The sequence below is a fragment of the Erythrolamprus reginae genome, chromosome 5 (assembly GCF_031021105.1).
Source record: "Erythrolamprus reginae isolate rEryReg1 chromosome 5, rEryReg1.hap1, whole genome shotgun sequence".
Taxonomy (NCBI): domain Eukaryota; kingdom Metazoa; phylum Chordata; class Lepidosauria; order Squamata; family Dipsadidae; genus Erythrolamprus; species Erythrolamprus reginae.
Genome location: NC_091954.1, coordinates 19,034,394 through 19,160,854, shown reverse-complemented (window position 1 = coordinate 19,160,854; position 126,461 = coordinate 19,034,394). Strand labels below are relative to the sequence as shown.

Genomic DNA, 126,461 nt, shown 5'->3' with positions numbered 1-126,461 from the left:
GTATTCCTTGTAGCTTGGTCTCGAGTTCTACTGACCATATATCCACTTACCTTGTCCCATCAGTTCCTGCAGTTCAGTTTCATTGGCCAAATTCATCTTCTTATCCATAATCTCAAATATCATGATTGTAACTTACAGAGAAGGAAGATAGATCATGAGATAAAAAAATACCACAGATTCTCTTCAATGGACAAAAAAGTTGTTTTTAATCTTCATTGGATTGTGACATTCCAGGATCAGGAATTACACACACATACACACACATACACACAGTCAACGTCTCAAATTTTATCTAACCAGACTTTAGAGCAGAGGTGTTCAACTTTGTCATCTTTAAGACTTTGTGGACATTATTTGTCTGGCTAGGGAATTCTGGGAGTTGAAGTCCACAGGTCTTAAATTTGCCAAGGTTGGACACCCCAGCTTTAGATATTTTTAGAAGGAGGGGAATGGGTTTATAAAGCCACCCAACTCAAATAATGTGGTTAGGTAGTGCACAGCAAACAAAAACTACCCTTCCTCCAAGCATCCAACATTACATATTTTTTTTAAAAGTTACTCAATTTTTTTTTTAAATGATGCTCAAACACAATAATTATCAAGAGCTGAATCCAAGCATGTAGAGCTAACTATTAAAGCTGACCAAGGAGAGATACAACATGGAGATAAGGAGGAACTTCCTGATGGTCAGAGCGATCAACCGATGGAACAACCTACCAGCGGACGTTGTGAACTCCAACACTCTGGACATTTTTAAGAGAAGATTGAACTGCCACTTGACTAGTGTGCTATAGGGTTCCTGCTTGGGCAGGGGGTTGAACTTGATGGCCTTCATGGTCCCTTTCAACTCTAACAATAAATGAATGAATGAATGAATGAATGAATCAATCAATCAATCAATCAATCAATCATTCAATCAATCAATCCCTATCCAAGTTCTCATCAGATTTAACCAGCTTTAAAGCTCTGAGAAAATCAAATAGATTTTGCCATTTGCTACTGACAATTTCTCATATTGTTTTCAATATTGCTGGTGCTCACAGCAGCTATAGATATAATGCTGTTTCCATACATGAGATGGGTACTAATAAGAGGGAAACATTAGGACAGGGATGGTAGGCATGCTGGTGCAGTTATGCACGCCCCTTACTGACCTCTTAGGAATCGGGTGAGGTAATGAGTGGATAGTCTAAGGGTAACGTTTTGGGGGTTTGGTGAGGAAACCACAAGTAGTGAATTCCAGGCATTAACTATTCAATTGCTGAAGTTGTATTTTCTACAGTCAAGTTTGGAGCAGTTTACTTTGAGTTTGTATCTGTTGTGTGCTCCTGTATTGTTGTTGTTGAAGCTCAAGTAATCATTGACAGGAAGGACATTGTAGCAAATGATTTTTTGAGCTATGTTTAGGTCTTGTCAAAAGCAACATAGTTCTAAGCTTTCTAAGCCTAGGATTTCAAGTCTGGTTGCATAAGATATTCTGTTGCGAGTAGAGGAGTGGAGGGCTCTTCTCATAAAGTATTTCTGGACACTTTCTAATGTATTTATGTCAAAAATGTGGTGTGGGTTCCAGACAGATGAGATGTATTCAAGGATTGTTCTGGTGAAAGTTTTGTATGCTCTGGTTAGTAGTCCAATATTACCAGACAGGAAGCTGCATAAGAGTAGGTTAACAACTCTTGAAGTATTTTTGGCAATGTTGTTGCAGTGGGCTTTGCCACTTAGGTAATTTGATATGAGTATTCCAGGGTTTTTTACAGAGTGAGGGTCATCTGCAAGGTCTTGTTTATTCAGCTTGTATTTGGTATTCTGATTATTTTTACCAATGTTTAGGACAGAGCCTTTGTTGGTTGAGATTTGGAGTTGCCAGATGTATGACTATTCTGCACAGACATGGGATATGTAACATATATCTGGGAGGAAGACTTGCTGCAAGTATCATAGCCATGTCATTTGAACTTATGAGCAGTAAACATTTAGTTTTTGCATGGGTCTTAATGGACAGGATAAAAAAAACACAAGGCAATGGTTGTGGCCCTGAAGTTTTGTCATTTTGAAAACACATATGCACACTGAGTTCCAATGGAGCCCCAAATAATTCTTTCTTTCTTTCTTTCTTTCTTTCTTTCTTTTTTTCTTTCTTTCTTTCTTTCTTTCTTATTTCTTTCTTATTTATTTCTTATTTATTTTATTTATTTTATTTATTTTATTTATTTTATTTATTTTATTTATTTTATTTATTTTATTTATTTTATTTATTTTATTTATTTTATTTATTTTATTTATTTTATTTATTTTATTTATTTTATTTATTTTATTTATTTTATTTATTTTATTTATTTTATTTATTTTATTTATTTATTATTTCGATTTCTAGGTCGCCTTTCTCTGCACACTCAGAGCAGCTTACAACATAAAAACATGACATAATAGAAATCGAAGTTAAAACTAATGGTGGTCTACTGGCTACAACATTGTAATGGTTGAAATAGGAATGTAAAGTGCATAAACCACATTAAGAAAGATGCCACCTAATATTGCAGAAATGCATGCAATTTCTGGCATGTGGGTAATGAAAACAAGCCTTGTCTGAGTACTTATTTTAGCAACTTAAAAATGTGGAAGCATCTCAAGGCTGGTTGGTGCATTACAACTTTCCACATGTGATTCTGGAGCAAAGAGAGAAAAACTAAGGCAGATACAGGAAGAGATAAGAATGCATGAAATAAAAATAGGAGACTAAAAGTGTTTCCCAGTGCTACAAGAAACAAAAGGTCTTTTACTGTGCAGTCTTAAAATACTTTCCATTCCCTCTTCTTTCGGAAGGAAGAAAAACAACAATTACTAGGACCAAGTCTTGTTCACGAGTTCTCACCATTTCCTTTGCTCTCTATTTCCTTATGTCCCAGATAAAGACATCATGACTTTAGATAGTTTTTTCACTGGCATTAATGAGCTATTCCAACTCCCTAAAGCAGGGGTCCCCAAACTTTTTACACAGGGGGCCAGTTCACTGTACCTCAGACTGTTGGAGGGCCGGACTATAAAAAAAACCTATGAACAAATCCCTATGCACACTGCACATACCTTATTTAAAGTAAAAAACAAAATGGGAACAAATACAATATTTAAAATAAAGAAGAAGTAATAAGTAATTAAGTAATTAATAATTAAGTAATAAAGTAATTTATACTTCTTTATTAACAAGTAAATTTAAACTTAAATCAACAAACTCCATTTCTCCTTCCTTCCTTCCCTCCCTCCTTCCTCTCCACTTCTCTCTTCCCTCTTCCTTTTCTCTCATTTGTTTCATTTTCCTCTCTCTCGTTCTTTCCCTCCATCATTTTCTCATTTTTCTCTTTCTTTCTCTCTCTCTCTCTCTCTCTTTCTATCTCTCCCTCTTTCTCTTTCTTTCTCTCTCTCTTCTCTCTTTCTCTCACTCACTCTCTTTTTAACTCTCCCTCTTTGTATCTCTCACACTTTCTCTCTCTTCCCCTCTCTCTATTTCTCCCTTTCTATCCCTCCTCTTCATTTCTCTCTCCCTCTCTATTTCTCCCTCTTATTATATCAATCGGTAAAATCTCGTGTGCTGCTGCAGGCCGTAGTTTGGGGACCGCTGCCCTAAAGGAAGGTGATTGTGTGCTCTCTGGTGTTGTAATCAGAGCATCGCTTTCAGTGCCGTATCTCGCCCTCAGTTACTCACACAAGGAAGAATTAAGATAGTGTCCAAAGGCCATTTTCACTTGCTTCCTTTTCGGAAGAGCTCTTGATCTAAGATTGTTCCATACATTATTGATAGGAAAGCTTGACTAGTTTCGGTTTGAAACACGAACGTCCACAGAGCCGGTCCAAAAACTCAAGACGTTAACTCTTATGTTTAATTTAAAGCCCTGCCCTTTTTCAGTGTTTGTCATTATGTGATGACAAATCTTTTCCTGCTGGTTCTACAAGAGTGTGCTTTGTGCATGCAACCTGTGAGCTGAGCTATTGTTTAGCACGGCTGAGACACGGCAATCCACTCTGCTGCACAAGCCAGCTGAGCTAAAAACCAAGGGAATATAGGACCGGGAATGGCAGGGGTAGGAGGGCGTGGCCAGCCAGAGGTGGTACAGTGGTACCTCTACTTACAAACTTAATTCGTTCCGTGACCAGGTTCTTAAGTAGAAAAGTTTGTAAGAAGAAGCAATTTTTCCCATAGGAATCAATGCAAAAGCAAATAATGCGTGCAATTGGGGAAACCACAAGGAAGGTGGAGGCCCTGTTTCCTCCCAAGAGGAAGGCCCCACAGAGGCTTCTCCCTACCTTTTCAGGCCCTGTTTCCTCCCAGGAGATTCCTAGCGAGCCCCCATAGAGGCTTCTCCCCACCTTTTCCGGCCCTGTTTCCTCCCAGGAGATTCTTAGAGAGGCCCCGTGGAGGCTTCTCTCCGCCTTTTCCGGCCCTGTTTCCTCCCAAGAGAAAGGCCCCACAGAGGCTTCTCCCTACCTTTTCGGGCCCTGTTTCCTCCCAGGAGATTCCTAGAGAGGCCCCATAGAGGCTTCTCTCCACCTTTTCCGTCCCTGTTTCCTCCCAGGAGATTCCTAGAGAGGCCCCACGGAGTCTTCTCCCTGCCTTTTCCAGTTCCAGTTTCGGAGACTTGGGTTTGTAAGTGGAAAATGGTTCTTGAGAAGAGGCAAAAAAATCTTGATCACCTGGTTCTTATCTGGAAAAGTTCATAAGTAGAGGCGTTCTTAGGTAGAGGTACCACTGTATTTGCTGGTTCTCCGGACTACTCAACATTTCCACTACCATTTCACCTGAACTGGTCTGAATTGGCTGAATACCACCTCTGGCGATGCAAGTTAAAAAGGGGGGGTGGACATTTACAATGAGACACACATAAAAGTCAGGTAGCATTTTGATCAGTGATGAAATCCAATTTTTTTTTACTACTTGTTCTGTGGGCATGGTGGGCGTGGCAGGGGAACGATACTGCAAAATCTCCATTCCCTCCCCACACTGGGGCCAGCCAGAGGTGTTATTTGCCAGTTCTCTGAACTACTCAAAATTTCCACTACCGGTTCCCAAAATCTGTTAGAACGTGTTGGATATCACCCCTAGTTCTGACTGCACCCATCATAGCTTTCATCATGTAGATGTAGACTGGCCTCAATATCATAGAGAATTGTCTTACTAAAGAAAGGGAAATGTTTATCCCTGATCATTCACACTCAGTCCTTCTCCTTTTCCTTCTTTCTTTTTCTTGTTTAGGTATCACATAGCTGTCATTCTCCTGGTTTATGTACTGCCTCTCACTGTGATGTTTGTCACATACAGTGCAAAAGGAATAAGAAAAAGGTTAGTAATTTGTTCATCACCCTCCAAAAGTTCCTTAAAGTGGAATTCCAATATAAATCCATTGCAAGTCTCATAAAGCTAAAGGTTCCCATTGCACTTATGTGCTACTCTTTCCTGACTCTAGGGGGCATTGCTCATCTCCATTTCAAAGCCAAAGAGACAATGCTGTCCAAAGACATCTCCATGATCATGTCACCAGCATGACTAAATTCCACAGGCACATGGAACACTGTTACCTTCCCATCAAAGTTGGTCTCTATTTCTCTACTTGCATTTTTTTAAAAAATGCTTTCAAACTGTTAGGTTGGCAGAAGCTGGGACAAGTAACAGGAGCTCACCCCATTAGGCAGCGCTAGGGATTTGAACCTCTGAACTGCCAACCTTTCTCATACACATCTCTTTCTTATGCAACTCTCATCTCACTGTATAATTGTGCATTTATTCCCCCAAAATTCTAAATCCATTATGTCTTCAGTAAGTTGGATGAAATGGCAAGATAAACTAAAAATGACAAATTCAAAATTAGCAACGCTGCATGTGATAAATATAAAGAAAGAATGTAACTTCACAAAGGAAATATGGGAATTAAGGAGAAAAGGCATACAGAGAATTGAACAGTTATACGAAAAGGATGGGAGGATTAATAAAGATGAAATAGAGAGATGCCTTGGACCAAAAAATTGGTTACAAATTAATGCAATAAGCACGTATTTAAGTAAAAGGGAAAACAAAGAAATATTCCTCAAACAAGAAACAAATCTAGAAAAGATATTAAGAGAAAAGAGTAAGAATATAAAAGCACAAACAAGTAATATATATAGGGAATTATTACAAGCAGAGGAGCAAGTAATAAAGGAATTGATGAGATATTGGCAGGACGAGCTAGAAATTGATGAATGGGATATGGAAGGCATAATTGAAAATATTAAAAGAATTAAAAATACAAGAATAAGAGAGATGAGAAGAAAAATTTTACACAAATGGTATTATGCACCAGTACAATTAGCACGCTTTCAAACGATGATAAAAGGAAACTGTTGGCATGGATGTAAGGAAAAAGGAGTATTTATGCATATGTTTTGGGAATGCAGCAAAGTCCAAAAATTTTGGAAGCAAATACAAGTGGCAGTGAATAAAATTACGGGAAGTAACTGGGAAATAACTAAGGAAGCAGCATTATTAATAAAAAAATAGTGAGGTAAAAGAATACGAAGAAATTAAAACTGCAGCAATAGAAAGCGCCCAAGCAACTATAGTGCTTGGGTGGAAAGATGCTAACAAATGGACGATGAACAATTGGTGTAAGTACATGGTGGACCACATTCACTATGAAGTTATGGAAATTAGATTATACAACTACAATGAAGAGAAATTAGCAGAAACAATGAGGCAGTGGGAAAAGGTTAAAAATTATATATTAACAATATCAGTAAGCGATGCAAACGTTAAAAATAAAATTAAATCACTTTATAAAGAATGAATAATGTAACCCAGAAAAGAAGTAAATGAAGGATATAGAATTGAATCTTCCTTGGTGAAGAGTTTTTTAATTTTCTGTTTGGTGATGGTATTCACTTTTATGTTTTCTGTTTTTTGTAAAAATTTCTAAAAAAAATCAATAAACATTATATATTAAAAAAAAAGTAAGTTGTAAAGCAACTTTGTAAAGTTTGTGACAAGTACTTGGGGATGTCCCACCCTTGCACTTTGATTCCTTAGAAAGGAAATGAATGAATTCTACATAGCTGACATGCCTCAGCATGAACTGGGATAATTTTTAATTTGCAATATTTTACAGGGCTAAAGTAAACACAACATCAAAATTATAGCTGCATTATCAAGTACTATTAATTCTGGTATTCATGGCACCAACACACATTGACAAAATGATTTCATATAAAATAAAATTGCAGTAACTCCAATCATTTTCTCAATATGTAGCAGCTTTATGAATTGCTCCAGGAAGGAAGATCCCTGGGAGAAAATTTCTTGTTATTATGAGCGACCAACCAATCAGAGTTTTGAACGTTATCTTGAACTTCAGACAGGAGGAACCAGCTTTGCCTAGAGCTCAGTCTGAGAAAAGATTATACAGCAAAGCCAGGCATGGTGAGTAAGCTTTCACAAAAGGCTCCCTGCTTTTACGTGCCTACATAAGATTGTTAGTCTGGAACTGAGTTGAGGCACAGGCTGGGGGTCAAGACAGTGTCAGCATGTTTATTTGAAACCAGGGAATTCATCTGTTGTTTTGGGTCATCTGTTATAATCTTGCTGGTCTGGTAACTCCAAGGCAACAATAATCAGCATGAACTTCAGGATTTTGGAAACCCTCAAACATGGCATTCTGAATGATCTCCTCTCACGTAACAAAGATGAGACCCCCTAAGTCAGTGATGGCGAACCTTTTTTTCCTCGGGTGCCAAAACAGTGTATGCATGCGTTATTGCGCATGCCCGAGTGCCCACATCCATAATTCAATGCCTGGGGAGGGCAAAAACAGCTTCCCCCATTCCCTGGAGGCCCTCTGGAGGCTGGAAACAGCCTGTTTCCCAACTTCTGGTGGGCCCAGTAAGCTTGTGTTTTGCCCTCCCCAGGCTTCAAAGGCTTCCTTGCAGCTGGAAGAGGGTAATAATGCCTTCTCCCATCCTCCCAGGGACTCTCTGGAAGCCAAAAATGCCCTCCAGAGCTCTGTGAGCCAAAAATCAGCTGGCCAGCACACAAATGCACATTGGAGCTGAGTTATGACAATAGCTCACGTGCCAGCAGATATGGTTCCGCATGCCACCTATGGCACCCGTGCCATAGGTTCGCCATTACTGCCCTAAGTAAATTCTAATGCTTCCTAAGCACTAGTCTGGTCAAGCAGCTTTAAAATAATACATGTCTTGCAATGGCTATGAAAGGGGAAATGTTCAGCTTTGCTGAGAGACAGCAGTGAAGATCAGCAAAGAACCAGCTGGCAGTTATCTTCTCTGACAAGACGTCTTAGTCAAGTTGGTCTTCCAACCAGTTTATGATTTTTAGAATCTTATATATAAACATCTCAGGTTAAGCTGGAAGAACAGAACAGCTGGTCCTAGATGCTAATGTTGGTACATCATCCTAACACCGTAATGGCAAACCTATGGCACACGTGCCACAGGTGGCATACAGAGCTATATCTGCTAGCACGCGAGCTGTTGCCTAGCTCAGCTCCAACGCACATGTGCATGCCAGCCACCTGATTTTTTTGCATCTTCGTCCTCCAGAGAGCTTCCAAACTGTCTCCAGGGGGCGGCAGGGGCTGTTTTCACTCTCCCCAGGCTCTAGGGAAGCCTCTGGAGCCTGGGAATGGTGAAAAACAGGCTTACTGGGTTCACTGGAAGTCAGGAAATGAGGAAGCGGGAAAGGGGGGTTGTGCTTGCATGCATAGGGGCAGGGCAGCACGGGGGGGGGGGGTCATGAGTCTATGTACAGGGAGGTGGGGCTTATGGGAGGCATTAAATTATGGGCGTGGGCACGCTTTTGGCACCCGAGGGGAAAAAGGTTCGACGTTTCCAGGTGTCTCTTAGCTTAAAATTGACCTCATTATGCTTACTATTGCCATTCTCTGCACCTTCTTCTCTCCTTCCTTCCAATCCTTTAAGAACATAAGAGCCATGCTGAATCAGGCCAAAGCCCATCGAGTCCAGCATTCTGTGTCACACAGTGGCCCACCAATTGTCCATGGGGATCTTGAGCAGAATGAGAAGGCAAGACCCTCCCTTTCCCCTGACCCCCCAACAAGTGGTACTCAAGGGAATCCTGCCTGCCTCAACCAACATAGAAGCAGCACTTGGACATCCATTTCAATAACCATCTATATGCTTGGCATCCATGAATCTGTCTAATCCTGACTTGAAGCTATCAAGGCTGACAGCTGTCATGACCTCCTCTGGAAGTGAATTCCATAAACTAACGACCCTCTGGGTGAAGAAATACTTCCTTTGATTTGTCCTCACTTTCTTACCTATGAACTTTAGGGAGTGCCCCCTTGTCCTAGTATTGTGTGATAGAGAAAATAATTTTTCTCTATCCACCTTTTCTATCCCATGCATGATTTTATACACTTTGATCAAGTCACCCCTTAAACGCCGTCTTTCAAGGCTGAAGAGACCAAGGCGTTGTAACCTGGTTTCATAAGGGAGGTGCTCCATTTCCTTGATCATTCTTGTTGCCCTTTTTTGCACCTTTTCCAGTCCCGTTATATCCTTCTTGAGTTGCGGTGTCCAGAACTGTACACAGTACTCCAAGTGTGGTCTCACCATCGATTTGTACAGAGGCAATACAACGCTTACTGACTTATTTTCGATTCCCTTCCTGATCATGCCAAGCATGGAATTTGCTTTTTTTTACTGCTGCTGCGCACTGGGTTGAGCTTTCTTACCACTGGTAGTAAAAGGTTTTAGAACCCACTACTTCTCCAAGGTCCCTTCCAGCTCTACTCTGACTGATATGGGAAGGAACAAGTAAAGACAGAAAAGACAGATCTTGATCTTACATGGAGTGGTAAAATCTAGATAACCTTTAGGTGACTGCCAAGAGATACATAAAACTCTTAACTTATTGCTGCATCAATTAGGCTGGAGTTTTGCCAGTCAGATCGGAGGTTTCCTTTGGGTCCCAAAGGGCTTATACCCCAGACTAACAATTCGAGATATGCAGACCAAACCAAGTGTTCGGAAACTTCAGATCGTGTGGAATGCAGCTGCGAGAGCAATCATGGGCTTTCCCAAATATGCCCATGTTACACCAACACTCCGCAGTCTGCATTGGTTGCTGATCAGTTTCCGGTCACAATTCAAAGTGTTGGTTATGACCTATAAAGCCCTTCATGGCACCGGACCAGGTTATCTCAGGAACCGCCTTCTGCTGCACGAATCCCAGCGACCAGTTAGGTCCCACAGAGTGGGTCTTCTCCGGGTCCCGTCAACTAAACAATGTTGCTTGGCGGGACCCAGGGGAAGAGCCTTCTCTGTGGCGGCCCTGGCCCTCTGGAACCAACTCCCCCCAGAGATTAGAATTACCCCCACCCTCCTTGCCTATCGTAAGCTGCTTAAAACCCACCTCTGTCGCCAGGCATGGGGAAATTGAGATACTCTTTCCCCCTAGGCCTTTACAATTTTATGCATGGTATGTCTGTATGTATGTTTGGTTTTTATAATAATGGGTTTTTAACTGTTTTTAGTATTGGATTATCATTATATGCTGTTTTATTATTGCTGTTAGCCGCCCCGAGTCTTCAGAGAGGGGCGGCATACAAATCCAATAAATCAATCAATCAATAAATAAACAAACAAACAAACAAACAAACTACTTTGGTTAACTAAACATAAAAAGATTTAGAAGAGCCTACACAGAAAGTAAAATCAAATATTCAGGTTAATTATTAAAAAGAACATTAACCTGTCATGCTTGATGAACTCCAAGGTGAAACAATGAAGATGCTACATAAATTTGTTTTCGTAAGAACTTGGCCTCTCCTGTCTGGACCACAAACATCTGAAAGTCTGGCATGGCTACAGGACATCGCAAGAAAGAAAAATAGAACAATGCAGTTGATCCAGAATGCAGCCGCTCGAGCTGTTGTGGGTGCACCTACGTACACCCATGTTACACCAATCTTCCGTGGCCTGCACTAGCTCCCAATGGGTCTCTGGGCGCAATTCAAGGTTTTGGTCATTACCTTTAAAGCCCTACATGGATTAGGATCAGACTATCTGTGAGACCGCCTTCTACCACATAGCTCCCAGTGACTGATAAGGGCCCAAAGAATTGGCCTTCTCCGGGTCCTGTCAGCTAAACAGTGTCGGCTGGTGGGTCTGTAGGGGAGGGCCTTCTTTGTGGTTGCTCCGACTTTCTGGAACCTGAGATCTGGACTGCCCCCACCCTTCTGGTCTTCCAGAAAGCTATAAAGTCCTGGCTTTTCCGACAGGCCTGGGGCCATTGATCGGATGGTATACCATTGAGATCCGGCCATAAATAGTATGTCTGGTTTTGAACGGTTGGATTAAATTGTTTTTACATTGTATTTTTAGAGGTTTTAATATTATCTGTGTGTTTTAATTTTTGATTGTGAGCCACAATTTTTGATTGCGAGAGATGGGCAGCATACAAATTGAATAAATAAATAAATACAGTGGTACCTCTACTTAAGAACGCCTCAACTTACGAACTTTTCTAGATAAGAACTGGGTGTTCAAGATTTTTTTGCCTCTTCTCAAGAACCATTTTCCAATTACCAACCCGAGCCTCCAAAACTGTAACCGGAAAAGGCAGGGAGAAGCCTCCATGGGGCCTCTCTAGGAATCTCCTGGGAGGAAACAGAGCTGGAAAAGGCAGGGAGAAGCCTCCGTGGGGCCTCTCTAGGAATCTCCTGGGAAGAAACAGGACCGGAAAAGGCAGGGAGAAGCCTCCGTGGGGCCTCTCTAGGAATCTCCTGGGCAGAAACAGGACCGAAAAAGGCAGAGAGAAGCCTCCGTGGGGCCTCTCTAGGAATCTCCTGGGAAGAAACAGGACCGGAAAAGGCAGGGAGAAGCCTCCGTGGGGCCTCTCTAGGAATCTCCTGGGAAGAAACAGGACCGAAAAAGGCAGAGAGAAGCCTCCGTGGGGCCTCTCTAGGAATCTCCTGGGAGGAAACAGGGCCTCTACCTTCCCTGTGGTTTCCCCAATCGCACGCATTATTTGTTTTTACATTGATTCCTATGGGGAAAATTGCTTCTTCTTACAAAGTTTTCTACCTGATTACGGAACAAATTAATTTCGTAAGTAGAGGTACCACTGTAAATAAACACTTGGTTCCTCTTTTTCAGCAATACAGTTGTGATCTGAATTTTTGCAGTTTAGATTTTAAAATTAGTTTTTTTTCGCCATTGCAAAATAAACAATGAACAACCAATAAAAAATATAGAAAAAAACCCAAAACACTCCCAACAACCACAGTATTATATTAGTAAAAGCTTCGCATGAAGGTTGCACCAAAGGACAATCACATCCTTATTGTAATCCTTTATCTATAATCTCTGTCTGAAAGCTACTCATTCATAAACTGGAAATAACATCAGGTTCAAGCCTTTCAGGAACTGAGCTGAGGCCATAGATTTTCTCTTTCCAAAGGTGAAGGTCAACTATACAGAGAATGCATTTCTATTGACCGGCCATTGGTTTGTAGCAAAGGCATGCCAAGGTCAATAAACAATCATAAAAACTGGTCAAAGGCCGCCTACTCTATCAAATATGAATAGCTGCTTTGTTCTGAGATTGGGACAAAACGGCTTCACTTGAAATGTTTTGTTGGAAGGATTTGAGTCTGCAGTGGCATCTGCAGACGGTTTGTCTCCCCATGAGAATGTGAGATTGTGTCCTTCCGGGGCAGGTCCTAACTCTTCGGGCTGCGGCTGCAATGTTGCAACTCATGTAGAAAGCGGCTAGTGCTTGGTCACACCATCATGATAGCAATAGCACTTAGACTTATACAGTGGTACCTCTACTTACGAACTTAATTTGTTCCGTGACTAGGTTCTTAAGTAGAAAGGTTTGTAAGAAGCAATTTTTCCCATAGGAATCAATGTAAAAGCAAATAATGTGTGCGATTGGGAAACCACAGGGAGGGTGGAGGCTGTTTCCTCCCAAGAGATTCCTAGAGAGGCCCCACGGAGGCTTCTCCCCACCTTTTCTGGCCCTGTTTTCCTCCCAGGAGATTCTTAGAGGCCCCACGGAGGCTTCTCCCCACCTTTTCTGGTCCTGTTTCCTCCCAGGAGATTCCTAGAGGCCCCACAGAGGCTTCTCCCCATCTTTTCCGGTTACAGTTTCGGAGGCTCAGGTTTGTAAGTGGAAAATGGTTCTTGAGAAGAGGCAAAAACATCTTGAACACCCGGTTCTTATCTGTTGTGGTTAGCTCTGGCCCAGCTCCTGCCCCAAGCAAGGTGGAGGTGGGTGTGGGGGAGACATCCATATGCCGCAGGCCTGTTTTGCTTCCAGTAGCATCTGTTTCCTCTCACCAAGGAAGTGTGAGTGACAGGGAAGAGGGGAGTTTGGCAGACAGTCCAGGAGGAGATCAATCATCTGTATCATCCCTGGATTCTGAACAAGAATTAATGACACATCCACGCATGCGTAGAGTGATGCATAGGAGACAACAACTGAAGGATTATTACAAGAGAAAATGAGGCCACCTGTGGTTGGGTGGGGCTGCTGTAATTAGTGCTACAGATAAAAGTGCAGCCTGGTGTGTTAGCTTCATGGCAGTTTATCTGATTCATTGTTTCATCAAGATCGTGGTTTTTTGCTGTTCAGGATTGTGTGTGTGGACTCTCTGGACTTTAGAATTCGACTCAATTTCCCAGTTATTGGGTGAGCAATTGGATTGCATTTCACCTGTGCCTTGTGTGTACCAGAAAATCCCTTTGACATTTAAAAAGCTGTTTCTGTTTTTCTCTTTATAAAAACTTTTGGCTTTTCCTTTTATCGTTTGGTGTGTGTCTTCCTGGACTAATTACCCTGTAATTACGGGCAGTTGAAACACGCCGGCAGAACATTATCTAGAAAAGTTCGTAAGTAGAGGCGTTCTTAGGTAGAGGTTCCACTGCATATTGCTTTAAGTGCTTTACAGCCCTCTCTCAGCAGTGTACAATCAGCATATTTCCCCAACAATTTCATTTTACCCACCTCAAAAGGATGGAAGGCTGAGTCTACCTTGAGCAAGTGAGACCTGAAGTGACTCGAGACCACGAGTAAAGAGACGGTTCCTTTTATTCAGCTCTTTTAGAAGTGACAACTCAGCTGGAACGTGTCTCAGCTGTTATGGGGAGAAAGCTCTCCTTTTCTACAATTTTGGTTCCCGCCTAAACGGGCTGTCAGCGCCTCAACCAATCAGGCGCGACCTCGGATTTACATAACTTCCCTGGTTACAGTATTCTGAGGAGGATTCAACAAGACCCAAACTGCCAAACTGCGGGCAGCCGGCAATCAGCAGAAGTAGCCTGTAGTACTGCATTCTAACCACTGTGCCACTGCAGCTCTTGCAACACTTGTCCATTTCCTGAGGATGCTACCAAGAGTATCCCGTGAAAGTTTCAAGAGTTCTGCATAGGAAACAGTGGATCTTTTCTTTCTCCAAAGCTGACGGGAAGCCATGTTATCTGCCACTTACTACCCAGCCTATAAAAATGTAGGCAAAGAATGACTGACATTAAAAAAAAACAATTCAGGAAATACCAAAGGACGCAGAAGTTTATAAAAAAATTATGAAATGTGCAGAATTAGATATGTTGACAAAATGCTTGAATAATCAAGTAGAAACAGAATATTATAAAATATGGAACAAATTGTATGAATGGTGGGATTTTAAAAATAATATTACAAGTTAAAGTAACAAGAATTTATAACTTTTTGAACCTATAGTTCTGAAATTTTGTAAGCTAGAGTTTAATAGTTTAAAAGGGTTTACAGTAGAATAAATTTAGATATGCTATTTACTATATTATATTTTTTTGAATAAGTATTTGACAGACAAAGTAATTAATTAACATATAGAGTCAAATTTAATAAATATCTAATATAAATGTATGCTATTTTTCTATTGATCTGACTATAGTTAGGCTTTTATATTTTGTAGTAGTTAGGCTTCTAAGATAAGTGGAGCAATATCAGCTCCTTGAGTGTTCAATGTTGTGTGTTTCTGTTTGTCCTTTAAAAAAAAATTCAATAAAAATATTTCAAAAAAACCCCAACAATTCAAATCCCCAAACAGACAATGAAAGCAACAGTGAAAAATTTCTCTTGCCTGTTCGCTACCATGCTCTTAATTGTCCAATTTACACCTCAGTGAATACGGCAGGAACGGAATCTTGGTGGGGTTTTTTGACAGATGCATTTTCCTAGTAGCCCTGGCTTGGACGAAGGTTTTAAAAATAAGTCAATTGCAGGATGACTAATTACGTGAAAGATTAAGAACAAAATACACATTTTGTCTCGACTTCTGAAATGGCACGGCCACTGCTTCAAGCTCAGAAAATGTCTCATGTAGTATATTTTGTACCATTCTTTGGGGTAGTTAGATTATACATCGGGAAAGAGTGAAACTGTCATAAAACAATCCTGTTGTTGTTGTTGTTTTTGTCGTACTTTGTTGCAGTTGTGGTAACTGACATTCGCTGGATCCCTTATCATTTCTACTACATCCTGGGATGCATCTGGAAGGAAGTCAGCAGACAGAAGTATATCCAACAAATTTATCTGGCTGTGTCTTTCCTGGCCATGAGTTCCGCAATGTACAGTCCAATTATTTATTGCTATTGGGTGAGTATTGTGTAGTTTAAGGGACTTCAGCGAGTAAAAAGATCTATCGCCCAAGGACAGGACAGTATAAAACAACATGCAGATAAATGTTCACTTCAAATTACTGTAATGTAATTTGGTGCCACAACCAGGGATGAAATCCAGCAGGTTCTGACAGGTTTATTTATTTATTATTTATTTATTGTTCTGTCAAGCTCTCTGGTAGAATCCTCCCGAAAATACACAGATACAATTTCAGACACACACACGTTTGAAAATTCAAAACAATGTTCTTTATACTGAAAATGCAAATAAACGAAGCACTCTTTTTGTATAGCAAAGAGCACTCGTCTCCAAACAAACTGGTAATTTGTACAAGTCCCTTATCAGTTCTGTGATACTTAGCTTGCAGCTATGAGGCAATTCACAGTCCTTCTTCTTTCACAAAGTGAAACGCACTTTGCTCTGATTTAGTTTCAAAGCGGGGAAAAATCAGCACTCAAAATGTCAAAGTCAGTAAAGCAGTCACGAAACACAACGATCAGATAATCCTCCACAATGGCCAAACCCACAGGCTGCTATTTATAGCAGCCTCACTAATTACCACAGCCCCACCCAACCACAGGTGGCCTCATTTTCTTTGATAATAATCTCTCAGTTGTTGTTGCCTATGCATCGCTCTCCATATGTGTGGCTGTATCATTAACTCTTGTTCCAAATCCAAGGAGGAGCTAGATAATTGATCTCCTTCTGAGCTGTCTGCCACACTCTCCTCCTCCCTGTCACTCATGTCTTCTTGGTCAGAGGAGCCTTCACCATCAGATTCCACCGGGAGCAAAACAGGCCTGCAGCATGTGGATGTCTCCCCCACATACACAGTCCTTGGGGCAGGAGCTGGGCCAGAGCTAACCACAGCATTTATTACTTCAATTTGTAGGCCATCCATCTCCTGATGGACTCAAAGTGCCATATAAAAATAAAAAATAAAATCCCAAATATTTAAAAAAAAACATTCATCCATCACTCATCCTTTACTACTGGCATCACTCATTCGTTACTACTGGATGGAGCAGAATGTTGTCGCTCAGTGGCCCCAGGCCTGCCAGCAAAGCCATGTTTTTAAAGCCTTTCAAAAGGCCTGGAGGGGTGGGGGCAGTGCAAATCTCCGGCGGCAGTTGATTCCAGAGGGCCGGAGCCACCACAGAGAAGGCCCTTCCCCATGGTCCCGCAAGCCGGCACTGCTTAGCTGACAGGACCCGGAGAAGGCCAGTTCTGTGGGATCTAATCGGTCAGTGGGACATGTGAGGCAGGTTCTGGAGAACCGGTAGTGGAAAATTTGAGTAGTTCAGAGAACCGGAAAATACCACCTCTGGCTGGCCTCCGAGTGAGGTGGGGATGGAGATTTTGCAGTATCCTTTCCCCTGCCACGCCCACCAAGGCATACCACACCCATAGAACTGGTAGTGAAAAAAAAAATGGATTTCATCACTCACGACAAATAGCTTTTTTCCTTAACATTATTTTTTTTTAATATGAAGACATCAGCTTTAGATTTTTGAAAGTGGCAAATTTATTTATTTATTTATTTATTTATTTATTGGATTTGTATGCCGCCCCTCTCCGGAGACTCAAATGCTCAAGGGTAAGTTGAAATGCAGGTTAACTCACACATACTAAGCTATGGTTTGATAAACACAAGGCAGTGAGCTAATTCCTAGATAAAAAAATAACTCATGAATCCATGGCGTAATAGCCAGTGACTGGATTCACAGGGTGCTAAGACTGTTGTGCGTGGAGGTTACTGCTTGTCATAGATGAACTCAAACACCATTGATATAGCTAGATCAGGAGTGTTAAACTCAAATTTCATTGAGACGCATCAGGGTTGTGTTTTACCTCAGGAGGGAGCATGGACAGTACAGGGTGGGTGCGGTCCCCTACCAGCTCAGGGGGGGGGCTGTGCGCAGCCCTCCCAAGCTCCATTTTCACTGGTTGAGGGCCTGCAGGAGGCTATTGCAACCAAAAATGGAGCCTAGGAGAGCCAGGTGCAGCTCTCCCAAGCTCCATTTTTGCTGGCAGAGGCACCACAGGCTGGTCCTTTGTTGTTTCCACGGTGGCTGGTATGAACATGCACATTGGGGTTGAGCTAGGATAATGGCTTGTGTGCCAGCAGATATCAGCCGCGAGAGCCATCGTGGGGCTTCCTAGATTCGCCCACGTTTCTGCAACACTCCGTGGCCTGCATTGGCTGCCGATCAGTTTCCGGTCACAATTCAAAGTGTTGGTTATGACCTTTAAAGCCCTGCATGGCATTGGACCAGAGTACCTCCGGAACCGCCTGCCACCGCACGAATCCCAGCGACCGATAAGGTCCCACAGAGTTGGCCTTCTCCGGGTCGCGTCGACCAAACAAGGTCGTTTGGCGGGCCCCAGGGGAAGAGCCTTCTCTGTGGCAGCCCCGGCCCTCTGGAATCAACTCCCCCCAGAGATTAGAACTGCCCCCACACTCCTTGTCTTTCGTAAATTACTCAAGACCCATCTATACCGACAGGCATGGGGGAGTTGAGACACCTTTTCCCCAGGCTTTTTTATATTTATGTTTGGGTATGTTGTTTGCTTTTTTAAATATGATAGGATTTTATGTGCTTTTTAATATTAGATTTGTTTTTCGCTGGAATATTGTTTTTATTATTGTTGTGAGCCACCCCGAGTCTTCGGAGAGGGGAGGAGTACAAATCTAATAAATTGAATTGAATTGAATGGCTCCGCATGACACCTGTGGTACCCGTGCCATTGGTGTGCCATCATTGCTCTAGTTCAAAAATTTGGAGAAAATTTTTCCTCTTGTTTTCTTTTGCATTTTCTACATCAAAAACTTCCTTCTTTGTCAGAAAGAATCACCGGACACCAATAAACACACTTCAAAATAAAAGTTTAATTATGTCACAAATATCCACTTTGCACTATGTAGTATCATCACTACTAGTAGGCAATATAAAAAGACTTTCCAGCATAGGAAAACCACGGGAATCATGCGATCTTTCAGGAAGACGTACACGCGCACACACACTGAAAGCTGCAAAATACTGGGCGAGACTCATGTTACCACAACATTCGAGCACAATGCACCAAAATGTGTACTGAAAATGCTTATTAAGAGAGGGCAACCCGAATCTTGAGATTTAAAGAAATTCACTTGGTTTTATTTATTTTCTCGTTGCTGCATCTTGTTGCCGATGATGTTATCAATATAATTTCTTATTGGAATGGAGATAGCTGGACAGCCTTTAAAAAGACCAGCTACTCTTTGCTACTTGGGTAATTACTAACAAGAGAACAGAGTTCAGTGTCTATAATCCATTTACTAGTTTAAATTTCAAGTCTAGATCAAACTGAGATATCTTGTAATCGCCCCTAGTCTTCAGAGAAGGGCGGCATAATAAATAAATAATAATAACAACAACAACAACAACAACTGGGATATCCATGGTTTGTTTGCACATTATCTTCTCTGGTACCACCTGTCACAATATTGTTCAAGTATTTTGGTAAATCGAACCACCAAATACAACCATAGAATAAACTAGACCTTCAAAGATAATGTTTCTAGAATTGTTAAAGAGTACTGATTGTCCACATGTCTAACAATCTCCAAGTGTGCATTTTCAGAAGTATAATTGGTGCAATTCCATAAAAATCATTTCTCTAGGAATTCTACTTTACTCTCCGTAGAAGGTAAGAGTGTATCACATTTCCCCCTTTGATTCTTTGGCTGTAGCAAAGTCAAGACTGTTTTAAAGTTTTGTAATTGTGTAAATGCTGAACTACAGAGCAGAGAGCCATTCATACCTATTCAGTTTCCTGAAAATTTTAGAATTAGTGTACACCCTAGGCCAGTGATGGTGAACCTATGGCACGGAGAGCCATATCTGCTCACACGCAAGCTGTTGCTCTAGCTCAGCTCCAACGTGCAAGTGTGTGCTGGCCACTGATTTTTGGCTTGCACAGAGGCTCTGGGAGGGCGTTTTTGGCTTCCAGGGAGCCTTCAGGGAGATGGGGGAGGATGTTTTTACCATCCTCTAGCTCCAGGGAGGCCTTTGGAGCCTGGGGAAGGCAAAACATGAGCCTACTGGGCCCACCAGAAGTTGGGAAACAGGCCTCCAGGGGGCGTAGGAAGCTGTTTTCAGGCATTGAATTATGAGTGTGGGCACTCGCGCATGCGTGATAGCGCACGCCCATGCTCTTTCGGCACCTGAGGAAAAAAAGGTTTGCCATCACTGCCCTAGGTTGTAAGAGAAAATCAAAATGGAGGTCAGATCTGTAGTCATTGGTATCTTCAGTCTAGAGCAGGGTGTCAAACTCATGTTGTCACGGTGGCGTCACATGACATGTCAGGACTTTTTTTCCACTTCACTAAACCAGGCGAGGGCGGAGCCAGCACATGATGCATCTGGCCCTCAAGCCACGAGTTTGACACCCCTGGTCTAGAGGAATGCTTCTCAACTTGGCAACTTTAAGGTGTGTGGACTTTCAACTCCATGAATTCCTCAGCCAACCAAGAGTTGAAGTCCCCACAACTTAAAGCTACTGAGGTTGAGAAATACTGCTCTACTCTAGAGGAAAGGCTGGATTGTCTAGGAGCGGGAATTATTTTTTTTTTAAGTGAAAATGACCGCCAGTTCTACACAAAATCCGACCTCAGCATACAATACAGTAGTACTTCTAGATACGAGCTGATCTACATGCGAGTATTTCCAGATACGAGCTAGGAGGAGAGAGGCATTTCTGTTCTACTCCCGAGCTCAAATTTGGGATACAAGCCGAGCGTCCACTAGGTGGCGCAAGAATCCTTGCTTTTGGTTAGAATCCTTGCTTTTGGTTATCTGGGAGGGGGAAAAGTTATTTGTTCCAGAATACGAGTTGCCTCGAGATACAAGCTCCCTTATGGAACGAATTATGCTCGTATCTAGGGGTACTACTGTATATGAAAAGAGATGTGTCTACTGGTCTGCAGGTGCCTATAGCTTTGGTTGTTGGATGTGAGTACTGTGGCCTTGCACTGATCTGGTTCTTCTGGATGTGCATTTGTCATATGGGTCTGGCAGAAACTCAGGTCTCTGCCCCCAACACCACATTATATTCTCCCAGGCAAGCTGTCAGGTTTCTCCCAGAATTCACAACCTTAGTCCATTGGAAATGGCTTTCAGCAGGACATAAAATAACAAGGGAATTCCAAACTCTTTCATTAAAGGGGGACAGGGAGAAACTTGGGAAAATAGGAAAGCTAATATAAAGGCAAAAATATTTCTCAAAACTAGAGATCTGGATCACTTAGGACAGACCGGGGTCTCCAACCTTGGCAACTTTTAAGACTTGTGGACTTCAACTCCCAGAATTCCTCGGCCAGCTTTGCTTTGCTGGCTGAGGAATTCTGGGAGTTGAAGTCCACAAGTCTTAAAAGTTGCCAAGGCTGAAAACCCCTGGCTTAGGGCATTTGATTTTATTAGTAAAGACTGGCCTTTCGAAATGGAATTTTGACATTGATTAATCAAAGCCCCAAAATGGCAGTGATAATTGACAAGTGAGGAGAGATACTGGTTGACTGGTTAATTGATCTGTGCATCCCTTGGTTCAGTGCAAACAGAAGAAAATTCAGGTTGTTAAGGGAGTCCAGAAGATTCAGATGCTACCAAGCAAGGCTGGAAACTTCAAGATGAGGGAATAAAACAATACCGGGTGAAAAGTTCAGATGGGAATTGCTAGGTTCCCTTTGCATAAGCATTTGCCTCATATTAAGCACTGTTGGTGGTATATTTATTTAATGTGAACATAGCAGCAGCTGCAAATAATACACTTGACATGGTACCACCACCTGCTCTCTCACTCACATCGATTTTTTTCGCTGTAATTTTAGAACCTCAAATCATAAATTAGTTTCTGACATTTGTTTAAATTAATCCATTTGTTTCTCATGATCTACAGATGGGGAATGTACCAAATAGGGCAGAAAAAGACACATGCAGACAAAGGGACCCAAAGTGGAAGATATTATCAGCAACAGCATACTTAATCAGCATTCTATTTTTATTTTACTTTTTTTCCACCCCCCTTAAGCCCCAACTCTTCCACCAAGCAGTGAATTCTGGGCTCTCCCCCGCCAGTTCAGGCTACAGAACCGCTGCTCGTCAAGAAAGTGCTTGGAAGTCATAAGCCGCCCAGGGTGCAGAGTTCAGTTGTGCTCAGCATCGCGCAGCCGGCACCCCACCGCAGTGATAAGGGCGGCTCCTTTGCCGCTGCCGTCTTCCGAAAGCAGGAATGTCACGTCACATTTGGGCGCCAGGTCCTTTACCGTCTGGTGCATCACCTTTGAAAAGCTGCAGAAAGCAGAGAAGGGGTGAAAAGTCCTTCTTCTACGCAACTGAAAATAACACAATCATCTAAGGGGGATGGGTGGGCTTCACTTGACTTGCAGCCGGTGACAAGAAAGTCAACATCTGCCTAGTGGCAGGTGTGGTGATACATAAGAACCCCTGCTCTTTGCAATCTGTGGCAATGTCACTCATGAACAAAAGCAGCAGAGCATATATTGCAACACAGACACCTCACATCCTGGACACAAACTGCTTCAATTCATAGAAACATAGAAGACTGACGGCAGAAAAAGACCTCATGGTCCATCTAGCCTTAACTAGATCGCAAGTTACAGGGAAATGTCAGGGAAGTATCAGGGCATTTCAAAAAGCTTTCCCCCTGGACACCCTGGCAGGGAGGTGGGGTGCATGGGGGAACATTGAATTATGGGTGTGGGCACATGCACGGATGCGATAGCACACATGCATGCGCTTTTGGCACTCAAGGAAAAAAAAGGTCCACCATCACTGTTACAACCCATTCTCCAGAGGTGGTATTCAGCCGGTTTGGGCGAACTGGTAGCGACTACTATGGGTGGGCTCGCCTGGATGTAATATCATCCCATTTAGCTACATTTTCAAGGCCGGGCACATGTGCGGAAGACATGCGAGCAAAGCACATGCACAGACGGTACATGGAAGGCAGGTGTGGCGAACATAGAAACATAGAAGACTGACGGCAGAAAAAGACCTCATGGTCCATCTAGTCTGCCCTTATACTATTTCCTGTATTTTATCTTACAATGGATACATGTTTATCCCAGGCATGTTTAAATTCAGTTACTGTGGATTTACCAACCACGTCTGCTGGAAGTTTGTTCCAAGGATCTACTACTCTTTCAGTGAAATAATATTTTCTCACGTTGCTTTTGATCTTTCCCCCAACTAACTTCAGATTGTGTCCCCTTGTTCTTGTGTTCACTTTCCTATTAAAAACACTTCCCTCCTGGACCTTATTTAACCCTTTAACATATTTAAATGCTTCGATCATGTCCCCCCTTTTCCTTCTGTCCTCCAGGCAATTCCTACCCTCAAAGTGATGCTATACAGCAGTGATAGCCAACCTCTTTTTCCTCAGGTGTTGAAAGTCTCTGTGTGTGCTGTCGCGCATGTATGAGTGCCCACACCCATAATTCAATGCCTGACGACGGCAAAAATAGCCTCTCCCGCCCTCCTGGAGGGCCTCTGGAAGCCTGAAACAGTCCATTTCCCAACCTCTGGTGGGTCCGGTAGGCCTGGTTTTTGCCCTCCCCAGGCCCCAGAGGCTTCTCTGAAGCCTGGAGAGGGCTAAAAGTGGCCTCCCCGACCCCCCAAAAAATTCTCCAGAAGGCGAAAATGCCCTCCCAGAGCCTTTAGGCGAGCCAAAACTCAGCTGGCCGGCACACACATGCACATTGGAGCTGAGCTAGGCTAACGGCTCGCATGCCAGCAGATATGGCTCTGCGTGCCATAGGTTTGCCACCACTGCTATAGAGCACTGCACACCAGAACAACTAAACACAATTTGGTATTTTCCAAATACCATCACTCTGCTAAACAAATAATCCCCTCAACGCTCTCAAACTATTCACTAAGCCTGCACTAATATTAATCTTCTCGTCGTTTTCCATCACCCATCTTCTCCCACTAATGATTGTGTCATTGTGACTTTGTTGTTTGTATCCTTACAATTTATATTGACTGGTTTCTAATATGATTTGGTTGCTTATTATGTACCCGGATTATCATTAAGTGTTGTACCTTATGATTCTTGACGAATGTATCTTTTCTTTTTATGTACACTGAGAGCATATGCACCAAGACAAATTCCTTGTGTGTCCAATTATACTTGGCCAATAAATTCAATTCTATTCTATCTTGCAGAGGATTTCAGAGGAACTATTGAATGCCCAGGTAGGTGGGAATTTCAATTTTATTTATTTAACACATTTCTACACCACCCGTATTATTTAAGAGACTCTTAGAAGAATGGCCAAAACGTTTTTCCTACATTGCAACTAAAACGAGATGGTTGTGCAAATGAATTGCCATGTGTATTATATAGAATAATATCATATACATTTTAGACAACCTGGTTTTCTCAAGATTTGCTGAGTCTACTTTTCCTAGAACTGCCAGCCAACAATCTTGAAGGAGGCTGTTAATGCAGAAATGCCTGCAGAAACTATCCATGGAAAATCAGAGGCACAGATTGGTACAAGATCCAAGGACTAGATGCAGGGTGAAATGCTACTGGTTTGGCCCGGTTCAGAATACTGTAACCGGTAGCAACAGCTGCTGATGGCTTGGAGCCCACCCACTAGTTACTATTTTCTTATTTAACCCTCTATGTGCAAAGCGTTCTGTGCATGCGCAGAGGATGAAAAAACATGCACTTCTGAACTGGTAGGAAAGGTAAGTAGATTTCACCACTGTTTGGATGGAATAGGCAGGCACTTATTTTCACTCACACAAGAACATCCCGTCAAATTATATGCACCCTCTGCCCTTCATTTATCACTCAGGAAATAATGCTGATGGAAGAGAGTATACAATGATCACGTATACCATATTTTTGTACTTGAAATTGAATTTATTATTTATTTTACTTGTTAAATTTATCTGCCTCCTATCTTGCCTTGGGTCTACTCTATGCAGCTTATAAATAATAAAAGGGAAGAAAATGTAAGGAGTGTAAACAAAAATAAAATAATACAACTCATAAAATAAACTACAAAAAAAAGAATACAACAAGAATACATCACTAGGTTGACAAAAATGGCAGAATAGAGAGCAAAGGGGTGGGATATTTTAAATTTTATATAGTAATATATATTTAATTGGACTATAATTTATACACACAAGCATAAACTCTACATAAGAAGAGTCACCTTGTGGTGAGATAGACACCAAATAAATTTCATAAATAATAAAATAATTTTAAAATGGCACAACGTGGGAAGAAAAACTAATCTGTCATAGCTTTAACTCAGTGCGTCAACCCTGAACCTCCAAGAAAGTGTTCCATCTTGTCAGCTCTTCCATTCCTCTGAAAACCACAAAACTCACAATGACCCATCCAAGCATCATTCCATTTTTGCATTATCATACATGACGATGGTAGTAGTAGTGATAAAAGATCCTTGGAGACTGAATGACAGCATTTCCCACCTATGGCCTGGGGAGGAGGGGGAATGAGATGGAAACCAGGGGTCTCCAACTTTGGTAACTTTACGACTTGTGGACTTCATTTCCCAGAATTCCTCAGCCAGCATATGCTGGCTGAGGAATTCTGGGAGTTGAAGCCCAGAAGTCGTAAAGATGCCAAGGTTGGAGACTCCCTGATTTAAACCATTGAGAACATAGGATATTTGCTCCTGCCCAGACAAACACACAAAATACTTACTGTGGATGAAGTTTGTATAGTGTGCCATCTACACCCACGGTTATATTCAGATGATCCAAGCCTCTGTTCTCCCGTATTTTATCTACCACTGCAGCCATTCCAGCGCCACACAGCTGAGCTGCCCTCCGCGACACAGCTCCGCATACTGTCTTCACAATTATACTGTCATCGCATGTGCTGTTCAGGCCAAGCTGCTGGAGGATGGTACGGACCTGAAGCAACGCTAACCTATCGCTGTTGAGAAAAAGCATGAAGGGTGTAGAGTCAAGTACTTGAGCCACTTTCCAAAGCTTAGCATATCATTTGAGGGCAAAACCAGCTCGGGGATCTCTGCCCAATATTAGGCGACACGGATTTGAGAGATTTCACATATCTTTGCAGGCAACATGCAGACTCGACACTAGGGGCCAGCAATCTGAAGCTCTTGAGCCGCATGTGGCTCTTTCATCCCTCTGCTGTCAGCACCACAATTTTAAGAGGAGCTTCTGGGGGTCTTTGGGGGGGGGGGAACAGCATGCCAGGAGGAAACTCTATGTCAAGGGGTGGGTTTTCAATTGATAAAGTTTTTGGTTAGGACAGATAGAAGAAAAAGGGCGCTGCGGTAGGAGGATACTATGGTAGGGGAATCGGTCTTCTGGTCACCTCCAGTTAGGACCTTTGTGGCTCCTTGAATGTTTAAGGTTGCTGACCCCTGCCCTACACACTATATATTCAGCTAATGTAATGTGGAGGTGATCTTGGGAGGCAGAAGGGAGAAATGCAGACTGGACAGGCCAGGTGTAAAATGTATCTCAGCCTACAGAAGGAGGGAGGTTGAATGGTATATTTTAGAAGGGTTCATTGCTGGTTTTCTAAAGAAAAAGAAGAGCAAAATGCTTTCAATTTTGCAAAAAACAAACAGAGCCTGTGCTCCGAGTTGTACTTCTGTTCCGGACTATCTCAAAGGGCTAAGAGCTAACAACATCATTTCAGTGCCCCTTTTTGTTAGCTCTTACCTGATATTTAAAAAACCCATTCATACAAAACAGGAGAGACCTGTCCACTGTCCAAGAGAGAATCATTGAAGACTCAGGTGCTCTGGAGATGGTCAGCATTACTCCTCAATTTTTATGTTAATATGTTCCTACATTATGCTTGAGTGTGGCATCAGGTTAGAAACCAGTAGACTTTGAGTTCTAATCCTGCCTTAGATTCAAAGCCAGCTAAGTGACCTTGGGACCAGTGTTCCCTCTAATTTTTTTTGGGGTGGGCGGAAAAGTATAGTCTCTGAGCGGCAGTCCCTTCGGGACTGGGCGGCACAGAAATAATAAATAAATAAACAAACAAACAAACAAACAAAAAACCCACCCTGTTTTGCCTCAGAGAATTTCAAAATAAAATACTGTACTGTGTGTCTATAACAGTGAGCTCATAATAGGGCAACTCTATCAATATCAAAATGCCACTTAAATAGTTGAGCTAGTTTCAAACTAGATTTTGATTTTCTTTCTCTCTTCCTTACTCCCATTCTTTTACTTTCTCTTTTCCTTCCTCTCTTTTTTCTATCTGTTTCTCTCTCTTCCTCTCTCTCTCCTTCCCTCTCACTCTTTCCCTCTCGGCTTCTGGGCAGGTTTGGAAAACTCTGAGTTGATGATGATTTTTAAGTGAGCGATTGCTCACTGCTCAGCTTAGAGGGAACTATGCTTGGGACAATCACACTCTCTCAGCCTTAGGAAGGAGGCAATGACATCAGCTTCCAAAAATCCTTGCCAATAAAAGTGAAGGGACTAATCCAGAAAGTGACCAGGAGGCAACACTGACTTGAAAGAACCTGCCCCAAAAAAGAAAACAAACCCACACTGCTGCTGAAGCAAAATATGTTTGTTCTGATACCCAGAATACTGGTGTTGTGGAAGCCGGTTACGTATCATAGAAAGACACACACAAAAAAAGAAAGTGGATAGTTTTCTCCTTCAAATCAAAATTAACCCCAGATGATTACAGGTTCACTTCTTGCATCTACTTGTTTCCTGATTTCACACGTTTAAGATCTTCCTGTGATTTCTTTCTAAGTACTATGTAGCCCTGATACTGATTAGATTTTGCAAAGATCAGTCAAAAAAATCAGCTAGATCACAGGTGGGGAAGCACAGTGGCAGGCCTGAATTTCCAATGCCCAAGGCTTGGAAACCACCTTGAGCACAGGTTTGGCACATTTAGTGCTTTGGGAAACATAAAGTGGAGATTGTGTGAGTGGGGAGATATAGTCAAAACAACATTCATTTCTATGAGAGTCAAGGTCACGCTGCCCTGCAGCTGGAGGGGTACAGTATACCTGGGAGGCATCTCCAGTAGGGACAGTGCATTGGTTGGACTATTATTATTATTATTATTATTATTATTATTATTATTATTATTATTATTATTATTATTATTAGTCAATACAACACAGCAAACAAGATCACTATGCTGGATTTCGTATTTCATCACCAGTTGGGCGCTTCCCAAGCACCTAGGACTGTGTGATGTAGCGGCGAATTATGTTTGCCAATCCCAGTAAAGCGGCCTTTTGCAATTGACAGATGGAAATTTTGTCAATTCCGATGGTTTTCAAATGTCCGCTGAGATCCTTTGGCACTGCGCCCAGCGTGCCAAGTACCACTGAGACCACTTTCACTGGCTTATGCCAGAGTCGTTGCAGCTCGATTTTTAGATCTTCGTATTTCACTAATTTCTGTAGCTGCTTCTCCTCAATTCTGCTGTCTCCTGGGATTGCGATGTCGTTGATCCATGCTTTCTTTTTCTCCACAATCAGGATGTCTGGTGTGTTATGCTTCAGAGTCAGTCTGAAGTCGGAAGTCCCACAGTAGTTTTGCTTGCTCATTTTCGGCCACTTTTTCAAGCTTATGATCCCACCAGTTCTTTGCCACTGGTAGATGGTAGTTCCGGCACAAGTTCCAGTGGATCATCTGTGCCATTTATTATTATTATTATTATTATTATTATTATTATTATTATTATTATATTATTATATTATTATTATTAATTAGATTTGTATGCCACCCCTCTCCGCAGACTCGGAGCAGCTCACAACAACAAAACAGTACAAATCCAATTATTAAAACAATTTAAAACCCTTAATATAAAAACAATCATGTGATTGGACATGAGTGCTGGGGCAGGGACTTGGACTTTCATTTGGGTGTGGAAAACCGGAAGCTTTCAGATATGGGTTTTCCCAGATTGTGCCTATATGACATCTCTAATAAAATGGAATTTTGAGGAAATTAAAGCCTCGGGGTTTTCTTTCATTGGCAGTGTTACTTGGAACTCTGACACACAACCCCTTTGTGATTTGTGGACTTCAACTTCCAGGATTCCCGAGCCAGCATGGAGTTGACATCATAAAGGGTCATTGTTCCCTACCCCTAAACTATGGTACATCAGAGGTCTCCAACCTTGGCAACTTTAAGATTTGTGGACTTCAACTCCCAGAATTCCTCAGCCAGGCAGGCTGAGGAATTCTGGGAGTTGAAGTCCACAAATCTTAAAGTTGTCAAGGTTGGAGACCACTGTTATAGATGATGAGGACAAAGTATTGATGTGAATTTGGGAATAAAATGTTAAACAAGATACGTTAAGTCACTGCTAATATATTGAGATAATAAAACAAGCTACATTCCAGATATATTGTGCGCACTTACCTCTCAATCTGTGAAAGAAACTTGGTTTCAAAGATGCCCCTAGTTTTCAGTGTTTCTGAAATTTGACCTCTGAAGAGGAATCCTCTTTTTGTGAAGTCGATTAAAATGTTACGGACAATTTCCCCTAAATACATTCCACTGATCATCTTCTCATACCTATGAACGGGGACAAAAAAACAACCGTTCAGAAATACCATTAGCAAGAACAGCAAAAATTAAGCATTTTTATAGAAAACAAGATTTCTTTAGGGGAAAAAAATTATAAATATTGGATCACTTGAAAACTGGGCCATTCAGCTAAGAACTTAATAATAATGGTCTTCCCCCAGAAAGACTAAGATTACTTGAAAAAGTAACACACACTCTCCTTTCTTGTAAGAAAAAGTTGTTTAAAAATTTACTGCATTTTTCACAAGCATATTGGGGAGCACAACCCATCCCTGCTGCCCTCCTGCACACGCCCTCAGGCCTCACTGAAGCCTGCAGACTCTTCGTGACGTCAAAGCTCCGCCCATGGAATTCCCTATTGGGATTCCCCACCTCCTTTCCAGCCTCCAGATCGGCCGAAAACGCCAGCGCCGATCGCAAAAACGGTGCTCCGCCGAGCGGCGGTGCCCGGCTGTAACCTTCTGAAGCAGCCGGGCGCTTCTCGGCGGCCTCCCAAACCCAAACCCAAAAAGTTCGGGTTCGGGAGAACGCCGAGAAGCCCCCCGGCTGTTTTAAAAGGTGACAGCCGGGCGGCGGTGCCCAGCGGAGCGCCATTTTGCGATTTCCCCCCCCCCCCTTTGTACGCATTAATCACTTTTACATTGTTTCCTATGGGGAAACAATGTTTCGTCTTACGAACTTTTCACCTTACGAACCTACTTCCGGAACCAATTCAGTTCGTAAGACGAGGTATTACTGTATTTCTGACTTCACATGAGATTTTTGGCTGATGTTCTTGATGTTATCATCAGGTTTCTTGTAAAAGAAACCACAGTAATTGTACTGACCTACATATCTACATACTGACTGAAAGTGCTCGGTCTCTGGCTGACTTGGACATGTTTCTGTTCTCCAACAGTACTGCACACAATCTGGGGATAACCAAAAGAAAGCACATGACTTCACATTGTTCCTCAGGACCTACCTTTGCTTGCCACTGTTTAACGAAAACTCATCCACTGCTTTGTCATAAATCGTCCTGATGTCATCTAGGCATCCATTGTCCCCAAAGGCACCCCATTCCATGTTTACACACATCTTGCCCTGATCTCCGTCCACCATTTCAACATTTCTGGCTTCCTCCATGTAGCAGGCATTGCTCCCAGTTCCTGGAATTAGGAAATAAACAGGCTCACAACCAGAAGAGGAGTTGGCTGTTATCGTCCAAGAGCAGGAACATGTGATTTTTTTAACTTGAAGGCTGTACCAGGACGTTAGGCACCAAGAATGTCATGGACATCCCCAAAAGGGGCAGAAATCCCAGAGACAAAGACACATATCTTGTGGTCATCATACAAACCCGGAGGTGGAGATAAAAATACATTCCACTCAAACTGAATTCTAGATTTTTATTTATTCCCCAAATCAGGAGTGTCAAACTCGATTTCATTGAGGGCCGCATTAGGGTTGTGCACCAGTGGTGGCCCCAAGTTCTCTGCAAGTGAAAACAGGCTACATGCATCGCTCCTGACCTCCATTTTTGCTGGCAGAAGGTTGCAGGGTGTTTCCAGGGTGGCCCCATGGGCCAGAACTAAGCACACCCCAGGCTGGATTCAGCCCGCAGGCCTTGAGTTTGACACCCCTGCCCTACATAATACTTTAAGAGAGATTAGGCTGAATAAGACTAGCTTTTCCAATGACATCCTGCGATCTCCACGGCAGAACAGAAATCTGAACCTGGATCTGCATTCAGAAGTATGAATCGCTAATAAAAGGCATTCTATTTGTGGATTGTTTTGTTAATTGATTTCAACATTCCCGACAGTGACTGTAGCTTTCACAAAATATAATTACGAACTAGCCATACTGCACAAGTTATTAAATTCTACTTGCTTTTTGCTGTTAGGTCATTTGCTAAATCTGTTTTCTGAAAAATTCAACACTAAAAAAAAATATTATTAGCAGTTGGGAAGTGGCTCAGGAAATTTAAAAAGGTTAATGAGAGATTTGGTCATTTTTTTTGCCTGAAATTCAAACAGCTTCACTTTCTACACATCAGGAGACCACCAGGTTGGGGATCTGGCAAAGACAGAATTGCAGATTAACCTGTCTTGTTTATTCTGCAGGACTCTAACACAGGGGGCCCCAAACTTGCCAACTTTAAGACTTGTGGACTTTAATTCCCAGAATTCTCCAGCCAGCTATGCTGGCTGGATAATCTTGGGAATTGACGTCCACAAGTCTTAAAGTTGCCAAGTTTGAAGACCTCTGCAATAACAAATCTACACAGCTGGCTGTTCTTTGTTATCTCCATACATACAGCAGCTTACCAAAGTCAGGTAAAAAACTATTTTCAAGCTAAATTAAAAAAACAGCTGAGCTCTTGTAACAATTTTGAAATCCTACAGCAATGATGGTGAACCTTTTTTTCCTCGGGTGCTGAAAGAGCATGGGCATGCACTATTGTGCATGCGCGAGTGTCCATCTGCTTCCCAACTCCTGGTGGGCCCAGTAGGCTCACGTTTCGCCCTCCCCAGGCTCCAAAGGCTTCCTTGGAGCTGGGGGAGGATAAAAACGCCCTCCCCCAAACCCTCCAGAGGCTGTCTGGAAGCTAAAAACACCCTTCCAGAGCCTCTTTGTGAGCCAAAAATCAGCTGGCTGGCACACGCATGCACTTTGGAGCTGAGCTAGGGCAACGGCTCGCGTGCTGGCAGATATGACTCTGCGTGCCACCTGTGGAACCTGTGCCATAGGTTCTCCATCACCGTCCTACAAGAACGTTACTTTTTGTACTTTTCTTTTCTTTTGCTAAAAGTCAGTGAACTTCTAAAGACTTTTCCCAGCCACTTGTTTAGTTTAGTTTAGTTTAGTTTAGTTTTATTGGATTTATATGCCGCCCCTCTCCGAAAACTCGGGGCGGCTAACAGCAATCATAAACAGTACAGTGGAACCTCGACATACGAGCAGCTATACTTACGAGCTACTCGAGATAAGAGCTGGGAGGGGAGCGACATTTTTGTTCGCCTCCCGAGCTCACATTCGGGATACGAGCGCCAAGGAGCTGTCTCCTGAAGCCGAACACTAACTTCCGCTTTCGGCTTCAGGAGACAGCTCCTTGGCGCTCGTATCCCGCGTGTTTTAAAAGGTTGCAGCCGGCCTGGGGGGCTCGGGGGGGTGCTGGCAAGCCCCCCAGGCCGGCTGCAACCTTTTAAAACACGCGCGCCGCTTCGCAGCTCTCTGCTGAATCCGGAACGCTAACTTCCGCGTTCGGATTCAGCAGACAGCTGCGAAGCAGGGCGCGTGTTTTAAAACGTGGCAGCCGGCCTGGGGGGCTCGGGGGCTTTTAAAACACGCGCTTTTAAAACACGCGCGCTGCTTCGCAGCTGTCTGCTGAAGTTAGCGTTCCGGATTCAGCAGAGAGCTGCGAAGCGGCGCGCGTGTTTTAAAAGGTTGCAGCCGGCCTGGGGGGCTCGGGGGCTTCCCCCCGAGCCCCCCAGGCCGGCTGCCACGTTTTAAAACACGCGCGCTGCTTCGCAGCTGTCTGCTGAATCCGAACGCGGAAGTTAGCGTTCCGGATTCAGCAGAGAGCTGCGAAGCGGCGCGCGTGTTTTAAAACGTCACAGCCGGCCTGGGGGGCTCGGGGGCTTCCCCCCGAGCCCCCCAGGCCGGCTGCCACGTTTTAAAACACGCGCGCTGCTTCGCAGCTGTCTCTGAACGCTAACTTCCGCGTTCGGCGGCAGCGGTTTTTTTTGTTGTTGCACGGATTAATTGACTTTACATTGTTTCCTATGGGAAACAATGTTTCGTCATACGAGCGTTCCGACTTACGAGCCTCCTTCCGGAACCAATTAGTCTCGTAAGTCGGGGTTCTACTGTATATAGTAATAATCCAATACTAAAAGCGAATTAAAAACCCCTAAATATAAAAAAACCCCAAACATACATACAAACATACCATACATACAATTGTAAAGGCCTAGGGGGAGAAGGAATCTTAATTCCCCCATGCCTGGCGGCAGAGGTGAGTTTTAAGTAGCTTGCGAAAGGCAAGGAGGGTGGGGGCAATTTTAATCTGTGGGGGGAGTTGGTTCCAGAGGGCCGGGGCCACCACAGAGAAGGTTCTTCCCCTGGGTCCTGCCAAGCGGCATTGTTTAGTTGACGGGACCCGGAGAAGACCCACTTGTATCTCTTGCCGCTTGCAATTCCCACCTGTTTGTTCTTGATTTCCAACCACACTTGAATTGGGCTGCTATTTTACATCGTGTCAAAATAAAAAGGTCTTGAAACTTCAATTACGATCCCGAATGTAGTCTTAAGTTGAATACCATTCTCTTCCATATACCATGCAGAAGCCTCTTTCTTAATACAGTACACATACTGCCTTCTAACTAAAAAAAATAAATGGAATGCAGTGTTGGAAAGAGAAGGGGTAGCAGGAATAGGAAAGGTAGGAAAATAGAAAGCGAGAAATAAAATTGGATAGGAAGGGGGAAACAATTTGGTTCGATGAGAAACCAAGTCAAACAGCTTCTCCCCAGCATAGCTGAACATGGTCCTCGTCAAGATTTACAGTAGTACCTCTAGATACGAGCTGCTCCACATGCGAGTATTCCAAGTTACGAGCCAAGACGCAAGCAAAATTTCTGTTCGACACCCGAGCTCAAATTTGGGATACGAGCCGAGCGTCCACTAGGTGGCGCAAGAATTCCATGCTTCCAGTTATCTCGGCGTGAAAAGCAAAATCTAAATGCATTCGTTCGACATGCGAATTGATCGAGATACGAGCTCGGCTCTGGCACGAATTAAACTCATATGTCGAGGTACCACTGTATTCTTATCTGCCTTCTAAAATCACAGATTGGGGAAGTGGGGGGAAATCCCACTTTCCAGGGGAACTGATATTAAGAACTGGAAAGCATACAACTTTTTCTTGAAAAGCTTCAGATTTGAGAAATGTTAGCATCAGATCAGTTAGAATACAAAGTAGAATTATTAAAATAAAAAGGACGTTTCGGCATGGCTGAAAATAGGATCTGTTGTGACATGAAGCTCAGCAAAATTTAAAGCGAGTCTCAGACATACCCACAATGAGTCCTATTTCACAATTCGGATCTTCATAGGCACAAGTCATCATAGTTCCAACTGTATCATTCACGACAGCCACAACGTCCAGTTCAAATTCCTTGAAAGAGACAACATGATAACTCCCATTATTTTATTTGCCAAAAAAAAAGTCAACTCAGAATTTATCTGTTCTGTTTGTTTGATTTTTTGCCAATATCCTAATGATCAGGAAAAGAGGATTTTATTTTAATTGGTAGAAATGAAACATTCTTGATGCTTTTTCAGGAGGGATGACTGAAAAACTCTACAGACTTTCAGGTTCTTGATACTAATTACAAATACAGCCACATTACCAACCCAGCATCTTCCTCTACAACAGGGGTCAGCAATCAGTGGCTCTGGAGCCGCATGTGGCTCTTTCATCCCTATGCTGCAGTTCCCTGTCGCTAAAAATATGCATCACAACTGTCAATGTGCGACACCCACCAATGTCCAATTTATTAAACTTTTTGACCTCTGGTAGGCCAGCCATGGATAAATCCAAGAAAAAAAAGTTTCAGAAGAAAACAGAATTTTTAATGCAACCATATACTGTATGCTAGTTTTGTGGCTCCCGGTGTTTTCTTTTCTGTGGGAAACAGGTCCAAATGGCTCTCTGAGTGTTTAACGTTGTCGATCCGTGCTCTACAACCTGAGAATGCTAGGTTGAGGAAATGTCATAGAAATGTTAACTGCAAGCTGACTTGAAGGGACTATAAAAAAACTAGATCTTAATATTGGGGTCCCTAATAGAAAAATGCCAATCTTCGGGAATGGAATGAGGAATTCAATTCATTATTTTCTGGGGCGTCAGGAGTATATGCGTCAAAAAAAATCAAGATAGAAGCCGTGATCATGCAACCGAAGCTTTTACCCTCTTTTTTAAAAATGCTTTGTACATTCAGCACATGTACAGAGACAAAATTTCAACACTTCCTTCTTACCTATATCTTGCTTTTATCCTTTAGTCAATGAAAACTTCTGGTTACTCTTTTTTGATGATAGATTTAACCAAAAAGCAACACATTCTAAAATGTTAGCAATAATAATAGTTTAATAGGAAGCTCACTTACATAATTTGTAGGCACACTAAATATGTTATTAAATCACTATCAAAAGCCAGTACTTTATCGAGGTCTGGCAAAAGCTGTTAAAATCTGCCTGCCTAGTTTCACCAGCATTTTTTTCTCTATTTATTTATTGCATATCCTTCACTCCTTCCATGTAGAGATGTACAGTATGTGCTATATTTTAAGCAATGTGGAGAATGTGAGGATACATCAGTGATTCAACCAACAATATATTAATTTTAAAATGATCCCAATCCTTCAAACTTGAATGAAAAATAGATATATAACTCACCTCTCTTCTTTTAATTCCATCTCTTAGCAAACCAACAACATCCTCTCCTTCACAGTCAGTAGCCTTAAAACCTTTGGTCCAAGTCAAAAGGATACCCTGGAATACAAAAAATAAATAAATAAAAATAAATAAAATGAAATAAATAAATAAATAAACAAATAAATACATGCATGCATACATACATACATACATACATACATACATACATACAGTTCATGCCTGATTCTAAACATGTGTTATGAGAACAAAGCAGAAATAGCCACCAAAAGCAATATTGCACCTAAAACAACTAATGAACATATAAGACAACCATTTATTGTTGCGTGCCCAACATAGATTGGGATTACAACTTCCAAACTTTCTTTGGCTCTGTAGTTTCAATTGGTTTGGTTGCCATTAGATTTGAGAAAGATGGAATTTAAGAAGACTGTCCATTGACATCTATGCCACACCTGTGTAATGTTAGACTAAGCTACTTGGGGTTAGAAGGAGACACCAACCTACATTTCCTCAGCTAGATCTCATGAAAGATACCCTTCAGGGTTAACTATGCTAAATCTGCCATCCAGAAAAGCCAAGTGAAACAAGAAGCAAAGGCTCAAGCGATATAACACTCTCTTTTCCTCCTATGCCAGCATTTCTCAATCTCAGCATCTTTAAGAGGTGTGGACTCCAACTCCCAGAATTTCTCAGCCACACATTGTAAGGGTGCTTGGGTTAAAAACACTGCACTGTGTTAGAAACGTAGAAGATTGGGGGGCAGAAAAAAACATCATGGTCCATCTAGTCTGCCCTGATACTATTTCCTGTATTTTATCTTAGGATGGATATATGTTTATCCCGGGCATGTTTAAATTCAGTTACTGTGGATTTACCAACCACGTCTGCTGGAAGTTTGTTCCAAGCATCTACTACTCTTTCAGTAAAATATTTTCTCACGTTGCTTCTGATCTTTCCCCCAACTAACCTCAAATTGTGCCCCTTGTTCTTGTGTTCACTTTCCGATTAAAAGCACTTCCCTCCTGAACCTTATTTAACCCTTTAATATATTTAAATGTTTCAATCATGTCCCCCCTTTTCCTTCTGTCCTCCAGACTATACAGATTGAGTTCATTATGTCTTTCCTGATAAGTTTTGTGCTTAAGACCTTCCACCATTTTTGTAGAGCTCATCTTTGGATCCGTTCAATTTTATCAATACCTTTTTGTAGGTGAGGTCTCCAGAACTGAACACAGTATTCCAAATGGGGTCTCACCAGCGCTCTATACAGCGAGATCACAATCTCCCTCTTCCTGTTTGTTATACCTCTATCTATGCAGCCAAGCATTCTACTTGCTTTCCCTACCACCTGAACTGCACTAACAGAGTGGGAACATTCACAACTTCTGGAGGAAAGTTCCACTGCTTAATTCTTCTCACCGTCTCCTTAGTTCTAAGTTGCTTCTCTCCTTGATTAGTTTCCACCTATTCCACCTCATGTGCTTTGGAGAATAGCTTGACTCCCTCTTCTTGGTGGCAACCCCTGAGATATTGGAACACTGCTATCATGTCTCCCCTGGTCCTTCTTTTCATTAAACTAGACACACACAATTCCTGCAACTGTTCTTCATATGTTTTAGCCTCCAGTCCCCTAATCATTTTTATTGCTTTTCTCTGCACTCTTTCTAGAGTCTCAAAATCTTTTTTGCATCATGGAGACCAAACCTGAATTCAGTATTCCAAGTGTAGCCTTACCAAGCCATTATAAAGCGGTATTAACATTTCACATGATCTTGATGAAAACTTATGAAAGTTGAAACTGGATGAAACCATTTGTAAATAACAAGAGTCACTTACACAATCTAGGCTGGTCTGTTTGCAGGGAAAAGAAAATGTAAAGCCCAGAGGGAGGCGAGCTCCTTTTATTCCCATGTAATCCAAAAAGTCCGAAATGCAGGTGACAATGTGATCGAACAGCTAAAAAAAAGAAGGAAATTCCTATCATTAAATATAGGCTATTTGTTTTCAAAATTGCATTTGACAAATAATAAAGTTACTTATTTTCTTCATGAATTGCCCACCTCTTCTCCGGTTCCCTGCATAACCTCTGCAGGGATTGAATATATTTTATTGTGCATTTCCACCATCCTTCTTTTACCACTTCGGATCTTCACCAGCAAAACACGGAAATTTGTCCCACCGAGATCCAGAGCCAGGAAGTCTCCATTCTCTGCAAACAAAGGAGTTTTTAAACATTAGGAATAAAGCCCTTAAATTCTGTTGGCGATGGTGATGAGACCTGCTGGTAAGCATCTCATAGACATCTGTATTATTAATACAGTGGCACCTCGTGATACAAACCCCTCGTGATACAAACCCCTCGTGATACGAACCCGGGGTTTGGAAATTTTTTGTCTCTTCTTACAAACTTTTTTCGGCTTACGAACCCAACGCAGATCGCAACATGGTGCTCCGCTGGGCGCCACCGCCTGGCTGTCACCTTTTAAAAGAGCCGGGCAGCTTCTTGGCGTTCTCCTGAACCCGAACTTGAACTTTTTGGGTTCGGGTTCGGGAGGCCGCCGAGAAGCGCCGCCGCCCGGCTGTCACCTTCTGAAACAGCCGGGGGGCTTCTCGTTGTTCTCCTGAACGCCGAACCCGGAAGTTCGGGTTCTGGTTCCGGAGGCCGCCGAGAAGCGCCCGGCTGTTTCAGAAGGTTACAGCCAGGCGGCGCCACTCGGCAGAGCGCCGTTTTTGCGATCGGCGGTGGTGTTTTTGGCCGATCTGGAGCCTGGAAAGGAGGTGGGGAATCCCAATAGGAAATTCCATGGGCGGAGCTTTGACGTCACGAAGACGTCCGTCCGTCTTTTTGCACACATTAATCGCTTTTACATTGTTTCCTATGGGAAACAATGTTTCGCCTTACGAACTTTTCGCCTTACGAACCTACTTCCGGAACCAATTAAGTTCATAAGACGAGGTATTACTGTACAGCTAATTAATATAACAGAACAACAGAATTGGAAGGGACCTTGGAGGTCTTCTAATCCAACCCACTACTCAAGCGGGAGATTCTATACCATTCCAGAGGCTCCAGTGATGGAGCACTCACAACTTCTAAAAGCAAGCCACTGCACTGGTTAATTGTTCTCAGCATTAGGAAATGTCTTAGAAAGTTATAAGTTCCTTTTCTCCTTGATTAGTTTCCATTCATTGTTTCTTGTCCTGCCCTCTGGTGCTTTGGAGAATAAGTTGACCCCCTCTTCTTTGTGGAATACTACTATCACGTCACCCCTTGTGTCAAGCCGGTGCAGAGGTTGGTGATAACATTAACGGCTTGCCACACTATCTATAGAAGGCCTGATGTTTATGGGAACTTAGGAGGGGTGATTTTCATGAGGGAAGAGATGCAGCCACAAAGTATTCTTTCGAGTGGTTCAAGGCCATCCCATGCCCACCCACCTGGGCGGAAGCGGAAGGAGGACTTGCCACGCTGGCACAATCCGAGTGGGCAATGTGATAATTTTGTGGGTGAAGGATGTTGTGTTTGGGCCTGGGCCAGCCGTTGCTCCCACAGATGGGAGAGATGCAGCACAAAGTGAGTGCGAAAGCCTGGCTGACAGCTAGGAAGACATGGCAGACAGCTAGGAGGATGAGGCCACTGGTTCGCAGGACTCAGCAGACAGCCCAGGGGATTTGGCATGCAGTCCCTCAGGCAGTCTTTCATCCTTGGATTCCTCTGCAGAACAATTCATAGACATGCGTAGCAGAAGAGCGATGCAAAGGAGGGATCAGTTGAAGGATTATTACAAGTCATCAGAGTAGCACCTGGGTTGGGTATGGTTCTTATGCTGAGGGCTGGGTGTGGTTCCCTTAATGAGAGCTATAGGTATAAAAGGGAACAGAGGCACAAGGCAAACTGTGGCTGTTTATCTGTGTTATTTTGTGGTTCCTGCTCTGAAGTTTCTGTTCCGTGCCTTTGGAGTTTTCAACCCAGCTTTTTCAGACACATGGGAGGTGAAACCTCTGGGACTTGCTGTTTGCTCCAAAGATTCAAAAGGACTCTTGAAACATCTTTGCTCATTCCAGGTTGTCTTTGTTTGCTTTTTCCTGTGTTTTTATATGCGGCTGAAGTAAGCCTTGCACTATCATTGTTTCCTGACACTAAGGACTGTTTTGAGTAACCCTTTTTTGTTTGTTTAATACAAGTTTGTTGATTAGAAGAGCATGTGTGTGTTTGATTTCTTTTCCTTGGACTGTTACGCATTGCCTGAGCCCAGCCAGGCAGAATAAAGGACAAGGGATATGACCTTTCAACTGGGTGGGAAACTCAGATTAAGGTTTCCTAGTGTGAGTGCCAGGATGGCTCTGCCAATAAGTTGGAACTTTGAGGAGTACTTTGACTTGGACTCTGATTTAGTTTGGATGTTACCTGGAACCTTGACACCTAGTAATTTTCATTAGATTAGAGAGCCATTTTGAAAAAAATACTGGCTCTGAAATAACATAATCAAACATGTATCTTCCCAATTGGTTAATTGGCCTAAAATGTATTGAAAATGCAGAAAGTTGAGGCCTATAGTATTTTAATATTAACATCTCATACCAACAAAATCTGGATGGCTGACCAATGTTGAATATGACTGAGTTGCACGGGATATGAAGGTTTGCCGCTAGGTGGCGCTGCAGCTTCATTACAATTGATACAGAATAGAATACAGAGTGAAGAGAAGGGACCATGGAGGTTTTCCTAGTCCAAACTCCTACTCAGGCAGGAGACCCTACTATTGTGGACAAATGGCTGTCCAGTCTCTTATAAACCTCCAGTGATGGAGCACCCACAAACTCTGGAAGCAAGCCATTCCACTGATTATCCCATAATTCCCCAGTCAGCCAACATGCATATGGAAGGATGTGTATCAACTTATCAGGAAAATTACAGAATTTGTGGATTGTCAAGCAATAGATTTTGATGGGTGGGCCTTAAATCTGGTCTTATTTCTTTTTTTCTTTAAAAAAAAACCTTCATTCTGCATCAATCTGGGGCTCTTTTTATTTTTTTTATTTCCATACTCCTAATTCCAGACTGCGGTCAAATCTATCTATCTATCTATCTATCTATCTATCTATCTATCTATCTATCTATCTATCTATCTATCTATCTATCTATGTATCTATCTATGTATCTATGTATCTATCTATGTATCTATCTATCTATGTATCTATCTATCTATGTATCTATCTATCTATCTATGTATCTATCTATGTATCTATCTATGTATCTATCTATGTATCTATGTATCTATGTATCTAGCTATCTATGTATCTATCTATGTATCTATGTATCTATCTATGTATCTATGTATCTATCTATGTATCTATCTATGTATCTATCTATCTATGTATCTATCTATCTATCTATCTATCTATGTATCTATCTATCTATGTATCTATCTATCTATGTATCTATCTATCTATCTATCTATCTATCTATGTATCTATCTATGTATCTATCTAGCTATGTATCTATCTATGTATCTATCTATGTATCTATCTATCTATGTATCTATCTATGTATCTATCTATCTATCTATCTATGTATCTATCTATCTATCTATGTATCTATGTATCTATGTATCTATCTATCTATCTATCTATCTATCTATCTATCTATCTATCTATCTATTCCATCCATCCATCCATCCATCCATCCATCCATCCATCCATCCATCTATCTATCTATCTAATTGGATTTCTAGGCTGCCCTTCTCCAGCGAACTCACGGCGGCTTACCCAATAAAATCAATACAAATACAATACAAGCACAAAATATGAAAAACCCAATCTAAAACCTAATCTAAAACCCTAAACAATTAAAAAATATTGGGGTTGGGTTTTTTGAGGATAAAACATATTAAAAATTGTTGGTCTTTACAAAGGTTGCATTCTGAAATATCTAATGGGCATCAGATCAACCTCTAAAGGTCACGAGAGGGCTACCTGTCCCATCAGGGGTGCTGCGGACAAAGGCGGGCAGCATCTTGACCTTGGCGTGGTCATGTGACTTCTTCTTCAGGCCGGCCTCTATCTCCATCCTCATCCGCTTCTTCACCTGAAGCAGCTGCTCGTTGGTGAGCTTGAATTCCGCCAGGGTCTCTGCGATCAGCCGGTGCTGCTCCGACAGCCGATACGCTACTGCGGTCACAAAGGCCGCTCCCTTCCCACTGCCGCTCTCGGAGAGCAAGAATCGCACATCAGAATCCGGCACTAAGCGTCGTATCGTTTTGTGCAGGCGCCTGGCGTATCTAAAGAACAAGAAGGGTTACATTCATCTTTCGTTTCATGTGCAACACAACCACATTCAAAGCTCACGGCTGAGGTCTGCCTCAACATTTATTTACTTATGTTTGTGTTTGTTTCTGTTGAAAGGGACCTTGCAGGTCATCAAGTCCAACCCCTCTGCTCAAGCAGGAAACCCTACACCTCCCCAGCCAGATGGTAGTCCAATCTCCTCTTGAATATGTCGAGAGTTGGGGCTCTCCGCTGGCAGGTTGATCGCTCTGACCATCAGAAAGTTCTTCCTTATTTCTAGGTTGAATCTCTACTTGGTCTACTCAAACTCAACCCTGATAAGACGGAGTGGCTGTGGGTTTTGCCTCCCAAGGACAATTCCATCTGTCCATCCATCACCCTGGGGGGGGAATTATTGACCCCCTCGGAGAGGGTCCGCAACTTGAGCGTCCTCCTCGATCCACAGCTCACATTAGAGAAACATCTTTCAGCTGTGGCGAGGGGGCCGTTTGCCCAGGTTCGCCCGGTGCAACAGTTGCGGCCCTATTTAGACCGGGAGTCACTGCTCACAGTCACTCATGCCCTCATCACCTCAAGGCTCGACTACTGTAACGCTCTCTACATGGGGCTACCTTTGAAGAGTGTTCGGAAACTTCAGATCGTGCAGAATGCAGCTGCAAGAGCAATCATGGGCTTTCCCAAATATGCCCATGTTACTCCAACACTCTGCAGTCTGCATTGGTTGCCGATCAATTTCCGGTCACAATTCAAAGTGTTGGTCATCACCTATAAAGCCCTTCATGGCACCGGACCAGGGTACCTACGAGACCGCACGAATCCCAGCAACCGGTTAGGTCCCACAGAGTTGGTCTCCTCCGGGTCCCGTCAACTGAACAATGTTGTTTGGCGGCACCCAGGGGAAAAGCCTTCTCTTTGGCGGCTCCGACCCTCTGGAATCAGCTCCCTCCAGAGATTAGAACTGCCCCCACCCTCCTTGCCTTTTGTAAACTCCTTAAAACCCACCTCTGTCGTCAAGCGTGGGGGAACTGAAACATCTCCCCCTGTCTATGTAGTTTTTTGTGTATGATATGACTGTATGTATGTTTTTATATATTGGGGTTTCTTGTTTTTTAGACTTTTTAAATGTATTATTGTTATTTTAGATTCTATTAGATTTGTCATTATATATTGTTTTTATCATTGCTGTAAGCTGCCCCGAGTCTACGGAGAGGGGCGGCATACAAATCTAATTAATAATAATAATAATAATAACAACAACAACAACAACAACAACAACAACAACAACAACAACTGTTGTTCCTCGTCTGGCCCTTTGATGCTCTGGAAAACAGCGTGACCCCTTCCTCTCTGTGGCAACTCCTTAAGTACCTGTATACATCTATCATGTCCCCCCTGGCCCTTCTTTTCTCTAGGCTATCCATGCCCAGTTCCAGAAATCTCTCTTCATACCTTGCGCAACACTCCCATCATGCTAACCAGCATCTCTCCTCATACAAAGGCATGAAAGCAACCCATATGGTATCTAGGAGTAACTCGGCCAGTTTGGTGCAGGGGTTAAGGCGCTGGCCTAGAAACCGGGAGACCATGACTTCTAGTCTTGCCCTAGACATGAAAACTGTCTGGGTGACTTCAGACCAGTGTTTCTTAAATAGAATACAGCACCCAGTTTTGATCACCATGCTATAAAAAAGATGCTGAGACTAGAAAAAGTGCTGAGAAGGGCAACCAGGATGATCAGGGGACTGGAGGCTAAAACATATGAAGACCGGTTGCAGGAACTGGCCATGGCTAGTCCATAGGGGTCCAGAGTTCTTTCTATTAGGCATTATTAGTAATTTGTATGAGAAAAATGTTAAATATTTGATGTTACACATCATAACGGCCGCAAGAATAGCCTACGCAAAAGAATGGAAAAATCAGCAGATCCCCAGCGACACGGAGATAATCGGGAAAATCTATGAATGTGCAGAAATGGACCGTTTGACATGGAACTGAACGATCAAAAGGACTCAGATTACTATGATATTTGGATGAATAGTACAACTGGATACAAAAAAGAAACGTAAATCAACAATAAGTGATAGAATGTCATGAATGTACAAATGTGAAAATGAACAATATATCAATGAAATGTAATGCACGAATCCCAGCGACCGGTTAGGTCCCACAGAGTTGGCCTTCTCCGGGTCCCGTCGACTAAGCAATGTCGCTTGGCGGGATCCAGAAGAGCCTTCTCTGTGGTGGCCCCGACCCTCTGGAACCAGCTCCCCCCAGATATCAGAGTTGCCCCCACCCTCCTTGCCTTTCGCAAACTCCTTAAAACCCACCTCTGTCGTCAGGCATGGGGAAATAGAAATTTCTCTTCCCCCTAGGCTTATAGAATTTATACATGGTATGCTTGTATGTATGAGTGGTTCTTTAAATTGGGTTTTTTAAGATTATTTTTAATATTAGATTTGTTTACATTGTCTTTTTATATTATTGTTAGCCGCCCTGAGTCTTCGGAAAGGGGCGGCATACAAATCTAATAAATAAAATAAAATACAGTGTTCCCTTGATTTCCGCGGGGGATACATTCCGAGACCACCCGCAAAAATTGAATTTCCGCGAAGTAGAGATGCGGAAGTAAATACACCATTTTTGGCTATGAACATACTCACCATTGAATAAGACACTTAGTGATTCTGATATTTATAAACATAATTATTTATTAACAATAATTGTTTTTTTTGTTATTTATTTGCAAAAATTATTAGTTTTGCGATGAAGTATGACGTCATCGGATGGGAAAAACTGTGGTATAGGAAAAAAACTGTGAAGTATTTTTTAATTAATATTTTTTAAAAACCGTGGTATAGGTTATTCGCGAAGTTTGAACCCGCGAAAATCGAGGGAACACTGTAAATGTAAATATATAGATGTTAACCCACATGAAAGTATTAGAAAGTATTAGAAAGTATTATGTAAATATTAAAAATCAATACAAAATATTACTAAAAAATAAAAATAAAAATTCAGCCGGTCCAGTCCACTGATGGCAATGCGCTCTACGTGGGCTGTCCTTAAAACCCATTCAGAAGCTTCAACCGATCCTGACTGCGATGTCATGGGCAGTGACAGACGTCACTGTTTGCAAAGTTGCACATCTTCCCAGTGTGCTTTAGGGCCGGCGTCTCCAACCTTGGCAACTTTAAGACTTGTGGACTTCAATTTCCAGAGCTGGCTGAGGAATTCCGGGATTTGAAGTCCACAGGTCTTAAAGCTGCCAAGGTTGGAAGACCCCTGTGCTCTAGGGCATAATCCAAATTACTGGTCTCCATCTGCAAAGCCCTGCATGGAAGGAGTCCAGATTATTTGAGGAATTGCCTCCGTATCATTGTTTATGCCCACAGAATACATGCCGGAAGAGTTGGCATGCTCTGGATGCCTTTGATAAAATAGGGCCGTCTACTGGAAGCATACCTTCTTTGTGGCACGGTGCCTGTTCTTTGGAATGAGGGGCCTCTTAACATCCATAGGACTCATTACCCTGTTCGCCAGCGGTCCCCAAACTACGACCTGCGCGCCGCATGCGGCCCACTGAGACCATTTATCCGGCCCGCGGGTTAGTGACAGGAGCACAGGATGCATCCGCATCCTGTGCTCCTGGCCAGTGTTCCCTCTAATGCGCACGGCCACACAGCCACGCACGCAAAAGCAACCCCCTGTGCAGCCTTTTCCAAAGCTGCGCAAAGGAGCCAGGCATTGGAGTTGGGGTCTGGGCGCGACAAGGAAAGTGTGGAGGCCGGCGAAGGCTTTTCTTGTTTTCTTAAGAGAGAGTGAGAGAGAGGAGAGAGAGAAATTTTTTGCTTATTTTTTTTTGGCTAAACTTTTTTTAAATTTTTCTCTCAACATGCATTCAAACAATACAGTGTACCATCTAATTTTCCTTGAACAAAATGCGGTATTTTATTATTAACTAATATCGATCATCAAAAAAGTTGCAAAAGTTTTTTTTTCTAATATTGTCATCCAGGTACATACTTTTCTTTTAATTAGATTCCCTCCTTAATGTTCCTTCAAAAAGTACAACACCAATTATATTTCTAACTTATTAACCATTATGCCAAAGTGCTTCCTTCTTTCTTTATACATTTTTCTATAAACCAAGAAAACCTTGTATCGCCAATCAGATGTTAACAAAAGAAAATTAAAAACAAAACATAAACATATATGAATTTCAGACTTCTTCCCCCCTTTAAATAGTACGTTCCCATTTTGTTTTTTACTTTAAAATAAGGTATGTGCAGTGTGCATAGGGATTTGTTCATAGTTTTTTTTTATAGTCTGGCCCTCCAACAGAGGGACAGTGAACTGGCCCCTTGTGTAAAAAGTTTGGGGACCTCTGCTGTTGGCTTTCCATAAAGCTTTCAACCTGGATGTCTTCCAGGCCTTGATTTAAGATGGTTGGAGCCCCCTGCTGAATGACTATTGGTCTATGTTCTTATGTAGATTAGGGGTGTCAAATTCAAGGCCCAGGGGCCGGATCCGCCTTACAGGGTGCTTAGATCTGGCCCGCAAGCCACCCCAGAAACAGCAAAGGACCAGCCCATGGTGCCTCTACCAGCAAAAACAGAGGTCGAGAGGTCCTGCGGGCAGTCCATTTTCGCTGGCAGTGGGTTGCAGGGAGCCACTGCAGCCGAAAACGGAGCTCAGGAGATCATTTTCACTGGCAGAGCGCTCAGGCCACCACAGCTGTGCCACTGACACGACTGATGTCGAGCTGGCTACATGCCCTGACACAACCCTGATGCGGCCACAAAGAAATCAAGTTTGACACCCCTGATATAGATCAACCAGATCCCATCTTCTTTTGTTTCGCTTGTGATTTTGTTGTTTATTATAGTGTGTTCTAACCAAATCAGTTTGGAGTTGATTGGGGGCCTAAATAGAACTGATGGGAGGGACAGAGGGAGAGTGCACACTGTCTTCTTCCAGGGTATTTTTCAGCTTCTTAATGTTATTTAGAACCCTAGGATTCCCTGAATATCTCCCATGCAATTATTAGATCCTGAATAGATAAAAGGGGGAGGCGAGGGAGAGCATGGGAAGCCACCTTCCCCATTCCTTCATGCATGGACACCCCTGGAATAATGTCAGGCCCAAAGAATCAAGATCATTCTTACAGCCCTGCAGCATAGAAGATTTGTGCAAACTAAGATGCAACAATCTGATCAACTAACATTAAGCACTAAATGGGTGCTAGGCAGTGATGGAATCTTTAAACGGTTCCTACTGGTTCTGTGGGCGTGGCTTGGTGCGGTCATATGACTGGGTGGCCGTGGCTATGTAGCCATGTGACTGGGGGATCAAAAGGCAGAAATTAACTTTAACAATGTTCTGCTGGAGCAGGGTTGGACTAGATGACCTCCAGGTCCCTTCCAGGCCTGGTTTTATCCTCTGAAGTACCAATTTTGTAGTCCTTCCTTTCTCTCCTTTTTCTCTCCCCTCTCCCTCCCTCCTTTCTCTTTCTCTCTCTCTCTCTCTCTTTCCCTCCCTCCCTTCCTTCTTTATCTTTCTCTCTCTCTCTTTACCTACCTCCCTCCCCCGTTTCTCTCTCTCTCTCTTTCCCTCTCTCTTTCCCCCCCTCCCTCTTTTCTTTCTCTCTCTCTTTCTTTCCCTCTCTCTCTTTCCCTTCCTCCCTCCCTCCTTTCTCTTTCTCTCTCTTTCTTTCCCTCTCTCTTTCCCTCCCTCCCTCCTTTCTCTTTCTCTCTCTCTCTCTCTTTCTTTCCCTCTTTCCCTTCCTCCCTCCCTCCCTTCCTTCTTTCCTTCCCTCTCTCCCTCCCCATTTTTGGCCTAGCAGGCTTTAGGGAAGCCTGTTGGGAGCAAAAACGCACTCCCACACCTACCCCTCCCTCCTTTTTTGGGCTAGCGGGCTTCGGGGGTAGGGGAGTTCTGAAAATCAGATTGTGACACACAATCACGGGAATTTTTTTTTTTTTAAAAAAAACTTTTTGTGTGTGTATTTTTACCAGCGGTTGAACCGGTGCAAACTTGTAGCATTTTACCCCTGGTGCTAAATAGAATTCAAAGAATAGAATTCATTTCCTGTGGCAATGCAAGGACTCTACTAAACATTTAACTCCATCATTTAACCACATGATTCTTGACAAATGTATCTTTTATTTTATGTACGCTGAGAGCATATGCACCAAGACAAATTCCTTGTGTGTCCAATCACACTTGGCCAATAAAAATTCTATTCTATTCTATTCTATGAAAAAAAAAAGACATCACCCAATTCTGCCTACTCTTCTCTTACAAATACTCAGCGAAATATAATAGAGGCCACAGAGCTTTGCATGCTACAGAGATAGTTAAGAGCCCTAGGTGGCAACTAGTTTAAAAATACTGTAAAAGTAGCCATCCCTGTCAAGATATGGAGCCTTCTCGTATATACAGTATACTGTTTACTTATTTATCAAATTGATATAGCCACCATCTCATCAAAAGTGACTCTGTTTAACTATTTTTCACATTCTAGTCTGCATTATTAACCGTCCACATTTCTCTTTACGAAGAATCCTGTTTATTTAGCTTAAGCTCAGAGTGTGCCTCAGATGCCGGCATGTTGTGCTGCCTAGCTGACCTTTGCTAGAGACGGCTCTTAACAGGTGCCGAGATATAATTATGGAAACTGCACAAGATCTTACTGTGGGTGCATCTTGTAAAGGGATCCATCCACCCCAACGGTGGTGCGCAGCCGGCCAACTCCTTTATTGTCCCGCAGCTGACTCAGGATAGCCCCAAGAGTAGTTGCCACCAAGTTGGCAGAGCGGAACGACACAATGGTGCAGACATGCTGGACAGCGATGCAGTCTTCGTGGGAAGGCTCAACCCCGAGGCGTGTCAGTATTTCTTTGGCTTTATGCAAACCTTCCTTGCTCCTAAAACCGGAAGCGAACACAATATGAGGTTCTAAAAATTTATACGTTAATCATATGACAATCTGACAGCAAGCTACTCGTGAAAGTTGCAGGAGATGTTGGAAGAATCCGAGAATGGCACTGGTGGGTTTCACACAGTCTTACCACTGGTCCAAAGACGGGCTACAAGAATGGTGGAAGGCCTTAAGCATAAAACGTATCAGGAAAGACTTAATGAACTCAATCTGTATAGTCTGGAGGACAGAAGGAAAAGGGGGGACATGATCGAAACATTTAAACATGTTAAAGGGTTAAATAAGGTTCAGGAGGGAAGTGTTTTTAATAGGAAAATGAACACAAGAACAAGGGGACACAATCTGAAGTTAGTTGGGGGAAAGATCAAAGGCAACATGAGAAAATATTATTTTACTGAAAGAGTAGTAGATCCTTGGAACAAACTTCCAGCAGACATGGTTGGTAAATCCACAGTAACAGAATTTAAACATGCCTGGGATAAACATATATCCATTGTAAGATAAAATACAGGAAATAGTATAAGGGCAGACTAGATGGACCATGAGGTCTTTTTCTGCCGTCAGTCTTCTATGTTTCTATGTTCGCCACACCTGCCTTCCATGTACCGTCTGTGCATGTGCTTTGCTCGCATGTCTTCCGCATATGTGCCCGGCCTTGAAAATGTAGCTAAATGGGATGATATTACATCCAGGCGAGGCCACCCACAGTAGTCGCTACCAGTTTGCCCAAACCGGCTGAATACCACCTCTGGAGAATGGGTTGTAACAGTGATGGTGGACCTTTTTTTCCCTTGGGTGCCAAAAGCGCATGCATGTGTGCTATCGCATCCGTGCATGTGCCCACACCCATAATTCAATGTTCCCCCATGCACCCCACCTCCCTGCCAGGGTGTCCAGGGGGAAAGCTTTTTGAAATTCCCTGATACTTCCTTGACATTTCCCTGTAACTTGCGATCTAGTTAAGGCGCGGTCGTAGATGACGTCATACCAAATGGCTAAGCCATGGAGAAATATCAGTAACTGAGGAAGTAAGTTGTTGCCACAGTTATGCTCATTTTTGCTTGACTCTGCCAGGCAGCGTGATCTGGTTAGGTTTTTTAACATGATTTTCCCTGACTTTTAAACATTTTAATAGTTTGGTTTTTCCCTCCCCGATTTATTCCATTGTTTTCACAAATAATTCCCTGATATTTCCCGAACCGCTGATTTCCTTGATAATTCCCTGATTTCCCTGTTTTATAGGTTTGCTGGACACCCTGTCCTGCGCATGCGTGTATGCGCATATGACCCCTCCCTTCCTGTTTCCCAACTTCCGGTGGGCCTGGTAGGTCTGTTTTTTGCCCTCCCCAGGCTTCAGAGGCTTCCCCCGCTCCCAAGAGGCCCTCTATGTGAGGCAAAAATCAGCTGGCTGGTGCACACATCACACTGGAGCTGAGCTAGGGCAACGGCTTGAATGCCAGTTGATATGACTCTGTGGCACGCATGCCATAGGTTCACTATCACTGGGTTATAATAATCTCTCCCAGAAGGTGTCATGGGAATTTCTTGAGGGTTCAAGATAGAGACGGGAAGCCTGGATGGATGCAACTAGATATTATCTCCTATAAAGCCTTGAGACCTTCTTCTCAAAGAGTGTTCAGTTCTGTAATATTGTATTGAATTTGGAAAGAGCGTATTGATTTTAAAACCATTATGCAGCAAAGCAATCAATTAAGAACATTATTTGTGATGTCTTTCCTTTAAATAAGCTACACAGACACAGCAAGAGAGAAACTTTTAAAAAAAAATCAAATGTTGAGGCATACATTGAAAGTTTATTTCTTCCTTGCTGCAGTGATATATTGCACTATTTGTTATTCATAGTGTTAGTAACAAGGCTTATTATTATTTTCTTCAATCGACACATATTCTCTCCTCCTAAACAATTCCACACAGACTGATTATTTTTATTTTCAGATACAGTACAGTAATGTACATATATATCATGCCAGCTATAATAATCGTACGACACAACATTTGTGTTTGTGCAAAAAATACAGGGATATGGATGGAGGGATGAAGAGATGGCAGTAACAATATGAATTAAGAGATGTTACAGTATCCAAACTATTGTGGGAGCAAACAGACTTAACAAGGAGAAAATACGAGTTCTTCCATAATGCAAGCTCAATTTTTGAATTTTTGGCCTGTTCCTGAAGTTATTGGCAAACAAAATACAACTATTGAACAAGGGTGGGTTCTGGATCCTTTTGCTGCTGGTCGCTCAGGGTCGTACCGTGCATGCAGTAATAAAAAAAATAACTTCTGTGCATGCTCAGAAGCAAAGATTAGCTTCTGCGCATGCACAGAAGCATAATCCATGATGGCGGCACCGACAGAGACACCAACAGAATCGGCTGTGATATCATCACTGAACTACTAACAGTTCTAAAGAACCAGTTAGAACCCGTAGGAACCCACCTCTGCTGCTGAGCTATATCTCAGCTTCTAATAATTGGAATATGGGCAACAATCAACACTTTGGTCTTCTAATTATTAGAACAAACAGCTCTAATTCTCAAGGCTGCTGAGGTGCATTCAAAAGGTAAAGTAAAAAACAGATTCAGATACAGACTTCAGACCTATACATCAGCGATGTTTAAGAGTATGCAGTCTGAAAACAATGGCAAATATTCCAGAAAATATACAGAATAAATGAAACACTCCCAATTTCTGTGGTTTAGAATCTTGCAGGTTCATTAAAATGATAATTAATTGTTGGCCATCTTCAACCCCTGATTCATCTCACATGATTCTCTGAATGATGCAAAATTAACACTATCTAATACTATAATTTAATTTTTTAAACATGGGATTAAGTGCAGGTTTGATTATACTTCAACTGACTAATGAAATGAATGGCATTAAAGTGCATCGTGACTAATATTATCTCATTTGCTTCAATGGATTCGCTGTACCTACAACTAAGCACAAATCTATAGCACTATTAAGTTAGCCAATAATTATTCTTAAAACCCATTGATGGATTAAATCCATTTCAAAAGCTAGAGCAAGTCCTCAAATAGTGGGGGGAGCCCCCCTGGGTGGGGCATAGAGTGATGCCAGGGGAGTGCATGTGACGCAAGGGAACATGCATGGTCCCTCTCAATCGATTCCCCCAGATGGGGAATGTTTTCCCAGTTACATGCTGCAGTAGCTATGAACTTAAGCTGGCTTGGTCCCATGTCAAAAGAGGGTCCTAACCACGGTAGCCTATGCCTGCCTAACAGAAAACATGCTCCACTGCGTTCGGTATGACTTACTCCCAGATAAGTGGGTAGAACAGCCTTCCCCAGCTAATAGTTTGCTTGCAGCAAAAGTAAAATAATAAATATTAACATTAAAAATATATTGGGGCCCAGATCAGAGAATTTGGGGGGGGGGGGGTGGATGTTTACTTCTTCCTGGAGGGAAATAACAGAAAATAACTGAGAAGCACTGAGCTACAGGAAGTTTCTAAGCACTTACTTTTCTATGGCAGAAACATCCTTAGTTTCCAATTTCCCTTTGGTCAAAAGCTCAGGAGTGATTCGGCCCTCAAAAAGGAGTCCTTCTTTGGCCATTTTGACAAGGATGAGCCTGACAAGTTCACCCATGTACATTCCACTGACCATCTTCTCAAATCTGAAAAGAGGTTTCAAACACAGGGGGGAAAATGGTGTTCAATCATTCAAATTAATGTGCAAAAGTGCATCCCAGTCAGAATATATAAGGTTGCAGTTATGTTTAAAATCTTATTCATGTAAAAAGTTCCATATATTTGGGGATGATTATAGATTACAAGCCACATGAGCTCAGGGCACTGCAAACAGCTGTAAATGCAGGTCAGTCACCAACTACCCAAACTGCAGTCATACGATTCCAAAGGGCAAGAGGTGCCAGCTATCAGAACTTCAAAACCAGATTGTAAGTAACTTTGGGGGGGGGGTGTTATTGTAGCTTCAGATGTTTGTTAAGCAACCAGTTGTAAATTATTTTTACATTACAGCCATCTGTTTCCCCTTTCTTTGGTGTTTTTTCGAACAGCCCAAAGCTTTAGAAATGCATGATGTAGATATCATGACATCATGCCCATGAATAAGATTATTCTTTCAAGACATTTTCTGTCTCTATTAAGCTGTCTGAAAACTTACATAATTTCAATACTTTTCTGCTAGATTACATCACACTTTCAGTGGGGCAAGGGAGCAGGGAAAGACTGACAATAAGAACAATGAAAGGAATCTCAGCTAAGAACTGTCGGTTCTGTGCCAATTCCAACCGAGCAGTGTAAGTAATTAATAAATTAAATGCTGAATGGAACTAACCAAGAAATTGTCCAAAGGTGTCCAGAGCTAAGAATCTAAATAATTATTTTAGATTAGACCAGGGGTGCTTATATCTGGCCCACGAGACCACCCTGGAAACAATAAAGATTTTGTGCAGCAGCAGTGGGGATTCGTCGCAAATGTGTGCCTTCATCATAGCGAGATATGTACATCTTTTGTATATTTACAATAGATCAATTTTGGTTGGTCAGCCCAAAGTCATGAATTTTGTAAGTCATTTGTCTCCAGATGTCCAAAAACCTCAACACCTAGCATGTCTTTGTTGACTTGGATGACGACCAACTTTGGATGGTCAACGAAGTGCTGTAAGTCAAGGACTACATTTATCACCCAAGAATCTGCTACTAGGATCAAAGAGATACTAAAATGTCTAGATTCTAAGAATCTGAAACGGTTCTTGGATGTTCTGGGTTTTTTTTGTGTGGTTTTTTTATTATTATTATTACTATTACTATTATTATTATTATTATTATTATTATTATTATTATTATCATTATTATTATGGTCTTTGTAATAAAGGTCTATTTATTATTAATAAAGGACCAGCCCGCGGCCCTCCTGAACTCTGTTTTCACTGGCAAAAGGTTGCAGAAAGCCGTCGCAGCCAAAAACAGAGTTTAGAAGCCCATTTTTGCTGGCAGAGTGCTGGGGCCGCCATAGGCACCCCCAACAGTGTGACACTGTGCTGGTCACGTTCTCCCGGCCCCCTGAGATCAAACTCAACCCTGATGCAGCCCTCAATGAAATAGAGTTTGACACCCCTGGATGCAACCAATGTTTCACGACGTTGGCTATTTTAAGATGTGTGGACTTCAACTCCCAGAATTCCCTAGCCAACATAGCTGCCCAAGGAATTCTGGAAGTTGAAGTCCACACATCTTAAAGAGAAACGCAGGATTAAATCAAATAAGATATAATTATTTCAATTACAGTTGCTTCCCTGGGTTAAGGGAACCCCGGTCAATCTCTCTGTCAAATTCAGTCCGGATGTCTTCTAATAAACCATCGTCTCCAAATGCCCCCCATTCCGTGTTGATGCACATGCGGCCTTCGTCACCTTCCACCAGATCGATGTGCCTCATTTCCTCCATGTAACAGGCATTGGTGCCAGTACCTTAAAAAGAAACAAATGGGGTCATGTCATCGCAAATGCAAAATCAAAATTCTACTATGAGTGATTCTGAACAAAGAATTAGTACCGATGATTAAGCCAACTTCGCAACGCTGGTCATCAAATCCACAGGTCATCATTGTCCCCACAGTGTCATTAACCACTGCCATGATGTCCGCATCATAATCCTTTAGAATGAAACAAGAGCATTTTCTTACATATCAGACAATTTCATTATCAACGTTGATCTGGATATTCTAAATGTCAAATCCCCCAAACTTTGGCATGTCAAGTGTCAGCCACAAATATCATTAGGTCAGGCAACAGATCATATTTTCTTCTTTGTTCTACCCACAGACAGATTGTCTCCTTCAAACATAACGTTATTTCCTTCGCAAAAAATGTCCCTCATCAAAATGTCACAAGACTCTCCCTCTGTGGTTCAGTCCTGGTTGTAACCAATTTCGGACCAATAAAAAAAAATCTATTGTGATTTGTAGCTTTGTTAACAGAACATTTTAACATAAAGGTCCTGTATGTTCTCATCACAATGGCTTGAGAATGATTCTCATTCAATAGAGATTACCAATGGACTTGTTTCTACTTAAAATGGGTTGAAGAAGTTATAATGCAACAATTTATATACCTTCAGAGTGGATTGTTAAAGCAAGGGTGTCCACTTAAAAACCTATAGACTTCAATTCCCAGAATTCCCAAGCCAGCCATGCCAGCTGGGGAATTCTGGGAATTGAAGTCCACAAGCAAATGAATGTTGAAGTCCACAAATCAATGAACAATTTTGCTAGGAATAAAAATGCTCTTAAATAAACAAGGAGCACAATGGTTAGAATGCAGTACTGCAGGCTCCTTTTGTTGACTGCCTGCTACCAGCAGTTTGTCGGTTTGAGTCTGACCAGGTCGAGGTTGTCTCAACCTTCCAAGGTTGCTAAAATGAGAACCCAGATTGTTGGAGGCAATATGCTAACACTTTAAACTGCTTAGAGATGGCTTGAAAGCACTGCAAGGGTTCTTGCTATTTTCCAATGACATTGAGAAACAACAGCAAAAGATATCTAATTCAACTACCAAAGTATGGCCGAAATCAGCCAATTCATATATGTTTGGTACAGACAGCCAAAATACATTCTTACCCCACGTTTCTTGATGGCTTTGTTTAGGAGATTCACTACGTCAGCTCCTTCAACCCCACTTGCTTTGAAACGTTTTGTCCAGGTAATCAGAACACCCTAGAAAAATTAAACTATTACTAGTCAAATGACAAGACATTCATGACACTTCTTTCCACCAACACATCACTTGTTTTGGGGAGGTGGGTTGGAATAGTTTAAAATAATGAAAAATCTGTTCAAATAGGGGAAGGGGTGCCATAATATCAGCAAACCTCCTCTGTGTCCACTGTATGTCCACCTGTGTCCCCAGGCCAATATAATTTATGTATGGTATGTTTGTGGGTATGTTTCATTTTTAAATAAGGGTTTTAGATATTTTTAAATATATTACATTTGTCATTGTACATTGCTTTTATTATTGCTGTGAGCTGCCCCGAGTCTGCAGAGAGGGGCGGCATACAAATCTAAATAATAATAATAATAATAATAATAATAATAATAATAATAATTACAATAATAATAATAATAATAATTACAACAACAACTGAAATTCCAAATGAAGTACTTAATACAAGTAAAAACAAAATTAAATCACACTATTTTATTTTGGATCATTTCAATTTATCGATCAGAATAACAGCAATGCTACTGCATAAATATCCCATTGTTCATTCTTGCCATCTTTTTGACTACACAATTCTGGGACTGAGCAATTACATTCAAAAATATACTTGGACTCCTCTGCAAATTCTTCCCAAGGTTTGGTTTCTTAACAATCTCAAATGGTTAGGTTTTACCATTTTTTTCCATATTGCCATTCTTTATATTTGCTGTCTGTTTAAATTATACAAATGTCTGGGAAATTCCTCGTTTTCCTCCTCATTTTACCATGTTTCCATGAAAATAAGGTCTCACCCTGAAAATACACCCTGCTCCCCCCCCCCCCCCCAAAAAATATACAATTTCCTCTGGTTAAGGTTAGGGAAACAGAGCTGAAAATCAGGTAAGTCCCATCTTGTTCCACGTGCCCCAAAATAATAAAACCACCCCGAAAATAAGGCCAAACACTTATTTTGGGGTTCAAAAAATATATATAAGACAGGGTCTTATTTTCACGGAAACATGGTATACTGCATACAATCTTTCATAATTACTAATTACTTGCACACATATCCTAGCCCCAATATTTCTTAACTTTGGCAACTTAAAAGTTGTGTGGAGTTCAAATCTCAGAATTCACCAGCCAGAAAACCACTGATCTAGCTAAAGGCCTTGTTGAAGTCAATGAAACTAAAGGAAATCTTATATTTTCTTGTTGTCTTCATTATTTGTTTCAGGCAAGTTAACCTATGACATGTCCCTCTGTCTTTTTGGAAACTTTTTTTTGTTAATGCAGCATTTCTGACCTTCTGCGGGTGGCTATTTTTCTTTAAAAGATGCTACATAAAACTTGGCTGGCATTAAGAATCAGCTTGATGATTTTTTAATCTGGGTATGGTTCTTTAGTGTTCACAACTTTTTTCAATTTGGAGATCACACCATTTCACTCCACACTTGTTGATACAAAGTTATTAGAACTTTAATTGCCTCTTCTGTAGCTCTAAATAGTTCAGAAGGTACTCAGTGACTATCACATAATACATTAAGAACACCTTTCTAGAATCTCATACAACTGTTGATTCCCAAGGCTCCTTATAAATTACCCTCTATTAATCCTACTGATCTAAGAACAACCATGAATTCCCTCCGTAGATGTTGTGGTTAGCTCTGGCCTAGCTCCTGCCCCAAGGACTGTGGGTGTGGGGGAGACATCCACATGCTGCAGGCCTGTTTTGCCCCCGGTGGAATATGATGAGGAAGGCTCCTCTGATCAAGAAGACATGAGTGACAGGGAGGAGGAGAGTGTGGCAGACAGCTCAGAAGGAGATCAATTATCTAGCTCCTCCTTGGATTCGGAACAAGAGTTAATGATACAGCCACGCATGCGGAGAGCGATGCATAGGCAACAACAACTGAGAGATTATTATCAAAGAAAATGAGGCCACCTGTGGTTGGGTGGGGCTGTGGTAATTAGTGAGGCTGCTATAAATAGCAGCCTGTGGGTTTGGCCATTGTGGAGGATTATCTGATCATTGTGTTTCATGACTGCGTTACTGACTTTGACTTTTTGTGTGCTGATTTTTCCCTGCTTTGAAACTAACCCAGAGCAAAGTGTGTTTCACTTTGTGAAAGAAGGACTGTGAATTGCCTCACAGCTGCAAGCTAAGTATCACAGGACTGATAAGGGATTTGTATAAATTACCAGTTTGTTTGGAGACGAATGCTCTTTGTTATACCAAAAGAGGGCTTAGTTTAAGTGAATTTTCATTATAAAGAACATTGTTTTGAATTTTCAAACATGTGTGTGTCTGAAATTGTATCTGTGCATTTTTGGGAGGATTCTACCAGAGAGCTCGACAGAACACTTGCCATCTTTTTGACTACACAATTCTGGGACTGAGCAATTACATTCAAAAATATACTTGGGCTCCTCTGCAAATTCTTCCCAAGGTTTGATTTCTTAACAATCTCAAATGGTTAGGTTTTTCCATTTTTTTCCCATATTGCCATTCTTTATATATACCAGAGAGCCCGACAGAACAGTAGAGCTGTGATAGGCTGCAGTAACAGTTATCAGCCTGATATACTATTCATCATACCAGAAAGCTAAGTCTAAACTGAATGCACCCAGTGAGTGCATCCATCTAGCAGGCTGGGTCACTAGAACTGGCAGCAACCCTAGCGGATTTGCCATGTCCCCAAACCGGCTTTCTCAGCGGCGCCATTTTGGGTTTTTAGCACTTTAGTGTAAAGCGTCCAGAAGCGAACCAGCAGCAAGGTAAGTCAGGACCCAATGTAGGTTTTGCAAACCTGTGGTTAGACATACCTCATCTAGTTTAGTTTGCCTACATGGGAATGAAAATGTGAACCCAACCGGTAATTTCTTGTCCTTAATTTCTTGTTTCTCCATAAAGTCTCCCAGACATTCAGCAACATGATCAAAAAGCTGAGAGGGAAACAAAACATAGACAAAAGAATGTTAAAAACTAAGCTAATAATATTAATTGCACTGGTAGAAATGCATAGCAAGCCATAATATAAAAAGGGAATAAAACAATTAAAGAACCCCAAACCATTACTATTCATAACAACAGTTGATTATTTCATTGTTGTTGGAAGATCACAACTCCAGATTAGGATAATTTCTTTTTTTATATTACAGTTTACCAACAAACAAACAAAACATGGCACTTAGAAAGCAGCAGCTCCTTGAAAAAGTGAACCAAATCTGATACAGTTTTCTTGATCTACTTATAGACATTGTGGTATTGTCAAGTAATTGTGGGATCATCCTTTATTAAGAAGGCCAAGTCCACTGTTTCCTAGGCTATGGCATTTATTTCAACAATGTATTTCTCTGTTTACCCGGAATATCGATCCCATGCAAGAAAAACTGGTATTTCTTAAAAGTACACCCAGAAATTGCTTAATATTTAACATGCAAAAATGGGTGTGTATTTAATGCAGCGTAATGCAGGCAAATGATGCAGAGTTTAACTAGAGTATGATTTCAAGGCTTTGTCTCTTCCCATGCTATGGAATAGATCTCATAAAAGCGGACACCTCCCGAAGGTAAGCAGAAAATAGGAACTAGCAGCCTGGTATAATAATACGGCTGAATCATTGTCACCAAGGGTTCGTCTTCATTAGGCAAAACACAAATGACTTCATTTTTCTTACAAAGCTTTTTAACCATAGAAACATAGAAACATAGAAATCTGATGACAGAAAAAGACCTCATGATCCATCTAGTCTGCCCTTATATTATTTTCTGTATTTTATCTTAGAATGGATATATGTTTATCCCAGGCATGTTTAAATTCAGTTACTGTGGATTTATCAACCACGTCTGCTGGAACTTTGTTCCAAGGATCTACTACTCTTTCAGTAAAATAATATTTTCTCATGTTGCTTTTGATCTTTCCCCCAACTAACTTCAGATTGTGTCCCCTTGTTCTTGTGTTCACTTTCCTATTAAACCACATTCTTCTCATGTATTTGCCCTCAATATTCAGGGAAAACATCCTTTTTTTGTACATTTTCAGGAAAGTCAAAGATGTAGTAACATGGCCATCTCATCTTCCAGATGCACAAAGGCTTCAACAATCCCGAACAGCTGTGACCTCCTAACAGTGTCAGATAGGAAAGACCAAGATAATGTTTCCCGTTTTGAGATTTAAAACAAAACAAAAATCCTAATGATCTGGGTCTTAACGTTCTCAAATCTGTTGTCATCTCCCAAATTGTTGCATAACTTAAAAGTCACCAGGAAATCGAATGTCATTTGACAAACAGAATCAAACCTGAAAATAATAGCAAGTCATAATGCATTAATTTAAACAGGTTGACCTTCGTTCGTTAAAATAAATAAATAAAGAGTACCCAACCTGGGAACTGATATTATCTTTGATGGCAAATCTAATACATGTGGGTCAAAGCTGACACACCACAGTGTTCTGTATGGCATACAACCGGTAGCATTTATGCCAATGTTCGCCAAACTCTGACAACTACACTCAAAAACATGCCCCATTTTCATGCAGCCTCCAGACCCTTGAGAAATTGTGTGGCTTCCAGAACCTCTGAAAATCATGCGAGAACATCGAACACTTTTGCAAGGTTTCTGCAGGTGTCTGCACATGTCATGGAAGAGCGTTTTCCAAAGCTGCTGCACCCAGAATGAAGACCTTGTGGGACCATAGCAGCCTTTGGTAAACCCTAAGGGCAGGGGTGACTTTCAAATTTTTTCTCTACAGGTTCTGTGGGCGGGGCTTGGTGGGTGGGTTGTGACTGAGTGGCCATGGCCAACCTGATGTCACTTATGGCAAGGATGGGTGGCACCACCCCACCAAAGCCACGCCCACAGAACCGACAGAAAAGTTTAGCCAAGTCTTCTAGCATTCAAGCTGGCTGCTTCTCGCCTCCATCTGATGTTTGCTCTGTATATCTGAGCCCAAGGAGGAGAGAAGGAGTGGGAGGGACAGCAAATGGAAGGGCAGGGCCCTTCGTCAGTGGTACGATTCACCTGTTCTCTCAACTGTGCATAATCTCCACCACTGGGTCTATGGAACCTGTCTGAACCTGCTGAAATTCATCCCTGCCTAGGGGGTCTATCAACAGAAAGAACACCGCCTGAAGATAAGCAGCACACAGCACTGGGCTTGTGGGAGAAACTGTGCAAAGTTCCACAAGGCTTACACACCTTGAAGAATGGCACCAGCCAGCCTTTTTGATGACAGCAGTGGTGCTACAGCTGAAATTGAGGATCTGTACTTCACGACCAACCTTGGCATTACTTCATGATAACCTAGATCAGTGATGGCGAACCTATCGCACAGGTGCCATATGTGGTATGCGGAGCCATATCTGCTGGCATGCGAGCCATTGTCCTAGCTCAGCTCCAACATGCATGTGTGTGCCGGCCAGCTGATTTTTGGCTCACACAGAGGATCTGGAAGGGTGTTTTTAGCTTCCAGACAGCCTCTGGAGGGTTTAGGGAAGGGCGTTTTTATCCTCCCCCAGCTCCAAGGAACACTTTGGAGCTTGGGGAGGGCGAAACATGAGCCTACTGGGCCCACCAGGAGTTGGGAAGCAGAGGGGGATGTGGGAAGCTATTTTCACCCTCCCCAGGCATTGAATTATGGGTGTGGGCACTCGCGCATGCACAGTAGTGCATGCCCACGCTCTTTCAGCACTCAAGGAAAAAAAGGTTCGCCATCACTGTTATAGGATTTCAAAATTGTTACAAGAGCTCAGCTGTTTTTTAATTCAGCTTGAAAATAGTTTTTTACCTGACTTTGGTAAGCTGCTTTATGTATGGAGATAACAAAGAACAGACAGCTGTGTAGATTTCTTATTGCAGAGGTCTTCAAACTTGGCAACTTTAAGACTTGTGGACGTCTATTCCCAGGATTCTCCAGTCAGCAAAACACGAGCCTACTGGGCTCACCTTAAGTTGGGAAACAGGCTTCTTTCAGACCTCCAGTGGACTTCCAGGGGATGGTGGAAGCTGTTTTTGCCCTCCCCAGGCATTGAATTATGGGTGTGGGCACTCATGAATGCGCGATAACGCACACGCATGCTCTTTTGGAACCCAAGGGGGAAAAAGGTTTGCCATCACTGACCTAGATGGTATATTAGGGGCAGGGAGAGAATTGTTGCTCTTTTATTTAGGGAGGACGCTGGAGTGGCAAGCTAGGAAAATCAATTTAGGCACTTTCCAAATTTGTGATACACCAAGCTCATCGCTATTATAGCTCATCTGATACCAACAGCTAACATAGCTTTAAGTAATTGCTGAAAATTTATTAGCTGTTACACTTGCTAACTCACAAATTGTGTGATGCCTACAAAAACAGGCGAGCAGCTTCTGTGAAAACAATCCATGACGCAAATCAGAACGTTTTGTCATTTTTGACCCCTGAAGATGCTTTCCCATTCTGCCACAATCATGCTGGAAGCAATTTCAAGAACTAATCAGCAGCAAAAAACAGACATAATCTTGGTATCGGCCATCTCCAACTAAGAATTGTTTGCATTAGCAATGCCAAAGGATGCCAGAGAAGAGCCAAACAGGCCAAATCATAATCCTTTAGGCTCAACAGCCATGCTGCCAGGGCTCAGAACCCCAATCACGAATGTACATCTTGGGAAAAGCAAGAGAAATGGCAATGGATGGTGTTGTATAGGTTTAAAAAAAAAAGCAGCATCAGTGACAGCAGGTACCAATTCTGTAACTTACATAAGAGATTTAAGTGGAGGAAGTAGGAGAAATTCTCCTGCCTTCCTTGGCTTCACCAACCATCCATATAAATGTCTGCAGCTTGAGCTGCTGGCTGCAAAATGTATACATAGGGATCAAGAAAATAAAATAAATAAATAAATAAACACAGAAGATCTACCATACAACAAAATGTGACCATCAGGCAAAGGTGCATTAGATAAAACAAAGTTTTTCTCCTTATCCTCCTGTAAAAACCCTCCCTTGTTAACAGCCACTGACTGGGTTCACACAGCATGCTTAAACACAAAAGTTGGTTAGTGCAAACACACCCCTTTGCCTATGGTTGTTCTATTAATTATATCATCTGAACACAGAACAAGCAATATGCTTAGGTACCTCTAACCTTGTTTATATTTTGATAATTACTATTTTGAAATAAATCAGCTCAAATATAATTATTACAATATTTGAGCAGTCAATACTTTTAATAAATATGTTAGCATCTCTCTTATTTCTTTCAAGTAAAGCTAAAAGTTGGAAATCAGCTCAAGTATAATTATTACAATACAGTGATCCCTCGATTTTCGCGGGTTCAAACTTCGCGAAACGGCTATACCACGGTTTTTCAAAAAATATTAATTAAAAAATACTCCACGGTTTTTTTTCTATACCACGGTTTTTCCCACCTGATGACGTCATACGTCATCACCAAGAGTCACTTCTCTCTCTCTTTCTCTTTCTTTCCTGTCATTCTCTGCTTCAATCATTTTCTCATTTCTCTTTTTCTCCCTTTTTCTATTATTTTTTTCTCTCTCTCTACCTTCCACTCTCCCCCCTCTTGCTCTCTCTCTCTTTCTCCCTCTCTCTCTCCCTCTCTGTGAGAACGCCTGCCCCACCTCTCCTGCAGCCCCCTCGCTGATAGCTGGGCCGAAAGCGCTCTCAGCTAAGGGACTGTGAGAGGGGCGGGGCGGGCATTCTCAAAGCGCTCAGAGCGGCTACCGGCCGAATGAGGATGAGAAGCTGTAGCCGCCAGCGCTGCTGCAGGAGGACCCGTGTCCCAAGAAAGCCGGTGAGAGGGGTGGATAGGGCAGGCGGGCAGTAGCGGCGAGGGGGCCGGAGGCTCTGGGGGGGCGGGGGCAGCCGACATTCAAAACAATCTTTGCCGGCCTTCGCACTTTCGTCGCTCCCCGCCCCCAACTTCAAGCCCCGGCTCCTTGCGCTGCCTTGAAAAAGGATGTGTGGGGATAGTTTTTGGCTGTCCATAGCCAAAAATGGTGTTTTTACTTCCGCACCGCTATTTCGCGGAAATTCGACTTTCGCGGGCGGTCTTGGAACGCAACCCCCGCGAAAATCGAGGGAACACTGTATTACAATATTTGAGCAGTCAATACTTTTAATAAATATGTTAGCATCTCTCTTATTTCTTTCAAGTAATGCTAAAAGTTGGAAAACAGATAATTTTCAACTAATGACCGCACCTGGTCACAGTTACAATATAGATTTTGGCTGTAAGCCAAAATTTATAAGTTGACTGGACCCAATTTTAGAACAATTTTCCAGCAGTTATTAAGTGAATACATGGTCATTAAGCAACCCTCCTGACCTAAGTGAGAACCCATTCTTAACAAACAGGTCTTTTTTTCCAGAAACTAGCAAACAACCAGCACAAATTGAAATGATGTGACTGCAGGATTCTGCAACCAGTACAGGTATTCTGTTCCCCTCAAAATTCACATGGATGTATCCATTAAGTTATTGGAATCAAGTTCAACTTTAAGAAATGTTTATTTTCTTATGTTCAAGTAAGCATGCAAAGAATTGCTGCCTAAGGCACTGTACTGAAGACTTTTCTTCTAAACAGTCACACCTTTAAAATGTTTAATGATACTCACCCATCCCAGGACACAGTGAAGAAAAATAAAGATGTGTATAAAGACATATGAAGAACACAATAAACAGAAATACAGTGATACCTCATCTTACAAACGCCTCGTCATACAAACTTTTTGAGATACAAACCCGGGGTTTAAGATTTTTTTGCCTCTTCTTACAAACTATTTTCACCTTACAAACCCACCGCCGTTGCTGGGATGCCCCACCTCCGGACTTCCATTGCCAGCGAAGCACCCGTTTTTGCGCTGCTGGGATTCCCCTCCATGGGAAACACCACCTCTGGACTTCCATGTTTTTGTGATGCTGCAGGGGAATCCCAGCAGCGCAAAAACGGGCGCTTCGCTGGCAATGGAAGTCTGGAGGTGGGGCTTCCCAGCAAGGGGAGCCTCAGTGAAATCGCAGCATTGCAAAAACACAGAGGTCTGGAGGTGGGATTTCGAGGACTTTGGTGTTTTTGTGATGCTGCGATTTCACTGATGCTCCCTTCGCTGGGAAACCCCACGTTCGGACTTCCGTTGCCAGCGAAGCGCTCATTTCTGCGATGCTGGGATTCCCCTGCTGGGATTCCCCTGCAGCATCACAAAAACACAGAAGTCCAGAGGTGGGGTTTCCCATGGAGGGGAGCCTAAGGGGAATCCCAGCAGTGCAAAAACGGGCGCTTCGGCTGGCAAAAGGGGTGAATTTTGGGCTTGCGCACATTAACCGCTTCTCCATTGATTCCTATGGGAAACATTGTTTCATCTTACAAACTTTTCACCTTAAGAACCTCGTCCCGGAACCAATTAAGTTTGTAAGACAAGGTATCACTGTACATATCTTATCTCACAGCTATGCCAATACATCCACACTCATCAAACATCACTTGTCTATCTACTAATTCAGCTACCTTTCACTGCATATTTGATGTACACTCTGCTTTTATATGCTAGTGAACTAAACAGCCATATAGGTGAACTAGAACAAATTACTATAAAAGGACAATTTTTGTAATAACATCTGGAGTTCTCCACATATTTTTCAACAAGAAAGTGATGGGGAGAAATGTATCCCCAAATATATTTTCTATCAAGAGACATGTTTTACAATTTTTAATATTCCATTTCCTTGAATATTAAAATTCAAAATAAACTTTGTTTTTCCTTTCAAAATTAAGTATCAGAAAATCCAAGGGATTAACTCAACTTAACAATCAATATGGAAAGCATTCAGAACCTTAATTGTATACTTAAAAGAAGAATCTACCCGTGTTCCACTGCCGTGCATAATATCTTCTGGCGTTTCATAAATCTCCGTTTCCATCTGCACCATCTGCTTTTTCTCATGTGAGACTTTTACTCTCAAAATTCGGAAGAAAGACCCACCAAGATCCAGAGCAATGAAATCTCCTTTCTCTGTTGGGGAGAAACAGATGTCACTTTAGCCATTAGAAGTAGGCATTTAAATTTTCCCACCCATTAAATTAGTGTGCTACACCAGTGATTTTCAACCTTTTTTGAGCCGCGGCACATTTTTTACATTTACAAAATCCGGGGGCACACCACCAAACAAAAAGACACTCGCCTCTATTTTTCCATCCCTATCTCCTCCCCCCCTTGTGTGTGTGTGTGTGTGTGTATGTGTGTATACACACTCTTGAACCATTTCCAAAAACAGGTGAGGGGTGAGTTTTTCTCTCTCTTATTCTTTGGGTGCTATTAATAAATGCTTTAAATTAAGTCACTTCTCTCTCTCTCTCTCTCTCTCTCTTTTGTTTCTCTCTCTTTCCTCTCATTCTCTGTCTCAATCATTTTCTCGTTTCTCTTTTTTTCCTCCCCTTTTTGCTCATTTCTCTCTCTCTCTCCCTTCCTTTCATTTTCTCTCTCTTGCTTTATTTCTCTCTCTTTTTTCTCTATCTCTTTCTTTTTCTTTCTCTCTCTTGCTTTCTCTCTCTCTCTCTTGCTTTATTTCTCTCTCACACTCTCTTTCTCTCTCTCTTTCACCCTCTCTCTCTCTCTTGCTCTCAGCAAAAAGTTGCGAGACCGGAACCTGAGCTTCCTTCTTTGCGGCACACCTGACTATGTCTTGCGGCACACTGGTTGAAAAACACTGTGCTACACGAGCAGATCCACTTCTCACCTTTTCTAACATAGAAAATTATCATTTTCTGATCTTGATATATCAACTCAACATTTGGCTCAACCTATCTAATAGGATTGAATCATTTTGAAATTAAGATTGCTAATTAACATAATCATTATAACAAGATATAGAGCCGTTAAGGCAATCCGATGGCACATATGCCACAGGTGGCACATGGAACCATATCTGAGGCTACATGAGGCACTGCCCTGTGTCAGCTCCAGTGTGAATGAGTGCTCTGGCCAGCTGGTTTTGGGCCTTGGAGAAGGCTGTTTTCGCCCTCCCCAGGCTTCAGGAGGCTTCACTGAAGCCTGGGAAGGGCAAAAAATGGCCCAATGGGATATCAGAAGTTCGTTTTTTGAATTTCTGGTTTGCCCGTTGGGCGTTTTTTGCACTCTGGAGGTTTCTGGAGGCTTCCCTGAATCTCCAGGTCACCCTCCTCCAGTGGACATCGTCAGAAGTGTCCAATGGACATTAATTCAAATGTTCGATTATATTAACCATGTTTTAATATTATATTCCCAGTTTTTAAAATAACCTGCTATCATTTTTCAACAAAATAAATGGATAATTTATTAATTGATTAATCTTGCAACCATATAAAAAATAAAATAAAGGATTTCATTCCAGCATGAAAGAGTTAGAAGAAAATATAGTAACAAAACAGATTCCAAGGGCTGCATACTTAACCAGGATCAATTTACTGCTAGACAACATTTTATGAAGTTACCAAATGAGGAACCACATTTAATATTTCCAGGAATAGCACTGTATCAGGATTTAACAAAACTTTTATTAAGGATTATAATTACAACAACACTAACAAAAAAAGAAAACAAAAGAGAAAAACAGTTAAAGGAGGGGAAGAGAGGGAATTGGTTAAAACAGGAATTCCCAACCCCAGGTCACAGCCCACTACTGGGCCATGTGAGCAGTTGGCCAATTCACATGTGCATGCAAACAGCTCAACGTGCGCAAGCTGTGGCCTGGCACCCACGTATGTGCACACTGGCCTACCATTTGAATGGACAGTTCCCCTTTCCCCCCCACCCCCGGCCAGGCCACCAAATTACAATAAATAAACTCTTCTTCCTTTGTTTATAAACAAAGACACAAAATTTGTCTATAAACAAATTTTAAAGCCTCATCGTTAAGTCCTGGTCAGCCAAAGTCTATTAAGTCTTATCAGAGATAACAACGTATTTATTTTTAACCTTAATTAAATAAACCAGGTTTATATTCCTTCCTTTTACTCTTAATAATTTTTATCTTTTCATCCATTCAAATACTATCCTAGAACTTGATTCCTTTTCACTTTTTGGCCCTTTTCACAAAACCTTTCAAAACTTTAACAAAACGTCTTTGTAAATCAAAATATGAAGACTAGCTAGATCACTCTATAGGTCTGTTATCTGTTAATAATTAAGACATCAACCAGTTTTATTTATATATCCAATGTAGCATCTTTTTTCCCCAAATCATTCATGCTGGCTGTCATTTTAAAATTCACATTCAAATCAGCCTTGTCTGTTTAAACTTATTCCTCTTTCTTAAACATAGTCTATCTATAGAGGGAAATATTTTTAAAATTAATTCCTAGGCCCACTGTTTTGTTTTTGTTTTTATTATTATTATTATTATTATTATTATTATTATTATTATTATTAATTAGATTTGTATGCCGCCCCTCTCCGTAGACTCGGGGCGGCTTACAGCAATGATAAAAACAATATATAATGACAAATCTAATAGTTAGAATCTAAAATAACAATAATACATTTAAAAAGTCTAAAAAACAAGAAACCGCAATATATGAAAACATACATACAGTCATATCATACACAAAAAAACTACATAGTAGTTTTATATCCTTCAATATATCCAATATTAAAATAAAGTCCCATTCTTTCATTTTATTTTAAGAATTCAAAACAATAATTTTTGCAAGAAAAGGATTCTTATAATTAATTTGGGGAAAAAAATCTTTTTTTCAAATCCATCTGGAGTCTTTAGCCTATTTGTAACTTTCCAACATCAACTTTTTGTCTATTCACAAAACATTTTTAAAGCATTAAACCAGAACAAAATTATAGGAAAAAATTGGACACGACTCTGGTCCCAATGTAAGTCAAGGATGTAAAACTACTTTGGCTAAATATTTAAGTAGACTCACCAGTGCTCTAAAATGTGGCTTTAGGTTAAAAAAGCAGTTTCCTCAAAGTGATTAAGAAATGAACAGCTGGCAGTCAAATGACTTCAACCAAGATCACAGCCATTATGCAGTCAATATTTAAAGTTCACTGAGCAACTGCATCAAGATTGAAAGCTCCAAATAATAAGTGCTTAAGGCAAATGGAGGTGCTCTACAAAGGATACACCAATAAAGCATCTCTCCTTGATGGATTAAATGAATTGTATCCATCACAAGATACATTCAATTCTTCTGAAAGCTCTCTACGGCTATTGCTATATGTGTACACATGCACAATTACTCAAGTTTAGATGCATATTGTTAGGCAATGATTATGTGTTTTGTATCAATGTATGGAGAGAGAAAAAGAAAGTGCAGGAGTGGTGTAAATGAACAGTGAATGGAACTGGGTGAGAAGATTCCTTTTTTTATTCAAAACTTAACCTTAAAAAGAAAAGAGGCGAAAAACCCAAAGAGAGTCTTAACTATTTATGAAAGCAGTGAATAATAACATAGAGAAAAAGTACAGACCCGAAAGAAAAGAACTAAGAGAGGTAAAGTTAAACAGTTCAAAGCACAGAATGGCTAAATTGGGTAAGTGTTATTTTGGAAAGGCATTTCACAATTCTGGATCTATATACTGTACTTTAAAAATTGACTTTGCTTTTATAAATGGAATATAAATTAGATTTAATAGCAGTTACATAGAAACATAGAAGACTGACGGCAGAAAAAGACCTCATGGTCCATCTAGTCTGCCCTTATACTATTTCCTGTATTTTATCTTACAATGGATATACAGTGATACCTCGTCTTACAAACGCCTCATCATACAAACTTTTCGAGATACGAACCTGGGGTTTAAGATTTTTTTTGCCTCTTCTTACAAACTATTTTCACCTTACAAACCCACTGCCACCGTTGGGATGCCTCGCCTCCAGACTTCCGTTGCCAGCGAAGCACCCGTTTTTGCACTGCTGGGATTCCTCTGAGGCTCCCCTCCATGGGAAACCCCACCTCCGGACTTCCGTGTTTTTGTGATGCTGCAGGGGAATCTCAGCAGGGAAATCCCAGCAGTGCAAAAACGAGTGCTTCACTGGCAATGGAAGTCCAGAGGTGGGGTTTCGAGGACTTCGGGTTTTTTGCAATTTCACTGATGCTCCCTTTGCTAGGAAACCCCACCTCCGGACTTCCGTTGCCAGTGAAGTGCTCGGTTTTGCTGGTATTCCCTGCAGCATCGCAAAAACACAGAAGTCCGGAGCTGGGGTTTCCCATGGAGGGGAGCCTCAGGGGAATCCCAGCAGGGCACTTCAGCTGACAAAACAGGTGAATTTTGGGCTTGCACGCATTAATCGCTTTTCCATTGATTCCTATAGGAAATTGTTTTGTCTTACAAACTTTTCACCTTAGGAACCTCGTCCCGGAACCAATTAAGTTTGTAAGACAAGGTATCACTGTATGTTTATCCCAGGCATGTTTAAATTCAGTTACTGTGGATTTATCAACCATGTTTACAATTAGCCGCCCCGAGTCTGCGGAGAGGGGCGGCATAGAAATCCAATAAATTATTATTATTATTATTATTATTATTATTAATTAATTAATTGAGATAATGTTGAAACCTAAGAGAGTGTGATCTGCTGACAAAGGAAAATACATCATACTCTACAATTTTTGATTAGAAATTTTTGGTTAGAAAAATAAACAACATTTATTTGGAGAACTGTGGTGATATTTACTGTCGTATATTTATCTACCTTATGACTATGGGAGGTTCAACGGTGAGAACAAGGAAGACAAAGCAATTTTTGAATGCTATTACAGTATAGAGAGGACATAAGGAGATATTTGGAGAATTTCCTGGACTACCTGAATGTCTGATTCAATAACCCTGGGATATAAAATAACTATGACTATAGTATTCTTTGAGGAGCAACATTAGGCCTGAAACATAGAAACATAGAAGTCTGACGGCAGAAAAAGACCTCATGGTCCATCTAGTCTGCCCTTATACTATTTTCTGTATTTTATCTTAGGATGGATATATGTTTATCCCAGGCATGTTTAAATTCAGTTAGTGTGGATTTATCTACCACGTCTGCTGGAAGTTTGTTCCAAGGATCTACTACTCTTTCAGTAAAATAATATTTTCTCATGTTGCTTTTGATCTTTCCCCCAACTAACTTCAGATTGTGTCCCCTTGTTCTTGTGTTCACTTTCCTATTAAAAACACTTCCCTCCTGAACTGAACTCCTCCCGCCTGAACACATGGTTGTTGAACTATTGAGTAAAAGTGGACCTTATTTAAAATAAGACAAGATGCTTCAAATGGGGGAAATGAGTGGAAGCTCAAAAGAAATTTTGTTGATGTTCAAAAGCATTAAGGACTCAATGACAAAGGACTTCAATGAGATAAACAACTGAATGCAAAGTATAGGTGGGAAAATAGAAAATATTCTACAAGGGACGATGAATAAAGACCAAGATGCCCAGGAAAGAGAAGAGACAATGAAAAAAATGGAGAAAAATGGAACTAAACAATGGAACTAAAAGAAAAAGAACAAACGAAATATTACCAAATTTGGGAAGATTTTTACACCTGGTTAAATAAAAGAACATCTTTTCATAGTGCTGCGAGATAAAGAAATATTACAAAGAACAACTTTTAAATAATCAATGTAACTCTTGTTCTGTCTATTCAATAGAACCTAAGCCAGATACGTCTTATTACCAATTACATAATAAGAACTTAATTATAATAGTACATAACTCAAACCACTGGTCTTAACACCGCCAAGAATAAAAAAGGATGCTGTCAACAGTGCCTGCCATAGGAGGAGAGAAGAAACATATTTCTTGCTTGTCTTTCAGATTTTATGTAAATGTACTGTTTGTTGTTATTGTTTCATTGTATATATGTAAATAAAAACTATTTTTTTAAAAGAAAAAAATGGAGAAAAAGACAGAATAGATAAATGAACAAGCAAAACAGGAAGAGAAGATCATAAAGACAATAATGATTAATAAAACAAATCAGGGGAAAGTATTTTAAGAGATTTAAAAATGGAATGGGAAGATATTATTGAAAAAGAGATAGGGGGTTTGGGCAGATACTGTATTCTGGAGGCTTAGCAGCATAAGAGGATAGAGATGGCAGGAATACTTAGACAAAACAGTAAAAATGCAGAGATAGATAAAGATAAAGATCCAAGAGAGGAGTATGGGAGGTATGCAAAAAAAAATTGAAATATTAAAACAAACAAGGGATGATGGATAGAAAAGAAATGTTATTTCTTGTTTTTTCCTCCTTCTTTAATATAATGGGGGCCTGATTAAACGTTAGAATGAAAGTAGAAATAAAAATACACATATTATAAAAATAATAAACAGATGGAAGATCAGAGGTTGAAAGATGGATTTAATAGGTATGTTTAAATAATATGGTGATTGTTGTCAGGATGGGGTAAGGGGATTAGATTTTAATACAATATGTGTACTATACTAGGATTAGTAAGGGTAGCCTGATTAAATAGAATAAATTAAAGAATTAAATAGAAAGATTAGAGGTTGAAAGACAGTAGTATTATGCATGCATACTTAAACAATGTTGTAATTGGCATTAGAATGATACATTGAAGTACTGAATAATTAAATAATGTTTATCTTAATACAAATAAAGAGTATTAATACTAGTAGTATGTAAGCTTAATTAATGCAACAAATATTGATTATTGTTATTTATATCAAAATGAACGATACCCTGATGCCACACTGTTCATGCATTGATGGGTTTTTTTTAAATATAGTTTTTTATTGGTTTTTTTAAAATTTTTAACAAAAAACACAAAACAGAAAACATAAGTGTACCATCACCATACAGAAAAAAACCCTTCACCAGGGAAGAATCAATTTTTGTCCTTCATATGCTTTGTCTCTGGGTTACATTGTTCATTCTTTATAGAGTGATTGAATTTTATTTCTTACATTTGCATCGCTTACTGATGTTAATATATAATTTTTTACCTTTTCCCACCGCCTCATTGTTGCTGCTAATTTCCCTTCATTATAATTATGTAGTCTAATTTCCATAATTTCATAGTGAATGTGATCCACCATATATTTGCACCAATTGATGTTGATGTATGTATAAAAATAAAATTAAAAACACATAACAAAAACAAAAGAAAAAAACCAATCTCAACGGAGGAAAATTGTACAACACACGTCATTTCTCTGATGCCATCATAACATACTTGACATCACCGCAATTCTTCCAGATGCTAATGCATTGCATTGCACTTCTGGAGATCAAACTATGTGAAATGACACTGTCAGGGATATAAGTACTTCGCATTATGCCAAGTGCACAAATAGACTTTATCACTGTAGCCCATTGATCGTTTAAAAACAAGCCATTATCACAAAATAAGGCCTCAAAGATCAACAGTGGAACAGATGGTACCTTTTTTTTCAGCAAGTGTAAACAATTCTGAGTACAATTTAAACAAATGGGGAAGCTGTAGAGGAACAAGGATTTGTGCCACCGCATCAGCCCTTTTAAAGGATCACAAATCTGGTCATGATAAGCGACACTCTTGTTGAGACTTGCTCTAGAAGACTAATTAAGCTGTTCCTATTTTTATTATTATTATTATTATTTTATTATTATTATTTATTAGATTTGTATGCCGCCCCTCTCCGTAGACTCGGGGCGGCTCACAGCAATGATAAAAACAGTATACAATGACAAATCTAATAGTTAGAATCTAAAATAACAATAATACATTTTAAAAGTCTAAAAAACAAGAAAGCCCAATATATAAAAAACATACATACAGTCATATCATACACAAAAAAACCTACAAGCCCTGCAAATTTTGTGTTCTTTTTATCTTCTATAGCAGGGGTGTTAAACTCAAGGCCTGTGGACCTCATCTGGCCCACCAAGTGCTTAGGGCTTGTTGTGGTTAGCTCTGGCCCAGCTCCTGCCCCAAGGAATGTGGAGGTGGAGGAAACATCCACATGCCACAGGCCTGTTTTGCTCCCAATAGAATCTGCCAATGAAGTCTCCCCTCTCACCAAGGAAGTGTGAGTGACAGGAAAGAGGGGAGTTTGGCAGACAGCCCAGGAGGAGATCAATCTTCCATATCATCCCTGGATTCTGAACAAGAACTTATGACAGACCCACGCATACGTAGAGTGATGCATAGAAGAGAACAACTGAAGGATTATTACAGGAGATAAGTGGTTGGGTGGGGCTGCTGTAATTAGTGCTAAAGATAAAAAGAGCAGCGTGCTGATTTAGCCTTGTGGAAGTTTATCTGATTCATAGTTTTGTCAAGATCGTGGTTTTGCTGTTTTGCTGTTTCCCTGTTCAAGACTGTGTGTGGACTTTCTGGACTTTGGAATTGGACTCAATTTCCCAGTTATTGGGTGAGAACTTGGATTGCACTGAACCTGTGCCTTGTGTGTATCAGAACATCCCTTTGACATTTTAAAAGGGAGTTTTTCCTGCTTTTCTGTTGATAAAGACTTTTGGTTTTCCTTCTATTGTGTGGTGTGTGTCTTCCTGGATTAATTACCCTGTAATTACAGGCGGTTGGGACACGCCAGCAGAACAGGGCTGGTCTGTGGGCCTACCCTGGAAACGGTGAGGGACCAGCCTGTACTGCCTCTGCCAGCAAAAGCAGGTTCCTGAGTTCAGTTTCCGTCTGCGATGGCCTCCTGCAACCCTCTGCCAGCGAAAAGAGAGATCCGTTTTAGCTGGCAGAGGGTTGTAGTAGGCCATCACAGCCTGAAACTGAGCTTGTGAGCCTGTTTTGCTGGCAGAGCACTTGGGCTGTCACATGTGTCCCTGACCTGAGTGACATCAAGCAGGCCACGCCCACTTTGACTACACCCGTCGTAGCCCCCACCCCAGGTCAAACACAACCCTAATGCAGCCAATGAAACAGAGTTTGACACCTGTTCTACAGGTACAGTAGTTCTAAACTTACAGGCACAATTGGCATAGAATTTCTGAGCTATGCAAGATAGTTGTTAAGCCTATTTTGTTAACCTTTGGACATGATTGTTAAGTTAATCACTGTGGTTGTTAAATGAATCATGTGGTCGTTAAGTGAATCTGGCTTCCCCCATTGACTTTGTTTGTGAGAAGCTGGGTGGGAAGGTTGCAACATGATCCCAGGATGCTGCAGCTATTGTCAATACCTGCATGCTACTAAGCACCTACATTTTGATCATTTGTCCCTGAGGATGTTGCAACAGTCGTTTAGTGTGAATCATAAATCATTTTTGACATTGACTCTATGTTGTGGTTCAGCCTGAGGCTGCTCAGGGACCGGCTGTGTCTCTGCTGGCTCCATGCCCAGAGGAGGATGACAGCGAAGAGGAGGGGGCTGAACAGTCGGACAGGGAGAGGAAAGTCAGGAATGGGACAAAGGAGAACAGCATGAGAGCCCCGAGGGGGGGCTCTCCCCAGCCAGTAGCTTGGAGTCATTAGGTGATGAAGCACAAGCCGTCATTGACATGCGCAGGAGACATTCAGATCAAAGAAAGGAGCAATTAAAGAAGTATTATCAGCACTGAATTAGGAACAGCTGGGCTTGGGTGTGGTCCTCCTTAGCAGGGTTTAAAAGGCAGGCAAGCCCTTGAAGCCATGTGGAGTGTTATCAGTTGGAGTTACGGTGTCCTGCTTTGTTCTCGGCGTCTCTGTTCCTGGCTTGTGGCCCAGCAGCTTTGGAAGACTCGTGGGAGGTGTAGGTCTGCTATCTACAGCCTCGTTTTGGCAGCAAGAATTCTGTATTGCTGCATGGACTTTTGCCTTCATGAATATATCTGAAGATACAGCATTTTCCTGTTTGTAAGGACATTTTCTGTTACCTGTGTTTTTCTTGAATTTTATAAACTGCCTTTGCCTTTTACCGGTTTGTCTGGCTTCTCTTTTTGAGTTGGTATTGGCTTCTGGAGTGACCCAGACAGAACACTCTATAACTTCAAACTGTCACTAAATGAACAGTTGTTATTATTATTATTATTATTATTATTATTATTATTATTATTAATTAGATTTGTATGCTGCCCCTCCCTGGAGACTCGGAGCGGCTCACAACAGCAAAACACAGTACAAATCCAATGATTAAAAAACAGTTAAAACCCTTAATATAAAAACAGTCATACATCCCAGACAAACCATACATAAAACGAAACGGCCTGGGGGAATCAATTTCCCCATGCCTGACGGCAGAGGTGGGTTTTAAGGAGTTTGCAAAAGGCAAGGAGGGTGGGGGCAGTCCTGATCTCCGGGGGGAGTTGATTCCAGAGGGTCAGGGCTGCCACAGAGAAGGCTCTTCCCCTGGGTCCCACCAGACGACATTGTTTCATCGACGGGACCTGGAGAAGGCCGACTCTATGGGACCCAATCGGTCACTGGGATTCATGCGGCAGAAGGCGGTCCCGTCTTGTAACTTATGATTCGATAAATAACTTGTTCTATTAGACTGGGAAGTTTTTTTTATCGTACTACTAGTATTACATTTTTCTTAGAATTTTATTCGCATTAGGATCACTATGGCCAAAAGTGGAGTTATCAGATCTCACTGCATTGGAAAGAACAAAAACCAAGAAGAATCAGAATTTTATGAGGTTTGGCAAAAGGTATATATCTGGTGGGATACAAAGAAACAGAGATAATCTTATTTTTACACTATAAATATATTTGTACTTAGTAGTTATATTGTATTAGATAGTGATTATTCACAACATAAAGATAAACTCCTCCTTTCCTTTTCTACAATTTCTCCTTTTTTTCTTCATAGTTCATTTTAAGTTATAATCTTAAAATTTCTATATATTTTTAAATGTTTTAGATGTGTTTTTACTTATCATCTTACAATTAATATTTCTAAGTATTTTATAAACAATGATAGAGTTAGGGGGTTTTTTCTTCTTTTTTACTTATTACAAATATAAACATGACTTCTACTCTGAGAGGAGCAATTGTTGCTCCACTAAATGTTACCTGTAATGTATGTTTTGTTTGTCTTTGCAATTTAATAAAAAATATTTTTTTTAAAAAAGGAAAGAACAATACAGTGATCCCCCGGTTATTGCATCCCCGACCATTGCGAACAGGCTAATTTGCGATTTTTCAACCCGGAAGTCAAAACACCATCTGCGCATGCGCACCCTTTTTTTTTCTATGGGCACGCATGCGTAGATGGCGCCGGGCAGATCAGCTGCTGGGCGGCTTCCCTAGGTCTTCCCCCTCTTGGCGGGCATCAGCGAGGAGTTTCCCCACCGCCCACGCAAACTCCTCGCTGCTGCCGCTTCGCTCGGGCCGCTTCCCAGCTGAGTACTCAGCTGGGAAGCGGCCCGAGCGAACGGCTTGTCCGCAGCCTGCCTGCCCGCGCGCCCGCGGCTCGCGCGCCCTTCTCCCGCCCACGCCGTTCGCTGGGGCCGCTTCCCAGCTGAGTACTCAGCTGGGAAGCGGCCCGAGCGAACGGCTTGTCCGCAGCCTGCCTGCCCGCGCGCCCGCGGCTCGCGCGCCCTTCTCCCGCCCACGTCGTTCGCTGGGGCCGCTTCCCAGCTGAGTACTCAGCTGGGAAGCGGCCCGAGCGAACGGCTTGTCCGCAGCCTGCCTGCCCGCGCGCCCGCGGCTTGCACGCCCTTCTCCCGCCCACGTCGTTCGCTGGGGCCGCTTCCCAGCTGAGTACTCAGCTGGGAAGCGGCCCGAGCGAACGGCTTGTCCGCAGCCTGCCTGCCTGCGCGCCCGCGGCTCGCCCGCCCTTCTCCCGCCCCCAGCTGAGTACTCAGCTGGGAAGCGGCCCGAGCGAACGGCTTGTCCGCAGCCTGCCTGCCCGCGCGCCCGCGGCTCGCCCACCCTTCTCCCGCCCACGCTGTTCGCTGGGGCCGCTTCCCAGCTGAGAATTCGCTTCAGGACTCAGCTGGGAAGCGGCGCAAGCGAGCGGGGTGGGCGGGCGAAGGGCGGGCGAGCGGCAGCGAGGAGTTTGCGTGGGCGGCTCCTTGCTAGCGCTGCGGAAGTAAAAACACCATCTGCGCATGCGCAGATGGTGTTTTTACTTCCGCAGCGCTACTTCGCGAAAACCCGCTCGTTGCGGGGGGTCCTGGAACGGAACCCCCGCAATGATCGGGGGATCACTGTACTGGATTTGATGATGAAACCATTTCCATTAACAATTTTAGCAACACATCACAAGAGTAATAACCCTTACCTGAGCCATCGGGAATAGATCTTACAAAAGTAGGCAGCATCTTTACACTGGCCGTTGGGTTAAAATCCCTAGAGAGGCCATTCTTCATTTCGCTCCTGAAGCGGCCCATGATATCCAGCAAAGTCTCATCCGACAGCCGCATGGCATAAAGATATTTATCAATCTATATATATAGGAGGCAGAGAGAAAGACAGAAGATTCAAACCTTGTGTGATTTTGTTTCTGAACATACTTGCTTAATCTTTTATTTATTCATTCATTCATTCATTCATTCAATTTTTATGCCGCCCTTCTCCTTAGACTCAGGGCGGCTTACAACATGTTAGCAATAGCACTTTTTTAACAGAGCCAGCCTATTGCCCCCACAATCCGGGTCCTCATTTTACCCACCTCGGAAGGATGGAAGGCTGAGTCAACCTTGAGCCGGTGATGAGATTTGAACCGCTGACCTTCAGATCTACAAGTCAGCTTCAGTGGCCTGCAGTGCAGCACTCTACCTGCTGCGCCACCCCGGCTCATTTTAAAAATGCTTTAAGCATGGCATGCTGCAGACAAAATGCTTGGGGCAGGTAATTTGAATTTCCAATTCCATCAATGAAACACATGCCCCACCGCAAGAAAATAAACCCAATATATAAACAAGACCACATTTTTTTTTAGCTTTTGAGGTCAGGAAATTCCTGAGCTCAGAAGCAGCAGCTCAAAATTATTCTGCTTGTAATGTAGATCTATCCTAATGATAAGAGAATGACAAAAGGGTGAGGTTCTCAACTGAACATTTAACAAAAGAAGGTATTTCGTATTGATTCTAAGAAGTTCAGATTTTACTACCGCGTTTCCCCGAAAATAAGACACTGTCTTATATTAATTTTTGCTCCAAAAGTTGTGCTACGTCTTGTTTTCGGGGGGTGCCTTATATTTCTGAAATAAGACAAATTCACAGGCAGAAAAGCTGGCACCCCAAAGAAAGTGTACCGTACGGTATACTGATTACGGTACAGTACCTGTCAATATGGCACCCACACACACAAACGACGGCACTTATATGGTACAACAGTATACTCCCGCTATTGCAGCTTCTGGCCACCAGAAGAACTACAGTCTACGCACTGTAGTGGACACTGTAATGGCGGTGAGACAGTGGACGGTACAAAGCGATGGAAGGGACCAGCAGGGGATGCCACATTATTACGGTACCGCTATGAACAGCTTTGAATGGTACCGTATGTTTTTCCACCGTACCGTATGTAAACTTGACTACGCCTTATTTTCGGGGGGTGCCTTATATTAGCAAATTCTGCAAAACCTCTGACATGCCTTACTTTCGGGGTACGTCTTATTTTCGGGGAAACAGGGTATCAACAGCACCTTAAACTGTGTCCACAAAACAAGAAGTAGGCAAAAGACACACATGACCAGCAGTTTAACCCCCTACCAGAAGACAAAATTGAACACAATGATCTATCTCAGGGGTAGGCAAAGATGGCTCTTCTATGACATGTGGACTTCAACTCCCAGAATTCCTGAGGCAGCATGATTGGCTCAGGAGTTCTGGGAGTTGAAGTCCACATGTCATAGCTGAACCTTCCTTACAGGTATTTTACACAGTAAAGCCAGACCAGGGGGACATTAAAATCCAGTCCAGTTCCAAGCCAGGAGAAAATCACTAGGAATAAAATGGAGGCTGGCTACAAGGAATGGACAGCAGCATGTTTCTGGGGTGGTTGACAAAATGGCTGAGTGAGTGGGCGGATATTTATAGGGTTCTAGGGCTTTCTGAGGGAGTTGGGAAATGTAGTGAGCCTTGTGTCTTTTGCTATTCTAATGGTGGTGGGTACACCCTATTATGTCCTAAAGGTCATGGCCTGTCCTTAGAATTTGGGTGGGGGGATGTAAATTCTTAATCCCATCATCTCCAGACATCTTCTTTCTAGCAAGGGTGTGCTGACTTCCTACACCAGTGACCAAATTCAATTTTACAGCCTTTTTACAATGGTCATGAATCAAATCACCCCAGTTGTAAAATGAATAGCTGATAAGCAAATCCATTTTTTCCAAATGGGCATTTTTAATTGGAAACCAGCAAAAAAACCATAGGAAACTGGCAATAAAAATAGAAATCATTGTGATTGTGGGAGGCTACAATCCATCATAAATGTGAACTGCTTGTCCAGCATCTGAAATGAGACAAGAGTTGTAACTCCAAGAATAGGTTGGAAGTAACTTTTTAAAGTCTGTCATAAGTTTGTATGGTCGTAAGCTAGGACTAACTTTCCAGATACAGACATCACCATATCTCTGCATTCTTGTTGGAAATGTTAACCTTTCCCATAACAAATACAGTGCTACCTTGTCTTACGAACTTAATTGGTTCCAGGACGAGGTTCGTAAGGTGAAAAGTTCGTAAGACAAAACAATGTTTCCCATAGGAATCAATGGAAAAGCGATTAATGCGTGCAAGCCCAAAATTCACCCCTTTTGCCAGCCGAAGCGCCCATTTTCGTGCTGCTGGGATTCCCCTGCAGCATTGCAAAATCCGGAGGTGGGGTTTCCCATGGAGGGGAGCCTCAGGGGAATCCCACCAGCGTGAAAGCGGGCGCTTCAGCTGGCAATGGAAGTCCGGAGGCGGGGCATCCCAGCGGCGGCAGGTTCATAAGGTGAAAATAGTTCGGAAGAAGAGGCAAAAAAATCTTAAACCCTGGGTTCGTATCTCGAAAAGTTCGTATGACGAGGGGTTCGTAAGACGAGGTATCACTGTATGTAAGGAACAGGTGTTTCCTGGGCAATGGACAAGTGTGAAAATATCATCTCCTACATTTATGCATAGAGCTATCACCTGGTTCATAGACAGATTTGGAATTATAAATCACATGATGAGAAGCAGTTTCCCCTAATGATTTATACTTAATTCCTCACAAGCATTTTGGACTTCAACTCACATCAATCTCAAGTGGCAAGACAGATGACAAGGTTGGGCAGACTACAAGATGACCGAAAATATCTGGAGGAAACCAAACAGCACATCTCTCATGGATACTATTAAGCAGGTTAAAAGTAATAAAATGTAACATCCTGTGTAATCCAACAGGTAGAAATGAAGAAAGCCCCCATTAATGCTATCCGCTATTAATACGATAATTCTCTGAAACCCAATAATTCTAGATTCCATTTGAGTTTTGACAAAGCATATTAATGATCAAGTCTTCCTTAACTTTTAAAATCTATCGCAGGGTGTCAAACTCAAGGCTCTGGGGGTGTTTAGATTCAGCCCATGGAGTGTTTCGATCTGTCCCATAAGGCTGCCCTGAAAATAACAAAGGCCTGGCCCATGGCGCTTCTGCCAGTGAAAACATGGCCCTCCCAAGCTCCATTTTCAGTTGGGATGGCCGCCTGCAACCCTCTGCCAGCAAAAACGGAGCTTGGGAGGGCCATGTTTTCACTGGCAGAAGCGCCATGGGCCAGGCCTTTGCTATTTTCAGGGCAGCCTTATGGGACAGATCGAATCTAAACACCCCCAGAGCCTTGAGTTTGACACCTTGCGATAGATTTTAAAAGTTAAGGAAGCCTGTTTTCTCTGGCAGAGTGCTCCAGTCACAGGCTGGAGTGGTATCAAACTAGCCATGCCCATCATAGTTCCCTCTAAGCTGAGCAGTGAGCAATCGCTCACTTAAAAATCATCATCAACTCAGAGTTTTCCAAACCTGCCCAGAAGCTGAGAGGGAAAGAGTGAGAGAGAAGGAGAGAGAGAGGAAGAGAGGAAGAGAGAGAAACAGATAGAAAAAAGAGAGGAAGGAAAAGAGAAAGAAAAAGAATGGGAGTAAGGAAGAGAGGAAGAAAATCAAAATCTAGTTTGAAACTAGCTCAACTATTTTAAGTGGCATTTTGATATTGATAGAGTTGCCCTATTATGAGCTCACTATTATAGACACACAGTACAGTATTTTATTTTGAAATTCTCTGAGGCAAAACAGGGTGGGTTTTTTATTTATTTGTTGTTTGTTTGTTTATTTATTTATTTATCTATTTATCTATTTATTATTTCTGTGCCGCCCAGTCCTGAAGGGACTGCCGCTCAGACCCTATACTTTTCCGCCCACCTCCCCCAAAAAATTAGAGGGAACACTGATGCCCATCCCGGCCACACTCACCCCATCTCCCAAGGCCAAACGCAACCCTGATACGGCATTCAATGAAATCGAGTTTGACATCCCTGAGCTATCTAATGGCTTCAGCCGACACTTAGCAGCATTTTTTAAAACTTTCTTCTTCTATGCATGAGTATCCATGATCCAGAGGAACAAAATTGCTTCTGATGTCGCATCTCCCAAAGAACAAATGAACCAGTCTCCTTAAGTGTTTGTCTACTAGACATAGGTAAAACCTACTAACTCTAACCGATATTTCAAACAATAAAAATCCACACCGGGATGGAAATAGGTTCATATGAAAGAACTTTATTCCCCCGCTACTAACTTTCTACAAACAATATCATGTTTTAGAAATTTGATGCCATGTGTTGTTCAGTCCCACATTCCCACTGAACAATTTGCTTTTAAAATGTGCCATGTTTTTATTTAAGCATTTACTTTGTAGTACTTTCTCCCATAGATTCCAGATGCTTAAGTAGTCTGCCATCAGACTATCAAATCACATACAGACCCACTTAGTTTAAGCAGATCCTCTCTTCAGGCCCATGAAACACATAGCAAACAGCAAATCAATAGAAACAGAACTAAAAGCAAGAGTTATATACGTCCTTTGAAAATGTAAATGAGTTGAAAACGGAAACCTGGTGGAGAAGAAATTGAGAACTCCCTCACAGAGAAGCCCAGCTACCTTTAAATACAGGGAAGAAATCTCTAAAATGTATCCCAGCAAGAAATTAACTCTTCAGAAACTGAAGCTGTAATTTGCAATAATTACTATTATTCCTCCCCCAAAAAAGGATCAGGAGTCTGAGTATCTATTCCAGTGATGGCGAACCTATGGCGCAGGTGCCATAGATGGCACGCAGAGCCAAATTTGCTAGCACGTGAGCCGTTGCCCTAGCTCAGCTCCAACATGCATCTGTTTGCCAGCCAAGTGATTTTTGGCTCACACAGAGGCTCTGGGAGGGCATTTTTGGCTTCCGAAGAGCCACGGGGAGATTGGAGAAGGCACTTTTACCCTCCCCCGGCTCCAGGGAAGCCCACCAGAAGTTGTGAAACAGGCCATTTCCGGCCTCCAGAGGGCCTCCGGAGAGCGAGATAAGCTGTTTTCGCCCTCCCCAGACACTGAATTATGGGTGTGGGCATTCACGCATGCGCAATACCATGTGCCCACGCTCTTTCGCCACCCATGGGAAAAAAGGTTCGCCATCACTGATCTGTCCTAAATCTGGGCTGTGCTATAAGAATTTGGAGGGAGCAGTAGGAGAGCAAAGTCAGAAATACTTTTTTTCCATGCTTGCTCAACTAGTTTATGGTATGCTTCCCTACAATCTCAACAGAATCCTTTCCCTAAAAAAATTCAATGCTGAGATAGAAAAGTCACACAATTAGGTAAGAAAAACCAAAGATATACATATAAACTGGGCAAAACCACACTCAATTGCAGTGACTACGAGAGGGATCTTGGAGTCTTAGTAGACAACCACCTAAACATGAGTCAGCAGTGTGCAGCCGAAAAAAACCGATGCAATCCTAAATTGCATTAATACAGGGATTCAATCTAGGACTAGGGAGGTACTATTACCACTCTATAAAGCCTTAGTTAAACCACAACTGGAGTATTGCATCCAGTTTTGGTCCCCACACTACAAACAAGACAGTGAAACTCTAGAGCAAGGGTCTCCAAACTTGGCAACTTTAAGACTTGTGGACTTCAACTCCCAGAATTCTCTAGCCAGCAAAGCTGGCTGGAGAATTCTGGGAGTTGAAGTTCACAAGTCTTAAAGTTGCCAAGTTTGGGGACCCTTGCTCTAGAGGAAGTGCAGAGAAGAGCCACCAGGATGAATAGAGGACTAGAGACTTAAAATATACAAAGAGCAATTGGAGGAACTGGGCATGGCCAGTCTGGTGAAGAAAAGGACCGGGGAGACATGATAACAGTCTTCCAATACTTGAGGGGCTACCACAGAGAGGAGGGGGTCAGGCTGTTTCCCAAAGCACCAGAAGGCCAGACAAGGAATAATGGATGGAAACTGACCAAAGAGAGATTCAACCTGGAAATAAGGAGGAACTTTCCGACAGTGAGAGCAATCAACCAGTGGAACAGCTTGCCTGCGGAGATTGTGAGAGCTCCAACACTTGTGACTTTTAAGAAGATATTGGACTGCCATTTGTCTGAAATGATGTAGGGCAGTGATGGCAACCCTTTTTTTCCTCGTGTGCTGAAAGAGCGTGCGGGCACACTATTGTGCATGCGCGAGTACCCACACCCATAATTCAATGCCTGGGGAGAGCAAAAACAGCTTCAACCACCCCCCAGAGGCCTTGTGGAGGCTGGAAAAAGCCTGTTTCTCAACTTCTGGTGGGTCCAGTAGGCTCATGTTTTCGCAGGTTCCAAAGGCTTCCTTGGAGCCAGGGGTGGGTAAAAACGCCCTCCTCCATCCGCCTGGAGGCTCTCTGGAAGCCAAAAACACCCTCCCAGAGCCAAAAATCAGCTGGCCAGCACACACATGCACGTTGGAGCTGAGCTAAGGCAACGGCTTGCATGCCAGAAAATATGGCTCCGCGTGCCACTTGTGGCACCCGTGTAATAGGTTCGTCACCACTAATGTAGGATCTGCTTGAGCAGGGGTTGGACTAGATGACGTACCAGGTCCCTTCCAACTCTAGTAATCTAAATCTAAATCCTATTTATATCAAGCTAATATAAATTCCCTTGAGGGTTGGGGAATTCTGGAAGTTGAAGTCCACCATCTGAAAGTGGCCACAGCTGAGAAACACTGGGCTAAGCAAGGTAGTTGCTTTGAAGGCATTATCAAAATCATTTTCATTGCAAAGCATGTAGAGATCAAGATGCACAGGCCCGCTAAGGGAACTGCACTTTAGCAGGCTGACCTGCCGTCAGAGAAAAGATTGCGCTATCCCAGCACTGTACCCCAAATGCAGCACCTGGCATCCCTCCCAGAAAGGACTAGAGGCCATCTGCCGGCATGAAAGACAGAGGAAGAGTTTTAAGCTAACTAGACCTAGGCCTTTAATAACGATGTCATTCACAACAGATCAATCTGAAATAAATCCGTCCTGGATTGTGTTTTGACAAGAGAACGCAAGGGGTAGGTGACCCTTAGCTAGTTAAATTCAAGAGGTCCTAACAGGTTCCTGAGTTCATAAGAGAAGAATTTTGTTCAGCATTCACTACAAATACATAAAAGAAGGGATTTCCCTGTTGTAATTTATCTGGGACAGAATTGAAAGCATTATGCAACTTTTTGCCCAACCAGCCCAGTTTTAATCTTGAAGAATGCAAAATTACAGAAGCATCAACGGAAGCATATTTTACTATGGCAGCAAGCTTGGCATTTTGCAATTATCGGCATTAACTATATCATCTTAGACCAAATACACCAGTCCCCAAATTTATTACTGTTACAGAGAGGTAGTTCTGAAGCTACAAATACTGGAACAGGCACAATTAATGTATTTTTCTTCTTTTTCTCCTTTCCAGGATTCCAGGAGCCTTTAGGAAGACTTCTTAGGAACATGAAAGCTTACATACTGTTAAATTAACATTGTTAACTTAATAAAAGAATTGTCGTCCTGTGGATTCTTTTCCCCCCCCCCACACGTCTACTTTTCCTTTTTATTCCTTACATTAAATTTTAAAGCCTATTTACACTGATTGTAGCTTGCCTATTATTACATCAACAAAGATTAAAATCCTGGAGTCCAGGAGTGCAGCCACTGATTTGTGTTGCAACAGTGGAATCAAATAAAAATGTAACACTGCAATTAACTATCTTTGCTGCAGGAAAAATATGTACAGTGGTACCTCTACTTAAGAACTTTTCTAGATAAGAACCGGGAGTTCAATATTTTTTTGCCTCTTCTTAAAAACCATTTTCTACTTAAGAACCCGAGCCCGGAAAAATTTCCCAGGAAATTTGAGAGCGGCACAAGGGCCCAGCCAGTTTCCTGCCATTCCTCCTGGGTTTCTCTTTCTGGCGCAGTGAATGGGAGGCAGCCTCATACCGGGTGTACGGGAGGCGCATGCTCCTCCTCGCCGCCTCTTAATCCCTTTTTTTTTAAAGCCTTAAAGTTCTGGATTTTTTTTATTCCCCTCACCTTCTTCCTTCGGCAGCGACTGTCCTCCTCCTCTTCTTCCTCCTCCTCCTTCCACCCAAATTCTGAGCTTTTATTGCTTTTCTAATGGTTTTGCATTTTACTTTGATTCCTATGGGAAAAATTACTTCTACTTACAAACATTTCTACTTAAGAACCCGGTCACGGAACGAATTACGTTCTTAAGTAGAGGTACCACTGTATTTCCAATATACTAGTCCAGTGAGGGCGAACCTATGGCACAGGTGGCATGCAGAGCCATAACTAAGGGCACACGATGCACTGCCCTATATCAGCTCCAGTGCAAATGCCCACACTGGCCAGCTGATTTTTGGCCTTGGGGAAGGATGTTTGGCCCTCCCCAGGCTTCAGGGGGCTTCCCCAAACCCTCTGGAGTGCAAAAAATAGCCCAACAGGAAAACTGGAAGTCCTTTTTTCCAAACTTCCAGTTTGCCCATTGGGCCATTTTTCGCACCTTGGAGGCTTCAGGAAAGCCTGAGAATGAAAAACAGCCCAACCGAGGGGGAGGGAGACACATGCGCAGAGATGCATGCATGCACAGTGTGGCGCACATGTGGGGGGTTATGTGCTAGTGCATGCACTCACTACCATTTTTGGCATGCAAGAAAAAAAAGGTTCGCCATCACTGTACCAGACACTAAATATTTGGAATGCCACCTTTTAGAATTTATTTTAGGAATCTATTTGGCTTAGTATATCATGCCCCAAACGTCACCTAGCCAAATGTTTTTATATTGGGTCTATAACCGAAATACTCCTCTACCAAAGAGAATGCATTTTTCCCTTTTGCTCACAGTGAACACCAAGCATCCAACCTAATTGTCAAATGATTCTCTTTTAATCCAATTAGGCGGCACAAACTAATAAATAAATGAGTGCTTGCTTTAAAATGAAGGCACCTTTGTAACTAAATCATGATAACTGAGAATGCACCCAAACTAGAAAAAAAAAACCTTGACTTTTGTTTTTAATGAAATAGCATATCTTTCTTTAACAATTCAGCCATGCCACTGGGATAGTATAGGGCAGGGGTGTCAAACACAAGACCCAGGGACTGGATCCGGCCCACTGGGTGCTTAGAACTGGCTTGCAGGGCCACCCAGGAAACAGCAAAGCCCTGGCCTGTGGTGCCTTTGCCAGCAAAAACAGAGCTCAGGAAGAATGCATGCAGCCCTCCCGAGCTCCATTTTCACTGGCAGAGGGTTGCAGGCAGTGATGGGCTACCAAAATCTTTACTACCACATTGTGGGTGTGGCTTATGCATTTTGTATCAACATCTTTCAATGCAAATTGGGTGCTCTGGGGTAGAGCTCCAAATTTTGCTACCGGAACTGTGCTCCTGACCGTTCCCATAGGAGCCCATCACTCGTTGTAGGAGGCTATCATAGCCAACTCGTGAGGGCTGTGGCCAGCACTTCTGAGCTCCGTTTTCACTAGTGGAGGGTTGGAGTCCATCGCAGCCGAAAATGGATGCTTAGAATCCCATTTTCACTGGCAGAGCACTCAGGCCGCCAGAGCACCCCCCCCCCCGAGATGAGTGGTGTCAAGATGGCCACACCACACCACCCTGGCCACGGCCACCCCGAGGTCAAACACAACCCTCGTGTTGCCTTCAATGAAATCAACATTTGATACCCCTGCTCTAGAGTCTAAACAAAATACTTACAGCAGGTAATATTCATTACAGATTTCCAATTTCATCAATGAGGTAGCAAAACCGCGCATGGACATGTTTCGGCATGCGTGGAAGGAAAAAAACCTCACCAAAACACATACGCAACTGCAGCTCCATGTGCAAATTTGATCTCCACAGGTGCAGAAGCAAAATCATGCTGGCCCTATAAGCAGTTACAAGTTGCCGCGGCAAGCACAATTTATCATTCTGGCTAGTAGCCCACGCTGCTTATGCCCCACCCTAGGAAAATAAACACAATATAAGACCACTTTGCTTTTGAGTTCAGAAAATTTCTGAGCAGGAAATTTAGTTTGACACCCCTGTTATAGGGTCTTCTGTCTTAGGATGGGGTTGGTCTAGATAGAAGACCTCCAAGATCCCTTCCAATTGTTATTCGCTTATTCTAAATTCTTGGACATATTGTACCAGCTCAAGCAGGACAGAAAAAAATCTTAGTTGTCCTAGAGATTTGAATTTGAGAACCAGAAAGATTTTTGTTTCGTGTGCAATATGAGATTTTAGCAACCTTCATAATTTTAAATTGTCCAGAGCAAATTTTGAAGATTGATGGGAAACTTCAAACTTAAGAAAAATGAGAAGGCAAGGAGAGATAAGAGGGAAAAATATATCCAATTTTGCAATATTTTCACCTATTTCCAACCTTTGAGGCAAACAATTACTTAAGATGGGAGAAAATCCCAAAGCTATAAACCCGATTGGAAAGTACTGTTCTTTAAAAAAACAAGGTTCTGGCAAACTTTCGCCCATATTGTTGCCAATAAGAAAACAAGGATATATCCAAGATGTGATTGGGAATTGAGCTCAACTTCAGAGGCTACATTTGCAACATGAATAGCCAACAGAATAATTGGGTACAGCTTTCCTGAAAAAGACATTTGATCATCCGGAGTTTAAGTTAAATAACTTGTTACACAGCTAACTAAAATTAGACATGGCTGTATGATTCCATTGTTTTTATTTTGCCATAGGAACCTTAATAGCCTAACCTCCATACAGGTGAAACCACCAGATAAGGCATATTTGTATTTCAAACAAAAAGTGCTAGAAGTCTGTTGTTGTATCAGCTTACATACGTGACCTACCATTCATGAATGCAGGGAGAAATGGAACACTAACTTGCATCAGTTAAAGCCAAAAACTAACCCATAGGATTTTTGTGGTGTACTAATCCATGAATTTCTAAATGTAACAGGTTTGAAGAAATACTACTTGCTTTGCAGGGGCACATATTTTTGCTCCAGCTTGGAAGAGTTTATTGGTAGTGTTGGGCGAACCCATTGAAGTTCAGGTTCAGTGGATTCGGCCGAACTTGGCAGTAGAGTTCGGGTTAAATTCGCTGAACCCGAACCCCAACACTTCTGCAAGCAAAAGGAGGCGGGGAATCCCATTTGCTTGCTGCCCATGCTGGGATTCCCGGGGCGGGGCTTTGATGTCACGGCAAGGAAATGGGATTCCTCGCCTCCTTTTGCTTGCAGCGCCATTTCCGAGGCGGGGGAATCCCATCAACCCCGGGCAGCCCACCTTCTTGCCAGGGGGCCGGGAAATAAAGCCCAAGCGGAGGGCATCCAAGGCGGGGAAACTGCTACGTGCATTGGGGCAGGTATTTTGGGCTCGAAGGTGGTGCGGCTCTCCCCCACCCCGCCCGTTGCACCCATTGCCCAGGGCAGCCTTAGCTCACCCTGGCGCTCTTTGGAAAGGGGAGGAGGGCAGGTTCTATGTTTTAAGACTTGTGGACTTCAACTCCCAGAATTCTTCAGCCAGCCAACCGTGGCCACTTTAAGACTTTGTGGACTTCAACTCCCAGAGTTCCTCAGCCAGCCAACCTTGGCCATTTTAAGACTTTGTGGACCTCAACTCCCAGAGTTCCTCAGCCAGCCAACCTTGGCCACTTTAAGACTTTGTGGACTTCAACTCCCAGAGTTCCTCAGCCAGCCAACCTTGGCCACTTTAAGACTTTGTGGACTTCAACTCCCAGAATTCCTCAGCCAGCCAACCTTGGCCATTTTAAGACTTTGTGGACTTCAACTCCCAGAGTTCCTCAGCCAGCCAACCTTGGCCACTTTAAGACTTTGTGGACTTCAACTCCCAGAATTCCTCAGCCAGCCAACCTTGGCCATTTTAAGACTTTCTGGACTTCAACTCCCAGAATTCCTCAGCCAGCCAACCTTGGCCATTTTAAGACTTTGTCGACTTCAACTCCCAGAGTTCCTCAGCCAGCCAACCTTGGCCACTTTAAGACTTTGTGGACTTCAACTCGCAGAGTTCCTCAGCCAGCCAACCTTGGCCATTTTAAGACTTTGTGGACTTCAACTCCCAGAGCTCCTCAGCCAGCCAACCTTGGCCATTTTAAGACTTTGTGGACTTCAACTCCCTGAGTTCCTCAGCCAGCCAACCGTGGCCACTTCAAGACTTTGTGGACCTCAACTCCCAGAGTTCCTCAGCCAGCTTCGCTGAGTCAGAGCCCTCCCCACCTCCACCTCCCGCCCACCATGGTGTTTGAGCGAACGCCGAACCTGAACACGGACTTTTTAAAAAGTCCAGGTTCGGTATGCTGAACACCGCAAAGTTCTGCACGGACCCGAACTATGCAAGTTCGGTTCGCCCAACACTATTTATTAGCACAATTAAAATTCAAATAATTGTCTAGATCTACAGTTCTCACAAAGAAGAATCCTGAAAATGCAAGATTCTTTTAACCGCAATTCTTAATTAAATCAAGGGCATATCTAGGATAATTTTATTTATTTGAATGCCACATCCATTGCTGAAAATCTTAAAGTACAAAGTAGAATGAGTTCAAAATAGATTTTATCTTGTTATTTTGTGGTGTCAAATATACAGGGTTAAACTTCAAAACTTAAGGACAGGAGGGGGTATATACAAGCAAAATTTGACCTAAGGAAACAGAGTCAGGATATACAAGATCAATGTGAGGAACAAACGCAGTATTCTCAGCTCAGGTAAAAAGAGTCCACAAGAGCTTGGGGAAATATAAGAGACATCATTAAAACTGAAGCGGGAAAACATTCCACAAATTTCAAAGAAGAAAAGATGAAAGTCTTATAAAACAAGCTACCTTGATAGCCAAAGATAAGGAGATAAAAGCTTTAGGCAATAAGAAGGATTTATGATGACTGAACCCAAAATGTTTTAACTCTAGGCAAAAAAAGTTTCAACCAACTTGCTTAGTAAACTCAGTTGATGAGTTTTTAAAAATGTCCCAGAGAGTTTAATCCTAGGAGAGTAGGCCAGTGTTTCCCAACCTTGGCAACTTGAAGATATCTGGACTTCAACTCCCAGAATTCCCCAGCCAGCATTCGCTGGCTGGGGAATTCTGGGAGTTAAAGTCCAGATATCTTCAAGTTGCCAAGGTTGGGAAACACTGGAGTAGGCAATAATACACACAAAGGAAAGGACATTTTTAAAGGAGGTGAGGGGGAAAGGACCACTATAATTAAAGCAATAGTAAGCTGTGAAAAGATACTAAAAAAGAACAAGAGAACGAAGACCAATCAAATCTGAAGATGGTAAAGTACCAAACTATTAAAGTACCACGGACTACAAGAATCTATCCTGGAACAAATAAAGGTTGTCTGCTCCCTAGAGATGATGATCAACAAGCAGAAACTCATATCAGGTCACCATGTGATATAAGCAGATGATGGACTAGAAAAAAATAGTACTTGGGCAACCTGAAAAAACATAGAAGGGGAAGACAATCTATAATTAAAGTGACTAAGGCTAAGGTCACACAGTATGTGTTACAGGCAGTGGTCAACTTACACTCATTTTTATTGACAGTTCGAAATTACAATGAAAAAAGTGATTTATGACTGATTTTCACAGCTATGACCATTGCAGCATTCCCAGACATCAAAAAAATGGGCCAAAACTCACCTAATAACTGCCTTGCTTTGCCCGGAAAATATTGGGCTCAATTATGGTTGTAAGTTGAGGACTATCTATATCTTATTGCTCCATAGTTTGCCTCACATACTTTGTTGCCTTGGCTATATGGTCAAATGGTCTTAATGCAGAATATCTATCTATCTATCTATCTATCTATCTATCTTATTTGTTTGTTTGTTGGTTGATTGATTGATTGATTGATTGATTGTTAGAGTTGAAAGGGACCATGCAGGTCATCAAGTTCAACCCCCTGCCTGAGCAGGAATCCTAAAGCACCCCAGCCAAGTGGCAGTCCAATCTCCTCTTGAAAGTGTCTAGAGCTGGGAAGTTCACAACCTCCGCAGGCAGGTTGTTCCAACGGTTGATCGCTCTGACCGTCAGGAAGTTCTTCCTTACTTCTAGGTTGAATCTCTCCTTGGTCAGCTTCCAGCCGTTGTTCCTCATTCGGCCCTCTGGTGCTCTGGAGAATAGAGTGACCCCCTCCTCTCTGTGGCAACCCCTCATATACCTGTATACAGCTATCATGTCCCCTCTGGCCCTCCTTTTCTCAAGGCTATCCATGCCCAGTTCCCGCAATCTCTCTTCGTAAGTCTTGGTTTCAAGTCCCCTAATCATTTTGGTTGCTCTTTTCTGCACCTTCTCCAGAGTTTCAATGTCTCTTTTGAAGTGTGGTGACCAGAACTGGATGCAGTACTCCAGATGTGGTCTGACCAGGGCGTAGTAGAGTGGTATTAATATTTCCCTGATCTTGGAGTATATCCCTCTGTTGATGCAGCTTAGGATGGTGTTGGCTTTTTTGGCCGCTGCTGCACATTGCTGGCTCATGTTTCATTGATTATCCACCTGTGGATAATATGCTCTTTGTATATTTTCTTTTCTGAAGAAGCCATCTGGGGAACTCCAAAAAACGTACACGTTTGTAACTAAAATCCAATGACTTGCATTGGTGTAAACTTTTGTTTATTTACAGCACCCAACTGAACAGCGTTGCACCTAACAATCAACAACTGAAATATCAGTTGGCCATCCAAATGCAAATAAGTGTCCACATTGAAATTTACACAGAAATGCCATTTGGCCCAGCTCTTTGCAAACATTACAACTTTTCTAAATACAAGAACAGGGAAACATTATGACTCTATCTACGTATACCATCTACTAACTCTACACGATGGTGCCAAGTTATAAGGCAATCTTGGGACAAACTGTAGGTTGTGCCTTGATCCAGTTCAGCTGCCACGTGAAACATGAGCACACTAAAGTATTTGGAGAGTATCAAGCTGCTGGGAAGTTCCAGCCCTTTCAATCTCCCTAAGATGGACGGCGAAAAGAATCTTCAGCTGCCATCTGGAAAAGAAAACTGTACTTCAAAACCCTCAACCATCTGAAAAGAATCGCTATTTATTTACCCTAAATAAAACTTGGGCATCTGGTTCTGATGAGATTCCAACAAAAATGGAAGAATGCTACATCTAGATTGCCCAAACAGCTGAAACACTCAAGATGACATTTATCAATTTCTACCATCTTCAGTCAGGACAAGAGAGGACAGGACAGGATAGCTAGAAGGGACCTTGGAGGTCTTCTATTCAAGCCCCCAACCCGCCTCTCCACCACACCAAGCAGGAGAACCTACACTATTTCAGACAAGCAATTGTTTAGATTCCTCTTAAAAACATGTGATGAAACACCCACATTCCTGAAGGCAAGAAGCAGTTCCATTGGTTAATTGTCCTCACTGTTGGGAAGTTGTCCTTGTTTCACTTAGGAGACATTTATAGACAGACTGTTGTGACCATAGTTCCCTCTAAGCTGAGCAGTGAGCAATCGCTCACTTAAAAATCATCATCAACTCAGAGTTTTTCAAACCTGCCCAGAAGCCGAGAGGGAAAGAGTGAGAGGGAAGGAGAGAGAGAGGAAGAGAGAGAAACAGATAGAAAAAAGAGAGGAAGGAAAAGAAAAAGAATGGGAGTAAGGAAGAGAGAAAGAAAATCAAAATCTAGTTTGAAACTAGCTCAACTATTTAAGTGGCATTTTGATATTGATAGAGTTGCCCTATTATGAGCTCACTGTTATAGACACACAGTACAGTATTTTATTTTGAAATTCTCTGAGGCAAAACAGGGTGGGGTTTTTATTTATTTATTTATTTGTTTGTTTATTTATTTATTATTTCTGTGCCGCCCAGTCCCGAAGGGACTGCCGCTCAGACACTATACTTTTCCGCCCACCCCAAAAAAAAATTAGAGGGAACACTGGTTGTGACTGAGGAGTTGAAAACAAAGGCAACAATTTTAAAGCAGCACCTAATTATTTTGTTAAAGTTTACTTATTTGACAGGAGCACAGCATACTCACAATTCTTCCATCTGCAATGGGACTATGGTTAGCAACTGTCAGAATTTAAGCAAATATTAGTGCTCAAGAAACTGTTCTTTTTCATGTTTTTTTTAATCAATTTGTGTCCCACATCTACCTCGTCTGGGATCCTCTATGACTGTCTAATTCAAGTGGCTTTCCTATTTGCTTAACATCAATGTTCTCATTTGTCTGCATTTTTAATCAACCATATAATTCTGTGTAAGATAAAACCAAAAAAAATCATGTTGTAGGAAGAAAAATCCCTCTGGTTCAGTTCCAAGCTGGGAGAAAGGCGCTGGAAATAAAATGGAGGATGATTGGTAGGAAAGTTTATTGATGAGCAAGAACCAAAGCCTGCAGTTTTAGGACAGCTGACAAATTAGCTTGAGGAGTGCAAGGGGTTTTGTACAATTTCTGAAATGCTGCAGGGACTGTGCAATGGAGTGAGCCTGATGTCTTTTGTTATTCTAATGGTGGTGGACTAATCTTATTATGTCCTATCCTTAGAATCTGAGTGGGGGAAGGATGTACATTTTAATCCAATCCTCCAGGATTTCTCAATGGGTCCAACATCACCATCTCTAAAGATTTCTACTGGAGGCTGCTTTACTATACAGTACAGGAAATTGAGGCTGCTTTCTGCCTCTAAGAGCAGGTTTCTCCATTTTTCCTTTGGGAAATATGTATGTATGTATGTACGTATGTATATGTACAGTATATGTATATGTAGGTCCCACTTGTCATCTTCAGGCTGGTGCTTTTGGCTTTGTGCTAGGGTGAAAGTACCACCTGTAGATGAGGAGTGGGACCTCATAGAAACATTGTCACCAGGAATCTCTGAAATTTACATAGGAAGAAACCTGTATATGCCAAGACCTTCATACCTGTGCCTGTGAAAATCTACAAATATGTGTGTGTGTGTGTGTGTGTGTGTGTGTGTGTGTGTGTGTGTGTGTTTTCGTAGATTTTCACAAAATTCAACTTCTATGCCACCCAATCCCGAAGGACTCGGGACGGCTAAAATATAATATTCTGCATTTTAAAATATTTCCAAAAATATTTTATTCTTCTAAAAGGGTGGGGGGGCTTCCCATATCAAAGAGCATATTCTCATGAAGAATTCTGGACCATTAAGAGGTTTTCTTAACATGAACTATGAAAATTGCTTTCATCTTTCTTTGTTTCAATGGAGTTCGTCATGTTGTTAATTTCTGTCTGAACATAAATATTAAGTTTGGAAACCATAGTTTATGGCTTAGCACTGACAAAACAGCTAAATGCAAAGTATTATTTTACCTATTATTTTAGTACTACAGTGTTCCCTCTATTTTTGCGGGTTCGAACTTCACGGAACGTCTATACCACGGTTTTTCAAAAATATTAATTAAAAAATACTTCACAGTTTTTTCCCCTATACCACGTTTTTCCCTGCCCGATGACATCATATGTCATTGCCAAACTTTCGTCTGCCTTTAAAAAACATTTTTTTAAATAAACTTTAATAAATAAACATGGTGAGTAATAATCTAAATGGTTTCTAAGGGAATGGGAAATTGTAATTTAGGGGTTTAAAGTGTTAAGGGAAGGCTTGTGATACTGTTCATAGCCAAAAATAGTGTACAGTGGTCCCTCGATCATCGCGAGGGTTCCGTTCCAGGACCCCAAGCGATGATCGATTTTTCACGAAGTAGCGGTGCGGAAGTAAAAACACCATCTGCGCATGCGCAGATGGTGTTTTTACTTCCACCGCCGCCCGCCCTTTGCCCGCCCACCCCGTTGCTCGCGCCTGGGGTTTCCCCGCGCGCGTGCCGCCCGCCCGCCCACGCCGTTGCTGGGGCCGCTTCCCAGCTGGGAAGCGGAGCTGGGATGTCCCCAAGCGCGCGCGCGTTGCTGGGGCCGCTTCCCAGCTGGGAAGCAGAGCTGGGGTTTCCCCAAGCGCGCGCGCACCGCCCGCCCACGCTGTTGCTGGGGCCGCTTCCCAGCTGGGAAGCGGAGCTGGGGTGTCCCCGCGCGTGCCGCCCGCCCGCCCACGCCGTTGCTCGCGCCGCCGCTGGGGTCTTACCGGGGCAAGAGGGGGAAGACCCAGGGAAGCCGCCCAGCAGCTTATCTGCCCGGCAGGAAACTCCACCATCTACGCATGCGTGGCCATAGAAAAAAAGGCACGCATGCGCAGATGGTGGAGTTTACTTCCGGGTTGAAAACTCGCGAAATAGCCCTTTCGCGATGCTCGAGGACGCGAAACTCGAGGGATCACTGTATTTACTTCCGCAACTCTACTTCGCAGAAATTCGACTTTCACGGGCGGTCTCGGAACGCTTCCCCTGCGAAAATCGAGGGAACACTGTAATACCAATTATTTTTCTTAGCACTAAGAGGAGTACTAAACAAATCCCCCAAAAATCCACAAATATTTCATCACAGCAGAGGAAATCAATGTTTCTGCATATTCAGTTAGTTTCCTTTACTTTATTTTAAAGTATTGGCTTCATTTTGTGTCTGCAAATTTGTGAGATGACAGTGGCAGAAACATGAAAAAGATTATATAGATACTTTTAATAAAGCAAAAATGGAATCCAAAGGAATCTGGTTGTTTCTTTTCTAACTAGCAGGTTTTACTTAAAAGGCAAAAAGTCATAACCTTCATCTGACTGTCTGCTGCCATAGTGACTCCTCCTACAAAAGAAACCAGGAAGGAGATATTACTGTACAATGAATATATACACTCAGAATAGAGTGGCTCCCCACCCTGGCCATAAACTATTTCCTCTGTTACTGCCATTGCTGTCTGTGTATATTTTCCTTGTTGCAAGAGCTACACCATTTACCATTTAGGAAAAAAATCTTAAAACCTCCAAAGTGAGACTCAATCTCATCCATTAAGAATGTGCCTGCCACAAAATACATTAAATATCAGATTAATGTCCCTGGTAGTTAATAAAACTTGCTTTGAGTTCACAGGCAACATTTGTTTTTTTTTTTGCAAGTCACAATATTTATAGCACATGATCACTTCCTTGGGTAATCGGTAACACTTCCTTCCAAATACAGAACTGCTCAGCTGCTCTTTCTAATAAAACACAGTAGTATTTCTGCAAATCCTGCAGTGCCCTCTACACTAAGAAAAATAAAAATTAAAAAATGCTGGCTGGGGAATTCTGGGAGTTGAAGTCCAAATATCTTCAAGTTGCCACGGTTGGGAAACACTGCTTTAGACAACTTCAGGGAATGGTTACAGCCGCAGAAGAGGTCTGAATTCCCCCCCCCCAATTTTATTTATTCTTGTATCACACGATCTCCACCCTGACGGTCATGTCACCCCCTTCAATGGTTTGATTTCGGGAGAGGGGAGCTTTTGTGAGCTCGACCCTTGAATGACCCCTTTAATACCACGACTTAACCGCAGAATCATAAGAAAGTCTTAAGTAAGGGGCGAGTACAAGTGCACTCGAGTGCCTTCCGTCCCCTGTCCTATTGCTCTCCTATATCTCCTATACCTTTCTTCTATTCCTATGTCTCTTCTTCTATTCTTTCATTGATATGTTCTATTACTACATCTTCTTTTCTATTCTTTCATAGATATATTTTACTATGAGTATCTCCTCTATAACCTTCATCATGTATTTTACTGTGTGTGTGTGTGTGTGTGTGTAGATTGTTCTGAGTTCGGGTTTTGCCCCGTGTAATATTTTGCATGTCTATGCGATGTTTCGGTGGGTTTCTTCCCGTGTAGGTTTCTTCCCGTGTAGGTTTCTTCCCGTGTAGGTTTCTTCCCGTGTAGGATGTGTTTCTTCCCGTGTAGGTTATACCCATCAAAACCCTCATTGTGTATTGTACAAAATAAATAAATAAAAATAAATAAGTAAATAAAAATAAATAAATTTGGGGCGGGAGGGCACCGAAACCTGGTCTCGGCAGCCAGCACACACACACCCCTTGCCCGTGCATTGATTCTCCCCTTAGGCCCTGAATCCTCCGTGTCCCTCGTGGACGCTCCGCTCGAACAAGTTCCGCCCTTGAGCGCGGGGAGGGAGGGAACCATGACGGCGGCGATGTTATTCATCGCCGCTATGACACCAAACATCCCCGCTTCAAGGACACTGCAGCGGGCTGCTCCTTTCGGCTGCTCCGTCGCGACGGAGCCCAAATTATTCATTTATTTTGGGGTGTGTGCCGCCCAACTCCCTGGTGCAACCCCCCCCCCCCCCAAACCCTATGCAAGGCAGGTGCGCGCACGCGAGAGAGAGTGAGGAAAGCGGCGTCCCGGTGCAATTCCCCGCGCCAGGCCGCGACCCACGTCTTTTACCTTTTTGACCTGGTCATCTTTTAACTCGGTGAAGTAATAAGCCAGCAGCTGAGCGGCGATCATCCTTGCAAGCGGACGGGGGTGGAAGGAAGGGTTCTCAGGCGGCTTGGCTGGAGAGCAGCTCCCAAAAAGCCGGGCGGGGAGGATGGAGAAAGGAGGCGCGCCGCTTGCCGGCTTTCTGAGCACCAAGAAGGCGGGTGGGGGGGAGAGAAAAAAAAAGACCCCAGCGGTCCAGTCCTCAACCCCGCCGGGGGAAGCACCCAAAAAAAAAAAAAGAGGGATGCTCCTTTCTCTGCCTTTTCCTCCACGCGAGAGTGACTAAGTGGAAAACCTGCCCCCTTCCTCCGCTGCCATTGGCTGAGCCGGGCGAGATGGCCGGGCAGGGCTGGCAAAAGAAGCCTCGCCGGCTGGCGGACCCCCCCCCCCCTCCCCGCAGCCTCCTTCTCTCGGCAGGAAGGGGAGGAGGGCCCTCCGGCCATCCTCCAAAAAAATGGGGGGGGGGAATCCCTTCTTGCACGTCCCCCACGTCCGCTAGCCTTTCTTCGAGGCGGCCGGAGATCGGGCTTCGGACTCCCCAGGGAGAGGCGTTATTCTCGCTCTCCTCGGCGCCTTTTTCCCGCTCCGGAAGAAGCCAGGCCGGCGCGTTAAAAAACCGCTCCTTGACAAACTCGCCAGGGAAGGCTGAGGAGAAAACACACCCTGACGTGTTTCTGGACCGTTGGGCCGACCTGTTGGGGGGGGGGGGGGGGAAATACGGGACTTCCTTTGAGAAGCGGGGGGGGGGGGGGACGTGCCAAAATGAACCCTTCCCCCAACCCTGGAGAGATGTCTGAGGGGACTTTGGGTGGGGATCTTTGGCGCGCGCTCTCGGTCCCTTGGGAGAAGCCGTGGGGGGGGGTGGGGGTTGAGGGAATCGCTGTGTGAGACGCCTTGGGAGCCTAGAGGGAAAAGGCGGGAGTAAAACGTTAAAATGTTGGCCACGGATCATTAGCCAGCTCTAAAGATGCCATTGGCACCCCCACAGGCACGCGTGATTCCAATCCATAAAAGTGTTTTCGATTCGGACGCGCAATCTGCTGTGTCATAGCAGCGCTACTGATCTGTTTATTTTTAGAAGTATGGTGGCATGGAAATCGTGTTAGCGATTTGATAACCCGATTTATTAAAAAGCATGCGCTTTCATAAGCACCGACTCTGGATGTCTTATGTCTTTTTTAAAAAAGGGGTTAGTCAAAAAAGGTGTTACCAGGCGCCTGGTGTTTGTTTGTTTGCTTGTTTGTTTGTTTACCACCATAGACTTTACATCTTTCTCCTTACTGTTCCTCTAGAGCAGTGTTTTTCAACCAGTGTGCCGTGGCACACTAGTGTGCCGCGAGACATGGTCAGGTGTGCCGCGAAGCTCAGAGAGAAAGAAAGCAAGAGAGAGAGAAAGAAAGCAAGAGAGAGAAAGAAAGCAAGAGAGAGAGAGAAAACAAGAGAGAGAAAGAGAGAGAGCAAGAGAGAGAAAGAAAGCAAGAGAGAGAGAGAAAGAGAGGGAGGGAAGGAGAGAGAGAGAAAGACATAGAGGGAGGGAGGGAGAGAGAAAGAGCAAAAAAGAGAGGAAGAAAGGAAGAGAGAGAAAGAGGGATAGAGAGAGAGAGAGAGAAAGAGGAAGGAAGGGAGAGAGGGAGGGAGAAAGACATAGAGTGAAGGGGAGGAAGAGAGAGAGATATAATTTTTTTGTCCAAACTTTTTTAGCCCCCCCCCCCCCCCGCTCAATGTGCCCCAGGGTTTCGTAAATGTAAAAAATGTGCCACGGCTCAAAAAAGGTTGAAAATCACTGCTCTAGAGCAGTGTTTCCCAACCTTGGCAACTTGAAGATACAGTATTTGGACTTCAACTCCCAGAATTCCCCAGCCAGCGAATGCTGGCTGGGGAATTCTGGGAGTTGAAGTCCAGATATCTTCAAGTTGCCAAGGATGGGAAACACTGCTCTAGAGAGGATTTCTTAGCCCTGAGCTAAACAGAATAGAATAGAATAGAATTCTTTATTGGCCAAGTGATTGAGCACACTAGGAATTTGTCTTTGGTGCAAAGGCTCTTAGTGTACATAAAAAGATATTTGTCAAGAATCATAAGGTGCAACACTTGATGATTGTCATAGGGCACAAATAAGCAATCCACAATTAATTAATATAAATTGTAAGGATACAAGCAGTAAACTGAGTTGTGATTTTGCATTCGTTTTCACACTCCAAGTTAAGACCGCCGCTGACTTTCCAGAGTGTTGCATGAGGACTTTGCAACTTATATTTCCCAGTTTGCTTTGGTTTTGAAACCAAAGAAAAACAGGTACTCTACATGCTTCAGGTTTCTGAAGAAATGCATTCATGGTCTGATTATCCTCGCTGCCACTGCTGCATGGGAAAAATCTCACCGTCTGTCCCACAAATGAGCATGGATCAATGTGCCACCATCCCTGCCACAGACGATCACAGCTATTTTGCCTTAGCACTACTGTATAGGGTTTGAACCACAAATTTTAAAAGGCACTGAAGACACCTAAGCGTTTAGTGAAATTAATTTGCACAAGAATTTTGTGTCCTTGCGTCTGTGCAACTGAGTTGTAGAAATTACATTAATTATGAGCTTTCTGATTTTGTCCTTAGGGAGGGAGGGAGAGAGAGGGAGGGAGGATCACTTTTAATATGATCAAATGACTAAATCAATACAGTTTCTATTTATCTGTGGAAATACATTCAAGAGCAGCACTCCTTTTTCAGGTAGCAGCCAGTATTGCCCAATGTAATTATTTAGTTAATGTTTAATAGCTGCTGGACCACATTCCTGTGCTCCCTCCTCTCCTAAGAAGACCAACTGCCAGCCTTTGATGGGCTCGGTGCAAAGAAAGAACAAGGTAATTGCCATTGGGCTCTAAAGAGCAGAGGAAAAAAAACCTAAGCATGAGAAAGAATGGTACCATTTCAGATTGCCAATAGGAGCTCAAATGACAAGCAATATTCTCTCATATGAATAAGAGAGGCTTAGGCCAGACTAGTGGCCTCTTAAGACTAGATATTTAGATGTAAGATATATATTTTGATATAATTCTAGCTAGATATAAAGGCCTTTTTGCTAGATATTTGAGACAGCCCAGCACAAGGTTATAACTTTGGAAGAGGTCATGTAATGTGAGAGTTAATACTCTGCTTTCTGGCTTGCTTTTAACTGCACGTGTTAATAGGAGGAGGGGGGAAATGAACTACTACTTGTATCCTTTTTTTTTAGATTCAAATCCTCACCCAAAATTTGTCCTGTGTATTGTTTTTTATTTGTTTAAATATTTATATGGCTTCATATCTTAAACTAAATTCTGGGTGGTTCACACTCTCAAATATGTCAATGATGAAATAAATCATTTAAAAGATTATCTATTAAAACTCATGTCTGTAACTTTTAACTGGGTGAAAAAGGTATCACAAGGCAATCCACCAAGCAGACTAACGCAGAACACACCCAAACTCCAAAACCTAAGAATAAAAATTTAGCAAATTTTATGAAATGTTTTATGACATAAAAATTACCATCAAACATTTATGATATAATACACAATGTCATTAAAAAAAATTGTGCTGATTCTTAACTCTGTTATCCAGCTGTAGATGAGCTATGTGGACTTCAACTCCCATAACGGTTGCAAGAATTGGGTTTGTCTAGCTTAATGAAAATAAGAAATGGGGGTGGTATAATAGCAATGTTCCAGTATTAAGGCGCAGCCACAAAGAAGAGGGGGTCAATCTCCAAAGCACTTGAGGGTAGAACAAAAAGCAACGGAATGAAACTAGTCAAGGAGAGGACCAAAGGCTTGCCTCCAGAAGTTGTAGACAGTCCAACAATGGAGGTTTTAAAGAAGAGATTTATTTATTTTTGATTTGATTTGATTTGTATGCTGCCCTTCTCCGAAGACTCCGAGATTGGACAGCCATTTGTCTGAAATGGTATAGATTCTCCTGCTTGAGTGGGGAGACTCAAGTTATTCTCATAGAAACATAGAATATTGACGCAGAAAAAGACCTCATGGTCCATCTAGTCTGCCCTTATACTGTTTCCTGTATTTTATCTTAGGATGGATATATATTTAACCCAGGCATGTTTAAATTCAGTTACTGTGGATTTACCAACCACATCTGCTGGAAGTTTGTTCCAAGGATCTACTACTCTTTCAATAAAATAATATTTTCTCATGTTGCTTCTGATCTTTCCCCCAACTAACCTTCTCCGTTATTCTGTTAAATAAATTAATTAATTAATATATTCTGGAATGAGCAAGAACATGTCTTGACATCCTTCCACTATTAAGTCAGACTTCAAGATATTTGAATTACACTATCCTGTCTTTGATAAGTCATCTTTTCCCCAGGCGAAACATGCTTATCTCATCCAGATCCTTTTACCAGATTTTCATTTTATTCCCCTGATTGTCAGTGTGCTTGAAATCTGATGCATTTTCTCTGAATCCTTCATTATTGCTCTCTGCCATAAGCAGAAAAATTTTAACACCCTCTAAAATAATATGCTTAAATTCTGTATTTATGTCACGAAACTTATCCAGGGGTAAGTTCTGATTTACTTCACTGTCGGTTCACTTGCTCCCATGGTATTTATATTTTTATTTTATTTATTTATTTTGTCCAATACACAATGAGGGTTTTAGTGGGTATATATCTATATACACATAGTAAAATACATGATGAAGGTTATAGAGGAGATACTCATAGTAAAATATATCTAAGAAAGAATAGAAAAGAAGATATAGTAATAGAACATATCAATGAAAGAATAGAAGAAGAGATAAAGGAATAGAAGAAAGGTATAGGAGATATAGGAGAGCAATAGGACAGGGGACGGAAGGCACTTGTCCCTTACCGACCTCTTAGGAATCTGGATAGGTCAACGGTAGATAATCCAAGGGTAAAGTGTTGGGGGTTTGGGGATGACACTATGGAGTCCGGTAATGTTGCATGCCACTCAGCCACACTGTACAGCCACACAGGTGCAGTACTGAAAATGCAAAAAATAAAACCCAGCTGTGCATGCACAGAAATGAAAAACAAAATGGCGGCACCAATAGCACTGCTGAGAGAGCCAGTTCAGGAGCTTCTCCAGCCAGCCATCACCGCCGGTTAGTTCTAAAGAACCGGTCTGAACTGGCAGGAACCCACCTCTGAACCTCTCCCACTTTTTAGCTGATTCCTAAATTTCATTAAAACAAAGAGAGTTTGGGGCACCAGTGGCATATGGGTCTTATCACTGCATCCATGTAAAACTTATACAGGTCCATATTCTTTCACAGAATTTTAGGAGAAAGACGTCTAATAACTTCGGCTTCTATATTATTCTTCCTATGTTTTCCCATCACATGTTTTACCTTTTTTTTCTTTCCGCAAAAAATGCATTAAGAAGGAAAAGGCATAGGAGCCGTCCATCTCATTCTTTCATAGTTTCGCCAGAGCAACCTATCTGGAAATACTGGAATATAGTAATTTGTTTGTTTGTTTATTTATTTAACAGAATAACGGAGAATAACTTGAGTCTTCCTACTCAAAGTGAGTTTTATTGGCAAGAGAATGAAATGCACAGAATGGTCGCAAAAGATGGCTACTGTAAGGTGGAGGAGACCAGATTATGGTGACCAAATGACCCGATTCATTTCATGCTTTAACAATGATGGATCGCTACCAAACATAAAATTAACACGCTTCTCCAGGCAGAAAAACAAGGAGGGCTAGAAGCAAAACCAAAACAAGTCTTTGCGGCCAGATCCTCTAAAAGCAAGATGGCAGCCACAATTGTGCAATCAAAGCCCCTCCCTTGTTTTACACACATCTCAGATATCAAACATGTGACTTGTGTAGAGGTATTCAAATATCTGAGGGGATGACACAGAGAGGAAGGGGGTCAAGCTATTTTCCAAAGTACGGACAAGGAAACCCAGCGACCAATTAGGTCCCACAGAGTCGGCCTTCTCCGGGTTCCGTCGACAAAACAATGTCGTCTGGCAGGACCCAGGGGAAGAGCCTTCTCTGTGGTGGCCCCGGCCCTCTGGAACCAACTCCCGCCAGAGATTTGTACCACCCCCACCCTCCTTGCCTTCCATAAGCTCCTTAAAACCCACCTCTGTCGTCAGGCATGGGGAAATTGATTCCCCTGGGTGCCCCGCTTTATGTATGGGTTTCTCTCTCTGGCGCAGTGTATGGAAGGCAGCCTTGTGTCGGGTGTACGGGAGGCGCATGCTCCTCCTTGCTGCCTAAGAATCCCTCTTTTTTAAAAAAAAAAGGTCTTAAAGTTTTAGATTTTTTTTATTCCCCTCACCTCACCTTCTTCCTTCGGCAGCAACTGTCCTCCTCCTTCTTCCTCCTCCCCCTCCCACCCAAATTCCAAGCGTTTATTTCTTTCCTAATGGGTTTGCACACATTATTTGCTTTTATATTGATTCCTATGGGAAAAATTGCTTCTACTTACAAACTTTTCAACTTAAGAACCTGGTCACGGAACAAATTAAGTTCTTAAGTACCTAGCACTGTACTTACATCCAGAGGTTTCTCTTATTTTCCCTACAAGTTCAAAAGTGCAAGGGTTGTTTTGGAATTACGTGCTTTGCACGTTCGCACTCACTGTGCACGCACAAGTGCATTGCACCCAGGTAATGATCCTCTGTGCATGCGCAGAAGCTTTTGTGCATGCGCAGAAGATTTGTTGCCAGCCACTTTCAAGCAGCGGCGACTAGAGAACCGGTTCTGGAACACTGCAAGCCAGCCATCACTACTGTTTTGGTAAACGGGTCCAAATTTCCACCACTGGCTCACCGGCAGCAGCCCACCATTGCTTACAACCAGTCCTTACATTTAAAACCATCATAGAATCCCACACAATGATGCGATGGGGGTTCCCACAACCCTGCATTTCCACTGGTTGCTGTCTCCCAGGTTCACATGATCAACATTTGTGACTTTCTCAGCTGGCTTCCAAGAAACAAAGTCATGGGGAAGCCAAGTTCTCTTAACATCCATGTGTTCTGTCGGGCTCTCTGGTAGACTCCTCCCAAAAATTCACAGGTACAAATTTCAGACACACACACACACGTTTGAAAATTCAGAACAATGTTCTTTATAATGAAAATTCACTTAAACCAAGCCCTCTTTTGGTATAGCAAAGAGCACTCGTCTCCAAACAAACTGGTAATTTGTACAAGTCCCTTATCAGCTCTGAGATATTTAGCTTGCAGCTGTGAGGCAATTCACAGTCCTTCTTCTTTCACAAAGTGAAACACACGTTGCTCTGGTTTAGTTTCAAAGCGGGGGGAAATCAGCACGCAAAAGGTCAAAGTCAGTAAAGCAGCCATGAAACACAACGATCAGATAATCCTCCACAATGGCCAAACCCACAGGCTGCTATTTATAGCAGCCTCACTAATTACCACAGCCCCACCCAACCACAGGTGGCCTTATTTTCTTTTATAATAATCTTTCAGTTGTTGTTGTTGCCTATGCATCGCTCTCCGCATGCGTGGCTGTATCATTAACTCTTGTTCTGAATCCAAGGAGGAGCTAGATAATTGATCTCCTTCTGAGCTGTCTGCCACACTCTCCTCCTCCCTGTCACTCATGTCTTCTTGGTCAGGGGAGCCTTCATCAGCAGATTCCACTGGGGGCAAAACAGGCCTGCAGCATGTGGATGTCTCCCCCACACCCACAGTCCTTGGGGCAGGAGCTGGGCCAGAGCTAACCACAACATCCATGGTTAAAAAAAGTTTGTAAAATTGGGCATAGTCACATGATAGCTTACTTAATGATTGCATCACATAGGGAGACAAGTTCCAAACCTAACTATGGTCATAAATCAAGGTCTACCTGTATTATTATATGTCTTATGGTTCAATGAATTCTAAACCTCTGACCGGCACAGATAAAAGGGCATACAAATAACTGTAGATGTTTATAAATAGCTAAATAGGTCAGCCAGAGAAAGTCTTGCATTATTGGCCAGAATGTCCTCTGGGTCAAGTCACACCCCATGTGTTATGCAGAAGCTATTTCCCTTCACAGGCACATAAGCAAGCTTTTTGCATTTTGACAGTAGATCCAATGGTGGGATTCAACCGGTTCAGACCAGTTCAAGTGAACCAGTAATTGTGGCCTGTGAGTGGCTGCCCACCCCCCTCAGTGATATGCTGTCCTACTTAGCCACGTTTTCTAAGCTGCGCGCATGAGCAAAGCGCATGTGTGGAAGGTCCATAAGCAAGTGAAGTGCATGCGTGGAACGCCATGCAGAAGCGCAGAAGGCATGCATGCTCACATTTTCGGTCCTGGGCAAAACAGCTGTTAAATTATGTGAAGCCCACCTCTGAGTAGATCTGTAAAAAAAAATTATTTCTCCCCAAATCCGACACTCACCAAATGTACAGGGCATTAGGTCCTGTGATTGCAGGTAGAGATTATTTGGGAATATTGGATTTCCATACATTCAGAAAACATCTGGTGGAAAAGTATAGAGTGATACCTCGTCTTACAAACCCCTCGTCATACAAACTTTTCGAGATACAAACCCGGGGTTTAAAAAATTTTTGCCTCTTCTTCCAAACTATTTTCACCTTACAAACCCAAGCCGACGCCACTGGGATGCCCCACTTCTGGACTTCTGTTGCCAGCAAAGTGCCTGGTTTTGCACTGCTGGGATTCCCCTGAGGTTCCCCTCCATGGGAAACCATCTCTGGACTTCTGTGTTTTTGCGATGCTGCAGGGGAATATCAGCAGTGCAAAAACGGGTGCTTCGCTGGCAACGGAAGTCTGGAGGTGGGGTTTCCCAGCGAGGGAAGCCTCAGCGAAATCACAGCATCACAAAAACATGGAAGTCCGGACGTGGGGTTTCGAGGACTTCGGTGTTTTTGCGATGCTGCAATTTCGCTGAGGCTCCCCTCGCTGGGAAACCCCACCTCCGGGCTTCCATTGCCAGCGAAGCACCCCTTTTTGTACTGCTGGGATTCCCCTGCAGCATCACAAAAACACAGAAGTCCGGATGTGGGGTTTCCCATGGAGGGGAGCCTCAGGGAAATCCCAGCAGTGCAAAAACAGGCTTGCACGCATTAATCGCTTTCCCACTGATTCCTATGGAAAACATGGTTTCATCTTACAAACCTTTCACCTTACAAACCTCGTCTCAGAACCAATTAAGTTCGTAATAGAAGGTATCACTGTATTTTGAAATATATACTGCTCAAAAAAATAAAGGGAGCACTCAAATAACACATCCTAGATCTGAATGAATGAAATATTCTCATTGAATACTTTGTTCTGTACAAAGCTGAATGTGCACAACAGCATGTGAAATTGATTGTCAATCAGTATTGCTTCCTAAGTGGACAGTTTGATTTCACAGAAGTTTGATTTACTTGAAGTTATATTGTGTTGTTTAAGAGTTCCCTTTATTTATTTATTTTGAGCAGTGTATTTTGGTGAAAGTCTTGTGTTTTCAGCCACAGAACCTCAATTCTGTTGTGGTTGGCTCTGCCCCAGCTCCTGCCCCAGGGAATGGGGAGGTGGATGCAGGGGAAACTTCAACATGTCACAGGCCTGTGTTATTGCCGACAGAATCAGTGCAGAGTTTAGTTTCCTCGGACGAAGAAGAAGGTGGGAGTGACTCAGCAGAGGAGGGCTTGGCACACAGCTAAGGCAGTCAATCTTCCTTATCTTCTATAGCTTCAGATGATGACATTTTGGATCCACGCAAGCACAGAATTATGCGTAGAAGAGACCAAGTAAGAACATATTACAGGAAATAAGGGAGGCCACCTGTGTTTGGGTGGGGCTCCAGTAATTAGTGCTGCTGCTATAAATAGCAGCATGTGGCTTTGGCCATTGTGGAAGAATATCTGTTGCAGTTTCGTCAGGAATCTTGTGTGCTGGACTTTGTTGCTTTTTCACGCCTTTGAAACCAAAACAGAGCAGCGTGTGTGTGTGTGTGTGTGTCTGCCTTTGTTGGAAGAAGAAGGGGTGTGAAGTTTCTCCACAGCTGCTGGCTAAGTACTTAATGACTGCTTAAGGGATATTGTACAGACTATCCGGTTGTTTTGGGAAGAGTGCTCTTTGCAATACAAAAAGAATGCTTAGTTTATTTTGACTTTTGTGATAAAGAACATTGTTTTGAATTTTCAAACGTGTGTGTGTGTGTGTGTGTCTGAAATTTGTATCCTTGAATTTTCGGGAGGCTCCTATCAGAGAGCCCGACAGAACAAATTCAGATGGGATATTTAGGACTTCCTCTTCCAGCTGTGGGTTCAGTTGCGTTTGGGCAGGAAGGAAGGACAGGATTAAAACTAAAACACCTTACTTTAGCACCAAATTTTGAATGGTGTGGATATCCATGACTGGTTCTTTGCATTCAAAGGTATCTGCACAATGCTGAAGTGGATTGGAAGAAGATTTCTTTGGAATTGTTTTCCTCTTCCATTTTAAATCGAACTGGCTGGGGAATTCTGGGAGCTGGTCAGCACATCCCAAAGTTGCCAAGTTTGAAAAACATTTTTAAATAATGTCTTGGCTCCTGCTTTCTTTTGCAATGGAACAAAATAGCTTCATAGGGTAAGATGGCTGTAGAAAAAACAATCTTGCTACAAGATTGAAATGAACAAAATGAAGTTCAATGTAAAGTAAAATCCTGCACCTGTTCTGTCTGGGTGCCCCCAGACTTCAACACCAACTGGAAAAAACAGCCAGACACGCTGGTAAAAACAAAGGCACTTTATAGTTTGAAAAATAAACACAGAGAAAAACCTGTTCTTCCCAACAGGCAGGCTATGAGACTTCACAGCAGAGTCCTGACAGCCAGACAATACAGCAGACTTCTTGCTGGCACACCCACCACTGTAGAGAATAAGACCCACACCTTTCCCCCCCAAGGTTTCAGTATTCAAAGTCACAAACCAGAATTCCAAGACGCCAAAGATCACAGCCAGGTCCCAGGACTCCCAAAGATAATACTCCACAAGCCAGGAAGGGTGGGTCTGCCTTTTCAGCCTTTCCAGAGAGCACCACACCCAAACCCAGCTGTTGCCTCTTTAGTGCTGAAAGTACCTGGCTAATTGTCCCCTTCGTTGTGTTGCTCTTCTCTGCCGGAGATCGATGATTGCTTGTGCATTTTCATCTAAGGAATCCAGGGGAGTGCTTGCTGGGGAGAGCTCCCCCTCGGGGGACTCTGGCTGTCCTCCCTCTCCCTCAGCCTGAGATTCCTCCTCCCCGTCTGCCTGAACCTCCTGTTCCTCATCCTCCCCCTCTGAGCAGGAAGCCGGCAGAGGATCAGCCGTTCCCTGAGGGGCCTCAGACGGAATCACAACAGCACCTAGGCAAAAAAAACCCCAAAACATGCATACAAATTAGGCGAAACCACACTCACCATAAGTGACTGTGAAAGGGATCTTGGAGTCTTGGTGGATAACCAGCTAAATATGGGCCAGCAATGTGCAGCAGCAGCTAAAAAAAGCCAACACAATCCTAAGCTGCATGAACAGGGGGATACACTCCAAGACCAGAGAGGTAATAATACCACTCTATAAGGCCCTGGTCAGACCACACCTGGAGTATTGCATCCAGTTCTGGCCACCACACTTCAAAAGAGATATAGAGGCTCTGGAAAGAGCAGAAAAGAGCAACTAAAATGATAAGGGGACTAGAGACCAGGCCATACGAGGAAAGGTTGCTGGAACTGGGCATGGATAGTCTAGTAAAAAGAAGGGCTAGGGGGGACATGATAGCTGTATACAGGTACTTAAGGGGTTGCCACGGAGAGGAGGGGGCACACTATTTTCCAGGGCACCAGAGGGTCGGACGAGAAACAACGGTTGGAAGCTGACCAAGGAAAGATTCAACCTGAAGATAAGGAAGAATTTCCTGACAGTGAGAGCGATCAACCAGTGGAACGGCCTGCCACTGGAGGTTGTGAACTCCCCAACTTTGGACATTTTCAAGAGGAGATTGGACTGCCATTTGGCTGGAGTGCTGTAGGATTTCCTGCTCAAGCAGGGGGTTGAACTTGATGACCTGTAAGGTCCCTTTCAACTCTAATAATAAATAAATAAAGTTGAATTTAAAAGCTCCCCCTTCATTGTCACATACCTTAGGCCAACTCTGATACCTCCTTGCAGGTGGCTTTTAAGAAATGAAGGAAAACAAAAGTACTGTATCAAGACATCCAATCTCTGATGTCTATCCTGGTGTAATTTGGCCCAAAGGGCTCCTACTTTCAGAAACATAGATAAACTCTGTCTTCAGGCATTTATGGTTCTTGAGGTCATAAGGTTTTGACAGTATATGACAATGTGCACGTTCGCACATAGAAGAGAGTGACAAAGCACTTAGAGCACTTACTAAATATGGGAACACACTCTAGGCTTAAATATAGCTTAGATTAGACAGTCATTTCTTGCTTGCAGTATTTTGGCTGAACGTGAGTAAAATTCTAGGTTCAATATCATAGATTTCTTTTTCAAAACTCTATTCTTGGATTGGGGTGGCATGAGAACTGTCTTCCAGTACTCGAGGGGCTGTCGCAGGCAGGAAGGGGTTGACTTATTCTTAATCATTTGCAATCTCTAGGCTAGACTTTCTTAATGGCTCAACTGTACTCATGTTTGTATGGTCAGATAAATTTAGAGTTTTTAAAGCAGAATTCAAGCACAACATTATTCTGTATCCATCAGACCAGCATTTCTCACCCCGGGAAAGCTTAAGATGTGTGGACTTAAACTCCCAGAATTCTCCAGCCAGCATAATACAAAAAATCCAATATTTAACCACAGGCTTTCAACTTTTTTATATCAATTGAAAGCCTCAGCAACAGCCTACAGTACATCTGAATAGGCCTCCCATTTCCTTATTAAAAATGGAATTGATCTATCTGCTCCAGCAAATGATATTACAACTTACATGGTCTCTTGCAATCGATTTTGAGAAATCTTTTTTTCCTGGGACCCGGTTGGAGATCACTCCTCCCAAAGGCAGTGCACAGAGAGTATCCTTTCCATATGCCAGTGTTTCCTCTTATGTATTGTATAATACAGTTTCTGTAGGATTTAACTTTTATGAAGGGGTCTACGAGTGAAGAATTTGGGGACCCCTGACTTAAATCTTTGGCAGCTTCACTTTTAAGGTTTGTTTTTTTTAAAATATATTTTTATTGATTTTGTAAATATGGTTACATAAAACAAACATAAAACAGTGCACAGTGCATGTGCCCATCACCTGACCGACAAAAAAAACCCCATCACCACCACCACCAATTGCGGGGGGTTCAAATATTTACTAGTTTATATATATATATTTCCTTGGCTCTAGTGTGATTGGAGTTTATTTTTCACATTTGCATCACAGATTCTACTCAGCATATAACCTTTCACCTTATTCCATCATGCCATCAGCTTCTCCAGTTTATTTTCATCAAAGTTGTTTAATCTTATTTCCATGATTTCAAAATGTATGTGATCCACCATGTACCAGTACCAGTTCTGTAGTGTCCATTTTATAGACTCTTTCCAACCCAATACCACTACCGCTTGAGCGCTTTCCAGTGCTGCAGTTTTTATTTCTTTAAAATCTCTTAGTTCTCTTTGTTTAATTAAAATCGCTATTTCTTTTGTAATTGTCCAATTAATATTTAACATTTTATTAATTTCATTCTGCACTTCCTTCCAAAATTTCTGAATTTCTACACACTCCCAGAACATATGCATGAAAATTCCTTTCTTTTGGCAACCATGCCAACAATTACCTTTCTCTTTCCCCTGGAAGTGTGCAAGTTGTGCTGGTGTATAATACCATTTATGTAAGATTTTTCTTCTCATCTCTTTAACTCTTGTGTTTTTAATCTTATGTATATTTTCTACTATTTCTTTCATTTCACTTTCATCTATTTGTAAATCATTTTGCCAGCATCTTGTCAAACCTTTTATTACTTCCTCTTCTGCTTGCAATAACATTCTATATATATTGCTAGCTTGAGCTTTTGTATTATTGATCTTTTCTTTTAATATTTTCTCTAAACAATTTTCTTCTCTCAAGAAAGCTTCTTTATTCTCACTTTTATGCTTCACTTTTAAGGTTATAAACGAGTCTATTTTGTATAGAACATAATATTAAAGCTGGCAAAGCTTCAAGTAGACACTCTTAACAATCACTTCTAGAACTCCTTAGGTTCATAAACCTTCATTTTCAAAAATGCACTTGCTGGTCATCGGTTAAGTGAGAAACTCTACTATGTTTATAATCAGGGGTGGGCTACTGCCCAGACCAGTGGGAATACAGTGGGGTAGCTAACATGGAACTCTACCCCAGATCACCCAATTTGCACTGAAAGATGTTGAAAGAAAATGCAGAATGTCCTGCATAAGTCACACTCACAGTGTGGTAGTAAAAATTTTGGTAGCCCTTCACTGTTTATAATGTAAGCATGTAGAGGAAGCTGAGCTATTGCAAAGCCATTGGGCGGGTGGATTTTAGGAGGTCAACAGCACTGTAATCACAAAGTCAAGCTGTTTTCTTTGGTATTTATTTTTTAATCTACTTTTCCGTCTGGGAGCATGCCCAGATTTGAACTATAACGCCTTTATTTCAGAGTTGTAAATCTAGATGTAGATTTGATCTTCCGCTAACAATACCTTGGGGAAAACAAAAATGAGAACCCAACTCTCCTTTTCATTGCTCATCTTAGCCATTCTCTCCTAAATAATTATAATTTTTTTAATAATAATAATTTATTGGATTTGTATGCTGCCCCTCTCCGTAGACTCGGGACGGCTAACAACAATGATAAAAACAGCATGTAACAATCCACTTAATAAAACAACTAAAAACCCTTATTATAAAACCAAACATACACACAAATATACCATGCATAACTTGTAATGGCCTAGGGGGAAGGGCTATCTTAACTCCTCCATGCCTGGTGGCATGAGTGAGTCTTGAGTAGTTTGCGAAAGACAGGGAGGGCAGTTCTAATCTCCGAGGGGAGTTGGTTCCAGAGGGCCAGGGCCGCCACAGAGAAGGCTCTTCCCCTGGGGCCCGCCAAACGACATTGTTTAGTCGATGGGACCCAGAGAAGGCCAACTCTGTGGGATCTTATCGGTCGCTGGGATTCGTGCGGTAGCAGGTGGTTCCAGAGGTAATCTGGTCCAATGCCATCTAGGGCTTTAAAGGTCATGACCAACACTTTGAATTGTGACCGGAAACTGATCGGCAGCCAATGCAAGCCGCGGAGTGTTGAAGAAACTTGGGCGAATCTTGGAAGCCCCACGACGGCTCTCGCAGCTGCGTTCTGCACAATCTGAAGTTTCCGAACACTTTTCATAGGTAGCCCCATGTAGAGAGTGTTGCAATAATCGAACCTCGAGGTGATGAGGGCATGAGTGACTGTGAAATTTTACCCCTTATCAGAGAACTTAACGTAACCGTCACTACAGTTCTTTAACCAAGGATGAAATTCAGCAGGTTCTGACAGGTTCTGAAGAACCGGCAGTGGTAGTTCAGAGAACTGGCAAATACCAACTCTGGCTGGCCCCAGAGTAGGGTGGGAATGGAGATTTTGCAATATCTTTCCCCAGGAGTGGGAAGGGAATGGAGAGCTTGCAGTATCTTTCCCCTGGCACATCCACTAAGCCACACCTACAGAACCGGTAGGGAAAAATTTTGAATTTCACCCCTGTCTTTTGTTGTGTTTGGGCTTGGGCCAGCTGTTGCTCCCACATATGGGAGAGATGCGGCACAAAGTGAGTGCGAAAGCCTGGCTGACAGCCAGGAAGACGTGACAGACAGCCCCGAGGATGAGGCCACTGGTTCAGAGGAGTTGGCAGACAGCACACAGGACCCAGCAGACAGCCCAGGGGATTTGGCACGCAGTCACTCAAACTATCCTTGTTGGATTCCGATGCAGAACAGCTCATAGACATGCGTAGGCGGAGAGCCATGCAAAGGAGGGCTCAATTAAAGGACTATTACCGGTGATCAGAGTAGCACCTGGGCTGGGTGTGGTTCTCATACTGAGGGCTGGGTGTGGTTCCCCTAATGAGGGCTAAAGGTATAAAAGGGAACAGAGGCAAAAGGCAAACTGTGGCTGTTTATCTGTGTGACGTTGTGGCTCCTGCTCTGAAGTTTCTGTTCCGTGCCTTTGAATTTCAACCCAGCCTTTTCAGGCAAGTGGGAGGTGAAACCTCTGGGACTAGCTGGTTGCTCTCGAGTCTCCACGATTCAAAGGACTCCTGAAACGTTTCTGCTCCGTGCAGGTTGTCTTTGTTTGCTTTTTCCTGCACTTTGTATGTGGCTGACTGTCCGCCTTGCACTATAATTTATTCCTGACAATAAGGACTGTTTTCGTTAACCCTTTTTGTTTGTATAATACAAGTTTGCTGATTAGAAAAGCACATGTGTGTTTGATTTCTTTTCCATGGACTGTTACTAATCGCCTGAGCCCAGTCAGGCAGAACATCTTTAATCCAATTTCACAACGCCATTAGAAAACCTCTCTCGTTTTCTCTGTTCCTCTGTGCTCCTTCTTTAGGGACAATCCCCAGAAAAGATTCACAATTTCCCACTTTGGTGCTTCTCTGCAGAATACGACTGTCACAGATTTGAGAAAAGGACGTGATAAAACCAACTAAGGGGGAGTGACAAATCCTTTGTTTTAGGGGAAACAAAACCTGGTGGAAATGTTGCTCCAGGAGTGAGACGGTCTTTTATGTTGATGGGCTACATAAAATGGGACGTAAAACTATTGTCGAAGTAACCGTGTATGTGGAAGAAAGAGGCCCCACGGTTATTTGTACTTTTAAAATTGAAGAATCATAAGCAATTTGAAAAAGTGACAGCTAGTTGACACATATAGAATAGAATAGAATAGAATAGAATAGAATTTGATTGGCCAAGTGTGATTGGACACACAAGGAATTTGTCTTGGTGCATGTGCTCTCAGCGTACATAAAATAAAATATACATTTGTCAAGAATCATGTGGCACAACACTTAATGATTGTCATAGGGGTCAAATAAGCAATGAAGAAGCAATATTAATAAAAATCTTAGGATTTAAGCAGCAAGCTACAGTCATACAGTCAACATGGGAGGAAATGGGTGATAGGAATGATGAGAAAAACTAGTAGAATCGAAGTGCAGATTTAGTAGAAAGTCTGACAGTGTTGAGGGAATTATTTGTTTAGTAGAGTGATGGCGTTCGGAAAAAAACTGTTCTTGTGTCTAGTAGTTGGCTTGGTGTGCAGTGCTTTGCAGCGACGTTTTGAGGGTAGGAGTTGAAACAGTTTGTGTCCCGGATGTGAGGGGTCTGCTGCCTTTCAATAAAGTTATTGCATTTTTACCAGGCGTATGCTAATAAACTGATTAGCATATGCCTGGTAAAAATGCAATAACTTTATTGAAAGGCAGCAGAGTGGATAGAGGCAGGGGTGGGCTGCTGGGGTTTCACAGGGGGAACCTCTAGCTAAGATTCTGTGCAGTTCAGAGAGCCCCCAAATCCCACTCTCAGCTGGCCGGACCCATCTCTACCAGCAGTCCCCATAAGGCGTGCACAGGGAGGGCGAAAAATGGGCCTATTGGAACTTCAGGAAGGCCGGAAATATGCCCATTTCCTGCTTCGAGAGGGTTTCCGGAGCCTTGGGAGGCCGTTTTCAGCTTCCCAGAGGCTCAAAAAAAGGCTCCGCAGCTCGGAGAAAGCAAAAACGCCCCCCCTCCACTGCACCATGGAGCAAGAGACTGACCAGGCTACATTCAGCGTGGCCATGCACATTTATCTATTTATCTATTTATCTATTTATCTATTTATCTATTTATCTATTTATCTATTTATCTATTTATCTATTTATCTATTTATCTATTTATCTATTTATCTATTTATCTATTTATCTATTTATCTATTTATCTATTTATCTATTTATCTATTTATCTATTTATCTATTTATCTATTTATCTATTTATCTATTTTATTTATTTTATTTATTTTATTTATTTTATTTATTTTATTTATTTTATTTATTTTATTTATTTATTATTTGGATTTGTATGCCGCCCCTCTCCGAAAACTCGGGGCGGCTCACAACAAGTGAAAAGACAATCCAATACATAATCCAATTAATTAAAATATTATAAATTTAAGAAAAACCCCTATACTAACATACACACACACACACAAGCATACCATATATAAATTTAACGTGCCCAGGGGAAGATGTTTAGTTTCCCCATGCCTGACGGCAAAGGTGGGTTTTGAGGAGCTTACGGAAGGCAGGAAGAGTAGGGGCAGTTCTGATCTCCGGGGGGAGTTGGTTCCAGAGAGTCGGTGCCGCCACAGAGAAGGCTCTCCCCCTGGGGCCCGCCAACCGACATTGTTTAGTTGACGGGACCCGGAGGAGGCCCACTCTGTGGGACCTAATCGGTCGCTGGGATTCGTGCGACAGAAGGCGGTCTCGGAGATATTCTGGTCCAGTGCCATGAAGGGCTTTAAAGGTCATAACCAACACTTTGAATTGTGACCGGAAACTGATCGGCAGCCAATGCAGACTGCGGAGTGATGGTGAAACATGGGCATACCTGGGTAGGCCCATGACTGCTCTCGCAGCTGCATTCTGCACGATCTGAAGTTTCCGAACACTTTTCAAAGGTAGCCCCATGTAGAGAGCATTACAGTAGTCGAACCTCGAGGTGATGAGGGCATGAGTGACTGTGAGCAATGAGTCCCGGTCCAGATAGGGCCGCAACTGGTGCACCAGGTGGACCTGGGCAAACGCCCCCCTCGCCACAGCTGAAAGATGGTTCTCTAATGTGAGCTGTGGATCGAGGAGGACGCCCAAGTTGCGGACCCTCTCTGAGGGGGTCAGTAATTCCCCCCCCAGGGTAATGGACGGACAGATGGGATTGTCCTTGGGAGGCAAAACCCACAGCCACTCCGTCTTATCCGGGTTGAGCTTGAGTCTGTTGACACCCATCCAGGCCCCAACAGCCTCCAGGCACCGGCACATCACTTCCACCGCTTCGTTGACTGGGCATGGGGTGGAGATGTAAAGCTGGGTATCATCGGCATATTGATGATATCTCACCCCATGTCCTTGGATGATCTCACCCAGCGGTTTCATGTAGATGTTAAATAGCAAGGGGGAGAGGACCGACCCCTGAGGTACTCCACAAGGGAGAGACCTCGGAGTCGACCTCTGACCCCCCACTAACACCGACTGCGACCGGCCAGAGAGGTAGGAGGAGAACCACTGAAGCACAGTGCCTCCCACCCCCAACCCCTCCAACCGGTGCAGAAGGATACCATGGTCGATGGTATCGAAAGCCGCTGAGAGATCGAGGAGCACCAGGACAGAGGATAAACCCCTGTCCCGGGCCCGCCAGAGATCATCCATCAACGCGACCAAAGCGATTTCCGTGCTGTAACCGGGCCTGAAGCCCGACTGCTGGGGACCTAGATAATCGGCTTCTTCCAAGGACCGCTGGAGCTGGAGTGCCACCACCTTCTCAACAACCTTCCCCATGAAGGGAAGGTTGGAGACTGGACGATAGTTGTTGAGTACGGCTGGGTCCAGGGAAGGCTTCTTGAGGAGGGGGCGCACAAGCGCTTCTTTAGAGAGTGATGGAAAAACTCCCCTCCCCAAGGAAGCGCTGGTAATCTCCTGGGCCCAGCTCCGTGTCACCTCCCTGCTGGCCGAGACCAACCAGGAGGGACACGGATCCAGTAAACAGGTGGCGGAACTCACAGCTCCAATGGCCTTGTCCACTTCATCAGGTGTCACCAGATCAAACTCTTCCCAGACAGGTGGACAAATACGTGCCCCAGTCACCTCGACTGACTCATTGTCAGTCGACTCTGTTTTACAATTGGAGTCGAGGTCAGCCCGGATCTGAGCGACTTTATCAGCGAAAAACGTGTTAAACTCTTCGGCACTACTCTGCAAGGGCTCCCCAACTCCCCCCTGGTTAAGAAGGGAGCGGGTCACCCTAAACAGAGCGCCCGGGCGGGATTCCGCTGATGCAATCAAGGCGGCATGGTACGCGCATCTTGCCGCCTTGAGCGCCACTTTGTAAGTCTTAATATGAGCTCTTACAAGTGTTCGATCAGATTCAGACCTGCTCTTCCTCCATCGCTTCTCTAGACGTCTCTTTTGGCGTTTCAACTCCCGGAGCTCCTCGTTGAACCATGGGGCTCTACGGGGTCTAGCGCCACGGAGAGGTCGCAAAGGCGCAATCCGGTCGAGAGCCTCCGCAGCAGCCGTATTCCAGGCCTCCGCAAGAGACTCCGCCGAACTGTGGATGAATGCCTCTGGAATAACCCCAAGCGCCGTCTGAAAGCCCTCTGGGTCCATCAGGCGTCTGGGGCGGAACATCTTCATTGGTTCCGCCTCCCTGCGGGGAAGGATTGGAGCCAGGAAGTCAAGCCGTAGTAGAAAATGGTCTGACCATGACAAAGGCACTGCTTCTAAGCCCCTTAGTCTCAGACCATTGCTCAATTGCTCGGAAAGGAATACCATGTCAGGTGCGTGCCCCCCCTCATGAGTCGGACCCCGTACTACTTGAGTCAGGTCCATGGCTGTCATGGTGGCCATGAACTCCTGTGCCAACCCAGAGGTTTCGCCGAGTGACGGCAAGTTGAAGTCCCCCAAGACAATAAGTCTGGGGAACTCCACCGCCAACCCAGCTACCTCCTCGAGTAGCACAGGCAGGGCTTTTGACACGCAGCTGGGAGGCAGGTACGTGAGAAATAAGCCCACCTGAACCCCTAAGTCCAACTTCATCAAGAGTGACTCGCAACCCGCAATTTCCGGAGCAATGAGTCCACGTAGGCAAAGGCTCTCCCTGGCTATAATAGCCACTCCTCCCCCCCTTCCCTGGGGTCGAGGTTGGTGCCATATCTGAAACCCAGCTGGGCAAATTTCAGAGAGAGGAACACCTCCCTCTGGGCCCAGCCAGGTTTCAGTAATACATGCCAGGTCGGCCTCCTCATCCAGGATCAGATCCCGGATGAGGAGAGCTTTATTGACCACCGACCTGGCATTAAGCAGCAGCAACCTGAGTCCAGGGCCAGAGTTACACTCATCACCAGTACCCAAGATTGGGCTCACAGAGCCGGAACAAGGGACCGTTATTAAGCAACGGTCCCTCGTTCCCCTGGAACGGCTAGCTCTGTGGGCCCCGCCATATCTGCCTCTCCCCAGCAACACTGAGATATTCCGACCCTCTGCCACCCCAGAGATCGGTGTCCCTCCCTCCCCTGTCTCCCGGGCGTCAGGTGGGCCAAATCTGTCATTCGCACTACTATCAATCAACTCATCCATACCATATCCCCAACCCCCCACCCACCCAATCATACCAATCATTCCATTCATACCCACAAGTATATGTACCCCAGTCACCCATTATATAAAAGCCCAATTATGTTAAAAAAGCAATTAAATTGATAGCAGTATAAAAATAGCAATTAAGAATGATATTAATATTAAAACACTATTAAAACTGACTAAAAATAACAATAAAAATACAAACATAGGCAATAATGAATAATTCAATTCGATTAGGAAATACGGTCAGCAGCAACTAATAAAAGTGCTAAGTTCTCAAAGTGCCAAGTTTCCCAAAGTGTCAAGTTTTTCAAAGTGCCAAGTTTTTCAAAGTGCCAAGTTCCTCAAAAGTGCCAATTTTCTCAAAGTGCCAAGTTCTCAGGGGCAGAGGTTATTCAAAAGTCAAGGATCATTCAGCATCTCTCTCCCTCCCCCCCCAGACTAGGGAGGGGGGCATCCATGTCTGTAAAACTCTCCCACCATCAGACCTTGATCTACCAGTCCTCCTCCCTTGGTCTCCTTTCAATCTCCTCTCTCCTATCGCAATGGTCGGTCCTCCGTCCGCCAGGTCTCCTCCAGCGCCGAGCGCACCCACCGCACAGCTGCTCGGCGTCTTGGTCTGCCTGGCTGTCAAGTTCGCTCGCTCCACAGCGGCCGCCATCTTCCGAGCCCCAGCTGATCGAGGCTCCCAGCTCTTAACTCTCCCACGGCAAAACCAAGGAGAGGACGCACACACAGGAACCGGACACCGAGACTAGGAACTTTCAACTCACCAAACATGCACACTGGCGTTCAAACTAATTCAAAATTACCTATATTATTGTTGTTATCACCGTAGTCCGGCGGAGCAGCGGCATCCCTCCTTCCTTCCCGCTGCTCCGCCGGAACCGGAAAAGAAAAACCGCCAGCAGCCCCCTCCGGTCCTCAGCTGGGCTGGGCTCCTCAGGAGACGCCCAGGTCGCAGCGGCTCTCACCCGCCCCCACGCTGAGCATCTCGGATGTTCCTCAGCGTTTCTGGCGTCTTGGGGGATCTTAAGTAGCCGCCAGCAGCCCCCTCCGGTCCTCAGCTGGGCTGGGCTCCTCAGGAGACGCCCAGGTCGCAGCGGCTCTCACCCGCCCCCACGCTGAGCGTCTCGGATGTTCCTCAGCGTTTCTGGCGTCTTGGGGGATCTTAAGTAGCCGCCAGCAGCCCCCTCCGGTCCTCAGCTGGGCTGGGCTCCTCCTTATCTATTTATCTATTTATCTATTTATCTATTTATCTATTTATCTATTTATCTATTTATCTATTTATCTATTTATCTATTTATCTATTTATCTATTTATCTATTTATCTATTTATCTATTTATCTATTTATCTATTTATCTATTTATCTATTTATCTATTTATCTATCTATCTATCTATCTATTTATTTATCTATTTATCTATCTATTTATCTATTTATTTATCTATTTATCTATTTATCTATTTATCTATTTATTTATTTATCTATTTATTTAGTCCAATACATAATACACATTGAAGAGAAAGATATGTAATAATACGTATAAGTAAAGAAAAGACTAGAAGAAAAGATATAAAAGTATAGGTGAACATATTTGAAAGGAAGAAAAGATAAATGAGATAAGGAGAGACAATTGGACAGGGGATGGAAGGCAGACTGGTGCACTTATGCACGCCCCTTGCTGACCTCTAGGGAACCTGGAGAGGTCAATCGTGGATAGTCTAAGGGGAAAATGTTTGGGGTTAGAGGTTGACACTACTGAGTCCGGTAATGAGTTCCACGCTTCAACAACTCGATTGCTAAAGTCATATTTTTTACAGTCAAGCTTGGAGCGTATAATATTAAGTTTGAATTTGTTGCATGCTCTTGTGTTGTTGTGGTTGAAGCTGAAGTAGTCATTGAAAGGCAGGACATTGCAGCATATGATTTTGTGGGCAATATTTAGATCGTGTCATATTTTTTATAGTCAAGTTTGGAGCAGTTAATATTAAGTTTGAATCTGGGAAGAGAATTCCTTGCTAAAATTTTTGAAGCCCACCCCCGGACGGAGGGGGAAATGTGAGAATTCACCGTGGGACAGGTTTCAATACTTTAGTCACATTTCCCATAAAGAGATTTTTATTGGCTGTGCAACTGTTGAAGGGTTCTTTCAGTAGGTAGAAAGATCACACCCATCCGAACTGGAATGGCCCTCGTGGGGAAAACTATTCCGGTGATATTAGTGAGAAGGGCAAGGAGTTCTTTTGAGAAATGTGACACCAGAGGAGACGGCTTTCACCCTGGCAGTTGGCCGGTCTGCAAAGGTCTTTTTGGGGAAAGCAAATTTAAGACGTGAAACATTTAGGGGAACCCAGCTTATGCCTCTCCCAAAGGCCAAATTACTTGTGGTGAGTTGTGGGTTTTTCCCCCCCCTTTGCACAAACTCCTCTTCAAATGTGTTGCTATTCTTTGCGTAAGGATGTCTTAGACACCACAGAGGCAATGCAAGATTAAACTTTCAGGCTTTATGCCAACCCAAAAGTGCAGATTGAAGACTCTAGAGCTAAACCAGGCAAAATTGACACCTGTCCAAGGATTAATTCACATCCCCACTCAAAAGAATAAGCCTGCCTGGGCAACAAATGGCTCCATTATAAAGTCAGCCAAATGCTATCATTACTAATAAAGCAGGAACTATATCTCTTTATTCAGGGACCTCTTTATTCCAGTCTTCCTCAACCTGGCGTCCTCTAGATTGACTGGAAGTACCAGTCTGAAATTCCAAGTCTGCAGTCCCTAAAGCATTTGGAGAATATTTTATTTATTTTATTTATTACATTTTCATGCCATCCTTCTCCTCTGGGTGTCTTACAACTATAAAACAAGTAAAATGTAATTAGAATATTAAAATATCAAAGCCGCACAAATTAAAATATTATTAATAACTGCACTAATACTGCAGCTAGGAGTTCCAAGAGAGTTTTCTTGCCCCATCAGCCACTTCCAGCATTGTGAGCCCCTCAGGACTACTGGCCAACAAAGCCAGATTTTAATACCCTTCCAGAAGCCCAAAAGGAAGTTCTCATCTCCAGCGGAAGAACCAGGGATGGGCATCAAAAATTTCAGCAATGGGTTCTTTGCCTAGTTGCTGGGTGGGTGTGGCCATGTTGGCCGTGGCCTAATCAGCTTCCTGCACCAGGGCAGGGTATTGTGGTTAGCTCTGGCCCAGCTCCTGCCCCAAGGACTGTGGATGTGGGGGAGACATCTACATGCCGCAGGCCTGTTTTGCTCCCGGTGGAATCTGCTGATGAAGGCTCCTCTGACCAAGAAGACATGAGTGACAGGGAGGAGGAGAGTGTGGCAGACAGCTCAGAAGGAGACCAATTATCTATCTCCTCCTTTGATTCAGAACAAGAGTTAATGATACAGCCACGCATGCGTAGAGTGATGCATAGGCAGCAACAACTGAGAGATTATTATCAAAGAAAATGAAGCCACCTGTGGTTGGGTGGGGCTGTGGTAATTAGTAAGGCTGCTATAAATAGCAGCGTGTGGGTTTGGCCATTGTGGAGGATTATCTGATCCTTGTGTTTCGTGCCTGTCTTGCTGACTTCAACCTTTGTGTGTTGACTTTCCCCCCGCTTTGAAACTAAAACAGAGCAAAGTATGTTTCACTTTGTGAAAGAAGAAGGACTGTGAATTGCCTCACAGCTGCAATCTAAGTATCTAAGAACTGATAAGGGACTTGTACAAATTACCAGGTTGTTTGGAGACGAGTGCTCTTTGCTCTACAAAAAGAGTGCTTAGTTTATTTGAATTTTCGTTATAAAGAACATTGTTTTGAATTTTCAAACCTGTGTGTGTCTGAAATTTGTACCTTTGAATTTTCGGGAGGAGTCTACCAGAGAGCTCGACAGAACACAGGGGGGCATTTTCGCCTTCCCCAAGCTCTGGAGGCTTTTTTCAAGCCTATGCGAAGACGAAAACTGCCTCCCCCAGGCTCTGAAGGCTGTCTGGAGCTTCCAGGAGGCCCATTGCCCCCCTCTCCTCTCTGAGCCTCCGCACAGGCCCTGCACTTATCTCATATCCAAAACAGGCCACATGGAGACTCCTGGGAGGTGAGGGAGGGAGGAGCCAGCCAGGGGTGGGATTTGAAGGTTCTACGAACCAGCCATAATGTTAGCTACGGGTTCTCCCGAACTCGGGTGAACCTGTAGCAGCCCACCCCTGGGTAGAATGTTTCAAGGGATAGGATCACAGTGGAAAAGGCTCTTCTTCTTGAAACCACTTGCTTCAATTCCTTAGCAGACAAGATCCGTAGCAGGTCTCTTCTGCTGGCGGGAGAGAGGTGGGCTTTGTCCCATGGGGGAGGGATGGCTCTTCAGAGACTTTGGACCATGTAGAGCTTTAAAGGAAACAACCAAAACAAAAATTGGATCCAGAAGTAAATTGATAACCAATGCAGCCCATGCAGTAATGTTATATATGCAACCTTAGGTGCTCCCAGGAGTGTGTGCACCAATGCATTCTTCACCAGCTGTTGTTTCCAAATATTCTTCACTGTGTAAAGTGTGTTGCAGTAATCTAGAATATATGATTGGGGTAAATTGGATTATCCAATCTTCCAAACTGAATACTCCAATTTAGCACCTAATTTTAACAATAAGAACAGGGGAAATGTTTCTATCAATCCCCTTACTATTTACTCAGATAAAGACATTCAATTTGGAACATGCTCCCAACTGAATGTCCTTAGCTAAATAAGTAGTAAGGGGATTGATAGAAACATTTCCCCTGTACTTATTGTTCAAATTAGATACTAAATTGAGCATGTCATTTAAAAATAAATAAAAGGACTCTTCCAAATTAACACCACTTTCTAAGAATTTTGACATCTTGTTGGCAGACAAATTTCGCCTCTTTTTCTAGAAAATTATAAAAAGTAAGAGATTTGGAAGGAAATCAGAAGCCTTTAAGTGTTTTAAATTAATGGCGTGTTGGTGTTACAGATTAACAGAGTTGGAATTGGGATTATTATTACAGATTAACAGTGTTGGAATACTACAAAGAGCAACAGTAACATTTGCATGTCTAAGGCTGGTTACTTTGCATAGAGGAAGATGTTATACATATATAAATTATAAAAATTAAGAGATTTTTGGACAGGGAGTCATTGCTCACAGTCGCTCATGCCCTCATCACCTCGAGGTTCGATTACTGCAACGCTCTCTACATGGGGCTACCTTTGAAAAGTGTTCAGAAACTTCAGATCGTGCAGAATGTGGCCACGAGAGCCATCGTGGGGGTTCGCCCAGGTTTCTGCAACACTCTGTGGCCTGCACTGGCTGCCGATCGGTTTCCGGTCACAATTCAAAGTGTTGGTAATGACCTTTAAAGCCCTACATGGCATTGGGCCAGAATACATCCAGAACCGCCTTCTACCGCACAAATCTCAGCGGCCAATAAGGTCCTACAGAGTTGGCCTTCTCCAGGTCCCATTGACCAAACAATGTCATTTGGCAGGCCCCAGGGGAAGGGCCTTCTCTGTGGTGGCCCCAGCCCTCTGGAATCAACTCCCCCCAGAGATTAGAATAGCCCCCACCCTCCTTGTCTTTCGCAAATTACTCAAGACCCACCTTTATCGCCAGGCATGGGGGAGTTAGGATATTCCTTCCCCCTAGGCCATTACAAGTTATGCATGGTATGTTTGTGTGTATGTTTGGTTTTTATAATAAGGGGTTTTAGTTGTTTTATTAATTGGATTGTTACATGTTGTTTTTATCATTGTTGTTAGCCGCCCCTAGTCTGCGGAGAGGGGCGGCATGCAAATCCAATTAATAATAATAATAATAATAATAATAATAATAATAATAATAATAATAATAAATTCATTCATGCGTAATTCCTTTAAAAAAGTAATTTGCATTCAAAATTCATATTAACAGGACCCCAAACTTTAAGTCACTGTGATTTGAGAAATTGTAAATGTTGTTCAAAAGACTTTAGCAGCAAATAATAACAAATAATAACAAAAAAGGATTGTAACTGATTATAGTAGTCAAACTGAAATAGAACCTTTCAGAGGTTTTCTGAGTGCATTTAACTTGCACCCTTCTCTAAATACACCAAAGCACCTCTATGTTTGGTTAACGATAGCCAGAAAAGAGATAGCAAATGGAAAACTGAGAAGCGCTGATAAAAGAGTGAGAAGCACAACAGATATTGCCATTCCTTGTTTGTCTGCATGCTCTAGCTATGTGGTCAGATTACTGCCTTTTCCTAAAATACTTCACCACTAGTGTCTTACTTTTATCTGTCCAAGAGACAATGTTTATTATTTGTTTAGGTCAACTTTAAGGTCACCCAGTGAAAGGAAGATCACTTTAGAATTAGGTACGGGAAAGAAGTCAGCAGAAACAACTATAAGATTTATGGACTTCAAACTTCAGAATTATCCAGCTAACACACATTTCTTCATATGTACAACCAGAACATTCAGATCTGCAGGAATTCTGTGCTAGCGATGAAAGGAAAAAGAGGAGAAAAGCAGAAAGCCAGATATTTTTCAAAGAAGGGAGTGTGTGTTCCTTTGTACTAAGGCGAGATATTTCTGTAAAGGATATTCTTTCACATAATGCTGAGATGTACTGACTGGGATCAATTTTGTCCACATATTGTTTCAAATAAAAATGTTTGTTTACTTTATTTATTTATTTATTTATTAGATTTGTATGCCGCCCCCTCTCCACAG

General features: G+C 42.7%; 1 protein-coding gene across 1 annotated transcript; it reads right to left on the bottom strand.

The window, feature by feature from the left end:
* Window positions 1-18,543: 18,543 nt before the first annotated feature.
* Window positions 18,544-98,727, bottom strand: LOC139167579 (hexokinase-1). Its single transcript, XM_070752189.1, has 19 exons — window positions 98,369-98,727; window positions 77,813-77,975; window positions 65,513-65,661; window positions 58,481-58,600; window positions 55,576-55,671; window positions 54,513-54,612; window positions 54,244-54,427; window positions 52,454-52,609; window positions 48,699-48,932; window positions 41,695-41,999; window positions 37,779-37,927; window positions 37,555-37,674; window positions 35,719-35,814; window positions 34,336-34,435; window positions 30,239-30,422; window positions 29,107-29,262; window positions 25,424-25,657; window positions 21,546-22,002; window positions 18,544-21,008 (listed from the first exon to the last, which is right to left on the bottom strand). The coding sequence occupies exons 1-18, from the start codon at window positions 98,429-98,431 to the stop codon at window positions 21,858-21,860; spliced, it is 2,754 nt and encodes a 917-aa protein (XP_070608290.1). The 5' UTR covers window positions 98,432-98,727; the 3' UTR covers window positions 18,544-21,008; window positions 21,546-21,857.
* Window positions 98,728-126,461: the final 27,734 nt, after the last annotated feature.

Coding starts and splice junctions, on each gene's coding strand:
- LOC139167579 (XM_070752189.1), bottom strand. CDS start 98,431: ATGATCGCCGCTCAGCTGCTGGCTTATTACTTCACCGAGTTAAAAGAT. Junction 42,000..48,698: donor CTTTACAAGATGCACCCACA/GTAAGATCTTGT, acceptor CTTGTTCTTTAG/ATACGCCAGGCGCCTGCACA. Junction 22,003..25,423: donor CTATACAAACTTCATCCACA/GTAAGTATTTTG, acceptor TGCTTTCTGCAG/CTTTTCAAAGGTGATGCACC.